Below are 132,866 nucleotides of genomic sequence, written 5' to 3' on the forward strand. Positions count from 1 at the left end.
AAACTTGAAAATGAGGGTTGGCTTTTCGAGTACACAGTTCAGTGAGTTTCTTCTCTCCCTGCCTGCAGGTGTTATCGCTGATGGGCAAAAAGTGTTCCCGGGTCTCCTTAACCTGGTCTAAGGGGAGGAAGAGCATTTCATCTCTGGAAACGGTTTTGTTCATCTCCCCCTCTTTGCCTGGAGCGACAATAAAGCAGCAAACAATGCTGAGGTGCATAAAGATGCCATTTTCTTATCAGACCTGTCAGCACAAAGCCTGGGGAGGCTTGACAAAGTAAACCCTCAGGCCAGACTTATATATATATATATATATATCTCTTTCTCTCTCTCTCAATCTCTCTCTCTCTTGGCCCTGATCTAAGCTATCCCAAGTGCCCCTCCTTTTCCACCTGAGGTAAATGTTTATTGGCATTGAACTAAGTGAGATGTTTTTCCACTCGGTGCACAGCCAGGGGCAACAGTAGCATGGAGAAGAAACCCTGACTTACCTGAACCTTGGTATTGGTCTTGATTTACTACAAGTAAATGCATGATTTTTGTCTCTCTGTCTGTTCTTCCGTCTTTTAGAAGGCATCTGGATGACTCTTACTGCACTCTTAAGTGTCAAGAGTTGGATGAGTGCACACATGAAAAACAGGATTATGTTTTCTGTATTACCTTCTTGGATACTCATGTCTCCAACATAGTGCTATGCCTTCTCCACTGCTATCCTCTCTCCCAGTGGAGTCTATGAGAGGTGTGAGTTACAGACGTCTGTCAGTTTGACATTCTGAGCTTCTTGTTTTAATGGAACTGATTCTCCATTGACTCCGTACAGGTTTTTGGGGGAACATAAAGGTGATTTCAATAGGTTTCCTATAACCATAAAGGACCATGAAACCCTCAGCGAAATAGGAGTGATATAATCACATGTTCAGAGTGAAAAGGTATCTTCTCTATTTTTACACTAACCACATTTCCATCCACAGTTTCTCTGCGAGTAAAGTCATACCGTACAAAAAATAATCACGACTGCTGTGATGTAAACAGGATGTTTCGGTACAATTTTAGAAATGCTGACAGATATTTTGTTCCTTCGACATAGTGGGATCTTTTTATGTCTGTAAAATTAATTATGCAAGAAATGGCAGTGGAAACACCTTTTTTGCGCAAATATGGATATAATAACCATTATTTTGAAGTAAACTTGGAGTCAAGCGATGACATGGTGTGTAGTCCTCCCACTACGACTCAGGAAACCATGCAGTTTATTAGGCTACAGATTAAATAAGTTACACTACATGAGCAAAAGTATGTGAACATCTCATTCCAAAATCATGGGCATGAATATGGAGTTGGTCCCCGCTTTGCTGCTATAACAACCTCCACTCTTCTTTGAAGGCTTTCCACTAGATGTTGGAACATTGCTGCGGGGACTTGCTTCCATTCAGCCACGAGCATTAGTGAGGTCGGGCACTGATGTTGGTCGATTGGACCCGCACAGGAAAGGGCTGTTTGCACAAAGTTGGAAGCACAGAATCGTCTAGAATGTCATTGTATGATGTAGCGTTAAGATTTCCCTTCACTGGAACTAAGGGGCCTAGCCCAAACCATGAAAAACAGCCCCAGACCATTATTCCTCCTCCACCAAATTTTACAGTTGGCACTATGCATTGGGGCAGGTAGCGTTCTCCTGGCATCCGCCAAACCCAGATTCGTCTGTCGGACTGCCAGATGGTGAAGCGTGATTCATCACTCCAGAGAATGCGTTTCCACTGCTCCAGAGTCCAATGGCGGCGAGCTTTACAGCAATCCATCCGACGCTTGGCATTGCGCATGGTGATCTTAGGCTTGTGTGCGGCTGCTCAGACGTGGAAACTCATTTCATGAAGCTCCATATGAACAGTTCTTCTGCTGACGTTGCTTCCAGAGGCAGTTTGGAACTCGGTAGTGAGTGTTGCAACCGAGGACAAACAATTTTTACGCGCTTCAGCACTCGGCATTCCCGTTCTGTGAGCTTGTGTGGCCTACCACTCCGTGGCTGAGCCGTTGTTGCTAGACATTTCCACTTCACAATAACAGCACTTACAGTTGACCTGGGCAGCTCTAACAGGGCAGAAATATGACGAACTGACTTGATTTTATAAACCTGTCAGCAACATGTGTGGCTGAAATAGCCAAATCCACGAATTTGAAGGGGTGTCCACATACTTTTGTATATATAGTGTATGATGAACTTCACAGGGTGGTGAAAGTGCATGGTATGAGCTTGATGCTCCTTTTCAATAAATGTTGAGGGTCTTATTCTGGTGGCATGATAATCGATGCTTGACTGCCGTTTTGACAAATAAAAACATTCTAGCTCATCCATAATCTCATCATGTATACATAGCTGCAGGAAGTAGGGGGGCTTAGGTTTCTGCAGCACCCCCTGAAAAAAAAGCTGAAAAATAAAACAATATGAAAAAAAAATATATATATAAAAAAAGTAGTGCACTGGGCCTTTACTATTCCTGTATTAGCGGACCGATATAGCAGTCTGTAGCGTGGGCAAAATAAATAAATTCTGCACCCCAAACATCTTCCCGCGGCTATGCATGTAGACTAGCCTACCTTCACTCTATCTGCTAGCTGTTGGCTAGAGCACACTTGCCAAGACCAGAGTAAGTACATTTGCTATTTAACACAACAGTTTTTGTGACAAAACTATCGGGAGAGTTGAAAATGCGATGGAAACACATTGAACATTCGATTTTTATTCGGTACATGGAAAACTTAAGTGAAAAAGTACATTTTGTGTCCACTACGTCATCACACACTGATTTTTATCAGTTTGGTGGAAACACACCACTGGTGGGAAAATATGCATATTTTCTTTATGCAGATTTTGTCATATCCGCATGAAAATTTGTCACCAATTGGATGGAAACCTAGCTATTGTTAATGTAAAGTGAATGATTTATATTTAGACTAGTCAGATATCCAATGACTGGAGGAGGGAAATTCAGAATTACTCCCTGTTAGAAACTGGGATTGGAGTCAGAGTCAATGTCAAAAGTCTATAAGGCATGCCGTGGGATTGGCAGTTAATTACAACGATGAAAGCAGAGTACAAGCAGGTTTTCTCCTTGACAACATGTTGTATTAATAATAGATGACTGATACAAAAGGGGAATCAAGGTTACTGTGCTGCTGTCTACACAGGCCATGATGTTCATTGAGCTGTTAGGGAGATGGAGAAAATGAGATTGTCTAAACTATGTTTACTTTTTGATTAACCTCTCTTTGTATAGCAGGGGTATTACCCTGATATTGATATCCAATTCAGAGCATAAAATGACCTATCTGGTATGGTAATTAGATTAAATACTAAATTGAATCCCATTATTTAAGTGTAGGCTTACCCTATAAAAACTAACTAGCAAGTGGCCTGTTAGGTTAAAGATAATTAGGTTAAATAAAGAAGCAGCTAAAAGCTCCATCAAACACATTTGGTATTATGTATTGCTTTAGACCAGGGGTGTCAAACTCATTTTAGCTCAGGGGCCACATGGAGGAAAATCTATTCCCAAGTGGGCCGGACCGGAAAAATCATGGTATATATAACTTAAAAACAACAACTTCAGATTGTTTTCTTTGTTTTAATACGATCAACATACAACATAAAGCTGGAGCCTGAGGACAGTGTGTCCAAAATAGTACAAGCACAACATCACTATTAATCATAAAACACGTCAAGTTTATTTGAAAATTCTAAAGAAAAAGAACACACAAACACACAATGCCTCAGTGATTAACAGAACTGTTTCACAGATCACAGAACTATATCAGGGTGTCATTTCTCAGGCAGAAATGTAGATAAAAATAATGAAATCCTGTTCCCCAAACAAGTGCAAGAACCACAGAGTCAAGAATAGGTTAAATATACAAATAAAATAAAATCAATTAAAAACAATAGCACATCAACATAAAAACATATAAACATAAATCTGAAATCGTTGCTCAAACTCCCGTAACAGTCCCGTTATTTTATCTTTGAACCGCTTCATGTCTGCCACATGTTGGGTCGCGCACACATTTTTCAGACAGGGGAAGTGAGCTGCATCACCACCGGCAAGTTGCGTCTCCCACAATGACAGCTTCAACTTGAAAGAACGTATGCTGTCATAATACTGCGTGACAACTTTGTTGCGCCCTTGCAGCTGTTTGTTCAAGTTATTCAGGTGCTCTGTAACATCCACCATAAATGCAAGGTCCGGCATCCATTCTGCGGAATGAAATTCTAACACTGGTTTGCCCTTTTCTTCCATGAACTGTTCAATTTCTTCTCGTAAATCAAAGAAACGCCTCAGCACAGCACCTCGGCTTAACCATCTTACCTCAGTGTGGTATGGCAGGATAGATGGGGTCTTTCTCTCTGAGAAGGCTGTCAAACTGACGGTGATTCAGGCTTCTGGATCGGATGAAATTAACAGTTTGGATGACCACCTTCATGACGTTATCCATCTTTAATGACTTGCAACACAAAGCCTCCTGGTGCAAAATACAGTGAAAAGTCAAAAAATCACGTCCTCCATTTGCAGATTGCACTTTCTCTCTGAACTTTGTCACAACGCCTGCTTTTTCCCGATCATTGAGGGCGCACCATCTGTAGCCAGGCTGACAGCGCGGGACCAGTCCACCCCGACCCTGTCCAGCGCGCCGACGAGTGCGGTAAAAATATCAGCTGCTGTCGTTGTATCTGTCATCGGCACCAACTCCACGAACTCCTCGGTGACGGTCAATGTGTCATCAACTCCGCGGATGAAAAAATGGCCAGTTGTGCAACATCTGTAATGTCCGTGCTTTCATCAATTGCAACCGGAAAAAAAAAATCCTGTCTGCAACTGTGTTTCTTGTCAGGCTGATATTTGCAAAAGCCTGCCGCTTTTCAGGGCACACAATCTCCGCTGCCTTCATCATGCATGTTTTTACAAATTCACCCTCACTAAATGGTTTTGAAGCCACTGCGATTTCATTAGCAATGAGGTAGCTAGCTTTCACTGCAGCGTCACTGATGTCTCGGCTGTGAGTAAACACAGACTGCTGTTTCTTCAGACCCGCCAACAGTTCATTCACCTTCTCTCATCTCCGCTGTCCTTGAAAGTTGTCATATTTGTCGGGCATGAAGACTCACATAGTGGCGACGAAGGTTATATTCTTTCAGCACTGCAACATGCTCTGAACACACCAAACATACAGCTTTCCCATTCAATTCCGTGATTAAATAGGATGACCATTTTTCTTGGAACACTCTGCGTCCACTTTTCTCTTTTTTGACAGAGACATATTGGGGCAATGAGGGTGCCAAAGCACATAATGTTAAAAGTAGAAGCCGTAATAAATATTGCGGGCAAAACAAAGTAGCTCATTGCCCCAATATGTGCTTGACCTACTTGCTCTGCCCCGGTATAAACAGTTTGCTTGCTTAACACAATTGCTATTGCGCCATCCAGTGGACGCAATTGGAACAGCAGTTTATTTTATTGAAAAATTGCAGAGCATTTTTATACTTAAAAAAAATAAAAATAATAATAATATATATATTTTTTTTTCAAAATCATCTCGCGGGCCGGATTAAACCCGTTTGCTGGCCTGATCCGGCCCGCGGGCCGTACGTTTGACACCCCTGGTGTAAAGGAACAGTCCAGCAGGCATCAGCTGTGCAGCTGAGTGATCATAAGGTCCAGTGAACAGCAATATGTGAGTCCGAGAGCAGTTCGAATTGGTGCTACAGCACAGCGAGCAGGAAGCATGGCTGTTGTTTGCGTGTGCTAGCAGGCCGGGGCTAGCAGATGGATCTTCGTGGTCGTCGCAACGGGAAGCCTGTTGAAACCATAGACGATTACGTCGGCAGACCAGTCGTGATGGATCGGCGGGGCTCCGTGTCGACTCTAGGAGGTCCCGTCCGGTTGACAGAGAGGTAGATAGCCGGGAGATGTGCCTGACTCGAGGCTAGCTCAAGGCTGATTAGCCAACAACAACATCCATTTGGTTGCATCTAGCTAGTTGCGATGATCCGGTGTTAAAGATCCAGTGATTTAGTGATTCCGGCAGAAAATCAGATGTTCTGGGTGAAAACCGCTAACGGTGGCTAATAGCAAGTAGCTAGTTAGCTGGCTAGCTAGTTTCAACTGGAGATTGTAGATAAAGGTGAGTAAATAATAGAATCCGTTCCACATTGGCTGAGGCGGGTTGCAGGAAAGTATATTTAGTAGAAGGATGAAAAGTGTGATAGGGAAATATATACATAAAATACAAAAAAATACAAAAAACAGGCTATTTACATGGACACACAACAGAGAACACGGTCGCACTGCTACGCCATTTGGATCAGGATAATAGTAGAGATAATTATTTATTTCAGCTTTTATTTCTTTCATCACATTCCCAGTGGGTCAAAAGTTTACATACACTCAATTAGTATTTGGTAGCAAATTGTTTAACTTGGGTCAAACGTTTCAGGTAGCCTTCCACAAGCTTCCCACAATAAGTTGGGTGAATTTTGGCCCATTCCTCCTGACAGAGCTGGTGTAAACGAAACAGGTTTGTAGGTCTCCTTGCTCGCACACGCCTTTTCAGTTCTGCCCACACATTTTCTATAGGATTGAGGTCAGGGCTTTGTGATGGCCACTCCAATACCTTGACTTTGTTGTCCTTAAGTCATTTTGCCACAAATCTGGAAGTATGCTTGAGGTCACTGTCCATTTGGAAGACCCATTTGCGACCAAGCTTTAACTTCCTGACTGATGTCTTGAGATGTTGCTTCAATATATCCACATAATTTTCCTTCCTCATGATGCCATCTATTTTGTGAAGTGCACCAGTCCCTCCTGCAGCAAAGCACCCCCACAGCATGATGCTGCCACCCCTGTGCTTCACGGTTGGGATGGTGTTCTTCGGCTTGCAAGCCACCCCATTTTTCCTCCAAACATAACGATGGTCATTATGGCCAAACAGTTCTGTTTTTGTTTCATCAGACCAGAGGACATTTCTCCAAAAAGTACGATCTTTGTCCCCATGTGCAGTTGCAAACCGTAGTCTGGCTTTTTTATGGTGGTTTTGGAGCAGTGGCTTCTTCCTTGCTGAGCGGCCTTTCAGGTTATGTCGATATAGGAGACGTTTTACTGTGGATATAGATACTTTTGTACCTGTTTCCTCCAGCATCTTCAAAAAGTATTTTGCTGTTGTTCTGGGATTGATTTGCACTTTTCGCACCAAAGTACGTTCATCTCTAGGAGAGAGAATGCGTCTCCTTCCTGAGCGGTATGACGGCTGCGTGATCCCATGGTGTTTATACTTGCGTACTATTGTTTGTACAGATGAATGTCGTACCTTCAGGCGTTTGGAAATTGGCTGGTCTTGGCTGTTTTCTTTTGATTTTACCATGATGTCAAGCAAAGAGGCACTGGAAATACATCCACAGGTACACCTCCAATTGACCCATATTATGTCAATTAGCCTATCAGAAGCTTCTAAAGCAATGACATCATTTTCTGGAATTTTCTAAGCTGTTTAAAGGCACAGTCAACTTAGTGTATGTAAACTTCTGACCCACTGGAATTGTGATACAGTGAATTATAAGTGAAATAATCTGTCTGTAAACAATTGTTGGAAAAATTACTTGTGTCATGTACAAATTAGATGTCCTAACCGACTTGCCAAAACTATAGTTTGTTAACAAGAAATTAGTGGAGTGGTTGAAAAACGAGTTTTAATGACTCCAACCTAAGTGTACGTAAACTTCCGACTTCAACTGTCTGTAAGTGTTTAGAAAATGAATATTGCATGATGTCTCATACCATATCAGACTTTTATCCGAGAATTATTCACAGTGGAGGGGTGAAATTAACTACACTACAGTGAAACAACAAACCTTGGCAAAAAGACCCAGCCTTTCTCAATATAAAATTCTACTGATAATAAGGCTGAGTCTGTTGAGGTTTGGTGCCCTCTTGTGTCACAGTGGTTAGTCACTGCTTTTGTTTCCCTATAGGACGGGATGCCCTGCAGCTCTCCAATCTCGCTCCCCTCTTCTCCCAGATGTCTGGCAGAAGAGCAGTGGGGGAAAATGCTGGACGGAGGCCAGATAATCTGTATGAATGCAGCTTTTTCCCATCAACCCTGATTTGAAGAGGGAGTGGTTACAGAATTCATGGGACAACACCTAGTAAGCAATACTATACACATTAAAAAGGGAAATACTGTAGATATGTTATTAAAATGCAAATCAAGGCTAGAAGCATTAGAACCTCTAGAAAAGGAGTTCTAACCTTGAATATGACTGGGCAAAGAGGTAAGAATAGGAGAGGCATCTATTTTATAGGACACTAGATCACAGCAGTCTAAACATAGCCGAGGACAATAGAGCAATATGTCCACTAGATGACAGCAAAGGGACCTCTCAGGACCCTACAGGAAAGGTGAGAAATCCATATCTTCATTTAAACCAGGGTAATTAGTGGCCTGTAGTTTATAAATCCAAAGACTTTCCCTTTGGTTTAGCTGTTGATGACGGTCCCCTTTTCTAATTGAGACCGGAACATGATCAATACCGATAGCTTGTAGGGAGGCAGGTTCGCCATGGTGTAAGGACTTGTAGTGCCATGCCATGGGGTAGTCTTCATTGCCTACCCGTATGGCGTACTTGTGGACTAATTTGTCATTTAGGGTAGGACATCTCTTAAAGCTTATTACTGGTGGCTCAGGGAAGACTTCACATAATAGCGTATCACTTTAGATGATTCCCCAATTCTTTTTAATGTTTATTTTAATGTTCTCTGCTTCAGTGCTATATTTTGTAACGAAATACACTCTCTCTGGTGCATCACGAGGCGCTCCCCTTCGCAACAAGTTCTCTCTGTCAAGTTGTCCGGCCGTTATACCTGCATCTTTCGGGACCTGAGCGCTGTAACCCCGGTTCAAGAAGCAATTCCCCAATTCAGCAGATTTGACACTGTTATCACAACTCAGGATATGACCCAGATGCAGACACAGGAGGTGGATGGTTCGGTTCTCAGAATATCTATTAAAACAAAGGGGCAGGCAAAAGGGCAGGTCGAGGGCAGGCAGAGGTTCGTAATCCAAGGCAGAGTCAAAAAGGGACAGAACAGCAGGCAGAAAGGTTGGAACCGGGAAGACTAGAAAACAAGCACGTGAGAAACTGGAAACATGCTGGTAAGACCTAACAAAACAAGACGAACTGGCAACAGACAAACAGAAAACTCAGGTATAAATACACAGGGGATAATGGGGAAAAATAGGAGACACTTGGTGGGGGGTGGAGACAAGCACAAGACAGGTGAAACAGATCAGGGTGTGACAACTGTAGTCTGTTTCCTGATCACAAATTTCTTTGGACTCTTTGGAATTGGCCATATGGAATGTTCTCTTTTAGCCTTTTGGGGTGGAAGCTATCTGCCCTCAGAATGGTATTCCCATCTGTAGGCTTCCTAAAGATTGATGTGTGCAAACAACCTCTGTCATTTTTACAGATGTCAAGGTCCAAAAAATTAATGTTATCCTTCTGTCTACCAAAACCTACTATTGTGTACCTTAGCAGGGCTTCCCTTCCTTCTTTTTTCTACAAAATAATGTTAAGGTCTGAACTTGTCATCTTAAATGAACGTGAGCTGACTGTCGATGCCTTTGAAGCCAGAGCTTGGGTGTAAAGCCATTCTCCACACCATGACCATACCGTGCCTGCCAGAAAGCCCTGTCGTGTCAGTCTGAGTCAGGGCTCATAGGGCTGCATGAAAATGGTTGCCATAGCAGCAGGGATGTAGATTGCTCTCTGTCATAGTAGGGGTGGCCCTGGGTGACCTCAAGAATGGCCACCTCCTCTCTGTCTTTCTGTCTCTTCTCTGTGATTTATTGCCTTAACCCAATGACATTCTCCTCTCTCTCCTCTCTGACTAGTCCTGCAGGTGCAGGAGCATAAGTGGTCAGGCTGGTCACAGCCATGCTGGTTTTCATGGGTGTCTGAATGAAATCTAGGGATTGTGACAATCGGTTTCATCTGTCTCTCCTCCACTTTGCAGGTCTCATATCATTAGTTATCTTATTTTATATGCTTCATTTTCACTAGGTAACAAAAAGCCAGAGGGAGGATAGATATTTTTTTCATACATTGTGGAAAGGTGAGATCGTTCAATTTTGTTAGTAACTTCTGCCTACCTAGCTATATATTAGAATAGTAGAGTAGGTTATTATCAATCAGATTCCTAGAATGGGCCAAAGCAGGCTAGTCTAACAGGTGCAAACTCTTAACTGATGCAAGCGCGTCAGGTCCTAGTCCTACCAGTCACACTGCAGCAGTTGATAAGATACTTGGTTTGAGTGTCCTCCATTCAGACTATTGAGTGCCGCTGTTGATCTGTCTGCTCTGCTGCTTACGGCAGAGGGAACTGGCCATGGTGCTGAAAGTGGAAAAGTAGCCCAAAGCGTCAACGGGTGTGAAAAAGCTCGTATGTAAGGTTCAAGTAAATGTATACTGTCCAAAGACTAAACATGTATTTTTTTATTGAATAGCTCGTGTGCCTTTAAGTAGAACACTGTAGGAACTAGGCTATCTATGATGTTGGCTTTCTATTCTAGAGACTAATTCACTGCGATTTTGATTTAGGCTTCAGTGCAGGGCTGAATGGGTAATTTTTATGAAAACAGGAGTCATTTTTCCTGATATACTGAAACTTTTGATTGTATTTATCACTCGTTAGATGGCGCTGCACTGAAGACAATTGTAGGCTACTTGCACAATCTGGAAATACACCGCCAGAAAGCGAATGGAGCCTAGCACACACTCTGTGTTCTCACTGGTGAGCATTGAATGAAGCAGTCGTCTTCATAAGAAGTAACACATTGACCGTTTGCTATGGACTTTTACTCTCGATAATTCTACCACCCTTTTCCCTACTTGAAACACATATACGTTTACCATGTTAACGAGGAGAGGAGTGAACAATATTACTTGTGTTTTTCTAACAGAACGGCTAGGACTCCGGAGTCAGGGTTGACGGACTAATTTCAACTCAGCTGAGGCAAACTATTGTTGAATGCAGCTGGGCAAGCGGAGTGTATTCCCGCCGAACTTTACTACACCAAGCACGTGAGGTATTGGTTATCCGATTCCGAAGTCGATGTATCAATATTTTCAGAGCTCTATTCATTCATAATTACTATGTTGATGTTTGCGCATTGTGAAATATACACAATGTTGGGGACTCTTTGCGTTTTCTCTTTCTCCGGAAAATGAGTGCTGTGAACACAGACTATTCAACTATGGTGAGAAGATGTCTTCTGACGTTCAAACCATTCAGGTAAGCATTTACATGTAGGCTACTACTCTCGTTGTCTCGATGTACGGTCAGTGTTCTCTCTGTGTGTTGCCTAAGTCTCAAATTGAGTTTTAAAAAATAGTTAACCTTATGAAAATGGGAATATCATGAGTAGGCTAAAACTAAGCTCACAATGGTCAGGGTGCCTTGACAGGACTATACACCTTTGGATGGAATAGAGGTGTGAAAATGGAGCTGTTATGTCAGAAACATGTTATGGCAACCTCATAAAAGCAAGGAGTAGGCTAATGGCATAAGGGATCAGGGTGCATTGCAGATAGTGCACAACAAGACTGCTGAATATGAACTACATATTACTACAGTAGTTTGCCTTTATTAGCCCCTGTACATAGAATTACATACATGTATCTATACAGTAGGCCTATGCACTTGACACTTGAGTCAATAGGGATCACTGCATTGTTTCAGAGCTCTTGGGCATACTCTGATCACTATGGTAAACCTGAACTCTGCCAGCACTCTAAAAGCGGTTAGGCTTCTGCCTAGTGTCTACTGTGAATTCATTCATTGGTGTGTAGAATGTGTTCAGTGGCATGCAAACACACAAAGGAACAGATCAGCATACAGTAGGTGATATAAACTATTTGTGTGTATTTCTGCTCACACAGGTTTTAGCTTTCATGAGCACAAAAATCAGCTCTTCACCATTAGCCCAAATATTGGACAGTAATGGGGTGTGACAGTGCTCTTAGGCAGTAACTCTCCTAATTTCTTAGAGTATAATTGTTACTCTGAATGAAGTAAAACTCAGCTCTCTTTTAAAGGGCTACCCTTACAGCATAGGATGAGAGGAAGGAAAGCAATATCATAACCTCTGTTAAATGAGCAGCAAGTGATGTGAGCTGTGGCCGTCCAGCAGCTCTCCTCTGGAGGAATGGATGAGAATTGTTTCAAACATTTCAACATTTGAATGAGCATTTGTCAGTGGAACACTTTTCTCACGCAATGACGTCATCTACATGTTGAAAGGCATCTTATGAGCATTCATTTCCACCCACCATTCTGAAAATGTGAAAATGTCTACAAGGATTGTGGTCGCAGTCACAAATATGCAACTGTCTATGAATGTAATCCTTAATGTTATAATTTTTCAGTTTACTTTTATTGCATTGTGTAATACACAAGACCCATTTACTGTATGTAATGTGCCATTTACCTTTGTCCACATCCAGATCCCCAGCATTGCCATAGGTAGATGAGTTAAGAATGATGATTGATTGATACATCATCCATTTCTAGTCTTGACAAGTGGATACTCCGCACTCTGTTATATGGAAAGAAATGCAGTGATAGGATCAAAACACTAAGTGAAGGCTAGCTAGTGGCACAGCGGTCTAAGGCACTGCATCACAGTGCTTGACGCATCACTACAGGCCCAGGTTTGATCCCAGGCTGTGTCACAGCCGGCCATGACCGGGAGACCCAAGAGGCGGCGCACAATTGGCCCAGCGTTGTCCGGGGTTAGGGGAGGGTTTGGCTGGCTGGGATTTCCTTGTCCCATTGCGCTCTAGCGACTCCTTGTGGCGGGCCGGGTGCCTGCCAGCTGGACGGTGTTTCCAACCGACACATTGGTGCGGCTGGCTTCTGGGTTAAGCGAGCAGTGTGTCAAGAAGCACTGCAGCTTAGCAGGGCTCTCGACCTTTGCCTCTCCTGAGTCTGTAGGGGAGTTGCAGCGATGGGACAAGACTGTAACTACCAATTGGGGGGTAAAAGTAAAAAAAATAAACCTAAGTGGACTCAAAAAACCAAAGTAAAGACATGTGTTTTCATGATGCCCTCAGCATACCCCCATGAAAAGAATAGCAACGCGTTAGACCAACGGCCATCAAGTTCAAACTTGTCATCTCAGCTCTTTAAGTTTCTTTGTTATTTTGCATCATCTTCTTGCGCCCCATTCCTTTTGTACTGTACAGCTCTTTTGCTTTCATTCTGACAGTTAACTCCCCGCCCGCCCCCTCCCCTTCTCTTCGCCTCCCCTGCCTTAACTCCCTTGTTTCTCTCTTATTGTTCCCCCTGAGTTCTAACCCTGAGTCTTGCTCTCTGTCTACTGGCTGCCCTGGTCCCTGTCCCTGCAGGATCTTTGTGGCGGGGATCGGCTTCTTCAGCCTGTGCTTCCTAATGACCTCCCTGGGGGGTCAGTTCTCGGCCAAGCGACCCGGAGACACTTCCTTCACCATGCGAGCCGAAGGTAAGCTCCAGAATACAGACAGTACAGCGTCTCTCTCGGTGCTGCCTGGCAGCCTCTGATAACATACGTTCTCTGCACACAATAAACAGGGATGAACATGCTCAGTGCAGCAGAAGCCGTTGATTGCAGGCAGCTGGCTGACAGACCCCCTCAGTCTGCTGCTCATCAGGTGGGGGTTAGGGGGCCTGGGGAGATGGTGATGTGGATCTTGTTATCCTCCCCTCACCTTCCTATAGTCTTGCTAAGATGTCACCCTCTCCAGGTCTTTAGTATTCACCCTGGTCAGTGTTCCGTGCTCTGGGAAAGCATGCTCTTAAATTTCGGAGCACGTTATCTGTGTTTGTGCTATGTGCCCCTGCATATACAGTGGGGAAAAAAAGTATTTAGTCAGCCACCAATTGTGCAAGTTCTCCCACTTAAAAAGATGAGAGAGGCCTGTAATTTTCATCATAGGTACACGTCAAATATGACAGACAAAATGAGAAAAAAAAATCCAGAAAATCACATTGTAGGATTTTTAATGATTTTATTTGCAAATTATGGTGGAAAATAAGTATTTGGTCACCTACAAACAAGCAAGATTTCTGGCTCTCACAGACCTGTAACTTCTTCTTTAAGAGGCTCCTCTGTCCTCCACTCGTTACCTGTATTAATGGCACCTGTTTGAACTTGTTATCAGTATAAAAGACACCTGTCCACAACCTCAAACAGTCACACTCCAAACTCCACTATGGCCATGACCAAAGAGCTGTCAAAGGACACCAGAAACAAAATTGTAGACCTGCACCAGGCTGGGAAGACTGAATCTGCAATAGGTAAGCAGCTTGGTTTGAAGAAATCAATTGTGGGAGCAATTATTAGGAAATGGAAGACATACAAGACCACTGATAATCTCCCTCGATCTGGGGCTCCACGCAAGATCTCACCCCGTGGGGTCAAAATTATCACAAGTCCCAAAATCCCAGAACCACACGGGGGGACCTAGTGAATGACCTGCAGAGAGCTGGGACCAAAGTAACAAAGCCTACCATCAGTAACACACTACGCCGCCAGGGACTCAAATCCTGCAGTGCCAGACGTGTCCCCCTGCTTAAGCCAGTACATGTCCAGGCCCGTCTGAAGTTTGCTAGAGTGCATTTGGATGATCCAGAAGAGGATTGGGAGAATGTCATATGGTCAGATGAAACCAAAATATAACTTTTGGGTAAAAACTCAACTCGTCGTGTTTGGAGGACAAAGAATGCTGAGTTGCATCCAAAGAACACCATACCTACTGTGAAGCATGGGGGTGGAAACATCATGCTTTGGGGCTGTTTTTCTGCAAAGGGACCAGGACGACTGATCCGTGTAAAGGAAAGAATGAATGGGGCCATGTATCGTGAGATTTTGAGTGAAAACCTCCTTCCATCAGCAAGGGCATTGAAGATGAAACGTGGCTGGGTCTTTCAGCATGACAATGATCCCAAACACACCACCCGGGCAACGAAGGAGTGGCTTCGTAAGAAGCATTTCAAGGTCCTGGAGTGGCCTAGCCAGTCTCCAGATCTCAACCCCATAGAACATCTTTGGAGGGAGTTGAAAGTCTGTGTTGCCCAGCGACAGCCCCAAAACATCACTGCTCTAGAGGAGATCTGCATGGAGGAATGGGCCAAAATACCAGCAACAGTGTGTGAAAACCTTGTGAAGACTTACAGAAAACGTTTGACCTGTGTCATTGCCAACAAAGGGTATATAACAAAGTATTGAGAAACTTTTGTTATTGACCAAATACTTATTTTCCACCATAATTAGCAAATAAATTCATTAAAAATCCTACAATGTGATTTTCTGGATTTTTTTTCCTAATTTTGTCTGTCATAGTTGACGTGTACCTATGATGAAAATTACAGGCCTCTCTCATCTTTTTAAGTGGGAGAACTTGCACAATTGGTGGCTGACTTAATACTTTTTTCCCCCACTGTATATCACAGTGCACAGGCCATTTAGAAGAGTCAATGTTAGCTTGGGCGCTGTTGCCTCTGTTGACACTGTCTCATCCTCATAGGGCAATGTGGGCATAATCAGGTGACATAACCACCATCAAACTTGTATACCACCCAACAGAACAATAGAAAGTCAATAGAACTCAAAATTATTCTTATGCTTTATTGTTCTACTTGTACTGTTTGTGACAGACTATTTGCTTTATGGTTTGTGCAGCAGTGATGCATGCTTGTAGACTAAAATGCTGCTGCAGTGCAGTGAGAATACACAGTACATACAGTACAGTAGGAATCTCTAGTGACAGCTTGTTTGTCTGTGTGAAAGCCTGATCTAAAGCAGAATCCCTCTCTGTCCTCCAAACTGTGGATACAATCCATAAGTGATGGATAATCTTCATGTAATGTAATCTGCCATGCTGCACGCCAGCCCCAGGAGAGAGAGAGAAAGACAGAGAGAGAAAGAAAGGCAGAGGGACGTGGGCAGGCAGGCAGGCAGAGGAAGGCTAGAACGCTGCCTGATAAATTAACCACTCACAGGCTGCAGTCTAGGGAAGGCATTTGGCCCTCAGCTCATTAAACACTGCCTGCTACCCAACTAGGGAAAACCTTGCTAAGTAAACTCTGAGCTTCTCTGTGTGTGTGTGTGTGTGTGTAATGAATGGGCAGGGATGGAGGTCAGTGTTCATTGGGGCAGCACCAGGAAAGTAGACACCAAGTCAGCTACTTCTGGCCCCAGGAGTGATACAGAGAGCCTGTTGATTGTAATCTGCTTTAGTGATGAGGATCTTTTAGTGCACGCACGCACACACACACAATTAGTATTTTGCAAGAGGGAGGAAAAAGGCTAGGGGCCAAGTAAATTATGGGGGATCTCTTTACGCATTAGACCAACTGAGGATAGAAATACTGTATGTCCCAGATTGACTGTGATGTTAATAAGCCTTTTAGTGGGAGTGCATGAATGGACCTGTAGTTGATAGAGTATGAGTTTAGATGTATATGGAAGGGAGAGCAAGTATAACAATTAGGAAAACCAACAGACTGGTTTCTAATGTAGGGAAGAGAAAGTTGCTTGATCAAAGGCGTTCCCCACTGAACAGTTCCCTCTCCCTCAGCAGTTTGTTTTTATAATGGAACTCACTTACAATTCAACCACAGGATAAAGCCTCAACAAAACTGTGTTAGGACAGTATACCGTTTTCTGTTTGTTATAGACAATACAGTCATTAGAGGCAGCCTGAACCTATCATAACCTGTTGCCCATAATGTTCTTTCAGAGAAGTCTAAATTACATTTGAGCAGATACAGTATACTGTACAATAAATGATTATGCTGTAGGCTACTGGGAGGACTACAATACATTGAATCATTTGTAGATTCTGCCCAGATCCTGTCTGTGTAGTATCCAGCTATGCAAGCTTTGATGCTATTTACATTGGATGATCTGTTTGTCTAGGGCTTTATTGGCTTGTTGTGTGGACAGGGAGAGAATTAGCAGGCATACAGGCTCTGTTGTAGGATCATCCCTGGTCGGATTAGTGACCACACTGGGGATATAAACAATGTTATACAGAATTGATACCAAACAATGAAATAGAATAGATTCCTAAGGTTTCATACAATCAGTGTTTGAATCTTGCATTTCAATTACCACCACATATTGATATGTATCAATTCAGACGTGTTAACCTCTGAATCAACATCAATACCAATCAATATATTGTAGCCTATTCCCAGTGACTGCTGTTGCTCAATGCTTATTGATAGAGCAATATTGTACAATTTGCCTTTCCTGTCCCGTTGCTTTACCTGGCTACACCCAGTAAGCCACTGAAATATCCAAAGGGCTTGTTTGAAGCATGTGGCTGTACAAACGTTTACCCCATTATTGGTGCAGGTTAACATTTGTCGGGATGAGTCTTGTCCGTGATGCAGAACTGAGCAATATCCGCTAGATGTGCCAGCTGCAAAGCCAAAATTGGCTATATTGTAAAAATGAATGAAAACAGAAATGTGCATTTTGGTCTTAATTTAAGGTTAGGGTTAGGCATTAGGGCTAGCAGTGTGGTTAAGGTTGGGGTTAGGTTTCAAATCAGATTGTATGACTTTGTGGCTGTGCCAGCTAATGACCACTCTGCAGAGCTGCCTCCAGTACATGAGTCATCCCAATAAATGCAGGTGGTCTTTCATGGAAGGTGAAACTAATGATGTGGTGTGGGCCTATTTCCTGGAAAGGAAGGAATGCATGAAAGATTGAAACTTTTGATCCTCTCTATCTTAAAGGCTGCAGAGGTGTTCCAGGGGCTTCTAATTGGGTCTTTGAAGCCCTCCCCCACGGAGACCCCTTTTCAATGGGGGCTATTAACGTGGCCCTGCCTGGCTGTTGGGGAGATGGAGAAATGGTAAAGGTCATGTTCGCCAAGATTTGCCCTTGGCAGGATGTGGCTGTTTTAAATGGTTGATATACAATAGTTTGGATGTAAACATATTTTGTCTATCCCCCCTGTACTGTTGAGAGATGAGAGGTAGAAGTTCCATTGTGCTGTTCTACACTCAATCGGAGTAGCTATTCTATCAGACTAGCTATACACACTCAATCAGAGCTAAGTACAGTACTGTAGCATCCTTTAAAGGAACCTCCCATTATGAAGCTCCTGTGTGTCTATTCACTCAGTCACTCAGTTAATGCACTGTAGCTGTGCACACACAGTGTGTTTGTGTACTGGGCCTAAGGTGCTTTCTCAGCAAATGCCACTGATGGATGTTGGTACACATCTAATTTACAGGAGGAGTCTGGCGGTAATATGGGGCCAGGGAAGTAGACTGGCTCACACACGTACAGTGGGGAAAAACAGTATTTAGTCAGCCACCAATTGTTCTCCCACTTAAAAAATTTTAATGAATTTATTTGCAAATTATGGTGGAAAATAAGTATTTGGTCACCTACAAACAAGCAAGATTTCTGGCTCTCACAGACCTGTAACTTCTTCTTTAAGAGGCTCCTCTGTCCTCCACTCGTTACCTGTATTAATGGCACCTGTTTGAACTTGTTATCAGTATAAAAGACACCTGTCCACAACCTCAAACAGTCACACTCCAAACTCCACTATGGCCAAGACCAAAGAGCTGTCAAAGGACACCAGAAACAAAATTGTAGACCTGCACCAGGCTTGGAAGACTGAATCTGCAATAGGTAAGCAGCTTGGTTTGAAGAAATCAACTGTGGGAGCAATTATTAGGAAATGGAAGACATACAAGACCACTGATAATCTCCCTCGATCTGGGGCTCCACGCAAGATCTCACCCCGTGGGGTCAAAATGATCACAAGAACGGTGAGCAAAAATCCCAGAACCACACGGGGGGACCTAGTGAATGACCTGCAGAGAGCTGGGACCAAAGTAACAAAGCCTACCATCAGTAACACACTACGCCGCCAGGGACTCAAATCCTGCAGTGCCAGACGTGTCCCCCTGCTTAAGCCAGTACATGTCCAGGCCCGTCTGAAGTTTGCTAGAGTGCATTTGGATGATCCAGAAGAGGATTGGGAGAATGTCATATGGTCAGATGAAATCAAAATATAACTTTTTTGGTAAAAACTCAACTCGTCGTGTTTGGAGGACAAAGAATGCTGAGTTGCATCCAAAGAACACCATACCTACTGTGAAGCATGGGGGTGGAAACATCATGCTTTGGGGCTGTTTTTCTGCAAAGGGACCAGGACGACTGATCCGTGTAAAGGAAAGAATGAATGGGGCCATGTATCGTGAGATTTTGAGTGAAAACCTCCTTCCATCAGCAAGGGCATTGAAGATGAAACGTGGCTGGGTCTTTCAGCATGACAATGATCCCAAACACACCGCCCGGGCAACGAAGGAGTGGCTTCGTAAGAAGCATTTCAAGGTCCTGGAGTGGCCTAGCCAGTCTCCAGATCTCAACCCCATAGAAAATGTTTGGAGGGAGTTGAAAGTCTGTGTTGCCCAGCAACAGCCCCAAAACACCACTGCTCTAGAGGAGATCTGCATGGAGGAATGGGCCAAAATACCAGCAACAGTGTGTGAAAACCTTGTGAAGACTTACAGAAAACGGTTGACCTGTGTCATTGCCAACAAAGGGTATATAACAAAGTATTGAGAAACTTTTGTTATTGACCAAATACTTATTTTCCACCATAATTTGCAAATAAATTCATAAAAAATCCTACAATGTGATTTTCTGGAATTTTTTCTCATTTTGTCTGTCATAGTTGACGTGTACCTATGATGAAAATTACAGGCCTCTCTCATCTTTTTAAGTGGGAGAACTTGCACAATTGGTGGCTGACTAAATACTTTTTTCCCCCACTGTATTAGGCCCGGAGGCCAAGTGAGGGGTGATAACTCATGAACTCTCACAGCATATGTTGTTTTCCCCTACATCTTGTAACCCCATAGTAGGTCACGTATTGCGTCAGAAAATATAGTAGTTGGGCAGCAGCCACTAAAGTGAGGATAAAACAGAGCGCTGAATAACTAATGTGCAGGATGTACAAGAGTGAAAATTCCGTCTAATTTGACCTCCATTCGATGTCTTGGCTATCTTGTCACAATGTGTTCACATGTTCATTGAAATGCTAATAATGCAGTTAAATCCATCATAGTGTAAAGACGTACACTGCAGCTATGTTCAGTGATGTGTTCATGTCAAGATAGAACATGATAGAACTAGTATTTTGTAGCTCAGCAGTCATCACTACCTGAAATAGAGCTGTTCACTGAATTCTGAAAGTGAAGAAATTGCTTTTTACTGTACAGGTCTATAAAACACATAAATTGCCTCAGTGAAAGAAAAATGGCAACCTTGAAACAGAGGGTGGTCCTCTCAGATGTGGTTATGAAAAAATAGAAGAATTGGTAGACGAGAGACGGGTCAGACCAAGGTGCCCACGTGGAAAGCGTACATGTTTATTAACTCAACATACAACAAAACAAGAAACAACGTAACGTGAAGTCCTCAGGCTCTACACATACAAGCCTAAACGGAACAAGATCCCACAAGTGATCAGCCAGGGATAAGGTAGGAAACCAGGCTAGTTAAGTATGATCCCCAATCAGAGACAACGAGTGACAGCTGCCTCTGATTGGGAATCACACCCGGCCAAACATAGAAAGATCAACCTAGATCTGCAACATAGAAATAGACTAACATAGATCTCAAATAGACATTCACACCCTGACTCAACAAACAAGAGTTCCATAGGTCAGGGCGTGACACAGGGTAAGGAAGGCATGGGGTTCTGCAGAGAAGAGGGGAGAGAGGAGAGGGGAGAAACCTCAGAGATTCCTCATCCTGAGCAGCTGAAAATATTTACAGTCATCTTGATTCTGTGTTGATTGATCAAATCTTCATCCAGTGAAAACACTGTCACAGTCATTAAGTAATTTTCCTTGCGTTCTCACAAACATTATTTCTAGAAGAAGACAAACAAATATGTAATATTACAGTGGAAACCTTTTCAAGTTTTATAACTAACTGGAAGTCACTCTGGATAAGAGCGCCTGCTAAATGACTAAAATGTCAAATGTAAATGTAATGAATTAGTTCTCAGGAGTGTTCAGGTATACACTGAGTGTACAAATCATTATGAACACATTTACTAATATTGAGTTGCACCCCGTTTTGCCCTCAGAACAGCCTCAATTCATCGGGGCATGGACTCTACAAGGTGTCAATCATTCCACAGGGATGCTGGCCCATGTTGACTCCAATGCTTCCCACAGTTGTGTGAAGTTGGCTGGATGTCCTTTGGGTGGTGGACCATTCTTGATACACATCGGAAACTGTTGAGTGAAAAACCCAGCAGCGTTGCAGTTCTTGACACACTCAAACCGGTGCGCCTGGCACCTACAACTATACCCCGTTCAAAGGCACTTAAATATTTTGTTTTGTCCATTCACCCTCTGAATGGCACACATACACTGAGGGTATAAAAACATTAGGAACACCTGCTCTTTCCATGACATAGACTGACCAGTTGAATCCAGGTGAAAGCTATGATCCCTTATTAATGTAACTTGTTAAATCCACTTCAATCAGTCTAGATGAAGGGTAGGAGACAGGTTAAAGAAGGATTTTTAAGTCTTGAGACAATTGAAACATGGATTGTTTATGTGTGCCATTCAGAGCTTAAATGGACAAGACAAAATATTTAAGTGCCTTTGAACGGGGTATGGTAGTAGGTGCCAGGCGCACCGGTTTGAGTGTGTCAAGAACTGCAACTCTGCTGGCTTTTCCACGCAGTTTCCAAAATCATTGAATGCCTAATGCTGAACTCAGTAGTCAGTATGTATTGTACTGTTTGAATGAGTGTGTGTGTGAACCTGATGTGTGTGTACATTACATTGAATCAGAAGCCTATCAGCGGTCTTTGTGCAGAGGCCCTGACTCAGCAGTTCCTCTCTTTGTCTTGTTGGTGGGGTCTGATTTCCTATTTACCCTGAAAATACAGGGCCACACGTTCTATCAGAACATAAGAATGCTGGTGGTGGGAGGTCAAATGTGAACTGAATGCTGAATGTAAACATTGTTAGTATCTACAGAAAAAGCTCCCCATCTAGTTATACCTTATGACTGCCATTCATACCAACGAAGAAGACTGGCTTCCAACTTGCTTGTCCTTCTCCTACAATGTGTTTTGGGTTTGTTTGTGTCTGTGTATATTAGCTGTAGGGGGAGGTAGGGTTAATAGGAGGAGAGGCAGATGCAGGTTTTAATTGAAGCCGTGGAGAAGCATAGACAGATAAATTAGTGCAGATAGTTTCCTCTTTCTGGGCTGTCAGGTGCAATGAGGAGAGAGAGGATAAGTGACAGAGGTTGTCGGCTCTAATAGGTTTGGGTTCTGTCAGCTCCACCATGGGTGCCGGGCACACTAGAGCAACTCAATCTCAATCAGTCTTCATATTAATGAATATCCATATGAGGAGTGAGAGCAGCAGGGCTAGGGGGAGTGTGAATCTACCAATCTAGCAGGTGAGAGAGGAGATGGGGGAGGGACTGACACCCCAAGGGTCCTCAACCAGGAAACCAACACACACACGCACACACACAGTACTCTCGAGTTATATGTACCAGCCTAATTAAACCTTTTATGAAACACTGCACATCTTCACTTTTCACAATCAATAGTTTTATGACTTGGTGGATAAATTAAATAGGCCCCTGTGACTTTATAGATGAGCTGTAACTAATTGTCTCTCCCACCAAAATCATGGCTCAACATTTCTCATTTGTACAGAATCTTCTACAAAGCCCCATGAAAAACTGAAGGCTATTGTCTATAGGGATATGAAAGCATACATGTAATGTTATATGCGGAAACCACCAATAATTCACTACAGTATGGTATGTGCAGGGTCAGGTGTGTGGGTCTTCTGTGCATGTTATAGCCAAGACATTGAATATATTTTTTCATAGTGAGTGACTACATTTGTTTGAGTGGCAAAGAGACGCTACAGCACACTTATAGTAGTGATGTGGGGGGTCGATACAGTTACATATTGCAATATTATTTTTGGATGATATTATATTAGTATTTGACTCTTTTTTTTGCTAATGTACGTAGCAATAGGTAGTGGGAGTCGGCTGTACCAGTGCCAAAACCTGTATTTTTCATCCTATAGCTTGTTCTCCATCTTATTTTTAAATAGTGAGCCAACATGTCTTCAGCACTTTTATTTCCATGACTGATCAAAACTAATTTTCTGAAGATGGTGGGAGGAGCTATAGGAGGACGGGCTCATTGTAAAGACTGGAATGGCATTATTGGAACGGTATCAAACACATGAAACATATGGAAACTACATGTTGGACTCCGTTCCATTACATCATCTAGATGTTGGAGCCCGTGTGTCTGCAGGATTAGCGCAGTGTGATGGGACACAATGCAAAGCCATCCCTCTGTGATGCTGCCGGAGAGTGTCAGCCCAAATCCACACACAGCACAGGAGGCTGAGGAAATGATGCGAACAGACAGCCACAGTATCAAAGGCAACACAGAGGTTGACATTAGGCTACGTGCATGGCTTGGCAAACACAAGCATTAAGCTATATCATGTTTGTGTGCCTGAACTGAAGCCTTCCTGGATTACAGCGTACTGGATGCACAAACAGGCATGGATGATGCTTTACTGTTTTCGACTCCAAAATGGTGTCCATGTTTTTCTGTCTTTTGCCAATTTTCCATGATAGATTGTTTAAATTTACTAGATTTCATGATCCATGCCACAAACATTTTGATGAGCATTACTACCCAAAACTTGGAGGATGACTGCTCACGATTGTTATGTTAGCTCTCAATGACGCAAGGCATGTTTCATACACTTGTAGTTTCCTGCAGTCAAATGACCAAATCGCCCTCTAGTGGCCTCATGAGAGGAATATTATTAATATTTTTCATAATTTCATAATTAACATTTTGTTTCGTTTTTTACGGTTTTGTTAAATTTCAGTCTTTTGTGATGTACTGTACCAGTCAAAAGTTTGGACACACCTACTAATTCAAGGGTTTTTCTTTATTTCTTTACTATTTTCTACATTGTAGAATAATAGTGAAGACATCAAAACTATGAAATAACACAAGTGGAATCATGTAGTAACCAAAAAGGTGTTCAACAAATCAAACTATATTTTATATTTGAGATTCTTCAAAGTAGCCACCCTTTGCCTTGATGACAACTTTGCACACTCTTGGCATTCTCTCAACCAACTTCACCTGGAATGCTTTTCCAACAGTCTTGAAGGAGTTCCCACATATGCTGAACACTTGTTGGCTGCTTTTCCTTCACTCTGTGGTCCAACTCATCCCAAACCATCTCAATTGGGTTGAGGTCGGGTGATTGTGGAGGCCAGGTCATCTGATGCAGCATTCCATCACTCTCTTTCTTGGTAATATAACCCTTACACAGCCTGGAGGTGTGTTTGGTCATTGTCCTGTTGAAAAACAAATGATAGTCCCACTAAGCCCAAACCAGATGAGATGGCGTATCACTGCAGAATGCTGTGGTAGCCATGCCGGTTAAGTGTGCCTTGAATTCTAAATAAATCACAGACAGTACCACCAGCAAAGCACCCCCACACCATAACACCTCCTCCTCCATGCTTTACGGTGGGAAATACACACGCAGAGATCATCCGTTCACCCACACCACGTCTCACAAAGACACTGGGGTTGGAACCTAAAATCTCAAATTTGGACTCCAGACCAAAGGACAAATGTACACCGGTCTAATGTCCATTGCTCGTGTTTCTTGACCCAAGACCCTCTTCATATTGGTGTCCTTTAGTAGTGGTTTCTTTGCAGCAATTTGACCATGAAGACCTGATTCACACAGTCTCCTCTGAACAGTTGATGTTGAGATGTGTCTGTCACTTAAACTCTGTGAAGCATTTATTTGGGCTGCAATTTCTGAAGCTGGTAACTCTAATGAACACATCCTTTGCAGCAGAGGTAACTCTGGGTCTTCCATTCCTGTGGCGGTCCTCATGAGAGCCAGTTTCATCACAGCGCTTGATGGTTTTTGCGACTGCACTTGAAGAAACGTTCAAAATTCTTGAAATGTTCCGGATTGACAGACCTTCATGTCTTAAAGTAATGATGGACTGTCGTTTCTCTTTGCGTATTTGAGCTGTTCTTGCCATAATATGGACTTGGTCTTTTACCAAATAGGGCTATCTTCTGTATACCCCTCCTACCCCCCTCCTCCCTCTCTGTGGATGACTTCGTCAACCATTTTGAAAAGAAGGTTGACGACATCCGATCCTCGTTTGTTAAGTCAAATGACACTGCTGGTCCTGCTCACACTGCCCTACCCTATGCTTTGACTTCTTTCTCCCCTCTCTCTCCAGATAAAATCTTGCGACTTGTGATGGCCGGCCGCCCAACAACCTGCCCGCTTGACCCTATCCCCTCCTCTCTTCCCAAAAAACCAACACTCGAATCCCTCTGATGTCAACAACTACAGACCAGTATACCTTCTTTCTTTTCTCTCCAAAACTATTGAGCGTGCCGTCTTTAGCCAACTCTCTTGCTATCTCTCTCAGAATGACCTTCTTGATCCAAACCAGTCAGGTTTCAAGACTGGTCATTCAACTGAGACTGCTCTTCTCTGTGTCACGGAGGCTCTCCGCACTGCTAAAGCTAACTCTCTCTCCTCTGCTCTTGTCCTTCTAGACCTGTCTGCTGCCTTTGATACTGTGAACCATCAGATCCTCCTCTCCACCCTCTCTGAGCTGGGCATCTCCGGCGCGGCTCACTCTTGGATTGCGTCCTACCTGACCGGTCGCTCCTACCAAGTGGCGTGGCGAGAATCTGTCTCCGCACCACGTGCTCTCACCACTGGTGTCCCCCAGGCCCATCTCCCGGCTATCTACCTCTCTGTCAACCGGATGGGACCTCCTAGTGTTGACACGGAGCCCCGCCGATCCAACACGACTGGTCTGCCGATGAAATTGTCTGATGTGGTTTCAACAGGCTTCCCGTTACGACGTCGACCACAATGATCCATCTACTAGCCCCGGACCGCTAGCACACGCAAGCCGTGCCTCTTGCTCGCCAGTGCTGTAGCAGCCCCCGAACTACCTCCGAACTCTCCTATTGCTCTTCACTGGACCTTATGATAACTCAGCTATACAGCTGATGCCTGCTGGACTGTTCCTTTATACGGTACCGCATCCTGTTTATGTTTAGCCTCAGCCCAAACTTTGTCACCATTACCAGCTGTTGTCTTAGCCGACTCAATCGGTGCCTCCAGTGATGCTATCTCTTTCATCGTTATCCAACGCTTAGGTTTACCTCCACTGTACTCATATCCTTCCATATCCTTGTCTGTACAAAATGCCCTGAATCTATTCTACAATGCCCGGAAATCTGTCCCTTTTATTCTCTGTACCCAACGCACTAGAAGACCAGTTCTTAAAGCCTTTAGCCGTATCCTTATTCTACTCCTCCTCTGTTCCTCTGGTGATGTAGGTTAACCCAGGCCCTGTAGCCCCCAATATCACTCCTAATCCCCAGGCGTTATCATTTGTTGACTTCTGTAACCGTAAAAGCCTTGGTTTCTTGCACATTAACATCAGAAGCCTCCTCCCTAAGTTTGAGTTATTCACTGTGTTAGCACACTCTGCCAACCCTGATGTTCTAGCAGTGTCTGAATCCTGGCTTAGGAAGGCCACCAAAAATTCAGAAATGTCCATCCCCAACTACAACATTTTCCGTCTCGATAGAACTGCCAAAGGGGGTGGGGTTGCAATCTACTGTAGAGAGAGCCTGCAGACCTCTATCATACTATCCAGGTCTGTGCCCAAACAGTTTGAGCTTCTACGTCTAAAAATCCACCTTTCCAGAAATAAGTCTCTCACTGTTGCCGCTTGCTACAGACCCCCTCACCCCGAGCTGTGCCCTGGACACCATATGTGAACTGATTCCCCCCCATCTACCCTCAGAGTTCGTACTGCTTGGTGACCTAAACTGGGATATGCTTAACACCCTGGCCAACCTACAATCTAAACTAGATGCCCTCAATCTCACACAAATTATCAACGAACCTACCAGGTACAACCCTAAATCTGTAAACATGGGCACCCTCATAGATATCATCCTGACAAATTTACCCTCTAAATACACCTCCGCTGTCTTCAACCAGGATCTCAGCGATCACTGCCTTATTGCCTGCGTCCGTAATGGGTCCGCGGTCAAACGACCACCCCTCATCACTGTCAAACGCTCCCTAAAACACTTTAGCGAGCAGGCCTTTCTAATTGACCTGGCCCGGGTATCCTGGAAGGATATTGACCTCATTCCGTCAGTAGAGGATGCCTGGTTGTTCTTTAAAAGTGCTTTCCTCTAGATCTTAAATAAGCATGCCCCATTCAAAAAATTCAGAACTAAGAACAGATATAGCCCCTGGTTCTCCTCAGACTTGACTGCCCTTGACCAGCACAAAAACATCCTGTGGCGTACTGCATAAGCATCGAACAGCCCCCGCGATATGCAACTTTTCAGGGAAGTCAGGAACCAATATACACAATCAGTTAGGAAAGCAAAGGCTAGCTTTTTCAAACAGAAATTTGCATCCTGTTGCACTAACTCCAAAACGTTTTGGGACACTGTAAAGTCCATGGAGAATAAGAGCACCTCCTCCCAACTGCCCACTGCACTGAGGCTCAAAACACTGTCACCAACGATTAATCTACAATAATCGAGAATTTCAACAAGCATTTTGCTACGGCTGGCCATGCTTTCCACCTGGCTACCACTACCCCGGCCACCAGCTCTGCACCCAAGTCTGGACCCCGACTCTATTCTCTGTGTGTATCAATGATGTCGCTCTTGCTGCTGGTGACGCTCGGATCCACCTCTATGCGGACGACACCATTTTGTATACATCTTGCCCTTCATTGGACACTGTGTTAACGAACCTCCAAACGAGCTTCAACGCCATACAACACTCCTTCCGTAGCCTCCAACAGCTCTTAAACACTAGTAAAACTAAATGCATGCTCTTCAACCGAACGCTGCTTGCTCCCGCCCACCCGACTAGAATCACTACCTTCGGCGGGTCTGACCTAGAATATGTGGACAACTACAAATACATAGGTGTCTGGTTAGACTGTAAACTCTCCTTCCAGACTCACATTAAGCATCTCCAATCAAAAGTTAGATCTAGAATCGGCTTCCTATTTCGCAACAAAGCCTCCTTCACTCATGCTGCCAAACATGCCCTCGTAAAACTGACTATCCTACCGATCCTTGACTTCGGCGATGTCATTTACAAAATAGCCTCCAACACTCTACTCAGCAAATTGGATGTAGTCTATCACAGTGCCATCCGTTTTGTCACCAAAGCCCCATATACTACCCACCATTGTGACCTGTACGCTCTTGTTGGCTGGCCCTCACTACATATTCGTCGCCAAACCCACTGGCTCCAGGTCATCTATAAATCACTGCTAGGCAAATCCCTGTCTTATCTTAGCTCACTGGTCACCATAGCAACACCCATCCGTAGTCTGCACTCCAGCAGGTATATCTCACTGGTCATCCCCAAAGCCAACACCTCCTTTGGCCGCCATTCCTTCCAGTTCTCTGCTGCCAATGACTGGAACGAACTGCAAAAATCTCTGAAGCTGGAGACTCTTATCTCCCTCACTAACTTTAAGCATCAGTTGTCAGAGCAGCTTACCGATCACTGCACCTGTACACAGCCATTCTGAAATTAGCCCACCCAACTACCTCATCCCCATATTGTTATTTATTTTGCTAATTTGCACCCCAGTATCTCTATTTGCACATCATCTTTTGCACATCTATCATTCCAGTGTTAATACGAAATTGTAACTATTTTGCACTATGGCCTATTTATTGCCTTACCTCCATAACTTACTACATTCGCACACACTGTATATATATTTTCTGTTGTATTTTTGACTTTATGTTTTGTTTACTCCATATGTAACTCTGTGTTGTTGTTTTTATCGCACTGCTTTGCTTTATCTTGGCCAGGTCGCAGTTGTAAATGAGAACTTGTTCTCAACTGGCTTACCTGGTTAAATAAAGGTGAAATAAAAAAATAAAAAAACACCTGTTAATTGAAATGCATTCCAGGTGACTACCTCATGAAGCTGTTTGAGAGAATGCCAAGAGTGTGCATATATTTTGATTTATTTAACACTTTCTTGGTTACTACATGATTCCATATGTGTTATTTCATAGTTTTGATGTCTTCACTATTATTCTACAATGTAAAAAATAGTAAAACTAAAGAAAAACCCATGAATGAGTAGGTGTGTCCAAACTTTTGACTGGTAGTGTATATAAAGTTTAATATTGGGACGCAAACTCAAAATGGAATACATTTCAACTCTTAAGGTTAATATTTTTTTCAGAAAGAGAACAAGTACACATGCTCTTACGGTGCTTCGCAGAGAGGGACTTGTTCTTTTCGGAAAAGGTCTGGATGAAACGCAAAATAATAACTTATGTGGGAGTGCCCTTTGGCAAGGCTTTCATATATCTGAACACTTGTACTTCAATCTAAATTACATGCGGCTCAGATTCAGAACAAACCGTCTCCAGGCAGTAAGAGCTCTCAGCTAAATGAATCTTTACCGGAGTGATCAATAAACCAAGTTGGAATTTGATTAGTACTATGACATTATATTGCCAACCAGGGCAATACTCACGTCACACCATTGATTCATACATGCCTTATTAGCCCACTGGGAGCCCCTCTGGTTCCTGAACTTATTATCTGTCCTCACCTCAGAGGCTCTGATGACGGGCTGCAGGAATCTGTTGTAGTTCAGACGCCAGACTCTCAGGACCTATAATGTTAATCATTTATGTGTCCCTACTAAAAGTCAATGAGAGAGCAGACAATTAGTAACTGTTCATGCAAAGCTGTTCGGAAAAGTGCTACACTGATCTAATTTGTTTTCCTATGAACAGCTGGAAAGAAACATAACACAGTGTTATGAAAAAAGTGGTGAATGTAAGCTAATTCTTTTTTTTTATGTTACAAGTATTCTGTTTCTAACAACCCATAGTACAGCCGAGCTATACAAACAAACAAAGTGAAAGTCTGTTTGCTGTCCATCTACAGTGGGGAGAATAAGTATTTGATACACTGCTGATTTTGCAGGTTTTCCTACTTACAAAGCATGTAGAGGTCTGTAATTTTTATCATAGGTACACTTCAACTGTGAGAGACGGAATCTAAAACAAAAATCCAGAAAATCACATTGTATGATTTTTAAGTAATTAATTTGCATTTTATTGCATGACATAAGTATTTGATCACCTACCAACCAGTAAGAATTCCGGCTCTCACAGACCTGTTAGTTTTTCTTTAAGAAGCCCTCCTGTTCTCCACTCATTACCTGTATTAATTGCACCTGTTTGAACTCGTTACCTGTATAAAAGACAACTGTCCACACACTCAATCAAACAGACTCCAACCTCTCCACAATGGCCAAGACCAGAGAGCTGTGTAAGGACATCAGGGATAAAATTGTAGACCTGCACAAGGCTGGGATGGGCTACAGGACAATAGGCAAGCAGCTTGGTGAGAAGGCAACAACTGTTGGCGCAATTATTAGAAAATGGAAGAAGTTCAAGATGACGGTCAATCAGCCTCGGTCTGGGGCTCCATGCAAGATCTCACCTCGTGGGGCATCAATGATCATGAGGAAGGTGAGGGATCAGCCCAGAACTACACGGCAGGACCTGGTCAATGACCTGAAGAGAGCTGGAACCACAGTCTCAAAGAAAACCATTAGTAACACACTACGCCGTCATGGATTAAAATCCTGCAGCGCACGCAAGGTCCCCCTGCTCAAGCCAGCGCATGTCCAGGCCCGTCTGAAGTTTGCCAATGACCATCTGGATGATCCAGAGGAGGAATGGGAGAAGGTCATGTGGTCTGATGAGACAAAAATAGAGCTTGCCAGGGCAACTAAGGAGTGTCTCCGTAAGAAGCATCTCAAGGTCCTGGAGTGGCCTAGCCAGTCTCCAGACCTGAACCCAATAGAAAATCTTTGGAGGGAGCTGAAAGTCCGTATTGCCCAGCGACAGCCCCGAAACCTGAAGGATCTGGAGAAGGTCTGTATGGAGGAGTGGGCCAAAATCCCTGCTGCAGTGTGTGCAAACCTGGTCAAGACCTACAGGAAACGTATGATCTCTGTAATTGTAAACAAAGGTTTCTGTACCAAATATTAAGTTCTGCTTTTCTGATGTATCAAATACTTATGTCATGCAATAAAATGCAAATTAATTACTTAAAAATCATACAATGTGATTTTCTGGATTTTTGTTTTAGATTCCGTCGCTCACAGTTGAAGTGTACCTATGATAAAAATTACAGACCTCTACATGCTTTGTAAGTAGGAAAACCTGCAAAATCGGCAGTGTATCAAATATTTGTTCTCCCCACTGTATGTGACCAGCTATTTCAAACCAGTGGTGGAGGCACAGTGTCACACCCTGGCTCTGGGACTCATTATGTTGAGCCAGGGTGTGTTCATTTCTATGTGTGTATTTCTGTGTTGGTGTTCATTCTAGTTTGTTGTATTCTATGTTTGCCTGAGTGACTCCCAATCAGAGGCAACGAGTGTCAGCTGTTGGCTGGTTGTCTCTGATTGGGAGCCATATTTAACTGTATGTTTTCCCTTTGTGGTTGTGGGTTTTTGTTCCGTGTTCGGTCATTGATACCGTGGACGTCACGAGTCATGTTTTGTTTTGTATTTTGACGCTTTAACTAATTAAAGTCATGTTTGTTCATCACGCTGCGCCTTGGTCTACTCCTTACCTCGACCTTGACAGAAAAACCCACCATGCAACGACCAAGCAGCGTGTCCAGGGGCAGCCCTTGGGGTGGACATGGGAGGAAGCGCCGGGAAAGGCCCTGGCGAAAGAGGAGCAGCGTGTCCAGGAGCAGGCAGCCTGGACATGGGAGGAGATATTGGACGGTAAAGGGTCCTGGACTTGGGGGGAAATCCTGGCCGGGATGGATCGCCGGCCATGGAGTGAGACAGTGGAGAGGCGACGGAGAGAGGAGCAACGGCGTGATCAGGGTCGTCGTCGGACGGTCGTGAGGCAACCCCAGAACATTTTTAGGGGGGGGCACACGGCATGGACGACGGGGCTGACGGAGGAGAAAAAGGGGGCGGATCCAGAAGGCCACCAGGCCAGGGGTTCACCGCCCTGTACGTCCTGTGCGGATGCCTCACACAGAGTGTGTGAGGGTAGGCATTCAGCCAGGACGGGTGGTGGCCGCTCTTCACTCCAGGCCTCCTATCCGTCTCCACAGCCCGGTTCGGCCTGTCCCTGCTCCACGCACCAAGCCTACGGTGTGCGTCGCCAGCCCAGCCCGGCCTGTCTCTGCTCCACGCACCAAGCCTACGGTGTGCGTCGCCAGCCCAGTCCGGCCTGTCCCTGCTCCACGCACCAAGCCTACGGTGTGCGTCGACAGCCCAGCCCGGCCTGTTCCTGCTCCACGCACCAAGCCTACGGTGTGCGTCGCCAGCCCGACCCGGCCTGTTCCTGCCACTGCACCAAACCTACGGTGCGCGTCGCCAGCCCGGTCCGGCCTGTTCCTGCCACCCGCACCAAGTCTACGGTGCGCGTCGCCAGCCCGACCCGGCCTGTTCCTGCCACTGCGCACCAAACCTACGGTGCGCGTCGCCAGCCCGGTCCGGCCTGTTCCTGCCACCCGCACCAAGTTTACGGTGCGGCCGCCAGCCCGACCCGGCCTGTTCCTGCCACTCGCACCAAACCTACGGTGCGCGTCGCCAGCCCGGTCCGGCCTGTTCCTGCCACCCGCACCAAGTCTACGGTGCGCGTCGCCAGCCCGACCCGGCCTGTTCCTGCCACTCGCACCAAACCTACGGTGCGCGTCGCCAGCCCGGTCCGGCCTGTTCCTGCCACTCGTACTAAGCCAGGGGTGCGAGAAGTCAGCCTGGTAAGGCCCGTTCCTTCTCCACGCACCAAGCCAGGGGTGCGAGTCGTCAGCCTGGTAAGGCCCGTTCCTCCTCCACGCACCAAGCCAGGGGTGCGCGTCGTCAGCCTGGTAAGGCGCGTTCCTCCTCCACGCACCAAGCCAGGGGTGCGAGTCGACAGCCTGGTAAGGATCGCTCCTGTTAAGTCCAGTCCTGCTCCAGCCGGCGGGGCCAGACTGGACCAGGGGCACTATGGGGGGTGTATTGGAGGGTGGTGGTCAAGGCCGGAGCCAGAACCGCCGCCGAGGAGGTATGCCCGCCCAGCCCTCCCCTGGTTTGTTTAGTTGAGGCGCGGTCGCAGTCCGCGCCTTTAGGGGGGGGTACTGTCACACCCTGGCTCTGGGACTCATTATGTTGAGCCAGGGTGTGTTCATTTCTATGTGTGTATTTCTGTGTTGGTGTTCATTCTAGTTTGTTGTATTCTATGTTTGCCTGAGTGACTCCCAATCAGAGGCAACGAGTGTCAGCTGTTGGCTGGTTGTCTCTGATTGGGAGCCATATTTAACTGTATGTTTTCCCTTTGTGGTTGTGGGTTTTTGTTCCGTGTTCGGTCATTGATACCGTGGACGTCACGAGTCGTGTTTTGTTTTGTATTTTGACGCTTTAACTAATTAAAGTCATGTTTGTTCATCACGCTGCGCCTTGGTCTACTCCTTACCTCGACCTTGACACACAGTGGCTGTGAAATGAGACTAGCCGGCCAGTGCTTTGCTCTCAGCTTGCTACAGTATGGCTATCTAATTAGAATTTGTTTATAAAATCGATTGTGTTGTGGCACTTCCAAAATGGAGTCATTAAAGGAGATTAGTTCTTGTTAAATGGGCCCTTATTTAACCAGTAGATGAGGAATGACATGGAAATGGCCCACATTAGCACCCAGATACGATTGGCAAACCGGCTGCTGAAACACCACTAACAGCGCAGGACTCTGTGAAAACACATTAGCCCGTTCACCTCCAGGGGATAGGCTAGTCGCTGTAGCAATAAATAGAGATGGCTGATGAACAATAGATTGCCAACATATATAAAATAATTCAAAAATGTACTGTGTGGGAGGGGTGTTTAGTTTCGATAATGATGATTTATGGGCGAAACGTGTGAGAAACGTCATTATTGTGAAGCTACGTTCCAGTTCCACCTACACTCAAAGCCCAGGGGCAGTGTTTAGACTCAATGCGGCAGGCAAAGCCTCCCTGGAACTTGGCACCTGCTTTATAGCCTCTACTCTGGTTGAGACACCGTCTCTGTAAGCCTCATGCTTCCCTGTGGAACAAATGCCTCAATAGAATTACTCTTGATATTGAAAATTATTAATGACTTCTACGTAGAGACATTTTTGCTATTGTTGAATTATTTCAATCACTAGCATTACTGTAGGGCGGGCGTATGCTATCTTTCAGCATTCTATAACAGTTATTACCAGGAAAATAAGAGATGTGTTTCTGTACAATACAGATCTCCCTTCCTCTCCTTTGAGTCATGTTGTTGCCAAACTGGTCCAGTTTGGGGATTTCATTTAAATGGATGTGCATTCTATGTATGTATGAACAGCTCCTGCTGTCAGCCTTAGTGAATGTAGAGAAGCCTATCTAGCCTCTTTATTTATTCACTATAGACAGGCATGGAAGATGTAACCATGATAGGATGAAAGGAAAACATTTTAGACAAAAGCGTGTATGTATATGTACACACACACACACACACACACACACACACACACACACACACACACACACACACACACACACACACACACACACACAGTGGACCTCCAGTGCAGGAAGATCAATTCCATTCTAATCAGGGTTTTTTCCCCCTGATTAAGCACTTGCTCTTGAGTTTGTTTTGTTGTGTGGTTTAATCTATGGTCAGTTTCGTTTTTACTGACAAAGGTGACTTTCTCATAGACGGTGACAAATGAAGTCTGACAGTGAAAGCAAGTGAGTCTGCACACAATGCATTTTTAAGAGCCTAATACGCTTGATGAATGAGCACATAAAAGGTTAAGCTGTATTTCATTCACACCACAATCACAACATTTTGGGGCTGTTGTCGGTCAGTGTCAGTGTTCTCCAGGACTCAGTCTGTCAGACAGCTAAGGATAAGGCTATTATTTAGTTTTGTATCTAGACTTTTTGTACAATGACCTAAGAGGAACACTCTTCTCTTTTTTTAACAGCTTGTTAACCAGAAGCTGTACTATTCTCATTTATTTCACTGCAGAGATGGTTTATATTGATTCAACATTCTGTTTGACTTGGATGTGCTCTTTTGTTAATAATACCTACATTACGGAGTTAAAGCAGAGTAATTAGGTAAACATAAGAGAGAGCATGGCCGTGACGTGAGTGTGGTGCGTTGGAGAACTGAGTTGACCCTGGTCTAATATCTACGGGCTCTTTCATTGACCAGGTGAGGGCTAACAGCATCATTCTGGTTCCCCTGCTCTCCCTGGGTCATGGGTAATTGGAGCTGAGAGAGAAGGAAAAACAAAACTGTCAGCCTAATTTGTTCCCTTCCTGTTTGGCCCTGTGTTCTCTGTCTCAGTAATGAAGGTCAAATGAAGATGCATTTTTATTTTTAATCCCAGCCCCCGTCCCCGCAGGAGGCCTTTTACCTTTAGGTAGGCCATCATCATTAATAAGAATTTATTCTTAACTGACTTGCCTAGTTAAAGAAAGGTTAAATAAATAAAAGAGAAACTCCTGGATGTTGTGGTGTTTTGTCCAGGTGCACCAAAAATACCACAGGGCCTGGCTGAGATATTAATGGGACATCTGTCTGCAATGCATTGCATTTCAAATGCAACCGTGGGAGGGGGGAGCAGGAGGATTGTCCCTCAGGTTCTGTGTTGTACTTAGCCCAGGGATTTATTGTTTAGTTAGAGTAACTCATTCTGGATGGTGCTGATATGCTGACAGTGTGGATCAAAGAGGCAATGGTGCTTGTACTTCCAACATGTCTGATTTAACTGGCAGTTCTCTTTGTCAAAATAGCAGTTAACCACAAAACAGATCTCAATCACTATCTATCACTTATCTCTCTCTCTCTCTCGCTCTGTCTCTGTCTCTTTCTCTGTCTCTCTCTGGGTCTCTGTCTCTCTCTGTGTGTGTGTGTGTGTGTGTGTGTGTGTGTGTGTGTGTGTGTGTGTAAAGTAATGTAGTTTACCAACATTCAATCAGTAAGGCTGGTCTGAATGGATCGTCACTTTTCATTCATCTAGTACACTCATATAATTCACATCACTATCTCACTCATCATTATAGCAGGTATTTATATGGTAGTGGTTATAATGATTCCTCCTCAGCATAGCCGGTATTTATAGGGTAGTGCCTACAACATTACCTCATCAGTATAGCCGGTATTTATAGGTTGTGCCATAATGTTATTGCATCAGCATAGCAGGTATCTATGGTAGTCTCTACAATGTTACCTCGTCAGCATAGCAGGTATTTATAGGGTAATGTCATACTGTTACCTCATCAGCATAGCGTCACGTCTCTCCTCCGCCTTTACTATTAGCAAGCGTGCGGAATGTCATTCACCTATTAACTTCAGCCCATGAGCATGGCACACTAAGGCATTTCCACCACAGTTGCTAATTAACCTATGGGCTCACTCGTGCAATAATTACTTTACTTTCTTTCAACCAATAGACCCCTTGTCACGATCGTCGTAATGAGTGGACCAAGGCGCAGCGTGAAATGCGTACATCTTTTATTGAGTACTATTAACAACAACAAAACGAAACGTGAAGTCCTCGGTCATAAACACAAACCTACACGGAACAAGATCCCACAAATAACAAGTGCAAAACAGGCTGCCTAAGTATGGTTCCCAATCAGAGACAACAAGCCACAGCTGCCTCTGATTGGGAACCACCCCGGCCAACATAGAAATAAACGATCTAGAAAGAAACACATAGAAAACAAAACATAGACACTACACACCCTGGCTCAACATTTAAGAGTCCCCAGAGCCAGGGCGTGACACCCCTTTCTGTGTTTGCGAACATTGCCGCACGAGGGCGATGAGTGCAAGTTGGTTGCAGAACACGGGGGTTCTTATAGAACTCCAGCAAAAATAGCCTCTATTTACATGTTGCTTATTAGTGCATTTCACACTACTTTTGGATTATAATTGGATTTTAAGGCTTGTATGAATGTCCTGATTTAATATAATGTTTGTGTCATCACAAGTCAACTGCATTATACTTAGAAAACACTTCAACTTTAACCAGTAAAATGGCTCTTAGGCTGTAGCAAAAGCTAGCCAATGTCAACGAGCGTTAGCATTCTTGCTAACAACTGCTGCATCCAAAATAGTTAAATATATTCTTAGCGACTGTTCAATAAAAACAAATCTAGGCTATATTGAATAGGCGCAGATGGTGATGGCTCTCTTACTGCAGCCAAGAGTCGCGTGCATCTGTGCGTGAAGTCAGTGTGTCGTGTACCAGAAAAGGGTCTATGGGCATGAATCTAGGGAAATATTTATATGTCAACTCAAACCTTGCGTCTCCCACTTGCTGTTTTGCAGCAACAGTCTTCCAATGACTTCCCCACCACCACCAACTGAAGGCCCTTCATCTGATCCCTGTTCTCCCAGTGGGTGGGGGGGTTTGGTGCCAGCTGCCCAGCATAGGGCAACCTGTCATCAGCATCTGGCTCTGAGGAGCATTCCTCGGAGACGAGGCCTACCCCAAACTATTCAATCAAATTCCATATTGTATTCTGTCTCTGTTGTCATTCAGTTAAGCCTGTCCTCGATTGAACTGTATTTTGCTCTTCAGGGCTGGGGTCAATTCGAATTGAAGGCAGTCAATTCAGGAAGTTAAAAAATAAAATAAAATTGAAACACTTTTGAAATAAGTAGTGTATACTCCTCAGTTTGAGAAATCATTGAAAATAGATGCGGTTTTTCCACATTTTGAACTGTTATTTAAGTTTACTTCCTGAATTGACAGCCTTCAATTTGAATTGACCCTAGCCCTGGTGCTCTTATAATCTGACCTACTGTATGTGTCTGTGTGTTGGCAGTGCTGGGAGGTCCAGAGTCTCGCGGGGTGCTGAGGAAGATCAGTGATATGCTGGAGGTCATCATGAAGAGGATGGACACTTTGTCCAAACTGAGCAACACCACCACAGACTCCCACAGGCTGGATGAGCTCAGCTCAGCACTGGACAAGTATGGTTCTGGGGTTTGGTAGCAGGCCTGCCAATACATAATGTATGGTGTATGCATGTACAGCATGTGCATGTATTTGTGTGCATATAAACAAATAATTGGAGGATATTTAAACTAGAAGTTGTCTCATTAGTCTCAACATTTTCATATCTATTTGCCCTGTTATTGGGTGGACATGGACAGTCAGACAGGGATGCTGCTCTGCCAGACATGCAGAGGCTAACAACCCGGAGTTTTCTCTTCCATCTCCATGGCAACACAGGGGGTTGGGAGGCTCCCTCCTGCCGAGGTTTGCCTGTGTCTGACACTCTGGCCCTTCTGAACATCCCTGCTCCTACACTCACTGTCTCACACCAGGAAAGTAATCCCGGCCCAACCTATGCCTGAGAGTTGAGCTAACTGCCAGGATGCAGAGTTTTGGATGTTTGATATGGATTCTAAACACAAGAGTAGACAGTATTGTTAGAACATAAATAACTCTCACTATTCACATTCTGTAATGTACAGGCATCTAATTGGCCTCTTTGGGAGGTACTGTAGAAATGTTCAAGATTTTCTTCCTAAATGTTGCCGGAGAGAGGCCATTCATTGCTGTTTAAGTCAGCCTAACTGTAAGCGATGATAAAAAGGGGGAGCATCTCCAGGCTTCAGCAGTTTACCTCTGGTAATAAAATGGTCTGCTTGGTGACCTGCTCAGAATTCAGCCAAGGTGCAGTTTAACAGATAGAAATAAAGAACCCAGAGCCATTCAGAGTCCTCTGTTAGGTCTTTAAAAAGTAATCAGCCATCTCTCTCTCTTTAATGCTGTATATGGTTCTCCAGGGCCAGACACCCATTGTAAATGTAGTAGTGGTGTTCTATAGAGGGAGGACAGGATTATCTGTCTGGCCAGAGGAATGTTTCCTATTCTGATCTGTCTGTGCTGCAGTCTGGGGCTGTCTAGAAGACAGCTCTGTCTCTGTCTGGCTCTCATCTGTTCTGACATGCTGCTTCATAGGAAGGAATAGGAAGTGATGGCTAACACTTGCCCGCAGGGCAATACATGATCAAGTGAGATTGGAGGGGGATTTTATGCAAAGTTATGCAGCATTTTAGACACACATACCACACACATGCTCATACACTTATACCAAAAGCACTGGTCTAGACCATTTCTTCTTTAAAAAACCCTCTCAACCATTCATTTAAATGCATATGTTAGATAAAGCTGTACAGTTTGAACAAAAGCAAAAGCTCAGTGTTGAACACTGTGTACAGTAGGTGTCTCATTGATATGACAGGGCTGTTAGACCACAGGTATTGATCTGGCTCTGGTTAATACTCCCTGATAAACAGTGTCTTCAGCTCTGCAGAGTCCATCTATAGTGCAGTAGTACTCCTTAAGACCAGCATCAATCCCATTGGAGGGTCCTCAGCTTCTCCTGACCAGGTCACAGCAGCCTTGGGAAGAGACTACAGGGCTGTAGACCCAGTAGAGAAGTAACCGATAGAGGCTGAAAGGACTGATGATAACTCTGTCTCTGAGGCCTTGCTTACCCATGGCTATGACTGTGAGAACATTTGGTCCTCAGTTCTCTACAGCACACACAGGAGCACTGTTCTTTTATACACAATCATCATGGCTCCATAAAGACAGCTGGGAATCTCTCAGTGCCTCTTTGGACCTTGTTGTACCATCAGCTAGGGCTGAGATTTCTGTCTTTATTCGAAGGGAGCCAAGGCAAGTTCAAAATGTTCACACTGCCATAATGCTTCAGCTTGGAGTTCCCTGGGTACCTTCCAGTTTTCACTGCTAGGGCTTGAGATAGCCCTGAACTCACAGCTATCTTCCTCTTTCTTTCTCACTTTCTCTTTCTTTCTGATTGTTTTGCCACCACTAACATGGCAACAACAAGCCATGGCAGTCAGCTGCCATAAAAGGCATTTACTAACAACCTAATTGCGCTCTGTTCTCAGTCTCCCAGGGACCTACTTTAATGTGCTGAGTCACATTTTCATCTCAACAAATAAATTGTGTCAGTGTTTAAAAGCTTTTCTATTTCACGCTCCAACCAAGTTCCATACAATTGGCATTTCCTCTGCTTGTTGAAGCTCTTCTCTGTCGGGAGGGAAAAGTAAGCAAATACTGTAGGAGGGTGGAATTAGATGAAAGAAGTAGCGTTCTATGTTTCTTTGTGTATATATTTCTGGGGAGTTAAAGGATTGAGATAAAGGATAAAGATTGCATGTGCATTCCTACTGGGCACAGACATCAATTCAACGTCTATTCCACGTTGGTCCCACGTCTTTTAATTGAAATGACGTGGAAACAACGTTCATTCAACCAGTGTGTGCCCGGTGGGTTGTCACAGGGGAAAGAAATAGCAGAAATGATCAGGAAGAAATAGAAGACATGCCTAACACTTCATTCACATGTGCCCTATTGATGGTCATTCCCGTGTGTGTGTGTGTGTGTGTGTGTGTGTGTGTGTGTGTGTGTGTGCGCGTGTGTGTGCGCGCGTGCGTGTGTGCGTGTTGGCAGGATCCAGCCGGTGGGTCTGGTGGAGAGGATCCAGGCCATCGCCCAGAACATGTCTGACATGGCCGTGAGGGTGGAGCAGATCCTACAGCGCAGCTTGGCCACCAACAGAGGTACAAGAGACACACACACATGCATAAACACCCCTTTCACACACACACATCTGACCACTCTTCACATTTGAAAGGTAATTGTATATGTCTGCCATGAACTTGTTACACTTTAAGACGCTATTGAACATGACAGGCAGCATTTATGACAGTAGTTCAAATTATGAGTCTACATTAATGTCTTTGTGAGAGCTAAGCTGCACGAGGGCTCTATCTCCCTGTCTCAGCATAATTATAAATAATGCTACATGATGTTCAATGCATGCTGATGAATTCCCCTCTAGTTAAGAAGATCTGAGCCTGTCAGCTTTGTTGTATTAGCTGCCCTCTCCATTACTTTATTTGCTGCGGATATGAAACAGAATACATTCTGCTCAGTTCATTGTGTTCCTGTTCTGTTTGAGCAAGAGATACAGTAGGCTACTTACATGCATAGCGAGACTCACTTTACTAGCCGACACATTAGAATGCCACTTATAGACTATTGTCATTATTTGCCTTGTCATTGAGTAAAGCAGACATGTCCTATTCTGTAGAGACTGTATTTTCTACCAGAACCTAATCCCCTGGCTAATTATGTGACACCGCTAGCGTTAGCGCTCCACACTGTGACTGCTGTAGTTATAATGGTAATCAAACAGAATGGCTGCTAATCCTTTGTCTGTGATTGTGCTCACTCAGGCTTAGCGGCACGCTGGTAGACGAACAGCATCCGCTCTCTTTAATAAGGCTAATTGGAGCTGGCTGCTGACGAGAAGGAAGGAGGGAGGGAGGCCGGGGAGAGAGGGAACGAAGGAGTGAGACTGAGGAGAGAGGGAACATGGGGGAGAGAGGGGATTTTATTAATCAAGCCCACGCAGTTTTGTCTATCCACTGTTCTCAGTATGCATCAGAGATCAGCAAGGGAAACCAAGCTTTCAGAAGTGGCTGTTAACTAACCCGGCAGGGTGTCCAATGTTCTGTTCTATCCCCATGGCCAGGAGAGTTAACTAACCCGGCAGGCTGTCTAATGCTCTGTTCTATCCCCATGGCCAGGAGAGTTAACTAACCCGGCAGGCTGTCTAATGCTCTGTTCTATCCCAATGGCCAGGAGAGTTAACTAACCCGGCAGGCTGTCTAATGCTCTGTTCTATCCCCATGGCCAGGAGAGTTAACTAACCCGGCAGGCTGTCTAATGCTCTGTTCTATCCCCATGGCCAGGAGAGTTAACTAACCCGGCAGGCTGTCTAATGCTCTGTTCTATCCCAATGGCCAGGAGAGTTAACTAACCCGGCAGGCTGTCTAATGCTCTGTTCTATCCCAATGGCCAGGAGAGTTAACTAACCCGGCAGGCTGTCTAATGCTCTGTTCTATCCCCATGGCCAGGAGAGTTAACTAACCCGGCAGGCTGTCTAATGCTCTGTTCTATCCCCATGGCCAGGAGAGTTAACTAACCCGGCAGGCTGTCTAATGCTCTGTTCTATCCCCATGGCCAGGAGAGTTAACTAACCCGGCAGGCTGTCTAATGCTCTGTTCTATCCCCATGGCCAGGAGAGTTCTGCTCTAATACAAAGGGACTGGAAACCTCAGAGACTAGTGCTAAAGCCAAGATATCTGCCCAGTTTTAACCTTGACAGTGCTCCCTTTTAGGTTGAAAAGCTTGGCTGGTTTCTGCCTCAACTGCTCCATACTATACTCATAGGACTGAATAGCAAATCTCCCATTGAGTTATGAGCATGTATCTTAAGTAAGGATTCTGCCCATAGGGAGGTGTTTGTTGTTAATACATTTGTTTTTGTCCTGCAGTTAAGGATGGAGCGACAGTACAGTGTGAGGTGCCCAAAGACCCTCGCTACCCAGACTGCCCCAGCAAGATGGATGTAAGTCTGCATGTCATGCAATTTCACAGTTGTTTTCCTGATCCCACAGTCCCTATGTCCTTTTGCTCTTGGACTGTTTATTACCCTGCAACTCAAGCTTTATGATCAGCTTCAATCAACCCTGCCTTGTTTCACAAGGATCCATGTCTAGTGCTGTGTTCGGATCAATGAAAGGACCTTGACCAAATCCAAGTCAGATTTCATGGGTTCCTTAGCTATAATACATTCATTTCTACACTGACATTTGACCTCATTTGACCCCCTTTGATCCATAGAGATACTGTATATATTTATTATTACTTGAGTCTGCCTTGACCTTTCCCCTCAGTGGATGCGTGCCCGCTGGACCTCAGACCCCTGCTATGCCTTCTATGGGGTGGACGGCTCCGACTGCTCCTTCCTCATCTATCTGAGTGAGGTGGAGTGGTTCTGCCCCCCTCTGATCTGGAGGAACCAGACCACCACACCCACGCACAAACCTTTCCCCAAGAGACAGGTGGGATAGCTGGGTTGGGCTGTTTACAGGGCTGTTACAGTGTGTGTGTGTGTACAGAGTTTGTGTCTATGATACTAGTCTTTGTATTTCATCTAAATTCCCAACAGAATCTCTAGCTCTATCCGACTTCCACACAGTCTCCTGGGAGTGGAGTGTGGATATACAGTCACTCACAGACAGTCTATTCTCCCTCTGCCTTGAATCATGGCTGTTGCTGTTTTTCTTGTGAGAGCAGCATTCCAGTTATTTATGGGTCCACCAGGGCCAGGTGTTCTAGTTACAGCCCCCTCGCTGCTCCCCGGAGCGCTGTACACTACACACCAATGGGTCGGCTGCTCATTTGAATGATCTGTGCAGCTTAATCATGGATTCTAATTACCTGCCTGGATCCAGCTTGACTAATCCTGTGACTTCCCTTAGGTGTTCCTCTGCATTCACAGAGGCACCTACAAGTTGCTTTCCAAACAATAATTAACTTGTAGTGCGAAAGTAATGCATCTCATATTGATTTTGTATGTGTGTATAAGCGATATACAGAGTGGGTATAGAAGGAAAGAGGGATTGTGTGTCCCCACTTTGTGAATGAGAGAGAGAGAGAGAGAGAGAGAGAGAGATTTGTATCAGTGTCTATGTGTGCCATTTATAAGTCCTCTGTGCTCCCTTATTCACTTACAACATTGATTAGCACTTGGCTGCTCGGATTGCACTGTGATCCAGCGATTAAAAAGGTCTGGGAAACATGCGAAGTGAAATGAAGGCAGCCTGTTTATGAGCATGAGGCAGGAGTCCCTCAGGCAACACTATCTGAGAGCCCTGCCTCCAGGGGGAATGGGTATGACAGGGAGAGCTGTACTCATATAACACCCATCTCCCCTCAACTCCCAAGTGGGGCTGCTGGATATTGGTGGTTTCAACATGGCTGTTTTGTACAGGCTTGGGGAGGTTCTGAAGTGTTTAGTGGATTGGATTTATATATATTGCTTTTCTAGGTGCTCAAAGTGATTAACATAGTAAGGGGAGATTTTTTTTTTCTAAGTTCCTTTTCCTTTCCTCCAGTTGGCGTTCCGGTCAGACATCGGGGCCCTCCTGGAGCAGGTGGGTACGGGGAAGGAGTCTCTGAGCTTCATGAAGAGAAGGATGCGCAGGCTGGCTGCACAGTGGGCCTCGGCTGCACGCAGGCTGGATGACAGTCTGCGGAGTCAATGGAAGGAGCAGAAGAGGGTGAGTGTGAGGTGACTGTGGAGAGAGAGTTTCTGTGTCTCTGCCATGTATCAAAAGGCTGACAGTTCACTCATATTGCTTCCCATGACAGTGCAGGCCAGTCATATGCTGTACAGGTAGGTGCCCATTTTGGTTTGTTAATTTTGATTGCGAAAAATAGGCAGAGACCCAACTGACAAAAAGATGGAAGGCTGACAAAAGAGAGAGCCTTCATGAACATTACAGTGGTGACGTTTTTCTCGACTAGCGATTACGGACCCATTTGCTGTGAGTGGTGTTACTGTGAATGACAGAGATAAGTAGATTTGTAAAGAGGAGACAGACCAGCCATTATCAGGAGAGCAGATTTTCCTTTCACAGTGAAGTGAATAACATTACATTGACGAGCTAACCACCTCCGTCACCGGCTTCATAAGGAAATGCATCGGCGACGTTGTCCCCACAGTGAAGGGTCGCTGCTTCCCCAATCAAAAGCCCTGGATTAACACTGAGGTTAGCGCTAAGATAAAGGACAGGGCTACCGCACACAGAGCAATCGCAGACAACCCTGAGGCTAAGGCTGAGGACAGGAAGTACAAGATGTCCTGCCATGACCTCCGCAGAGACATCAAAAGGACAATATAGGAATAAGGTGGAATAATACAACACAGGCTCCGACACCCAGGGCTACAGTCCATTACGGATTACAAAGGAAGACGTGATCTGCCCAACGATGCCTCTCTTCCAGATGAAATCAATGCATTTTATGCACGCTTCGACCATAACAACGCTGTTTCGTGCGTGAGGGCCCCCACCAACCCAGAGGACTGCGTGATCTTGCTCTCTGAAGCCAATGTGAGTAAGGTCTTTAATCAGGTCAATACTCTCAAGGCCGCGGGGCCAGACGGTATTCCAGGGCACGTTCTCAGAGCATGCGCAGATCAGCTGGCAGGCATATTCACTACCATCACTCCTGTTCCCAATAACTCTAAGGCTTCAAGCCATAATTACTACCGCCCTGTAGCACTCACATCTGTAATCATGAAGTGCTTTGAAAGGCTGTAGACCCACCCCAATTTGCATACCGCCCCAACAGATCCAAAGACGACTCAATCTCAATTGCACTCCACACTGCCCTCACCCACCTAGATAAGAGGAATACCTATGTGAGAATGCTGTTCATTGACTACAGCTCAGCGCTCAACACCATTGTCCACTCCAAGCTCGTCACCAAGCTTAGGATCCTGTGACTGAACACCTCCCTCTGCAACTGGATCCTGGACTTGGCAGTGTGGTGCCGGGGCAACAATCTCTCCCTCAACGACAGTAAGACCAAGGAGCTGATCAACACATCGACGGGTCTGCAGTGGAGCGGGTCGAGAGCTTCAAGTTCCTCGGTGTCCAAATCACTAAGGACTTAAAATGGTCCATTCACACACACAGTCGTGAAGAAGGCACGACATTGCCTCTTCCCCCTTTTATTTATATATTTTTATTTAATCTTTATTTAACCAGGCAAGTCAATTAAGAACAAAGTCTTATTTACAATGATGAACTACCAAGAGCCAAAAGGCCTCCTGCAGGGACAAAACATACATCACGACAAGAGACACACCACAACATTACATAAAGAGAGACCTAAGACAACAACACAACATGGCAGCAACACATGACAACACAACATGGTAGCAACACAACATGGTAACAACACAACATGACAACACAACATGACAACACAACATGGTAGCAACACAACATGGTAGCAACACAACATGACAACACAACATGGTAACAACACAACATGGTAACAACACAACATGACAACACAACATGACAACACAACATCGTAGCAACACAACATTGCAGCAGCACAACATAGTAGCAGCACAAACATGGTACAAACATTGTTAGGCAAAGACAACAGCACAAAGGGCAAGAAGGTAGAGACAACAATACATCACGTGAAGCAGCCACAAGTGTCAGTAAGAGTGTCCATGATTGAGTCTTTGAATGTAGAGATGGAGATAAAACTGTCCCGTTTGATTGTTTTTTGCAGCTCGTTCCAGTCGCTAGCTGCAGCAAACTGAAGAGAGGAGCGACCCAGGGATGTGTGTGCTTTGGGGACCTTTAACAGAATGTGACTGGCAGAACGGGTTTTGTATGTGGAGGATGAGGGTTGCAGTAGGTATCTCAGATAGGGGGGAGTGAGGCCTAAGAGGGTTTTATAAATAAGCATCAACCAGTGGGGTCTTGTGCCGGGTATACAGAGATGGCCAGTTTACAGAGGAGTATAGAGTGCAGTGATGTGTCCTATAAGGAGCATTGGTGGCAAATCTGATGGCCGAATGGTAAAGAACATCTTGCCGCTCAAGACTACTCTTATCTGCCGATCTATAAATTACATCTCCGTAATCTATCATGGGTAGCATGGTCATCTGAATCAGGGTTAGTTTGACAGCTGGAGTGAAACAGGAGCGATTACGATAGAGGAAACAAAGTCTAGATTTAACCTTAGCCTGCAGCTTGGATATGTGCTGAGAGAAGGGAGGAGGTTGAAAAGGTTTGGCATGGGCCCTCTAGTCCTCAAAAAGTTATACAGCTGCACCATTGCGGTACATCAAGACTGACACATATGCACACTCACAGGACTCTACACACTCACGCACACTCCAACACACACACACAACATGCACACACACTCACATACATTCATAATTTACGCTGCTGCTACTCTGTCTATCATATATCCTGATGCCTAGTCACCTTATCCCTATACATATCTACCTGTATCACCCCAGTATCCCTGCACATTGTAAATATGGAACTGACCTTGTATATAGCTTCATACTTTCTCATGTTCTTCTTATTTTTATTTCTCATGGGTTTCTGTTCTAACTTATGTTATTTTAGTGCTACATTGATATTGATTACTGCACTGTTGGATTTGGAGCTTGCAAGAAAGGCATTTCACTGTACTTGTGCTCGCAATGTTAAAAACTTGAATTATTCACAAAACCAAGGCTGGAAAAGGTATAGATTGACTGCAGTATTCTTTGAGTTTACCACTCCGAGCATTCTCTTTGTGCGAACCCCACTCCTTTAATCCTTCTCTAGTTAAAAAGAGGCTCATAACTTCAAACGCCTGAGTGAACATGAGACGCAGTGGTTGATAGGTGTTTGTTTTGTATTGCCTTGCTTTCGGAAAGCAGGCCAACAGAGTTTGGTCATTGGCCAAGAGATGCTTTCAGAATGTATATAAATAGGATTCTTCTTTTCATCAGTCTCTCTTTAGAGAACAATTGGCTTGGATAAGCCAGCACCAGCGTTGTCAACACACAGCATCCTTCCCAAGCCTGTTCGCTGATCAGCCTCCAAAAAGCAGAGTATCTTTGTTCTTTTTAATGGTGTGTTTGACAGTAATGGTTACTGTCCATTAACTGGCCCCTCTGGGCTTGGCTGCAGCGGCTGTCAGACAGAACAGAACAGTGTTTAGAAAACAGACGGGGAGGAATGGCTGTGCTGCTGTGAAAACGCAGATGAGGGAGCGATAATCAGCTGATGGAAATAGACTGATTGAAGGGAGACTTCATGGAGGAGTGGAACTAGACAGCAGCCGTCTACCCCACCTGTCTCTCTCCTCCCCTCTCTGTCTGCAACCTTGATTTTTCTCTCTACACTGCACTGAACTGTACTTTCATAAAGGAAAAATTGCTGTAGACACAAAACTTTTAAAACATCCAATTCCTTTTGTAGTCATTTGAAAAGGAAGTACTGCAGTGTCTGTTATTTCATGTAGTTATGGTGATATGACAAGTATTGTGTGGTTGGCATGAGTACCCTGCCACTGCAGTGACATGAGGATTCACTGGCGTCATAGATGTAGGGGGCCTATTGAGGTACTTTGCCTGGTCATGGCAAGGCATTTGTGATGACATACAGTGAGGGAAAAAAGTATTTGATCCCCTGCTGATTTTGTACGTTTGCCCACAGACAAAGAAATTATCAGTCTATAATTTTAATGGTAGGTTTATTTGAACAGTGAGAGACAGAATAACAACAAAAAGATCCAGAAAAACACATGTACATTTTTGTATAAATTGATTTGCATTTTAATGAGGGAAATAAGTATTTGACCCCCTCTCAATCAGAAAGATTTCTGGCTCCCAGGTGTCTTTTATACAGGTAACGAGCTGAGATTAGGAGCACACTTTTAAAGGGAGTGCTCCTAATCTCAGTATGTTACCTGTATAAAAGACACCTGTCCACAGAAGCAATCAATCAATCAGATTCCAAACTCTCCACCATGGCCAAGACCAAAGAGTTCTCCAAGGATGTCAGGGACAAGATTGTAGACCTACACAAGGCTGGAATGGGCTACAAGACCATCGCCAAGCAGCTTGGTGAGAAGGTGACAACAGTTGGTGCGATTATTCGCAAATGGAAGAAACACAAAATAACTGTCAAATCCCTCGGCCTGGGGCTCCATGCAAGATCTCACCTCGTGGAGTTGCAATGATCATGAGAACGGTGAGGAATCAGCCCAGAACTACACGGAGGATCTTGTCAATGATCTCAAGGCAGCTGGGACCATAGTCACCAAGAAAACAATTGGTAACACACTACGCCCTGAAGGACTGAAATTCTGCAGCGCCCGCAAGGTCCCCCTGCTCAAGAAAGCACATATACATGCCCGTCTGAAGTTTGCCAATGAACATCTGAATGATTCAGAGGAGAACTGGGTGAAAGTGTTGTGGTCAGATGAGACCAAAATTGAGCTCTTTGGCATCAACTCAACTCGCCGTGTTTGGAGGAGGAGAAATGCTGCCTATGACCCCAAGAACACCATCCCCACTGTCAAACATGGAGGTGGAAACATTATGCTTTGGGGGTGTTTTTCTGCTAAGGGGACAGGACAACTTCACCGCATCAAAGGGACGATGGATGGCGCCATGTACCGTCAAATCTTGGGTGAGAACCTCCTTCCCTTAGCCAGGGCATTGAAAATGGGTCATGGATGGGTATTCCAGCATGACAATGATCCAAAACACACAGCCAAGGCAACAAAGGAGTGGCTCAAGAAGAAGCACATTAAGGTCGTGGAGTGGCCTAGCCAGTCTCCAGACGTTAATCCCATAGAAAATCTGTGGAGGGAGCTGAAGTTTCGAGTTGCCAAACGTCAGCCTCGAAACCTTAATGACTTGGAGAAGATCTGCAAAGAGGAGTGGGACAAAATCCCTCCTGAGATGTGTGCAAACCTGGTGGCCAACTACAAGAAAAGTCTGATCTCTGTGAAGGGTTTTGCCTCCAAGTACTAAGTCATGTTTTTTAGAGGGGGTCAAATACTTATTTCCCTCATTAAAATGTAAATCAATTTATAACATTTTGTTGTTGTTATTCTGTCTCTCACTGTTCAAATAAACCTACCATTAAAATTATAGACTGATCATATCTTTGTCAGTGGGAAAACGTACAAAATCAGCAGGGGATCAAATACTTTTTTCCCTCACTGTATGTTGCATCCACTCTTCACAAAAGCAGAACAATAAATCACAATTGATTGTCATCGATTTCCCTCTTTGTATTGAGTGTGCACTGTGCAGTCATCTTGTCCTCTAGCAATTTCCCTGCATTCGGCAATATTCAATGGGTCTGTGTTGGCTGCATTCACTGTGTCCTTATTTTTCTTCCGCCTTTAGTGAGAATGGTAAAATTAGTTTGGAGCACGAACCCCAGAGTGGTTAGCTACTTTACTCTTTAGAAGTGAGACAAGAAAGTTCTGTGAGGCAAAAGTAATTGGGGAGGAATTAATGGCTGCCATCTGTTGAGAAATCACACAGTCTGATTTCATTACACAGTTAACAGGCTGGAAGTCCCATCCTCTTCCATCAGCAATTAAAACAGTCTTGTACCATTAGGCATATTAATTATCTTCTGTAGGTCAATCACTATTCAGATTCCAGATTCAGAGATTTGCTTGAGGACGAATGTGTCATGGCATTACTATTCTTCCTGCCTTTTAGCATAAATATTCAGTTTGTTGCAATTCCTCTCTATTATCTCCATTCATCTCGATTCCAATGGTTTGGGATACCAATGGTTTGGGATACCAATGGTTTGGGATACCAATGGTTTGGGATACCAATGGTTTGGGATACCAATGGTTTGGGATGATATGAGATGTACAGACATGAATGAAGCTAATAGAGATAGCTATGGAGAAGAACCATGGATCAGTCATATTAGTTGGGAGCTCATCAGGATGAGACTGGAAACTATTCAATCCTATGGTTCTAACCCCTCAACCCTCTGGTTTTCTCTCAGATCCTGGTGCACGTGGGCTTCCTGACAGAGGAGGCAGGGGACGTGTTCAGCCCCAAGGTCCTGAAGGGAGGTCCCCTGGGGGAGATGGTCCAGTGGGCCGACATCCTCACAGCCCTGCACGTCCTGGGACACAACCTCAAGATCTCTGTCTCGCTCAAGGAGCTGCAGGGGTGAGTCACGATGTCATATTCTATCTATGTCTATATCTTTATGTAAGGATGGGACCTATCACAGTGGTCAGACTGAGCCTAGTGATTCGGAACTTCTTCCTCTGGCTCAGAGTGTATAAAGTCATGCATGAGAGAGGGCTTTTTCAGCACCATGGACAGCTCCAGGGAGAACCGTGCTGTGGCCATTCTAACTGTTATGTCAATTCTTAATCCCCTCATCACCATGCATGCTCTAGACCTGTGACATATATTCATTGAGAGTCAAAGCTGTTTTTGCACACACATTTGACAACTGAACAAATAAGCTTATTTCTCTGGCACTCTTATCATACATACCTTATAAACACTCAAACCTCTCTATTTAAACGGTCTTACCTTTCTTAGGTGATGTGTAGCTATGTATAAAGCAGCCCATCTCAGGGTTCATTCCCACACAGTGTGTTTGGTCACATTTGGAGCCTCCTGTTGTTAGGCCTACTGCTGCTAGGTAGCTCTCTCTCTGCTCTCTCCCTCCCCTCTGTCTGTCCTTGATTGCAGGAGTGAAGTCTGGTGTGCGGGAGTCAGGGTTCCAGCTGCAGCTCATTCACCATAATCACCTCAGCCTTTAAGACCCGGTCTAACTTACCACTCATCGTCAGATCATAGTCAAGACGACCATATATTTGGAACCTGACTCCTGCCTCCGCTTCACTCCTGCCACCACCATCCTGCTCTCCATTACCGGACCTCTCTTTTGGACTCACCACGGACACTAGGACATTACGGTACCACACCTGCCCTGATCTGGATCTGTTACCCTCCCGGTAACCTGGACTTGCTCTTCCCCTATATTGGGAAACCTGGACTTTGAACATTGTAAATAAACCTGTTAAAACTTCTCTGGCTTGGTGTACTGGTCTGCATTTGGGTTCTTATCCAGTTAAATCATAACAGTATGATCTGACCATCATGAACCCAGCAGACAGTAGCTCGGATACCACCCCAGAGTGCACTCAAATTTGGACTGCCATAGCCAATCAGGGCATTTTACTTGGCCAACATGATACCCTGTTTAAGACGATTGCTGAGGACAGTCAGGTGCTGATTAATCAGGTTCAATTACTCACCAATCAAGTGTCTGCCCTTACTACCCCTTCAGCCCAGATCAGAGAGCCTTTTGTTCCTGCTCCAGAGCGCTATGACGGGAACATGGGAACCTGTGGCGATTTTTTGACTCAATGCTCGTTAGTGTTTGAACAACAGCCCCTCACCTACGCCTCAGAAAGAGCCCGTATTGCCTACCTTATCAACTCTACTAGCGGTTCCGCTCGTGCCTGGGGATCCGCGGTCTGGGAGAGTCAGTCGGACATTTGCAACGCTTACGTTGCCTTCACCACTGAGATGAGGAAGGTTTTTGACCACCCCGTACGAGGCAAGGAGGCTGCGAAACGGTTGTTTTCTCTTCGGCAGGGGGCTCGCAGTGTGGCGGAGATGGCAGTGGAGTTTCGGACTTTAGCAGCAGTGAGTGGTTGGAATGACGAGGCATTACAAGGAGTGTTCATCAATGCTTTGTCTGAGACTTTAAAAGATGAATTGGTGTCATATGATGAATCGCCTACGCTGGATAATCTTATTTCACTCACCATCAGGTTGGATAATCGGATTCGGGAGCGCCGCCGGGAGAGGAGTGTTAGTTCCAAGCAACCTGTCTGTCATCAACAAACTCCTCCCCGCATCTTCCCTACGGAGAAAGCCGTGTCTTCCCGAGTCGATACGAGGAGCACTGAACCCGAAGCCATGGAGGTGGGTCGTGCACGGTTGTCCTCAGAGGAGCGTGCACGTCGCATTCAGGCTCGGGTCTGCCTGTATTGTGGAGAAGCTGGTCATTTCGTTCCTTCCTGCCCAGTTCGTCCGGGAAAAGGGCCGGCTCATCATTAATGGGAGAAGTTTTGGTGAGCCGAGCAGCGGATTCTTCCTCTTCTCCCCGCATTCTGCTCCAGGCATCCCTCCAGTGGCAGTTCCAGAATCTCTCTGTTAGTGCGCTGATTGACTCTGGTGCAGACGAAAGCTTTTTGGATAGAGAGTGGGCTCAACAAATGGATTTGGAGACTGTTCCTATGGACTGTCCGCTGCAGGCTAAGGGTCTGAATGGACAATTGTTGACCCATATTACCCATCAGACTGTTCCTGTTTGTCTTAGAGTGTCGGGAAATCATCAGGAGAACATTCAATTCCATATTATCGACTGCCCACAGACCCCTCTGGTCCTTGGTATCCCCTGGCTCATAAGACACAATCCACACATTGATTGGGTGACAGGTAGAATTGTTTCATGGAGCACATTTTGTCATGTGAATTGTTTGTGTTCTGCTCTGACTCCTGCCAGTACTGTGCCTCGACCTCCACTGGAGTCCATGGATCTTTCTAATGTTCCTGACGTGTATCATGACCTGGCATCCGTTTTCTGCAAACACAGAGCTACTTCTCTTCCTCCTCACCGGCCTTACGACTGCGCCATTGACCTCCAGCCAGGAGCCCCGCTCCCCAGCAGTCGCCTGTACAATCTCTCCCGGCCGGAGACGGAGGCTATGGAGAACTACATTCGGGACTCCTTGGCGGCAGGTATTATGCGTCCTTCCTCGTCACCTGTAGGAGCGGGATTCTTTTTTTGTTGCTAAGAAGGATAAGACCCTCAGACCCTGTATTGATTACCGTGGACTTAACAACATCACCATTAAGAACAAGTATTCTCTGCCTTTGATTAATTCTGCTTTTCCCCTCCTTCATGGTGCTACCATCTTTACGAAACTGGATCTACGAAATGCGTATCACCTGGTGCGCATTCGTAAAGGTGATGAATGGAAGACTGCCTTCAACACACCCTTGGGACATTTTGAGTATCTGGTTATGCCTTTTGGGTTGTCTAATGCCCCTGCTGTTTTTCAGGCACTAGTCAATGATGTCCTTCGGGACATGTTGAATCGGTTTGTTTTTGTCTATCTGGATGATATCTTGATTTTCTCAGAGTCCTCCCAGGAACATGAACTGCATGTGCGCCAGGTGTTGCAAAGGTTGTTGGAGAACAAACTGTTTGTGAAGATGGAGAAATGTGAATTTCATGTGTCTGAGACCTCTTTTTTGGGTTACATCATCGCTCAGGGGGAGTTGCGGATGGACCCAGCTAAGATCTCTGCTGTCACGGACTGGCCAGCCCCCTCTACCCGCAAACAACTTCAACGATTTCTGGGGTTTGCGAACTTCTATAGGAGGTTCATCAAGGACTACAGCCGCATTGCGGCGCCACTCACCGCTCTCACCTCCATCTCACGACCGTTCGCTTGGAATGAAGGGGCCGAATCAGCGTTCGAAGAACTGGAAACATCGCTTCGCCTCGGCTCCCATTCTGATGCAGCCGGACCCCGACCGCCAGTTTGTCGTGGAGGTGGATGCATCCGACACTGGGGTAGGTGCGGTGTTGTCACAGCGTTCTTCTGAAGATAACAAACTGCATCCCTGTGCTTTTCTCTCAAGGAAACTTTCTCAGGCAGAGAGGAATTATGATGTTGGCAATCGCGAACTGCTCGCCGTTAAGCTGGCTCTCGAGGAGTGGCGACATTGGTTGGAGGGGGCGGAACAACCCTTCATCGTTTGGACGGATCATAAGAATCTGGCTTACCTCCAGTCAGCGAAGCAGCTCAACCCCCGTCAAGCCAGGTGGGCACTATTTTTTGGGAGATTCAATTTTTCTCTGTCTTACCGTCCTGGGTCACGCAACGTCAAGCCTGACGCCCTGTCTCGTGTTCATTCGGCTGTTGATACTGGTAGTAACCCTGAACCCATTTTGCCTCCTACCTGCAGTATTGCGGTCGTCACATGTGACATCGAGGGGATTGTTAGACAGGCTCAACATCATCAAGCTGACCCTGGGAGGGGTCCTCCTAACCGGATGTTTGTCCCTGAGTCTGCTCGCTCCCAGGTACTTCAGTGGGCTCACTCGTCTCCCCTTACCTGTCACCCTGGAGTTTCGCGGACCCTTGACTTTGTGCGACGGAAGTTCTGGTGGGCCACGATGGAGGCGGACACTCGAGCCTTCATTGCTGCTTGTACGGTATGTGCACGAAGTAAGAACTCCACCCAGGCCAGCGCTGGTCATCTACGACCTCTACCTATACCCAGCCGGCCCTGGTCGCATATCGCTATGGATTTTGTCACTGGACTTCCCCCTCGTCTGGAAAGACTGTAATTCTTACGGTGATTGATCGTTTTCTAAGTTCGCTCATTTTTTTGGCCCTACCTAAACTGCCCACTGCCAGAGAGACGGCTGATATTTTGGTTGAACATGTGTTCCGCTCTCATGGTCTACCCACGGATATTGTCTCTGACAGGGGTCCCCAGTTTGTCTCCCAGGTGTGGAAAGCTTTCTGTAAAGCTTTGGGCATTACATCCAGCCTGTCCTCTGGATATCACCCCCAGACCAACGGGCAAGCCGAGAGAGCGAACCAGGAGATGGAGACCGCTCTTCGCTGTGTCACAGGGTCTAACCCTGGGTCATGGAGCTCCATGCTCCCCTGGGTGGAATATGCTCATAACACCTTGACTAACGCTTCCTCTGGTTTGTCTCCTTTTCTGTGTGCTCTGGGTTATCAACCTCCCCTGTTCCCTTCTCAAGAGAGGGAACTGGCGGTACCTCGGTGCAGTCCCACATGCGCCGCTGCTTCAAGGTCTGGAGGAAGGCCAGGGTAGCTCTGTCCCGAGCTTCGGCGTACATGCAGAGGCAAGCCAACCGTCACCGGTCCCAGGCTCCCGGTTACTCTCCTGGTCAAGAGGTATGGCTGAAGTCACGGGACCTTCCATTGAAGGTGGAGTCTAAGAAGATGGCGCCTCGTTTTATAGGACCGTTCAAGATACTGTCTATTGTTAACCCCTGCGCGGTTAAGCTACAGCTTCCTGCCTCCCTACGGGTTCATTCCACCTTTCATGTTTCCCAGATTAAGCCTGTGTCGGTTAGCCCTCTGTGCCCGCCCTCTCGTCCCCCTCCTCCGCCCAGGATCGTGGGTGGGGGTCCGGTCTACACTGTCCGGCGACTTCTGGATGTTCGCCGCCGGGGTCGTGGTTTCCAGTACCTGGTGGATTGGGAGGGTTATGGTCCTGAGGAACGTTCCTGGGTGCCCAGGAGCTTCATTGTGGATCCTGCTCTGGTCCGAGAGTTTCATAGGTTACATCCCGATAAACCCCGTCGGCCGCCAGGTGGCGTCCGTAGAGGGGGGGGTACTGTTAGGCCTACTGCTGCTAGGTAGCTCTCTCTCTGCTCTCTCCCTCCCCTCTGTCTGTCCTTGATTGCAGGAGTGAAGTCTGGTGTGCGGGAGTCAGGGTTCCAGCTGCAGCTCATTCACCATAATCACCTCAGCCTTTAAGACCCGGTCTAACTTACCACTCATCGTCAGATCATAGTCAAGACGACCATATATTTGGAACCTGACTCCTGCCTCCGCTTCACTCCTGCCACCACCATCCTGCTCTCCATTACCGGACCTCTCTTTTGGACTCACCACGGACACTAGGACATTACGGTACCACACCTGCCCTGATCTGGATCTGTTACCCTCCCGGTAACCTGGACTTGCTCTTCCCCTATATTGGGAAACCTGGACTTTGAACATTGTAAATAAACCTGTTAAAACTTCTCTGGCTTGGTGTACTGGTCTGCATTTGGGTTCTTATCCAGTTAAATCATAACACCTGTCTCCCTATGGACTGGAGTTCCAGCCAGACAGACAGACAGACAGACAGACAGACAGTGTTTATGTGTTCCTCTACCAGCTCACGGACCCCAGACAGACAAACAACAGTTATGTGTTCCTCTTCCAGCTCACTGACCCCATACTGATAGCAGTGTCTGGCTGGGCCACAGAGCAGCATCCGGTCTAACCAAGGCTTTATTTATCCATCTGAAAAGATAACGCTATTGATTTTCAAACCGGCCAGGTGTGACTGCTGGAGTTAAGAGAGCAGATGGATCAATCTGGGAGTAAATGCCATAAAGGTCTTGGAGGACTCAGTCCCTGCCTCTACCATTCTCTCTCCTACCTTTCCCAGCTTCACGTGGCCTGGTCAAAATTGCAGTGTTTAAGTCGACTGGTGATATCGGATATTGTCGATTCCTGCCAGTGCAGACATGAGGCTGAAAGAAATTGGACAGGCAGCAGCATATGATGTTGCTTCTGTTATTGAACACATATTCCTCACTGTGGGGGAGCGTCAGAGTTAGAGCTGCACTGATGACTTAGAGCTACCCTGTGATCTCAAATTGCAGCTTGTGAAGAAAAGCGTATTTGATAAGAGTAGACTAGAGATCAGTGAGAGCGGATGGGCTTCTGCCTCTACTGCCCACGCTATTATTTACCTCACTAACTGGTGTCATGGAATATTGAATTACTGCATTCAGTCACCACAGGGAATGTGTCTTGTGAATGTTGATGAAACCGCATGAGACTCTGACAGTAATTGTCAATCAGGAATGAATTGGTGCTGTGCTAAAGCCAAGGTTGGCTCTGTTTCCAAAGGTTCAAATGCTCTTTGTTCTAGTGTGTGTGCATGTTTGAGTGTGCATGTGTTCTAGTGTGTTTGTTTGTTTATTGGTATATTTGGGATATGTGAATGTGATGGCCTACTATAAGGCCCATGCAGCTCTCTATTTGTCAGGAAATGGAATGTGCAGCCTTAGAGCAAATATAATGGAAGGTTGAAATTGGAGCCTATTGGATTTATCAGACAGACCATTTCCCCCTTTTTCTCACAGAGAGAAAAGAGACGCAGTACATTAAAGAGACGCAGTACATTTCCCACTATTTTCTTATGATCCTATCTTCTCAAATTGGCCAGTAAAAGAGATGCTGAATGTCCAATAAATCCCTTTCCAGTACCATTAATGAATAGGAAAATAGGACATTTCTCTCCATCTCTACCTCCCTCTCTCACACTCCCACTCCGACTCACTATTAAGTTGACAAATCGTTATGTGGGTTGCGCTCCCACAGATTCCCCCAGGGTTGTATCTATTTAGATTTCATCCTCCTATCTCCCCCACTCAGCCTGGGAAACGTGTCATCCTAATATCCCATGGTCTGTTATGAGAGGACGATGGTTGATATTGTTGTTTTGCAGACCATGGGTTGCTTGGTTTCATCCAAACCACCAGGTACTGTAGCTACTACTAATCTAAGATAGATGTAGATTAGTAGTAGTGACAGTACCTGGTGGTTTGGATGAAACCAAGCAGTTGGCTTGTCGTTGTAATTGTTTCTAATTTGTCACTTCTGTTCCCCCTGCCAGCTCTATGGACTAGTCCTCTGGCTCTCTTTTTTTTATTCAGACATCTCCGTTCCACTCGCTACTTTAGCCGGAGTCTTTTTTCTCGGTATAAGCTTCTGGCTCCCATCGCCTGCAGATGCTTAACTAAGCTGCTTTCTTATATTTTCAGTGATGTTTCTGGACAGAGAGGAGGAAGCTCCTCTGCATGCAGCCAGATTCATTAAGTCCTCCTTCGCACAGAAAAAAAGCTTTAAAAGACTAATATTCACCCAGTCTCCAAGGACTGTTTCATCTGTAAACTTTCATGATTAATGGTAGCCCGCTTTTCTGTTCGGTTGGTCAAGTTGTGGTAGCAGTGGGGGATGGTGCAGTGTGTTTTTCTATTTTGCAGTACGAAAAAAAAGTATGAAAATGTATGAACTCTGGATAAGAGCGTCTGCTAAATGACTAAAATGTAAAAAATGTAAACATCCCATTATTGGTTACCCTCTTCCTCTGCTGTGTTGCCGTGACAGGCAGATGAGTCACTAGGCTGAGAGTGGGGATGGGAGGAAGTGATAAGGCTACATTCTCTGTCAAGGGGGGTGAGGTTAATTGAAGGGGGAGCCTCAGTGGTTGTGACATCATATTTGTCTGGAACAGCATCACATGTTATGTGCTAAAAGGTGCCTGGCGGCGGTTAGCCGAGCAGTGCAGACAGCTGTCACTTCCTCTAGGGGATCTCCCCCCTGTTCCTCCCAGTGCGACGTGAGTAATTAGCCAGCACCAGAGCATGGCTTATCAACACCTGAGGAGGAGAGAGGGAGAGTGGAGAGGAGAGAGGGAGGTGATAACAGCCTGACAGAGCTGGCTGGCTGGCTCTGTAGTGACGATAGGGCCAGGAGAATACCGAGAACCCCCCTGCTACAGCAGCCCTGTCTGTCAGTCTCCACCCACACAGACTGTCCTCCACCCTCCGAGACCAGAGAGAGGGGGAGGGAGGGGGTGATTCCACAATATGAGGAACATACATAATTTGAACCCTTAGCACTAGTCCAATCAGAAGCATGATAGAGCCGTGCAATAAATGACGAGTGGGTTCAAACTGATCTGGAATCAGAGATTGTGGCCACAACATCCCCTCTCCTAGCATCAATAAGAGCATAGCTACTATGTGTCTGGGAAGGAGGCACTAAGAAACATAACTCTCCCTTTCGTTTTACCCCTATCAAATCACCCTTTGAGGCTTATTAGGCTTCCAGAATGGGGGCTGCTGTGTGTGTGCCTGCAAGTGCTACAGCACTCTCTCACCCTCCAGCCTTTCCAATGATGTGCTTTTGTTTCTCTGCTTTGAGAAGCCAAACTAAAGCAGCGCTGTTAAAAATAGACTGCTGTGTGTTTACAATATGTTGCAGTGCGCAGCAGAATCAGAGTTGAGAGCAGATTTTTATCGCTTGCAGTGATCAAAGCATTTGGGTCACGGCAAGATAATATGATAGAATCATGTGACATGATTTAGCTGCAGTGAGAGGGATTCAACTTCATCCAAGAGTTGTAGCGTGATGCCTAAATGAGATTGAGACCAAAGAACTATATGGCGCGTTTCTGACAGTGTTGCATGTCAGTTTTCAGTCAGTTTGTATCGCTACAGTAAACAACATATGGATGCAAGATATTGCAATCGCTGCCAGATTCCTCTACCATATGCTGTATTGTACATTGTAAAATTGCTCTGTGATTTGTTTCACTTAAACATTGTGACATTTAATTGGACACACCCTATATTTTGAAAAATAGGACCAAATATGAACACCCGTTATATTATATACTGTATATATACTGCAGTAGACATGGAGCAGGAGAGCCCAAACACAGTTAATTGATCCAGTAGCCTACACATCCACAGAGCTGCAGTGGAATCTGCTAGCTCCACTCAATCTTCTCCAGATTGAGGTTTTGACTCACAGGACTGACTGCACAGAGCCAAAAAGTGGGCGGTCGATATTCAACACTAACAATAAGCAATCAGTGAATAAAAGTGCGGAAATAGCATAACAAGTGGGTTTTCCACCTTAAGAGGAAGCTGTGCTTTTGTTATTGACAAAGGCACCATCTGAGTCTCTTATACCCCACTCTCTCAACTGGCTCATTAGTATGCCAGGCTCCGCTCTGGCAAGCAGGTCTCCACGCTGGCACTACCCTCTCTCTGCCCGTTTATTTTCTTCCACACTGAGCCCTTTGCACCCCATGTCCCCACCCCGGCCTCCTTCCTGTGAATTTGGCACGGCATCTGCCACGGCCAATTCTCCTTAACGTCTGACTCCCGCCTCTCTGTTAGATATACTGTTGCTGAGCAGAAGTCTAAGGTTCTCTGGCAGCACGGTGCAGGTGGCCAGTCCACTCAGTGGGATACACCAAGATGGCCTGGTGCATGTGGCTGGTGCTTTTCTCATGGGGTGCCAGTTCATCCTCCCCTCCTCTCTTCTTCCGCTCCTTCTCGCTCCCTCCCTCTCCACCTTCTTCACCTACTCTCTCCCTCTCCTGCCGAACTCCCAGCAGGACTGTCAGCCCCAGATATCTTTCCTCTAGTGTGTGCGTCAGACTCGTGTGCACGTGCCTGCATGTGTTGCTTTTTATTCAACTGCTGCTCATTTTCAGCTCCGTAACTGCAAATGTAATCCCCCTGTTCTCCTCTCCAAGTTTGCAGGGATTTGCATATATCCAATTAAAGCCCTGAACAGCAGATTTAGTGCATTTGTGTGCAATACTGCCTCATGGAGTCACATACTGCACTTTGTCATTATTATACATTTGTTCTCACATTATCACACCGCACCTTTTATCTGATCTATCCCTTAAATAATTGTTTTATACGTTCTAAAACATACAGTACCTCCATTCTATTGGCGATCCTACAATCACTGAAGAACAAACTGGACGAGCTCCGTTCGAGACTATACTATCAACGGAACCTGAAGAACTGTAATATACTGTCTTTCTCTGAGTTGTGGCTGAACTAGGACATGGATAATATACATCTAGCTGGTTTTTCTATGCATCGGCAGGACAGAACGGCAGTGTCGGGTAAGCTCAAGGGGGAGGTGCATGTCTCTTTGTTAACAACAGCTGGTGCGCGATCTGTAATATTAAGGAAGTCTCAAGGTTCTGCTCGCCTGAGTAAGAAGACCTCATGATAAGCTGTAGACCATACTATTTACCAAGATAGTTTATCTATATTTTTAGCTGTCTATTTACCACAACAAACCAATGCTGGCATTAATATCGCACTTAACGAGCTGTATAGAGCTATAAGCAAACAAGAAAATGCTCATCCAGAAGCGGCGCTCCTAGTGGCCAGTGATTTTAACGCAGGAAAACTGATATCCTTCTTACCTAATTTCTACCAGCACGTCACCTGTGCAAATAGAGGCATAAAAACTCTAGATCACCTTTACTCCACACACAGAAACGCATACAAAGCTCTCCCTCGCCCTCCATTTGGCTAATCTGACCATAACTCAATCCTCCTGATTCCTGCTTAAAATCATTTAATTTTTAATTTTTTACTTATCTATTTTTTACTTAACACTTATTTTTCTTAAAACTGCATTGTTGGTTAAGGGCTTGTAAGTAAGCATTTCACTGTAAGGTTGAATTCGGCGCATGTGGCAAATACAATTTGATTTGATCACACTCTGCGTAGCCGATGTGAGTAAGACCTTTAAACAGGTTAACATTCACAAGGCCGTTAACATTCACAGACGGATTACCAGGACGCGTACTCGGAGCATGCACTGACCAGCTAGCAAGTGTCTTCACTGACATTTTCAACCACTCCCTGAACCAGTCTGTAATACCTACATGTTTCAAGCAGACCACAATACCTGTGCCTAAGAACGCCAAGGTAACCTAAATGACCATGACCCTGTAGCACTCACATCTGTAGCCATGAAATGCTTTGAAAGGCTGGTCATGGCTCATATCAACACCATAATCCCAGACACCCTGGACCTACTCCAATTTGCATTCCGCCGCAAAGGTTCCACAGATGACGCAATCTGTATTGCACTCCACACTGCCCTTTCCCACCTGGACAAGAGGAACACCAATGTGAGAAGGCTGTTAATTGACTACAGCTCAGCGTTCAACACCATAGTGCCCTCCAAGCTCATCACTAAGGACCCTGGGATTGAACACCTCCCTCTGCAACTGGATCCTGGACTTCCTGACAGGCCTCCCCAGGTGGTGAGGGTAGGCAATAACACATCCGCCACGCTGACCCTCAACACGGGGGCCACTCAGGGATGCGTGCTTAGTCCCCTCCTGTACTCCCTGTTCACCCACGACTGCGTGGCCGCGCACAACTCCAACACCATCATTACGTTTTTTGACGACACAGCGGTGTTAGACCTGATCACCGATGACGATGAGACAGCCTATAGGGAGGAGGTCAGAGACTTGGCAGTGTGGTGCCATGACAACAACCTCTCCCTCAATGTCAACAAGACAAAGGAGCTGGTCGTGGACTATAGGAAACGGAGGGCCGAGTACGCCCCCATTCACATCAACGGGGCTTGTAGTGGAGCAGGTTGAGAGCTTCAAGTTCCTCGGTGTCCACGTAGCTAAAGATCTATCATGGTCCACACACACCAACACAGTCTTGACGAGGGCACGGCAATGCCTCGTCCCCCTCAGGAGGCTGAAAAGATTTGGCATGGGCCCTCAGATCCTCAAAAAGTTATACAGCTGCACCATTGAGAGCATCTTGACTGGCTGCACCACCGCTTGGTATGGCAACTTCTTGGCACCCAAACTACAAGGCGCTACAGAGGGTAGTGCTTACAGGCCAGTACATCACTGGGGCCAAGGTAGCTGCCATCCAGGACCTCTATACCAGGCGGTGTCAGTGGAAAGCCCTAAAAATTGTCTAAGACTCGAGCCACCCAAGTCATAGACTGTTCTCTCTGCTACCGCACTGCAAGCGGTACCGATGCAGTCTGGAACCAACAGGACCCTGATCAGCTTCTACCCCCAAGCCATAAGACCGCTAAATAGTTAGTTAAATAGTTAACCAAATTGCTACCCGGACTATCTGCATTGAACTTTTTTGACTCATCACATATGCTGATGCTACTGTTTATTAGCTATCTCTTATTCCTAGTTATATGTACATATCTACCTCAATTACCTCGTACCCCTGCACATCGACTCAGTTACTCATTGTTTTTTTATTTTCAATTTATTATTACTTTTATTATACGTGACCTACTATGGGTTACAAGATGTAGGGGAAAACAACATATGCTGTGAGAGTTCATGAGTTATCACCCCTCACTTGGCCTCCGGGCCTAATACAGTGGGGGGAAAAAGTATTTAGTCAGCCACCAATTGTGCAAGTTCTCCGACTTAAAAAGATGAGAGAGGCCTGTAATTTTCATCATAGGTACACGTCAACTATGACAGACAAAATGAGAAAAAAAATTCCAGAAAATCACAGTGTAGGATTTTTAATGAATTTATTTGCAAATTATGGTGGAAAATAAGTATTTGGTCAATAACAAAAGTTTCTCCATACTTTGTTATATACCCTTTGTTGGCAATGACACAGGTCAAACGTTTTCTGTAAGTCTTCACGAGGTTTTCACACACTGTTGCTGGTATTTTGGCCCATTCCTCCATGCAGATCTCCTCTAGAGCAGTGATGTTTTGGGGCTGTCGCTGGGCAACACAGACTTTCAACTCCCTCCAAAGATTTTCTATGGGGTTGAGATCTGGAGACTGGCTAGGCCACTCCAGGACCTTGAAATGCTTCTTTCGAAGCCACTCCTTCGTTGCCCGGGCGGTGTGTTTGGGATCATTGTCATGCTGAAAGACCCAGCCACATTTCATCTTCAATGCCCTTGCTGATGGAAGGAGGTTTTCACTCAAAATCTCACGATACATGGCCCCATTCATTCTTTCCTTTACACGGATCAGTCCGTCCTGGTCCCTTTGCAGAAAAACAGCCCCAAAGCATGATGTTTCCACCCCCATGCTTCACAGTAGGTATGGTGTTCTTTGGATGCAACTCAGCATTCTTTGTCCTCCAAACACGACGAGTTGAGTTTTTACCAAAAAGTTATATTTTGGTTTCATCTGACCATATGACATTCTCCCAATCCTCTTCTGGATCATCCAAATGCACTCTAGCAAACTTCAGACGGGCCTGGACATGTACTGGCTTAAGCAGGGGGACACGTCTGGCACTGCAGGATTTGAGTCCCTGCGGCGTAGTGTGTTACTGATGGTAGGCTTTGTTACTTTGGTCCCAGCTCTCTGCAGGTCATTCACTAGGTCCCCCCGTGTGGTTCTGGGATTTTTGCTCACCGTTCTTGTGATCATTTTGACCCCACGGGGTGAGATCTTGCGTGGAGCCCCAGATCGAAGGAGATTATCAGTGGTCTTGTATGTCTTCCATTTCCTAATAATTGCACCCACAGTTGATTTCTTCAAACCAAGCTTCTTACCTATTGCAGATTCAGTCTTCCCAGCCTGGTGCAGGTCTACAATTTTGTTTCTGGTGTCCTTTGACAGCTCTTTGGTCTTGGCCATAGTGGAGTTTGGAGTGTGACTGTTTGAGGTTGTGGACAGGTGTCTTTTATACTGATAACAAGTTCAAACAGGTGCCATTAATACAGGTAACGAGTGGAGGACAGAGGAGCCTCTTAAAGAAGAAGTTACAGGTCTGTGAGAGCCAGAAATCTTGCTTGTTTGTAGGTGACCAAATACTCATTTTCCACCATAATTTGCAAATAAATTCATTTAAAAATCCTACAATGTGATTTTCTGGAAAACATTTTCTCAATTTGTCTGTCATAGTTGACGTCTACCTATGATGAAAATTACAGGCCTCTCTCATCTTTTTAAGTGGGAGAACTTGCACAATTGGTGGCTGACTAAATACTGTTTTCCCCCACTGTATCTGAACCACCTATCTGAACTGCTGTAAGGTGTCATGGGTGTGTGAGAGAGACATCCGAACAAGCTCAGCCATCCACATAAAGAGACGCGCATGTAATTCTTAAACTGTGAACATTTTCACGCTGTACGAAATTTTACAACATGACGTCACAATCAGAACACAATCAGAACGATTGGGAACTTTTTCACGCTGGGAAGATTTTTACATGACACAAGGCACTGTACACAGGTGAAGCCACAGTATGAAGTACGGTGGGTTGCTGTCAGAAACACTACATGTCATAATAGAAAGCTGTATATTGTTCAATCTACTGCTGCCCCCAGGGAAGGTAGGTATGCCACTGCTCGAGCCATGGTGAGGTTCAATTACTTCTCTAACTTTTCAAGGTCAGAGAATGTCTCGCAGCTCCTTCACTTCCCTTGTGGAAGTGTATTAGATTGACCATGCTGACGTTCCTACAGTATATCTGTCCTTAATAAAATACAGAGCAAATTCCTCTACACGCACACACTCACAGAAGGTTGAGGCATGCCAATGACATTTTGGGAGTGAACGTTTGCCACAGTAGAACACAGTGGGGGCAAATCACCCCATTTAGGAGCAGTCATGCTTGAAATTAAGCCTGACGTGTTCATTTCCAATAGTAAAACATGACACTACCAGACAAAAATGTAAACTGGCAAAGTTGAGTTATTTGAATGGCAGACACAGGGTATGATTATACTGTAGGTCTGTGGGTTACTATGCAGGCCCACACTGAAATCAGATTGATTTCAGTCAGGTGAAGTATACAGGGCTTGTGTTTCGGTGCTGTTTGGATGCACACACAGGCATACATCCATACAATGGTCATTCCCAAAGCCAACACCTCCTTTGGCCGCCATTCCTTCCAGTTCTCTGCTGCCAATGACTGGAATGAACTGCAAAAATCTCTGAAGCTGGAGACTCTTATCTCCCTCACTAACTTTAAGCATCAGTTGTCAGAGCAGCTTACTGATCACTGCACCTGTACACAGCCCATCTGTAATTAGCCCACCCAACTACCTCATCCCCATATTGTTATTTATTTTGCTCATTTGCACCGCAGTATCTCTATTTGCACAACATCTTCTGCACATCTATCACTCCAGTGTTAATACTAAATTGTAATTATTTTGCACTATGGCCTATTTATTGCCTTACCTCCATAACTTACTACATTTGCACACACTGTATATAGATGTTCTATTGTGTTATTGACTGTATGTTTTGTTTATTCCATATGTAACTCTGTGTTGTTGTTGTTTTTATCGCACTGCTTTGCTTTATCTTGGCCAGGTCGCAGTTGTAAATGAGAACTTGTTCTCAACTGGCTTACCTGGTTAAATAAAGGTGAAATAAAAAAAATAAAAAAGTGTCTTGACCAGTGCTATCTATTATTGAGAGTGAGGTGCAGGCAAAGAGAATTGAAACCACTCTTGAGAGAAGAGCCCTTTTTGTTTTTGTAAGCCTTTATACAATTGACTGATGAAGCTCTAGTCTAAAGCAGTGATGGCTGACAGACTCTCTGCTCATTATCAAATCTACTGCAGGGGAACATTCTACCGCGCCTGTTTCCACCAGTTTGTAATTCTGACTAAATAAGTTGAGCGAACAAAAGCAAGATCGATAGCTTTTATTTGCAGGTGTGTGTCCCCTGTAGCTCAGTTGGTAGAGCATGGCGCTTGCAACGCCAGGGTTGTGGGTTCGTTTCCCACGGGGGGCCAGTATGAAAATGTATGCACTCACTAACTGTAAGTCGCTCTGAATAAGAGCGTCTGCTAAATGACTAAAATGTAAAAAATGTAAATGTATGTCTGTGTGTGTCGACTGTTTGTGTCTGTTTATTCACACTGTTTATACAGTAGCTGTCTAAGCCTTTCTGCTGTTAATAGCAAAGCCCCGCTAGAACAGCTCTGAGCACGAACACATCCAGAAGACCACACACAAAAGTATCTAAATCAACCACAGTTGAGTCACACAAACATTGTCATCCTTCATCTACATAGATATATACAACTTAGCCTGGAAATTGTGCAATCAGGTTACTATGTTATCAACAAGATTTTGTGTACAGACTGAACATTATTGACAAAAATGTTGTGATGCATGGACCAGATCTAGGTCAAATTCAACTATTCAACAAACTCAACTAGTTTGATAGTATAAAAATAAGTTACATTGAATTTTGAAGTGGATAACATCTCATCTTTTAGCTACCCTTGTTTTTACCTCTGCTCTCCCTGTCTCCCCCTGCAATTACATTTCCTCTCTCACAGAGGCTGTCCATCTCCCTTTAAAAAGGCAAAGTGTTGACAATATTCCTGTCTGCTGCGCAATCACAGAAAATCCTATAATTTAGAGGCAGACATAATTCAGCTGAAAACTGTTTGATTGCAGGGGCCATTTTGTGTCTCTGACAGCCTCCTGAAACTTCGGCTCTAGCAAAGGGAAGCAATTACTTTGGCTGCTGACTAGCGCAATCTCACTGCATATGAAGAACACTCCAACATTAGAAACCTAGCCACTCTGTAAAGTGGAATCCGGAGGAATTAATCAAGACCTCACTTTACATGTTTAACTTGTATCCTGCACTAATGTCAGTAAATGTGGGGCTTGATTTGAAGCTCCTTAGCTGAATAGCAAAACTTAGACTGTTTCACAGTCAGTCAGAGAAGACGAAGACTCTGTCATTATTGTTTTTCCCCAGCTATTTCTGGAAAGGATTGTAACGAGTGGCCAATTTCCTGGACTACAATTCTTGTTGTTACGGTCATTAGCGTAAGTGTTCGCTGCAGAACTGGGTGCATTTCTGACAGCCAGCGAGATAAAAGCCTGGATAGGAGGCAGATAGCTGTCATTCTCATTCCAATGCCTCACTACCTCTTCCACAGGGTGTCATTTTGAAGCCTCTCCCTACTCAGCCATGCATTACGGACAGCAATGATATGGTAAATCAAGTGTTTAGATATCCCTGTACATACCGCCTGCCTATCTGTTATCTCTCTGAGGTGATAGTGGGTCACTGATATGGCTTAATAATCAACAACATCAATGGTTATTGAGAGTGAGTCACTCATATGAGAGAGTCAGGTAATATTGTGATGACAGACATCAGAATATGTGAATAACAGGCAGGGTCCACCCTCTGTTTATAATTTTTTTTAGCCATTTTACAAAGACTGCAGGTGGTTTTCAGAGCAAGGTGGCAGGTGTAGAGAAGGTTTTACAAAGGGAAATAGACTCAAATGTGTTTATGTTTGCATTTTGGCAAGCAAATGATTGCTTCCAGGACAATACAGTTTTTAACATGGAAAGTCTAAAAAGCTTAGGCCTCTTGAGGTGAGCTGAGATGCATTGCTTGTTTTATTGCTCATGGCAACACACACACCTTTTATTTCATTTCCCTAATTGCACATAGAGCGAGTGGCAAAGCAATGGCTGAATTAGGAACATTCTCTGACCCATTTCTGCACCTCCACCTATCAGACTTCTGGTATCACTCCCCTTACACCAGACAAATCTAGTTGATGAGAATAGACTAGAGCTGGGAGCTCTGATGGCTGGGGCTCCTCATCTCTCTCACACACGCACACCACTTGGGAGATGGCACACAACATTTATGGAAACTTCCAGGCCATTTCAGAGCATTAGAATTACCCCCCTTAAGAGGCCATTGATTTACTTTAGGCATGACAGATTTCTACAGCAACATAGTATTTCAGCTGCTTTTTACAGCAACATAGTATTTCAGCTGCTTTTTACAGCAAGAGTATTTCAGCTGCTTTTTACTGTAATTTCTAGAATGTGTCTTGTTCCCTTAATTGTGTGGATATACAGTCTTACTTACATTATAGGGAACTGGACAATGTGTAGTATTTATTTTCGAAGTCTGTTGGTATTCTCAGTGTCGATTATTAATATACATTCCTCTCATATTGACAGTGGATATACAGTATGTACAGTGATGAAGTTGTGTTGTGATGTGTTTGCTGTATCTAAGCCGTGCTTCTGTGTGTGCCGTGTGTGTGCAGGTTTCTTGGGGTACCCCCTGGAAGAGGAAGCTGCCCCCTGACAGGACCTCTGCCCTTTGACCTCATCTACACAGACTACCACGGCCTGCAGCAGATGAGGCAGCACATGGGTCTCTCTCTGAGGAAGCACAAGTCAGTGGGGTTTTATATGTGTGTTTATATACAGTTGCGGTTAAATATATTGGCACCATTGCACTTTAGAATGGAGTGCAATGGAGCATAATGTTCTGATTTCTCTTTTCAAAACTGGCTGAATGCTGTAGGCACCTGCAACTTACCACAGGTGAGATAGATTACACAAAAACGAGAATCACTCGCCTCCAACAAAATTAATTTACATTTTTAATAATTTAGTCCAGGCCATTTTTTGGGGGGGAAGAGAAAAATCGCAATTTCAGTTTTTTTTATTTTAAAATTTCAACTTATTTTAGAAGAAATTGTGAATTGTGCAAGGGTGCCAAAATATTTGACCGCAACTGTACGTGTGTTTGTGGGTATGTGCTTACTGTGTGTATGTAGGCATGGAATGTACTATGCACCATATCAGGGCCAAATATGACTTTTATCTCTTACCTTCTGGAGGAGGAACAAACTTGTCCATGATGTGTAAGTTAAACTGTCTGTGTGTTTCTTTGTTACTGGCATTGCTGGTTAATCATTGGCTTATTGGCCTGCTGCCCTTATTGGCTGGTATTTGGTCAGCTGGTTGGTCCCCTGTGAGTCACCAAAGCGCTTCCAGGGGGAATCTGCATGAGAGCAGCTCACACAGCGATCAAATGGGTAAATAATGAGTCCCAGATTGACTGATAGAAATGCTAAGTAGCACAGTGGAGAAATGGCACCGCTTATAGCCCCTGAATTCTCTGTATATATTTGGAACTTTGCAATGTACAGGAAGTTGCCCGAGGCCCCGCAAAGTGTCGACTAAGCAAGTAAAAAGTATAATTATTGGTCTTAGTTATTGCAGGCCAATTTTAAGTGATAGGATTGTAAAAGTGAAAATGATAATGTTTCCATTTCTCAGTTGGAGAGAAAATAATATGTCTGGGGTGTGATAAATCTGTTATTTTATATTACATTATATTGTGGAGTCGTGTTCCAGTCTGTTTTGTCCCTAGCTGCATATTCAATTTCCTGTTCCACAACCTCCATTTAGCTCATTATACACATGCATGCACTCAAATATCTGCACACGTGCATGTGCTTGCAATAGACTTGGGTGGTATACCGTATATATTTTTGTGTGGGTTTTGGGGCACCCTAAAGTTTGGGGGGGGGGGGTGCTACCCCACTGCTTATTACTAAGTTAAAGATAGATAGCGATATGTCGTAGATGCAGAAAGTAAACAGCATACTGGTCAATTTCCGCAACAACTAAGAGCTTTGAAGCTTGAGTCTCAACTTCTCTGCTGTTTTTGTCCCGTGGCTACCATGTTACAAAAGTGTGAAGTGAACCTGTGCACATGCACAGACGCTGTGTGTGACTGTGTGAAAGCGAAGTTGTGCATCTCGCTCATCGCAATATCCGCGATTCTGCTCATGGCAACATCATTTCATTCAGTCTACCTTTAACTATCTAAGATGAGCCAAATACATTTTCTCCAGCTCAGGGCTTCAGCTATGCATTTGGTTTGCTAACTTGCTAGCTAAGTGGCTAGCCTGCAAGATCAAACTTCTTGGTTACAGCAGAGACAATCAATTCCCTCCTGGATCAAATGTATGTTTGGAAAGAAATAGCGGCGTTTGTGTGCACTGTCTGTAATACCGTATACCCCGGTATGGTACAGGAACGGTATGAAGGTATGCAAATCTGGATACCGCCCAACCCTAACGCGCGCGTGCGCACACACTAATATTATTATAGAGACCACAGGAGGTTGGTGGCACCTTAATTGGGGAGAACGGGCTCGTGGTAATGACTGGAGCGGAATTAGTGGAATGGTATCAAATACATCACACATGGTTTGCAGGTGTGTGATGCCATTCCATTTGCGCCGTTCCGGCCATTATTATGAGCCTCCTGTGATAGACATGCAAACACAGCACAATATTTGTAGTGCACACACTATTGTTTGCGATCACACAATGAAGCTCCTAATAAAGATGACTGACCAGATGCCAATATGATTGTGTTTGCCTCATGGATCATTTGCATTACAGGCAGATATCCGTGCAGCAATGGAATTATGTTTGAATAGATGACACAGGAAAGATCTGACTGTGGGATTACTTTGAGGTCCTATAAGACTATTTTATGAGACCCTCTGTCCCAGTCCTGGCCCAGACAGTACATCCTTTGAAATAATTCACCAATGATTCCCATCAGTGTCAATACAAGGTCACTTGATTAGCCGATGCATATCAACTGTCCCAGTCTGGCAGGCTAATACTTAAATTTCCTCTGCAGGCCCCCAGACTGCTTAGAGATACAGAACATTGATAAATCAACCAGATCTGATAAGAGCCCTTGATTCCTTCAGTCTGGATATGCAGAGCTGATGAAGCGGGGAGATAAAACAATGCTCCGTGCTCGACTCACCCTCTCACTATTCTCATATGGCTTCCTTTCCCCATCCTTCCTCTTTTCTTCCCTTTCTTCTAATCTAAAAGTAGCCCCACCCACCTGAGGATCTGTATTTTTCAGCCATCTATTTCCTGTGTTTGAGCAAAATCCACTTGTCACTTAAATCTCGCTGGATTGATTGCTTTCTGTGACTCTTTCATACTCTTGCTTGTGCCTGTTTTTTTCTCTTCCCGTTAACGTTACGACAACGGAAATGTTTGTAAAGACCTGTCAAACACACCCCGGTAATGGCTGAAATGGGCTCAATGGGATACATTGGCTTTTAGTTGAATCGATAAGAACACTAAAGCTTCGTCTGGGATTGAACGCACCGTCTCGACACTTACATCCCAAGAAAGAGAAGAAAGATTACTTTATTTTGATGGGTGTACATTTTTTTGGTGGAATTGAAACAAGTAATCATTTAATACAGTTGAAATGTTTACAAATTAGATGCGTTGAAATGAAAGCAATTTCCGAAAATGAACACTCGGATTATAGTGATATTATGTCTGATCTCGCAAACAATGTAAAGTATGTTTAGATAGGTGTAATCATGTTGATACCCTTTTATCCGAGGGTATCCTGCTATTGACACAATTATGCAAGAGAACGTGACAACAACAGTAATTAATGAGGCAGTCTAGATAGCCCAGGTGAGTGCAGGTAGGGTAGACAGAGCAAGTGTTTGGTGGTTGCAACCTTTTTTTTTTTCTTCTTTTTTTTTGGGGGGGGGGGATGGATCAGCTTAATATTGCAGATAGATTGTATCTTCTATCAATGTAATTGTCTGCATCACTTCCAATCCCCCATGTTTTTTATATATATACTCCCCTTTATTACTTTTCAACCCCGCCATCCTTTCCCTACTTGGAGTAAATTAGTGAACAACAATGCCCAGGCCTCTACTTCCGGTCTATACTTACTATCTACACCTTATGGACACAGTTAATTTTACAATAATTCTATTATATATATATTTTTTATTTTATTTTGCTCCTGAGCTTCTTCTACTCTCAACCTCTCCGATCATTTTCATGATGTCCATCCGGTTTGCTTCTATATGCCATATCTTTCTAACTGTGCTCTTTCCCAAAAGCTCCCAACATACAACCTATATACTTATTATGGACACAGTATGCTTACATTATTAGCTATCTTTGTTATTATTTGTTATTAGTCCCATCCTTCAACTCTATTCAATACCTCCCATCTATCTCTTAACACCATCCATATATGATTTCTATTTGCCATATATATTTCAACCGTACTGTGATGTTTTACAAAAATTCTGAACCTTTCTATTCTCATTGCTTCTACAGATTGTGAATTAAAAATAAACATTTTTGCTAAAAGTATTATTATATTATTGATTGATTGACTATGACTTTTCAGATCACCCAGTAATGCTATCTGCAAGGTTAGCTCCAGGTAAATATTGCAATCCTTTAGCCATTCCTGGACCTGTGTCCAAAAACAAGCTACAAATGGACAGAACCAAAACAAATGATCTAATGATTCTGTCTCTTCACAGCAAAATCAGCAGAGCTGGGAAGATTGTATCCCCCATATAAATAACATTCTATTGGTAGCAAGAATTTTATATAATAATTTAAATTGAAAGATTCCAATTTTTGAATCCGGTGTCGTTTTGCGTGTCAGTTCATAAACACTATGCCATGGGATCGGTACGTCAAAAATCTCTTCCCAACTATTTTGCAATCTATATGGGACGGCTGTCAATCCTTTGGTCCTTAAGTGAAACTGATATACTTTTTTATTTATCACAGTTTTCCTTAACCAATTATGTTCTTTAATGCAAGGCCGACAGACAAGTTCCTTACTTTCTCCCCCTTCCACTTTCCTCTTCCACTTTTGCGGTAAGGCTGCAATTATTTGGTTGTAATTTTGGGTAGAGCAGACATTTCCATATGTTTTTGTTAGCTGCATGTGCGACATAACTCCACCAGTCCTACCGATGATATCATTTACGAAGATTATACCTTTTTTAAACATTCTGTCAAAAAATAAAGGTTTTTATATATAAACCCCAGGCGAACTTTATCAAATGCCTTTTCGAAGTCTGCTATGAATAGCAGGCCTGGTTTCCCATATTTTCCATAGTGTTCTATTGTTTCCAATACTTGCCTTATATTATCTCCAATGTATCTTCCATGTAAAAAACCTGTCTGATTAGAATGAATAATATCCGACAATACCTTTTTAATTCTATGCGCTATACATTTTGCTAGGATTTTTGCATCACAACACTGAAGTGTAAGGGGCCTCCAATTTTGTAAATGGACTGGATCTTTATATTTTCCACTTGTATCCTGTTTCAGTAATAACGAGATCAGACCTTCTTCTTGAGTGTCAGATAATGGTTAAAACATGCTAATAACGGTCCTCTTAGTATATCAAAAAAGGTTTGGTATACCTCGACTGGTATGCCATCCAACCCTGGAGTTTTCCCAGACTTAAAGTCTTTAATTGCATCCAGAAGTTCCTCTGTAATTTCACCTTCACATGAGTCTTTCTGTGTGGCTGTTAATTTGACATTATCAATAGAAAAAAAATCTCTACAATTAGCTTCAGTTAGAGGAGATGTAGGTGGTGGTTGCAACCTTGTTTCTCACCTTTATGTTAATGTATTCATACACTGAACAAAAATATAAACACGACATGTAAAGAGTTGGTCCCATGTTTCATGAGCTGAAATAAAAGGTCCCATACATTTTCCATGCGCACAAAAAGCTTATTTCTCTGAAATGTTTTGCACAAATTTGTTTAAATCCCAGTTAGAGGGCAATTATCCTTTGCAAAGATAATCCATCCACCTGACAGGTATGGCATATCAAGAAGCTGATGAAATATCAAGTTTTGAGGGACCGTGCAATAGGCATGCTGACTGCAGGAATGTCCACCAGAGCTGTTGCCAGATATTTAGCATGTTAATTTCTCTACTGTAAGCCGCCTCCAACGTCATTTTAGAGAATTTAGCAGTACGTCCAACCGGCCTCACAACCGTAGACTACGTGTATGGCGTCGTGTGGTCGAGCGGTTTGCGGATGTGAACGTTGTGAACAGAGTGCCCCATGATGGCGGTGGGGTTATGTTATGGGCAGGCATAAGCTATGGACAATGAACACAATTGCATTTTATCGATGGCAATTTGAATGCACAGAGATACCGTGACGAGATCCTGAGGCCCATTGTCGTGCCATTCATCCGCCGCCATCAGCATGATCATTCACAGCCTCATGTCGCAAGGATCTGTACACATTTCCTGGAAGCTGAAAATGTCCCAGTTCTTCCATGGCCTGCATACTCACCAAACATGTCACCCATTGAGCATGTTTGGGATGCTCTGGATCGACGTGTACGACAGCGTGTTCCAGGTCCCGCCAATATCCAGCAACTTCCCCCAGCCGTTGAAGAGGAGTGGGACAACATTCCACAGGCCACAATCAACTGCCTGATCAGCTCTATGCGAAGGAGATGTGTCACGCTGCATAAGGCAAATGGTGGTTTTCTGATCCATGCCCCTACCTTTTTTTAACCTCTACGGGACTGGTATCCCGTATATGGGACGGTTGAGCTAACGTGCGCTAATGTGATTAGCATGACTGTTGTAAGTAACAACAAACTTTCCAGGAAATAGACATGTCTTATATGGGCAGAAAGCTTAAATTCTTCTTTATCTTCTGCACTGTCCAATTTACAGTAGCTATTACAGTGACAAAATACCATGCTATTGTTTGAGGAGAGTGCACAACAACAAAAAATGTATCACGGCAACTGGTTTGATACATTCACTTCTGAAGGTAAATAATGTACTGACATTCAGTAATCTTGCTCTGATTTGTCATCCTAAGGGTCCCAGAGATAAAATGTAGCATAGTTTTGTTTGATAAAATACATTTTTATATTCAAATGTAGGAACTGGGTTCTACAGTTTGAACCCCTGCTGTCTCTTGCTCCACACCCACCCCGCCCGGCCATCTAGATGTGTGAAAGTTAGTATATAAGCTAATGATCCATCATGTATGACATTCCTGGGAGTGTGTAAACTTACATTGTGTATTACCATATCAGTTTTGTATGTTCTCTATAGTTATGTACTTGAAAATGTATCAATTGACCAATTCGGCACATTCGGCACAGTCTTGAAAGAGTTCCCACATATGCTGAGCACTTGTTGGCTGCTTTTCCTTCATTCTGCGGTCCAACTCATCCCAAACCATCTCAATTGGGTTGAGGTTGGGTCACTTTTATGGTTACTACATGATTCCATATGTGTTATTTAATAGTTTTGATGTCTTCACTATTATTCTACAATGTAGAAAATAGTAAAAATAAAGAAAACCCTTGAATGAGTAGGTGTGTCCAAACTTTTGACTGGTACTGTAGATGTTTCTTTATTTAACACAACATTTTAGTGCATTCTAAGAAAATATAGAAGTGACATTTTACAATAAATTGAATACCTGAATTCCCACCAAAATCCCTGAACTCGATTAATTATTTGTCCATAAAATGTTTTATGTGCTATAATCCAGTCAATATCTGATGGATTATAAAAATGTTAAAAGTTTGGAGTATCTTCATCCATTGTCCAACACAGGAGGTTGGTGGCACCTTAATTGGGGAGGACGGGCACGTGGTAATGTCTGGAGCGGAATTAGTGGAAAGGTATCAACAACACCAAACACATGTGTTTGATGCCATTCCATTTGCTCCGTTCCAGCCATTATTATGAGCCGTCCTCCCCTCAGCAGCCCCCACTGTAAATGTCCAGCTGTTGCATTTATTAGAATTGTTTTGAAACCTTTTAACAATTTCGATGACCGTTGCTACTAAAAGGATACAATCAAAGTAATATATGTTAGTGGTGCTCCTGTCAAAATTGCTCTCTCCTATTCAATCCTGTCAGGTACAGTAAGTGGTCATACACAATGAAAGGAAACCTCTTCAGACTATTAGGATGCAGCCTCTCACACATTATGCCCCAGCCATATCAGAGACCCACCAAAGAAGGGAGGTATCCTTGCGGTGTCTTGATGTGGTTACATTGCTGTGACTAAGAGCTTAGCCCAGCCAGTCTCTGTGCTCTCCATTTATCTCCCCTGTTGTGTGAAGTGGCCTAGCAGTGGTCTAAAGCAGCGTGTGATTTAAAGTCCATTTCCCCTCACCTGGAGGGCAGGCTGAGCCCAGCACACTGAGGGAGAGGAGAGACACGGTGACATCCATCACCCCTGACTGCTTTACGGGCCAAGTCTCGTGGGCTTCGTTCCCATAGTACTGCTTGTTAGACATGGGCTTTTACCAGATAAATATTCTATCATTGCAACAACAGGAGGCAATGTCTATCTATGTTCCGGTATTTTGACATACAGAACCCATTCATTCTCCCATCTCTTTCCTCTGTCTCTCAGGTGCCACATCCGTGTGATTGATACATTTGGCACAGAGCCGGCCTACAACCATGAGGACTACGCCACCCTGCATGGCTACAGGACCAACTGGGGTTACTGGAACCTCAACTGCAGGCAGTACATGACCATGTTCCGTGAGTGAACTCTGAGCATATTCTCTCTTCTGACACTGGATGTGAGGGGAATGGGGTTGCACTTGTTTATCAGGTAACAACCTCAGAAAGAAAGAAAGTGGGACATGGTAATAGGGCTTTTGGTGGAGGTTTGGCTTTTGGAGTGTGTGTGTGGGCACAGATGTTGTGGGGCGCTCGTGTAGGCCTCTGGCCTCTCACAGTGGAAGCTCAGGCCAGAGAGACGAGGAGGACCCTGGGAGGGTAGCAGCAGCTGTGGCCAAACAGATGCGTAGAGCTACACACTAGAACTTAGCACCATTCGCTCTCGCTCGCTCACAAGCACGCACGCAGAGCTCAGACATCCAGCTGGGATCAGTGGAAGGAGAGGAGACTTCAGCTGTGTGTGTGCTCTTCCAATTAACTCAGTGAGCATAGCTTCTGTGGAAGTCCTGCTGTTTTGGAAATACACATTGTAATCGCAAGCCATGGCTTTTTTATTTTTCATGTGTACTGGAAATACTCAGGCCTTGTTTTGATTCCTGGTTTATGGAGTGACCACTGTCCTTCTCTTAGGTGATGTGGTCCCAGCTAGTCAAAACTATTCCTTTAACCACTATGTCTCTTTATTCCTACATCTTACAAAACATGCTTCTGAGTTGCATTTGAAACTGAATGTCAAGATTTAGTTTAGTGTTTGACTTTGACTTATTGAGCCTGACACTTTGCTATGTTTGTCCCTCACAGCACACACTCCAGACAACTCTTTCATGGGTTTTGTGGCTGAGGAGCTGAATGACACAGAGAGGCTGAGCATCCAGAGGAACAAGGTGGACAGCATGGCAGTGGTGTACGGCAAAGAGGCCAGCATGTGGAAGGTGATCATATGGATATCAATGTTCAATTTCTACAGCACTAATGTCACAACTCAATCAAAGAAAACTATATTGCTGAGAGTGCCTTTGACTGACACCCCAATGGGCATATCACCTGCTCCTGTCTACATGATATCAACAAACAAACGACTTTTCCCCTACTAAGCTGTGTAGTCCAGTTGAGATGGCGTCTCAACATATTTACACAACAGTCAGCAGTGTGTTATATGCTGCAGTGTATTCTGTCATGATGTGATAAATGAAGTGCACCCGACTCCCAGAGACAAGCTGAAACTAAGTTATTCTCGCCCATCTGCCAAGCATGACACTTCAATCCACTAGGTATATGTATGTACACCCAGAGACGTGTGAGGGTTGTTGAAGTGGCAGTTGTTTTTGTTTAGCGTAAATTCTCCCTCCAAGCTACAGGAAAAAGGCATCACATATTGATGTGTCTGGCTGCCTCCCCGTGGTTAGGTGCACATGAATCGGCTGCATTTGTTCTCTCACTCTCTACGCTTATTGAATTCCCCCTCACTCTGAACAGTTTGAGGTACGGCATGCGAGGTATAACATTTATGAGTGTGAGAGATTGCCATGTGAATGCCATCTGTGTCTGCGCCTCCCTCGACACTGGGACTACCCCTCACTGCTTCTGGCATCATCCTCAGCTCTCAGGTTCATGTGCCTGTCAGCTATGTGTTGTACTGCAGCTGTATGTGTACAAGGAGACAAAATGACTATCATTTTATCTCTCCCACTCACTGTCTCTCTCTTGTCTTTTCTCCTTCCCACATGGTTTCCTCTTGTTCTGATCTCATGAAATGTTGATGGATCCCCTCCAGCTCCAAGTAAGTATACCTGCACTTCCGGTCAATGATTGACATTTTGAACACCATCTGAAACTTTGTTTTACTTTGAGCCATGGTATGGACTGTCCCTGGTTTTTGATTTCTCTGTAGATTCCTTTTATAGAGATTGATACTGTTCATACGCAATGTATGCATTAATGTTCCATTAAATGTGCCAGACAGTTAACTAAAATCATTTTGGAATGAGTCAACAGCTTTAGCTTTTCAGAGGAAAGAAAGATGTATCAGGTGAATTATCTTTATCTACCACAAAGATAAAGAGTTTTCATAAAAAGGCCTGAGGGTTGTTATGCGTTCAGCCTGGTCTGTCTGCACATCTTCTGTCATCTCCCTGTCAGATCAATAAACTGCTGCCCTATGACATGTTTAGGAAAAGGTGGAGCTTTAATCAGTACTCAGAATGTCAGCTCTCTACTAATTATAGTTTTACTTTGTTTGCTCTTTTACATTGAGTATCTGCAATGACATCAGTGGCTCTATTTACAACTGTTGGTGGAAGGGTTCTTAGTCTACAGAGGGAAAGCTCATACATGTTTATTTATATTGTGTTCAGTACAAATGTTCTATGTTAGGCTTAGTATGCCACTGAAGATTTGAAACAACACAACATTCTCACCACTCTATATGTAAATCACAACTTTGAGAGGAACGCATACAGTTTTAATGACATTATTACAATTCATTTCTCAACAGGAAAGGTTTTTGTGAGCTGTTTAAATAGTCGGAAGTTTACATACACCTTAGCCAAATACATTTAAACTCAGTTTTTCACAATTCATGACATTTAATCCTCTTAAAAATTCCCTGTCTTAGGTCAGTTAGGATCACCACTTTATTTTAAGAATGTGAAATGTCAGAATAATAGTAGAGCGAATTATTTATTTCAGCTTTTATTTATTTAATCACATTCCCAGTGGGTCAGAAGTTTACATACACCCAATTAGTATTTGGTAGCATTGCCTTTAAATTGTTTAACTTGGGTCAACCGTTTCAGGTAGCCTTCCACAAACTTCCCACAATAAGTTGGGTGAATTTTGGCCCATTCCTCCTGACAGAGCTGGTGTAACTGAGTCAGGTTTGTAGGCTTCCTTGCTCGCACACGCTTTTTCAGTTCTGCCCACAAATCTTCTATAGGATTGAGGTCAGGGCTTTGTGATGGCCACTCCAATACCTTGACTTTGTTGTCCTTAAGCCATTTTGCCACAACTTTGGAAGTATGCTTGGGGTCGTTGCCCATTTGGAAGACCCATTTGCGACCAAGCTTTAACTTCCTCACTGATATCTTGAGATGTTGCTTCAATATATCCACATAATTTTCCTTCCTCATGATGCAATCTATTTTGTGAAATGCACCAGTCCCTCCTGCAGCAAAGCACCCCCACAGCATGATGCTGCCACCCCCGTGCTTCACGGTTGGGATGGTGTTCTTCAGCTTGCAAGTGTTCCCCTTTTTCCTCCAAACATAACAATGGTCATTATGGCCAAACAGTTCTATTTTTGTTTCATCGGACCAGAGGACATTTCTCCAAAAAGTATGATCTTTGTCCCCATGTGCAGTTGCAAACCGTAGTCTGGCTTTTTATGGCGGTTTTGGAGCAGTGGCTTCTTCCTTGCTGAGCGGCCTTTCAGGTTATGTCGATATAGGACTCGTTTCACTGTGAATATTGATACTTTCGTACCAGTTCCTCCAGCATCTTCACAAGGTCCTTTGCTGTTGTTCTGGGATTGATTTGCACTTTTCGCACCAAAGTACGTTCATCTCTAGGAGACAGAACGCGTCTCCTTCCTGAGTGGTATGACGGCTGCGTGGTCCCATGGTGTTTATACTTGGGTACCGTTGTTTGTACAGATGAACGTGGTACCTTCAGGCGTTTGGAAATTGCTCCCAAGGATGAACCAGACTTGTGGAGGTCTACAATTTGTTTTCTGAGGTCTTGGCTGATTTATTTTGATTTTCCCATGATGTCAAGCAAAGAGGCACTGAGTTTGAAGGCAGGCCTTGAAATACATCCACAGGTACACCTCCAATTGACTCAAATGATGTCAATTAGCCTATCAGAAGCTTCTAAAGCCATGACATAATTTTCTGGAATTTTCCAAGCTGTTTAAAGGCACAGTCAACTTAGTGTATGTAAACTTCTGACCCACTGGAATTGTGATACAGTGAATTATAAGTGAAATAATCTGTCTGTAAACAATTGTTGGAAAAATTACTTGTGTCATGCACAAAGTAGATGTCCTAACCGACTTGCCAAAGCTATAGTTTCTTAACAAGAAATTTGTGTAGTGGTTGAAAAACGAGTTTTAATGACTCCAACCTAAGTGTATGTAAACTTCCGACTTCAACTGTAACTAGAGAACAAGAAAAGGTATATTACTTTCGTCTTATGTTTGTTCTTCTGAAAAATCAAACTGGTCCAATATGAAAAAATGAGGTGCAACAATGTGAATGATTAATCCTATGGTTTTCATGGGATAATTACCAAAGTTGACTAATCATCTCCTCTAGGGCAATACAAAAAGACATGTTTTTATTTATTTATCCCTTATTTGTGTATAAATTCCAGAGGTACATTCTCAGTGTGGCCTGATTGCTGTGGCCTGATTGTATTGGTTAGTAATAATGAGTGCAGGTCAGCTCATCTGCTTACCCATTACATCTCTATGATCAGTGACCAGTGTGCTGCTGTAGCCAAGGTGAAACCCATGCTTACTCTTCACACTCTCAGTCCTTTCTGCCCATATAAGACAGTCTCATGTCATTTAGTGCTGCTGTTGCTTGGTGAAGGAAATCAGATCACCCCTCTAATTGGCTATGCCAGTCTGTATGCACCAGTGGCGGTCAGGGCCGTAGGTTCACACAGGTCGAGAGACAAATTTTAGGTGACAGACAGTGACACATGGACTGACAGTTCACTTTCATAGCAGCCACGTTGTATTCCTTCTCGCATATGCGCTCTCCTCCTTTCACCTCTTCCACTCACTTGTGGACTTCAATGCACAACACATCAGCTGTATGTGACCAGACGAAAAAACATTTCCAAGCCAAACCGCTACACACAGCCTACATCGTTGTCACCATATTTGCTAAAGTAACGTCATAGTCAGCATAGCTAATAGAACTAACATGTTAGTAAATCCGCTACAATCATGCAGTAATGTTACAGTGTACAGTCAGTAAGCAGTTACACCGGCGGCCCCGGTGGCAATAAATGAGTCAAACCAAAAGCTTACCTTGACTAGGAAGAGTTCCATTGTTGTGTTGGATAGATATAGTTGGCTATATCAACATAGCATCCCTCTATTTGAGGTGGGTGTTTCAGTAGGCTGAACTAGCTAGAAACTGAAAGTGGAAAAAAATGACACTCTTTCTCTCTTGCTTCTCCTTCATTTTGTAATAAATTAGTTTGTTAAAAACTGTTCAACTATTGTCTTTCTCTCTCTTTGAGCCAACTACTCACCACATTTTATGCACTGCAGTGCTAGCTAGCTGTAGCTTATGCTTTCAGTACTAGATTTGTTCTCTGATCCTTTGATTGGGTGGACAACATGTCAGTTCATGCTGCAAGAGCTCTGATAGGTTGGAGGACGTCCTCCGGAAGTTGTCCTAAATACTGTGTAAGTCTATGGCAGGGGGTGAGAACCATGAGCCTCCTAGGTTTTGTATTGAAGTCAATGTACCCAGAGGAGGACGGAAGCTAGCTGTCCTCCGGCTATACCATGGTGCTACCCTACAGAGTGCTCTGGAGGCTCTGTAGACCTTCTTTACAGAATAGTGTGTTTTAATCAATTATTTGGTGACATGTGATTATATTTAATATAGTTTTATCTAAAAATGATAACTTTTTAAGTGTTTAAAAATATATATTTTTAGGAAATTCACTGAGGAGGATGGTCCTCCCCTTCCTCCTCTGAGGAACCTCCACTTGTATACACCAGAGGCTACAGTAGCCACCCCACTACTCCTAGTAACAGTCAGTCACACAGGATTCTGTTCACACTGCCCTGGGCCAATCAGAAGCTCTCCAGGGTGAGAGGCCTGTCAGTCAAGGGGTTTTAACTCTTCTGAGAGATGACCTCCATGCTACTGTAGTCTTCACAGGTTGAGCACATTCTTCCTTGCTCTTCAGTCCCAGGAGGGTGACGCAGATCATATGGAGGAATCTCTTAAGTGGAAGAGGCTGACAGCCAATGTCATGAATAACATGTTTGCCCCTGTCTTGGTTATGCCTGTAACCTTGGTTATGCCTGTAACCAACACACTGAACATAGCTTTATTTTTTAGAAGGACTTTCAACTCATACAGAATTGGTTAAAAAACTAGTTACATTCTGCATATTTGGGGTGGATAGATTGATTATACTGTGTTCCCAGTCTGTCCTAACCATTTGTTCCATTGCCCCGTAGGGTAAGGAAAAGTTCCTGGCCATTTTGCACCGCTACATGGAGATCCATGGGACTGTCTATTATGAGACACAGCGCCCTCCAGAGGTGCCTGCTTTTGTCAAAAACCACGGCCTGCTGCCCCAACAAGAGCTGCAACAGCTGCTCAGAAAGGCCAAGGTATGGAGGGTTTCAATACCTTTGTTATACTATACTTCAAATACAAGTTGCCAGTAAACAGCAGCAGTTTGGTTCATCTTTCTCTTTCTTTTCCTCTCTCAAACAAGCTCTTCATTGGGTTTGGCTTCCCATACGAAGGGCCAGCCCCTTTAGAGGCCATAGCCAACGGCTGCATCTTCCTGCAGCCCAAGTTTAAGCCGTCCCACAGTTCCCTCAACCATGAGTTCTTCAGAGGGAAGCCCACTTCCAGACAGGTGAGTGGGCTGTCTCTGTGGTGTCAGTGGACTGTCTCCATACTGTGGAGGAAATGAATGTTAGTCAGTGAATTAGTGCAAGGCACGCCTCAACCTGACTCGTGTGTTTCTCTGCTTGTGACTGTGGCTGTGTCCATGTATTGTCTGGATGGAGACTGTATTGACTGATACAGTATTGTGTTAATTCCTCCATCAGGTCTCCTCACAGCATCCCTATGCTGAGCAGTATATAGGCAGGCCACACGTCATCACGGTGGATTTCAACAACTCCCAAGAGTTTGAGTCTGCCATACGTGACATCATGAGGACCAAGGTTAGTATGCTAATTTCACTTGAGATGATAATATAATATATGCCATTAAGCAGACACTTTTATCCAAAGCGACTTACAGCCATGCGTGAATACATTTGAAGTATGGGTGGTCCCGGGAATCAAACCCACTATCCTGGCGTAACAAGCGCCATGCTCTACCAACTGAGCTACAGAGGACCACATGATTTCACAGAGATGATAAGCATGGCTGTTCAGAGAGACAAATGACCTTTCAGATGTATTATCGTCACTGCATCTCATTTTAAAGAAAGTCTTGAGTATTAACATTACCTACGCATGAGATTAATGGTGCCGTGGAGGTATATAATCTCCTCTCCCACAGACTGTATTTCCAGTTGTGACCCACTTCTCTGTACTGTAGCTCACATTGCTAATTGAGCTGTTAATCACAGGATCCAGTGTAACTGCAAACTGCTTAGCTGGCTCCTTCCAAGGCCTTTAGTCCTAATTGCCTCGGAGATGGAGTGGCTCAGTAGGTACACTCTGCAGCAGACACCTGGGTTAGTATAGCAGTCTACCAGAGGGCCCATACTGCCTTCTCCAGGCACTACCCATTGTCTACTGAAGATGATATTAATCAATCATGCTGTGCTCAATCTGTCGCTAGGCCAACATGAAAGGTACAGCCAATCGATCACCCACCACGCTCTGAATAATGTGAGAGCATACCCGGCAGGTTAAATATAGCCCAGACTGGCTGCTGAGGGAACCAAAATGGAGTATCCATTGGTTGTAATGCTGCGGTAGAACATGTGCATGCAGTGGGTTAGGAGTGGAGGAGAGGGGCCAAAGGGAAACAAAACAACTAATTAATACAGGACACAAGCACTTTTCATTATGTTGATACACTAAACAGTATACACTGAAGGTGAAGAAAAACATGTCCCCTCTTTGAGCCAATGTGGTTGAACAACACTAATAATCCCTGTGATATTGTGATCAGGTAGTCAGGTATACTGGTCAGATATGATGAGTAAGTATGCAGGAAATGCGGTTGGTTTAGAGATGTAAATGTATTCTACAGCTGAATTCAATTCAGACTCCATGGAGAGCAGTTCTTTTCCTCTCCCTTTTCATTCCATTATATAAAGATGCCCAAAAGGCAAATTGCATTCTGGAATAGCTGATGAGGTGCCAGATACATTTCATTAAACAGATGAAATAAACGAATAAGTGAGCGCTAAAAGGAAGTGAACGCTAAAAGGAACCATTTATCAGTTTAAAAGCCCAAGTGCCTCGGAGAGGCCTGATGGTAAACAATGAGATCTCTTTCAAATGGCACAGACATCTTAGGTTAGGCGATGTGGAATGGGACTACCATCACGCTGATTGAACATTTCCCACTCCAACATATATCATAATTATTTATGTAATCTAACCCAAAAAGGCTTTGGATAACAGCAAAATAGAAAGCATTGACCTGCAGACTTCATCCTATCACACTGATGACTAACGTGTGTTTACTGCTGCAGTGAAAATAAGTGCCTTCTCAGTGCTGTTTTCACTGCAGTGTCACAGCATCTGTTGTGTATGTAACATACATTCTAACCTGTAACACAATGAAATATGCCAGCTCTGGAGAAAGTTTTCACATGATCTGGTGAAGGTCAAAAGTGGGATGCTCATCACATCCTCCAGTGAGTTGTTAAATAGATTCAGACATTCGGTTTAACAGCTCGTACATAACCTGTGGTCGATTGTCAGCTTAATTCACTGTTTGTCATATTGATGTAGTCGATGTTAACAGAATAATGAAATCAAGTCAAAGGCTGTAACCTGTGATGTATGAGGTCATTGAATGTAATGTGAAGCAGGGCCTGGTGAAGCCATTCACAATTACCTTAATGAATATGTCAGCTTTGATTAACGTTAAAACGATGCAGTTCTATTATAGCTGCGGTGTTGATGGAGGTCTAAAGCCGATGGTGTGTGACAGTGTATGATATTCTTTCTGCAGGTGGAGCCATATCTGCCCTATGAGTACACCTGTGAGGGGATGCTGGAGAGATTGCATGCTTACATCCAGAACCAGGTGGGTTTGTGTTGCATACACCGGCCTCCATTACCCTGGAGATGGTGCAGCCAACCTCATCCACATTTATTTATGCACAGGCAAGATGAAGTCACACTGTACTGTGTACATACAGTGGGGGGAAAAAGTATTTAGTCAGCCACCAATTGTGCAAGTTCTCCCACTTAAAAAGATGAGAGAGGCCTGTAATTTTCATCATAGGTACACGTCAACTATGACAGACAAAATGAGAAAAATCACATTGTAGGATTTTTAATGAATTTATTTGCAAATTATGGTGGAAAATAAGTATTTGGTCAATAACAAAAGTTTCTCAATACTTTGTTATATACCCTTTGTTGGCAATGACACAGGTCAAACGTTTTCTGTAAGTCTTCACAAGGTTTTCACACACTGTTGCTGGTATTTTGGCCCATTCCTCCATGCAGATCTCCTCTAGAGCAGTGATGTTTTGGGGCTGTCGCTGGGCAACACAGACTTTCAACTCCCTCCAAAGATTTTCTATGGGGTTGAGATCTGGAGACTGGCTAGGCCACTCCAGGACCTTGAAATGCTTCTTACGAAGCCACTCCTTCGTTGCCCGGGCGGTGTGTTTGGGATCATTGTCATGCTGAAAGACCCAGCCACGTTTCATCTTCAATGCCCTTGCTGATGGAAGGAGGTTTTCACTCAAAATCTCACGATACATGGCCCCATTCATTCTTTCCTTTACACGGATCAGTCGTCCTGGTCCCTTTGCAGAAAAACAGCCCCAAAGCATGATGTTTCCACCCCCATGCTTCACAGTAGGTATGGTGTTCTTTGGATGCAACTCAGCATTCTTTGTCCTCCAAACACGACGAGTTGAGTTTTTACCAAAAAGTTATATTTTGGTTTCATCTGACCATATGCCATTCTCCCAATCCTCTTCTGGATCATCCAAATGCACTCTAGCAAACTTCAGACGGGCCTGGACATGTACTGGCTTAAGCAGGGGGACACGTCTGGCACTGCAGGATTTGTGTCCCTGGCGGCGTAGTGTGTTACTGATGGTAGGCTTTGTTACTTTGGTCCCAGCTCTCTGCAGGTCATTCACTAGGTCCCCCCGTGTGGTTCTGGGATTTTTGCTCACCGTTCTTGTGATCATTTTGACCCCACGGGGTGAGATCTTGCATGGAGCCCCAGATCGAGGGAGATTATCAGTGGTCTTGTATGTCTTCCATTTCCTAATAATTGCTCCCACAGTTGATTTCTTCAAACCAAGCTGCTTACCTATTGCAGATTCAGTCTTCCCAGCCTGGTGCAGGTCTACAATTTTGTTTCTGGTGTCCTTTGACAGCTCTTTGGTCTTGGCCATAGTGGAGTTTGGAGTGTGACTGTTTGAGGTTGTGGACAGGTGTCTTTTATACTGATATCAAGTTCAAACAGGTGCCATTAATACAGGTAACGAGTGGAGGACAGAGGAGCCTCTTAAAGAAGAAGTTACAAGTCTGTGATGAAAATTACAGGCCTCTCTCATCTTTTTAAGTGGGAGAACTTGCACAATTGGTGGCTGACTAAATACTTTTTTTCCCCACTGTATAAAAGAGCTAACTTACACAAACACACACACACACAAACAAGCATAAATACACATACAGGTATGCACACACACACACACACATTCTTGTATAACTAACCTTGTGGGGACACACAATTCAGTCCATTCAAAATCCTATTTTCCCTAACCCCTAACCCTTACCCTAACCTTAACCCTAAAACTAACCATAGCTCCTAACCCTAAACCTAATTCTAACCCTAACACTAATTCTAACCTTAACCCTAAACCCCCTAGAAATAGCATTTGACCTCGTGGGGACTAACAAAATGTCCCCAGTTGGTCAAATTTTTGTTTGTTTACTACTATTGTGGGGACTTCTGGTCCCCACATGTATAGTTAAACACGTCCATGCACACGCACACAACCACACACACACTAAATGTATTTTAATATTTCTTTGCACAATTACACACATTGTCATGCTCCAGTACATTCATCATGCTGAGATGATTTGTGCGGTGCACAGAGGGGCCTGTCTGCCAGTCTGGTTAAGGCCATGGCAGTGGGAGAAGAGGGGAAATAGGGTGGCCTATGCCAAGCCCTGATTCCCCCCCATCTGTCCACACAGAGTAGTGTGCTCAGTGGGCTGTGACTGACAGACACTGAGGCTGCCCGCCTGGCATGTACGAGCCCAGACTTACAATTAGAGACAACCCTTCTATCCTCCTCCACAGGCAGCGCTAACCCACTCTGACCCCCATGATCCCTGCCTCACTGTTTTTTATTTATTTATTATTATTTATTTACGGCTGGGGGGCCGTGGTGTGGTGTGGTGGAGGGGAGTGGAGGAGGCCTGGTTATTGCAGCCGGCGCTGGGAGCCTGTTTAATAAACAGGGCTGGGGGCCAGAGTGAGATGTCACAGAAATATTATTACCTGTTCCTTATGAATAGGCCCGGCTGGGGGAGGTGCTCTCCCAGGCTTGATTCCTGCCTAAACCTCATTTGAATATTGGTGGCATAACTACATTTACATTTACATTTTTGTCATTTAGCAGACGCTCTTATCCAGAGCGACTTACAAATTGGTGCATTCACCTTATAGCCAGTGGGACAACCACTTTACAATATATATTTTTTTGGGTGGGGGAGGGTAGAATGATTACTTTTATCCTATCCCAGGTATTCCTTAAAGAGGTGGGGTTTCAAGTGTCTCCGGAAGGTGGTCAGTGACTCCGCTGTCCTGGCGTCGTGAGGGAGCTTGTTCCACCATTGGGGTGCCAGAGCAGCGAACAGTTTTGACTGGGCTGAGCGGGAACTGTGCTTCCGCAGAGGTAGGGGGGCCAGCAGGCCAGAGGTGGATGAACGCAATGCCCTCGTTTGGGTGTAGGGACTGATCAGAGCCTGAAGGTACGGAGGTGCCGTTCCCCTCACAGCTCCGTAGGCTAGCATCATGGTCTTGTAGCAGATGCGGGCTTCAACTGGAAGCCAGTGGAGTGTGCGGAGGAGCGGGGTGACGTGAGAGAACTTGGGAAGGTTGAACACCAGACGGGCTGCAGCATTCTGGATGAGTTGTAGGGGTTTAATGGCACAGGCAGAGAGCCCAGCCTACAGCGAGTTGCAGTAATCCAGACGGGAGATGACAAGTGCCTGGATTAGGAACTGTGCCGCTTCTTGTGTAAGGTAGGGTCGTACTCTGCGAATGTTATAGAGCATGAACCTACAGGATCGGGTCACCGCTTTGATGTTAGCGGAGAACGACAGGGTGTTGTCCAGGGTCACGCCAAGGTTCTTTGCACTCTGGGAGGAGGACACAACGGAGCTGTCAACCGTGATGGCGAGATCATGGAGCGGGCAGTCCTTCCCCGGGAGGAAGAGCAGCTCCGTCTTGCCGAGGTTCAGCTTGAGGTGGTGATCCGTCATCCACACTGATATGTCTGCCAGACATGAGCAGAGGAGAGAGAGTTAGCTTTAGCAGTGCGGAGAGCCTCCGTGACACAGAGAAGAGCAGTCTCAGTTGAATGACCAGTCTTGAAACCTGACTGGTTTGGATCAAGAACATTCTGAGAGAGATAACAAGAGAGTTGGCTAAAGACGGCACGCTCAAGAGTTTTGGATAGAAAAGAAAGAAGGGATACTGGTCTGTAGTTGTTGACATCGGAGGGATCGAGTGTAGGTTTTTTGAGAAGGGGTGCAACTCTCGCTCTCTTGAAGACGGAAGGGACATAGCCAGTGGTCAAGGATGAGTTGATGAGCGAGGTGAGGTAAGGGAGAAGGTCTCCGGAAATGGTCTGGAGAAGAGAGGAGGGGATAGGGTCAAGCGGGCAGGTTGTTGGGCGGCCGGCCGGCCGTCACAAGTCGCAAGATTTCATCTGGAGAGAGAGGGGAGAAATAAGTCAAGGCATAGGGTAGGGCAGTGTGAGCAGGACCAGCGGTGTCATTTGACTTAATAAATGAGGATCGGATGTCGTCAACCTTCTTTTCAAAATGGTTGACGAAGTCATCCACAGAGAGGGAGGAGGGAGGGGGAGGAGGAGGAGGAGGATTCAGCAGGGAGGAGAAGGTGGCAAAGAGCTTCCTAGGGTTAGAGGCAGAGGCTTGAAATTTAGAGTGGTAGAAAGTGGCTTTAGCAGCAGAAACAGAGGAAGAAAATGTAGAGAGGAGGGAGTGAAAAGATGACAGGTCGGCAGGGAGTCTAGTTTTCCTCCATTTCCGCTTGGCTGCCCGGAGCCCTGTTCTGTGAGCTCGCAATGAGTCGTCAAGCCACGGAGCAGGAGTGGAGGACCGAGCCGGCCGGGAGGATAGGGGACATAGAGAGTCAAAAGATGCAGAAAGGGAGGAGAGGAGGGTTGAGGAGGCAGAATCAGGAGATTGGAGGGAGAAGGATTGAGCAGAGGGAAGAGATGATAGGATGGAAGAGGAGAGAGTAGCGGGAGAGAGAGAGCGAAGGTCGCGACGGCACATTACCATCTGAGTAGGGGCAGAGTGAGTAGTGTTGGAGGAGAGCGAGAGAGAAAATGATACAAAGTAGTGGTCGGAGACTTGGAGGGGAGTTGCAGTGAGATTAGTAGAAGAACAGCATCTAGCAAAGATGAGGTCAAGCGTATTGCCTGCCTTGTGTGTAGGGGGAGACGGTGAGAGGGTGAGGTCAAAAGAGGAGAGGAGTGGAAAGGAGGAGGCAGAGAGAAATGAGTCAAAGGTAGACGTAGGGAGGTTAAAGTCACCCAGAACTGTGAGGGGTGAGCCATCCTCAGGAAAGGAACTTATCAAGGCGTCAAGCTCATTGATGAACTCTCCAAGGGAACCTGGAGGGCGATAAATGATAAGGATGTTAAGCTTGAATGGGCTAGTGACTGTGAGCATGGAATTAAAATGAGGAGATAGACAGATGGGTCAGGGGAGAAAGAGAGAATGTCCACTTGGGAGAGATGAGGATTCCTGTGCCAACGCCCCGCTGACCAGATGCTCTCGGGGTATGCGAGAACACATGGTCAGACGAGGAGAGAGCAGTAGGAGTAGCAGTGTTTTCTGTGGTAATCCATGTTTCCGTCAGCGCCAAGAAGTCGAGGGACTGGAGGGTAGTATAGGCTGAGATTAACTCTGCCTTGTTGGCCGCAGAACGGCAGTTCCAGAGGCTGCCGGAGACCTGGAACTCCACGTGGGTCGTGCGTGCAGGGACCACCAGGTTAGAGAGGCAGCAGCCACGCGGTGTGAGGCGTTTGTATGGCCTGTACGGAGAGGAGAGAACAGGGATAGACAGACACATAGTTGACAGGCTACAGAAAAGGCTACACTAATGCAAAGGAGATCAGAATGAAATTAACTAAACATCTGGGGAAACGAGGCCTCCCTCACTAACCTTTCACTGAAACACTCAAATACAACTCTTCCAACTTCCACTTTAGAAATTATAATTGCTGTAATCTACAGTGTTTAAATGTTTCCAGGAATAGACTAACTTAGTTTATTCAGCTAGCTAACTTGGTACAGTATTCTTCTGTGAAAACCGCCCAGGGCACCGTATCCTATGACGCCATAGCTAACTAGCATGCTAGCATCCAATAACACACAGTTTAGCACCAATACTTGGTTACAACAAACTACCAATGGATCATTCATGTCCGTGTCTAGTTCCTTTCATAACGCAGAAGTAATTAAACGTTGGCTAGCTAGCACAAAGTCAGTCATGCTAGCTACACAAGTGGACTACACATCTCGAATGTTCAGAAAGTGAAGCTTACGTTACAAAATTCTCATTGACTAAAATGATACAGTACTGCTAGCTGGTAATGTTGGCTAGCTAGCAGTGGCTGCGGTGTTGACTGTTTGAAAATGTAGCTGGCTAGCTAACCTCGATAGTTTCTCTATACTACACCTTTTTCATTGATACCAAGACAACTATGTAGCTAGCTAACTTTACACTAATCAAATCGTTCCGTTGAAATGTATTTAGTTGTTACAGTACTGCTAGCTAGTATAGTTGGCCAGCTAGCAGTGGCTGCAGTGTTGCTACCCGCTAGCTAGCTAGCTTTAATGGTCCAGGTAGTGGGTTAGCTAGCTAGCCTCGTGCTTCACCGGGCTCAGCCGAATACACTACAATACTTACCTTCAATAACTACCTACAATAACTACCTGGATAAACTACCAACAATACCTAACTACAATACCTACCTACAATCTAAATGCATGGTTTAAGCTTTACTCAACACATATAAAGAAGAAGCCAAGCTTACCTCCCAGCTTAGAGGAACACAACCTCACCCCATCGCTCCTCAGTAGGAATAGTTCAGTGTTAAATTCAAATCTCCCTACCATCATATCTAAGCCAATATGACACCAATCTCAATGTAAATTCGCAAATCAACTTGATTGGAGGTACACAACACATTCTCCGCCTCTCGTCATGAGCCGTCCGGCCGTTACCGAAAACCGCATAGCAGATTTTCTAACAGGTTGTTAGCAATTGATTTTTAAGAGTATTTCTTGCGCCTACCTTGCTAAAATTCTAGACGTCGGATTAAAACGAGACTATAGCGTCGATAAAGCGACCATGGGATTTTTAAAATGCCGGATTGACTAGATTTGTAGGTGTAACAGTTTTTATTAAATGTATAATTTATCGCTCTCACATGCTCATTTCTGTTCGTTAAGAACCAATGATGTGCTACCTTTTTGTAGCATTTCTGACAGAGTATGTAAGCGGTGCAAATGCATGCTTGCTAGCATCAGAAAAACTCATCAGTTTAATATCCATAATACATTCCAGTACACTCCTTCACAGTGCCAAACTAACAACTCTGCCATGTGTTGGATATTCTTTAACTCTGCCCTGCACACCTGTGTGAAGCTAGCCACAATACAGATTAGCCACAAGAGTGGAATTTGCGGTTCACCTTCAGAATAAAAGTCCCCCATTGAAAGTGATTCAAACTGATACAAATAGTGGTCGGGATGTTGAACAGCCCTTAGCCGTGGTATATTGGCCATATACCACACCCCCTCTGGCATTATTGCTTAATTATAATGTTGTATAATAATGTTGCATAAATCACCTTCCGTGTAAAAACCTAGGAATTTTAAAACAAAAAACAAGGTTTTAATTGAGAATAGGCATTAGTCTGAAGCTGAAAAAATATGAGCACCACAATGCCTATTTCACACATGCTCTACCAAGGTTTTCCAGCACACAGCTTTGACCTACTACAGTAGCTATGTTGTACTTCAAACTATGTGTAGGCAGGTTGCTTAAGATTCAAACCTTTTCAAGCCTAATTCATACTCTTCAGAAGGATAATGGACTTTACAGTGTCCTGCTATTAAAATTAAAATGATGTATACCGGTATGTATGTATGTGTATATACAGTACCAGTCAAACGTTTGGACACACCTACGCATTCAAGGGTTGTTCTTTATTTTTACTATTTTCTACATTGTAGAATAATAGTGAAGACATCAAAACTATGAAATAACACATTTGGAAACATGTAGTAACCAAAAAAGTGTTAAACAAATCAAAATATATTTTATATTCGAGATTCTTCAAAGTAGCCACCCTTTGCCTTGATGACAGCTTTGCACACTATTGGCATTCTCTCAACCAGCTTCATGAGGTAGTCACCTGGAATCCATTTCAATTAACAGGTGTGCCTTGTTAAAAGTTAATTTGCGGAATTTCATTCCTTCTTAATGCATTTGAGCCAATCAGTTGTGTTGTGACAAGGTAGGGGTGACCCTATTTGGTAAAAGACCAAGTCCATATTATGGCAAGAACAGCTCAAATAAGCAAAGAGAAACGACAGTCATCATTACTTTAAGACATGGTCGACATGAAGGTCAGTCAATCCGGAGCATTTCAAGAACTTTGAACGTTTCTTCAAGTGCAGTTGCAAAAACCATCAAGCGCTATGATGAAACTGGCTCCCATGAGGACGCCACAGGAAAGGAAGACCCAGAGTTACCTCTGCTGCAGAGGATAAGTTCATTAGAGTTAACTGCACCTCAGATTGATGCTTCACAGAGTTCAAGTAACAGACACATCTCAACATCAACTGTTCAGAGGAGAGTGCGTGAATCAGGCCTTCATGGATGAATTGCAGCAAAGAAACCACTACTAAAGCACACCAATAAGAAGAAGAGACTTGCTTGGGCCAAGAAACACGAGCAATGGACATTAGACCGGTGGAAATCTGTCCTTTGGTCTGATGAGTCCAAATTTGAGATTTTTGGTTCCAACTGCCGTGTCTTTGTGAGACGCAGAGTAGGTGAACGGATGATCTCCGCATGGGTGGTTCCCACCGTGAAGCATGGAGGAGGAGTGGGGGTGCTTTGCTGGTGACACTGGCAGTGATTTATTTAGAATTCAAGGCACACTTAAACAGCATGGCTACCACATCATTCTGTAGCTATACGCCATCCCATCTGGTTTGCGCTTAGTGGGACTATCATTTGTTTTCAACAGGACAATGACCCAACACACCTCCAGGCTGTGTAAGGGCTATTTGACCAAGAAGGAGAGTGATGGAGTGCTGCATCAGATGACCTGGCCTCCACAATCACCCAACCTCAACCCAATTGAGATGGTTTGGGATGAGTTGGACCACAGAGTGAAGGAAAAGCAGCCAACAAGTGTTCAGCATATGTGGGAACTCCTTCAAGACTGTTGGAAAAGCATTCCAGGTGAAGTTGGTTGAGAGAATGTCAAGAGTGTGCAAAGTTGTCATCAAGGCAAAGGGTGGCTACTTTGAAGAATCTCAAATATAAAATATATTTTGATTTGTTTAACACTTTTTTGGTTACTACATGATTCCATATGTGTTATATCATAGTTTTGATGTCTTCACTATTATTCTACAATGTAGAAAATAGGAAAAATAACGTAAAACCCTTGAATGCGTAGGTGTGTCCAAACTTTTGACTGGTAGTGTATATATATTAATATTATTCCAGGAGACTGGAAGGCAATGTGTCTGTCATAAGCTCTAATGTGATGCCGCTTTTGTTATTCTGTCTAAATCAGAACCCATCTGAATGTATAGCTAATAAAGGAATGTATAGCTCACAGCTGAATTAATTTAAAAAAATATATATTGTCACACACCGGATAGGTGCAGTGAAAAGTGTTGTTTTACAGGGTCAGCCATATTAGTACAACGCCCCTGGAGCAAATTAGCGTTAAGCCTTGCTCAAGGGCACATCTACAGATTTTTCACCTTGTTGGCTCGGGTATTCGAACCAGCAACCTTTTGGTTACTGGTTCAATGCTCTAACCTCTAGGCTACCTTCCGCTTCAGTGCTGAATGTAGGCTACAGTAGAATTGATTGATGAATGTAATGCTGAATAGCCAGATTGTGTAGTTATGCTATTGTATTATACACCTGCAGGAATTCTGTGCACCCAAAGCTCAATTTCCCTCAGCGAATGCCTCCAACAGTTGGCCAGGCAGCCCCCCCAGCCCCTTCGTCCTGCTGCCCAACTCCAGTGTCCTGGCCTGGGCCTCCAACATCAGCACTCCCCCCTCCTGGCCCCCGCTCAGCGCCCTGCGGCTGCTGGCCTCCCTGGAGGGCCAGTCATGTGTGGAGGCATGCCAGAGCGCAGGCCTGATCTGTGAGCCCGCCTTCTACCGCTTCATCAACATCAAAGAGGCCTTCAGCGGGTGAGCTGCTGCTGCCTCCCTCCACCACCATGTGATCACATCACCATCTGTGTTACACAACATTACATCTTTTAATGTATTTTAATTTAACATTTAGCCATTTAGCAGATTCTGTTATACAGCACGATCACTAAGGAAACAAACAGTGAATATGAGCATCTTCAATTCTTCTGAAGATCCTCTCTCATTCTAATGCACTACCCCATGTGTTTTGGTGGTAATGACATTGATAACCATTTATAAAGCCTTTTTTAAACATTGATTATAATGTAAATCGCATAACTTAATATGAAAAATGATATATAAAGGAACTTCTCTCTGGTGTCTCCTCCCAGGCTGGAGGTGCAGTGTGAGGGGGTGGAGGCTGAGATGAACCACATCTTCCCAGCCTTCTCAGTGGAGCGCAGTGAGTGTGGCCTCCAGAAAGACGCTCTGCTGTTCAGTTGTGCCGGGGCCAACGCCAAATACCACCGCCTCTGTCCCTGCAGGGACTACCGTAAGGGCCAGGTGGCGCTGTGCAGAGACTGCTTATGACTATGACCAGGACCTGGGGGAAGATGACCTGCCATCCGCCACTCCTCCCTTAGCCTTGGCCATCCCAGGGGCCCTTTCTATTGGTGGGAGGGACACTGAGGAGGATGGTCCTGCTGGAGGTCACTGTGGGCTGGGAAGCAGCGACACAGAGGAACCAGCAGGGTCGGTCGCATTGGGGTAGAGGAGCAGCTGTACAATAGATCACTGCTGGTATCATTAAAGCACAGGTGGGAATTCTTAATGGAACTGGACAGCTGGATAATGTTAAAGTGAGAAAAATTAGACTCCCTACCTGCTGCTCTGACCAAACAAGACGTGTGGCTGACATGATAATGCATCTCAGGGAAATGCATGATTGTACTGTACCCTGCTAAAGTGATGTAGCTGCTATAGGGTGAAAGGTTTACAATAGTGTTTATGGACTACATTGGGTCCAACAACAGGAATGTTAGGGGGATGGAGTTATGAGGAACAAAGAAATTAGGGGATTCAAAATGATATCCCTGATAATTTTATTGCAGTGCTATAGTTGCTAGTATTTGCATTGCTTCAAGTGACATGCAGATACTGTATGGAATGTAATGTTCTGTAAAATACTTTGATCATAGTGCAGTTGGGATATTTGTACTGTAGATGCACTACTAGATGTAATATTTTCCATGTCTCATACATTAGTATATTTGTACATACAAGTGTTGATTAATAAAAAGACAATTAAAACATTCTGGTACAACTCTTCAACTCTAAAACAAGTTTACGAGTCAGGTTACTTCTTGAGACATGAATGATTCTGCAGATTTAGAAAGTCAATTGAGTTTAAAGCTGTCATCCATCTTTTATGGTCAATTTCACAAAGCCAAATGGAAGAGAATATTCTAATTACTTCTTTCAGAGTTGGTGATTTCTCTGCAGGCACTGTTGGCTTGAACTCATTTAGTTCATGGAGTGGTGCCTAAATACCCACAGACAATTCGTGAGTAGGTTGCCAGAGTGGGTGGAAGGCTGCATTTAGATTATGCAGATCTCGGAGTGAGTTCTGTTGGGACAGAGGGTAGTGTTGGCTCATCCATGGCTCTAGGTGCAATATATCCCACATCTCACTTGTCTCACCACAACCAGCAGCTCTGCAGTTCTTTGCTATCTTGGTCTGTCCGACTTCAGGATTTTCAGTCTTGTAGACATGATTTACTGAAGTAACCGTCAAACACAAACTTATACTCCACAGCTGCCATACCCCAATACCATGATGAGACCCAGTAAAGTGAGATTGGAGGGGAGCCAGTCCATGCCCCAGTCTGTCTCTGAGGGAGATTGTGCTGGAGGTAGATGTTGAGAAAGCCCATATACTGTAGTTAAATTATCCCTTTTCAATCAACAGGGCTGATAGCCCTCATCAGCATTTCTCATTCACTGACCTGGATGTAAAATGAACGTCATCATTCACTTGTTGAGGCTGCCAATAATGTACTCGTATGCATTTACATTGATTTTGATATAGAGGCACCAATATGGATTTAGTGAAGGAAACTGCGGTGCCGGAGACATTTCTACATCTGATGTGAATTGTACGTTTTTTCCACTGGGATAGACAAGTAGATATCTCTTTTTTCATAAAACACATGGAAGACACTCTGAAACACATGACTGATTCTATCATTTCAGAGAATGACATTAACCGCCACATCATCAGACAATCTGTGCTGATGACTAAATATGCTTTAGCTCCAAACTCCTGTTTCTCCTCCCACGGTCTTCTCCCTCCTGTGGTTGTCCTGATTAAGATGCCATTGCCAGGTTGTGTACCACTCCTCTCAGCAGGTAACAAAGAGCCTCGCAAACTCTGCAGGGGGAAAATAGAGTTGGTAGAAATGAGAAAGATGAACCTACCTCCAGGCCTGAATAGAGAGAGAGAGAGAGAGAGAGAGAGAAAGAGAGAGAGGATGTCTACAGACAAACCTGCAAGCTCTAACTTCAAACAGACGTCTGCCATGCAGGGTTCCTATGGGAGACAGGCCATTCATAGTCCTGAGAGGAATGTCAAACTTTTTACGGACTGTTCCAACGTCATGTCTACCAAAGTTGTTGGTGGCTGTCCTTCCAGATAGCAAAAAATGAAAATGAATAATTCTGTCCAACAGTGTAAATTGTCTTAATGGAATGGAGAGATATGTGCATTCTGGGTGCATTTCCATCTGCAATGAGAAACTTTTTTGAATTAGGTCTTTCTTTCTTCATTTGATGTTTTGTTGAGAAGATATATCTACTACTACCTTGAATCACAACTACAGTACAGTGCTAAATTTAGAGATAGGATTTGAACTTGTGTCGAGTATTGGTGCGGCATACTGTACATTATATTTCTGTTATATGATTTAGGTGAGGTGATATGGGATTTAATGACGACCAGAATTTTATAGCGTCAGAATTAGCCCGCTAACTTTTTCAGCCTTACTAGCCTATGACATGGCTGAGGTGACGTGAAAGACATTCTCATCAAAGCTGCTCCAGAAACACTGAACATTCTTAGCCAAGATAAGATAAGTTTTAATGAGATATGTTGAAAGAAGAGGATTGGAATTTGCCAGCTTAATGAAGGTGCTTATACTCCATTGTCACCTGAGTTTTATGGAGAGACACATTTAAGCCCATTCTAATCATCATTTTCCTGTCTGTGAACTCAACTTGAACATTAGCTTGAGCTTCAAAAAGCACAGGCACAGGAGTGAGAACTGACGGATGGTGAGGAGGAGAGGAGAGAGATGGAAACGGGGTGAGGGAGCGAGGGAGGCAATGAGCTTTTCCTGTTCCACCCAACTTTTTACATAAATTCAACGACATGGTGATATTTCTTGTTGATTTCACGTTGAATTCACGTTAGTTGACAACTCAACCAAATGTAAATCAAAAATAGACATTGAACGGACTGACGTCTGTGCCCAGTGGGAAGGCTCTCCCTTCACCCAACTGTCCTTTTGATTGAGATGTTAATCTGAGGTCCTGACTCATGGCATTTACTGAAAGAAAAAACCCATCCCCTCACACTACCTTTGCCAATGACATAACTCTATTGCAGACCATAGATGTTTCTCTAATCCTGCAGGTAATAGCCAGTACACATTCCCCAGCTGGAGTGACTCCACCATGCGTTGCGCAGCGGTCTAACTGTGACTTTGTGAGGTGAAAAAGTGGACTGAAGCAGCAGAGAGGTCTATATTGTATTATTACTTCATAAGCTACAGTGCATCTCTGCTGGTCAGGAGATTGGAGGATTACACTGTAGAAAGCCAACAAGACAGGTTGGAGCATATTTTGACTCTCAAGAGGTGGTCTTTGGTTTTATAAGTGTGTTGTTTTCTGGAGAGTGTCCAACTGTCATGGTCAAGAACCGAACGTAGAAAGGGTCATTTAAATGCCATACAATAGTTCTGACTGACCTAACTCCCTCCTTCAGCTTACTGTAAAGGTCTTATCAAATCACATTTTATTTGTCACATGCGCTGAATACAACAGGTGTAGACTTTACAGTGAAATGCTTACAAGCTCTTCATCAACGATGCAGAAAATAAAAACACATGAGAAATAAAACACAGAATGACGCTATATACAAGGAGTACCAATAACATGTCATTGTGCAGGGATATGTGGTAGTTAAGGTAGGTGTGCATTTGACATACCAAGTGGTTATGCAGCCAGTCAAGATGCTCTCGAAGGTGTAGCTGTAAATCCTCTTGGGCATCTGAGGGCCCATGCCAAATCTTTTCAGCCTCCTGAGGGAGAAGAGGCGCTGTTGTGCCCTCTTCACGACTGTGCGGGTGTGTGTGGACCATGTTAAGTCCTAAGATATGTGAACACCAAGGAACTTCCACTACAGCTCCATAAATGTGGATGGGGTCGTGGATGCTCTGAGCACATGCCCTGGTATTGCGTCTGGTCCCGTGGCCTTGCGAGTGTTAACCCTTTAAAAAGTCTTACTCAACTGAGCCATTGTCACGATCATTCATGAACGAGAAGGACCAAGGCGCAGTGTGATATGCATCCATATTTATTTACGTACTGAACACACGACAAAACAACAAACGAAACGTGAAGTCCAAGGTAGACAAATAACATACCTCACACGGAACAAGATCCCACAACTAACTCGTGCCAAAAGGCTGCCTAAGTATGGTCCCCAATCAGAGACAACGAACTACAGCTGCCTCTGATTGGGAACCACCCCGGCCAACATAGATCTACACATCATAGAATCTATACATAGACAAACCCAACACAGAAAATACACACCCTGACTCAACAAATACAAGTCCCTAGAGTCAGGGCGTGACAGTACCCCCCCCAAAGGTGCGGACTCCGACCGCGCCACATAAACCTAACAGGGTAGGGGCCGGGTGGGCATTCCGCCTCGGAGGCGGATCCGGCTCCGGGTGTGACCATCACTTACTCTCCACCTCCCCGTTGCGCCCCTGGTCTGGTCTGGACCTTGGCACGCTGCTTCCTCTCTCCTTCCTCCCACGAAGTACCACGCCCTGTCTGGACCCTGGTGTGGGAGACCCCGAACCTGGAGAGGGGCTGACGTCTGGGTCTGGACTGGAACCGCTGACTGGAGCTGGACACGACGACGGTGGATCGAACTGCTCTGGCTCCGGGGTGGAGCCGCTGACCGGAACTGGATCAGGCACCGGTGGAGCGGACTGCTCTGGCTCCGGAGTGGAGCCGCTGACCGGAGCTGGACTGGACCCCGGTGGAGCGGATTGCTCTGACTCCGGAGTGGATTGCTGACCGGTGCCTGACCAGGCACCGGTGGAACAGGCACGGGCCGTGCCGAACTGGACACACGCACCACTGGCTTGGTGCGGGGAGCAGGAACGGGCCGGACTGGGCTGACGACGCGCACCCCTGGCTTGGTGCGGGGAGCAGGAACGGGCCGGACTGGGCTGACGACGCGCACCACTGGCTTGGTGCGGGGAGCAGGAACGGGCCGTACCGGACTGGCGACGCGCACCACTGGCCTCGTGCGGGGAGCAGGAACGGGCCAGACTGGGCTGACGACGCGCACCACTGGCTTGGTGCGGGGAGCAGGAACGGGCCGTACCGGACTGGCGACGCGCACCACTGGCCTGGTGCGGGGAGCAGGAACAGGCCGGGCCGGGCTGGCGACGCGCACCACTGGCTTGGTGCGAGGGACAGGAACAGGTCGGACCGGGCTGGCGATGCGCACCACTGGCTTGATGCGAGGAGCAGGAACGGGCCGAACCATACTGCGAACACCCGCCACTGGCTTAGTGCGGGAGTCAGGAACGGGCCGGACCGGACTGGCGACACGCACCACTCCATTGGTGCGAGGAGCGGGACTGGGTTCCTTCATTAACCCCCGCTCCTTCTGCTGCCTAACCAGCTCCTCTCGCCGTGCCTCCTCACTTTCCTTCTGCTCCCTCTGAACCAATGACCCCCTTAATCTGGCGGCCTCCTCTGCTAAACGGCTGAACCGCTCTATCGCGGCCTCCTGCTGCCTCGTCGTCCACGGCGTGAGCCCCCCCCCCTAAATTCTTTTGGGGATTGTCTCGCCCCCGTGATCATGGCCTCCATCCCTCTTGCCAGACTCTCGCTCATCTCCTCCCAAGTCTCCTCGTCACGCTGCTTGATCCAGGATTGGTGGGATCTTCTGTCATGATCGTTCATGAACGAGAAGGACCAAGGCGCAGCGTGATATGCATCCATATTTATTAAACGTACTGAACACACGACAAAACAACAAACGAAACGTGAAGTCCAAGGTAGACAAATAACATACCTCACACGGAACAAGATCCCACAACTAACTCGTGCCAAAAGGCTGCCTAAGTATGGTCCCCAATCAGAGACAACGAACTACAGCTGCCTCTGATTGGGAACCACCCCGGCCAACATAGATCTACACATCATAGAATCTATACATAGACAAACCCAACACAGAAAATACACACCCTGACTCAACAAATACAAGTCCCTAGAGTCAGGGCGTGACAGCCATAGAGCGCTAGATCACATAGTTGCCCGGAACAGTGGGAGCCCTCATGCATGGCTCGTGTTGTTTACCTCAAAGCGAGCATAGAAGGCATTTAGCTCATCTGGGAGGGAGGCATCATTGGGCAACTCACGGCTGGGTCTTCCTTTGTAATCTGTAATAGTCTGTAAACCTTGCCACATCTGACGAGTAGTAGGATTCCATTTTGTTCCCGTATTGTCCTTTTGCTGTGTGTTTCAAGTTTTAATGTCACATGCACAAATATAGTGAAATGCCTTTCTTGCAAGCTCTAACTCCAACAATGCAGTAATCAATAACAATGTAATACAAAAAATAACAAGGTAGGACAAAAACACACAAGATACACAAATAAATAAGAAAAACACAATAAGTAAGTAAGCATACTACATACGGTGTCAGTTCCAGTACCATATTTACAATGTGCAGGGATACTGGAGTGATAGAGGTAGATACACTACATGACCAAAATGTGGGCACCTGCTCGTTGAATATTTAATTCCAAAATAATGGGCATTAATATGGAGTTGGTCCAACCTTTGCTGTTATAACAGCCTCCACTCCGCTGGGAAGGCTTACCACTAGATGTTGGAACATTGCTGCGGGGACTTGCTTCCATTCAGCCAAAAGAGCATTAGTGAGGTTGGGCACTGATGTTGGGCGATTAGGCCTGGCTCGCAGTCGGCGTTCCAATTCATCCCAAAGGTGTTTGATGGGGTTGAGGTCAGGGCTCTGTGCAGGCCTGTCAAGTTCTTCCACACACCAATCTCAACAAAGTATTTCTGTATGGACCTTGCTTTGTGCACGGGGACATTTTCATGCTGAAACAGGAAAGGGCTTTCCCCAAACTGTTGCCACAAAGTTGGAAGCACTGAATCGTCTAGAATGTCATTGTATGCTGTATTGTTAAGATTTCCGTTCACTGGAACTAAGGGACCTTGCCCGAATCATGAAAAACAGCCCCAGAACATTATTCCTCCTCTACCAAACGTTACAGTTGGCACTATGCATTGGGGCAGGTAGCATTCTCCTGGCATCCACAAACCCAGATTAGTCCGTCGGACTGCCAGATGGTGAAGCGTGATTCATCACTCCAGAGAACACGTTTCCACTGCTCCAGAGTCCAATGGCGGCAAGCTTTACACCACTCTATCCATCACTTGGCATTGCGCATGGTGATATTAGGCTTGTGTGCGGCTGCTCGGCCATGGAAACCCATTGGATGAAGTTCCCGACTAACAGTTATTTTGCTGTCGTTGAATCCAGAGGCAGTTTGGAACTCGGTAGTGATTGTTGCAACCAAGGACAAGCGATTTTTACGCGCTACTCGCTTCAGCACTTGACGGTCCCGTTCTGTGATCTTACAGTTGACCAGGGCAGCTCCACTAGGTGACTAGGCATCAGAATATAGGATAAAACAGAGTAGCAGCAGCATATATAATGACTGTATGTGAGTGGGCGTGTGTAAAGTCAGTATAAATGTATGTGCATATTATGTGTGTGTGAGCAAATGATGTGTGACACCCAGAGTGAGTGTTTGTATGTTTGTTGGAATGTGAGTGTGCATAGAATAAAATACAGTGCCTTGCAATAGTATTCATCCCCCTTGGCATTTTTCCTATTTTGTTGCATTACAACCTGTAATTTAAATATATTTTTATTTGGATTTCATGTAATGAACATAAACAAAATAGTCCAAATTGGTGAAGTGAAATGAAAAAAATAACTTTTTTTTTTAAATGCTAAAAAATAAATAACGGAAAAGTGGAACATTGTGGTGCGTGCATATGTATTCACCCCCTTTGCTATGAAGCCCCTAAATAAGATCTGGTGCAACCAATTACCTTCAGAAGTCACATAATTAGTTAAATAAAGCCCACCTGTGTGCAATCTAAGTGTCACATGATCTCAGTATATATACAACTGTTCTGAAAGACCCCAGAGTCTGCAACACCACTAAGTAAGGGGCACCACCAAGCAAGCGGCACCATGAAGACCAAGAATAGTTATGCACACTCAAGTTCTCAGTTTTTTTGTCTTATTTCTTGTTTGTTTCACAATAAAACATATTTTGCATCTTCAAACTGGTATGCATGTTGTGTAAATCAAATAATACAAACCCCCCAAAAATCCATTTTAATTCCAGGTTGTAAGGCAACAAAATAGGAAAAATGCCAAGGGGGCTGAATACTTTCGCAAGCCACTCTAAAAAGGTCAACTCAGAAGCTCAGAAGTTTGATGGCTTGACGGAGGTTGTAGCGGGACTTCTTGTATGCGTCCGTGTCCCGTCCTTGAAAAACAATAGTTCTAGCCTTTAGCAAATCACATAATAAAAGGTTTATTCTGAACACAGTAGTATGCAGCAATGCGTCAAACACTTCAGTGCGGAAAAACAGGCGCACTGGAAACAACAAAGCACACGGTTGAAAATAACCTGGCGATACAAAATAACAAAGAGCTCCACTGAGCTAATCGAACCTCCACAATAAACAATCACACACAAAGACAAGGGGACAGAGGGAACAGTTATACAGGTACTGATGAGGGGATAGAAACCAGGTGTGTTTAATAAACAAGACAAAACAAATGGAATGATGAGATGAGGAGCGGCAGTGGCTAGAAGGCCGGTGACGACGAATGCCGAAGCCTGCCCGAACAAGGAGAGGAGGCAGCCTCGGAGGAAGTCGTGACAAAGAGTACAGACTCAGACATGAAAAGAGATACAGAACATAGTGTACTGGCTGCACTGTAGGTAGGGAACAGCATGTAAGCTCATTATAAAGTAGAGTGGACAGCCACCGGTCAACCAGGTGAATGTGTTTTCTCCATCAATGAATTAGCCCATACAGTGGCCATGAAACAGCATGATTCATAGCGAGGGAGGCCACCTTCCCCACAGAGAGGTCACAAAGGCTAGGATTAATCACATTTCTCTATCTAAACTGCTGGCCAGGCCTCCCAGTCTCTTAATTTCTCGTCTTCCTCCTCTCCTCTCTCTGGTTTCTATAGTGCTTTTCTTTCTGTGACAGAGTGGGATTAAAGCTGCTTGCTCATGTCCCCTACCAGCAGCCTTCCCTTTTGATTAACGCAACACACACCCTTAATGGCTTCCTCAATTGCTCTCTCAAATGAATCTGACTCACGTGCATGTGTGTCTGTGTGTGTTCTCTCATAGGGGTCTTAAACCCGGTGTCCTGGCTAAATTCCCAATCTGGCCCTCATACCATCATGGCCACCTAATCATCCCCAGCTTCCAATTGGTTCATTCACCCCCCCTCCTCTCCCCTGTAACTATTCCACAGGTCGTGGCTGTAAATGAGAATGTCTTCTCAGTTAACTTAACTGGTAAAATATATATATATATAAACTCAGCAAAAAAAGAAACGTCCTCTCACTGTCAACTGTGTTTATTTTCAGCAAACTTAACATGTGTAAATATTTGTATGAACATAACAAGATTCAACAACTGAGACATAAACTGAACAAGTTCCACAGACATGTGACTAACAGAAATGGAATAATGTGTCCCTGAAAAAAGGGTGGTGGGGGGGTCAAAATCAAAAGTAACAGTCAGTATCTGGTGTGGCCACCAGCTGCATTAAGTACTGCAGTGCATCTCCTCCTCATGGACTGCACCAGATTTGCCAGTTCTTGCTGTGAAATGTTACCCCACTCTTCCACCAAGGCACCTGCAAGTTCCCAGACATTTCTGGGGGGAATGGCCCTAGCCCTCACCCTCCGATCCAACAGGTCCTAGACGTGCTCAATGGGATTGAGATCCAGGCTCTTCGCTGGCCATGGCAGAACACTGACATTCCTGTCTTGCAGGAAATCACGCACAGAATGAGCAGTATGGCTGGTGGCATTGTCATGCTGGAGGGTCATGTCAAGATGAGCCTGCAAGAAGGGTACCACATGAGGGAGGAGGATGTCTTTCCTGTAATGCACAGCGTTGAGATTGCCTGCAATGACAGCAAGCTCAGTCCGATGATGCTGTGACACACCGCCCCAGACCATGACGGACCCTCCACCTCCAAATCGATCCCGCTCCAGAGTACAGGCCTCGGTGCAACGCTCATTCCTTCGACGATAAACAAGAATCCGACCATCACACCTGGTGAGACAAAACCGCGACTCGTCAGTGAAGAGCACTTTTTGCCAGTCCTGTCTGGTCCAGTGACGGTGGGTGTGTGCCCATAGGCTACGTTGTTGCCGGTGATGTCTGGTGAGGACCTGCCTTACAACAGGCCTACAAGCCCTCAGTCCAGCCTCTCTCAGCCTATTGCGGACAGTCTGAGCACTGATGGAGACACTAACAGCATGTAAGCTGTTAGTGTCTCAACGACCGTTCCACAGGTGCATGTTCATTAATTGTTTATGGTTCATTGAACAAGCATGGGAAACAGTGTTTAAACCCTTTACAATGAAGATCTGTGAAGTTATTTTGATTTTTACAAATTATCTTTGAAAGACAAGGTCCTGAAAAAGGGACGTTATATATATATACAGTGGGGGAAAAAAGTATTTAGTCAGCCACCAATTGTGCAAGTTCTCCCACTTAAAAAGATGAGAGAGGCCTGTAATTTTCATCATAGGTACACGTCAACTATGACAGACAAAATGAGAAAAAAAAATCCAGAAAATCACATTGTAGGATTTTTAATGAATTTATTTGCAAATTATGGTGGAAAATAAGTATTTGGTCAATAACAAAAGTTTCTCAATACTTTGTTATATACCCTTTGTTGGCAATGACACAGGTCAAACGTTTTCTGTAAGTCTTCACAAGGTTTTCACACACTGTTGCTGGTATTTTGGCCCATTCCTCCATGCAGATCTCCTCTAGAGCAGTGATGTTTTGGGGCTGTCGCTGGGCAACACAGACTTTCAACTCCCTCCAAAGATTTTCTATGGGATTGAGATCAGGAGACTGGCTAGGCCACTCCAGGACCTTGAAATGCTTCTTACGAAGCCACTCCTTCATTGCCCGGGCGGTGTGTTTGGGATCATTGTCATGCTGAAAGACCCAGCCACGTTTCAATGCCCTTGCTGATGGAAGGAGGTTTTCACTCAAAATCTCACGATACATGGCCCAATTCATTCGTTCCTTTACACGGATCAGTCGTCCTGGTCCCTTTGCAGAAAAACAGCCCCAAAGCATGATGTTTCCACCCCCATACTTCACAGTAGGTATGGTGTTCTTTGGATGCAACTCAGCATTCTTTGTCCTCCAAACACGACGAGTTGAGTTTTTACCAAAAAGTTCTATTTTGGTTTCATCTGACCATATGACATTCTCCCAATCCTCTTCTGGATCATCCAAATGCACTCTAGCAAACTTCAGACAGCCCTGGACATGTACTGGCTTAAGCAGGCGGACACGTCTTGCACTGCAGGATTTGAGTCCCTGGCGGCGTAGTGTGTTACTGATGGTAGGCTTTGTTACTTTGGTCCCAGCTCTCTGCAGGTCATTCACTAGGTCCCCCCGTGTGATTCTGGGATTTTTGCTCACCGTTCTTGTGATCATTTTGACCCTACGGGGTGAGATCTTGCGTGGAGCCCCAGATCGAGGGAGATTATCAGTGGTCTTGTATGTCTTCCATTTCCTAATAATTGCTCCCACAGTTGATTTCTTCAAACCAAGCTGCTTACCTATTGCAGATTCAGTCTTCCCAGCCTGGTGCAGGTCTACAATTTTGTTTCTGGTGTCCTTTGTCAGCTCTTTGGTCTTGGCCATAGTGGAGTTTGGAGTGTGACTGTTTGAGGTTGTGGACAGGTGTCTTTTATACTGATAACAAGTTCAAACAGATGCCATTAATACAGGTAACGAGTGGAGGACAGAGGAGCCTCTTAAAGAAGAAGTTACAAGTCTGTGAGAGCCAGAAATCTTGCTTGTTTGTAGGTGACCAAATACTTATTTTCCACCATAATTTGCAAATAAATTCATAAAAAATCCTACAATGTGATTTTCTGGATTTTTTTTTCTCAATTTGTCTTTCATAGTTGACGTGTACCTATGATGAAAATTACAGGCCTCTCTCATCTTTTTAAGTGGGAGAACTTGCACAAATAGTGGCTGACTAAATACTTTTTTTCCCCACTGTATATATATGTGGTCCTCTGTAGCTCAGCTGGTAGAGCACGGCGCTTGTAACGCCAAGGTAGTGGGTTCGATCCCCGGGACCACCCATACACAAAAAATGTATGCACGCATGACTGTAAGTCGCTTTGGATAAAAGCGTCTGCTAAATGGCATATATATATATATATATATATATATTTATAGTACCAATCAAAAGTTTGGACACACCTACTCATTCAAGGGTTTTTCTTTATTTGTACTATTTTCTACATTGTAGAATAATAGTGAAGACATCAAAACTATGAAATAACACATTGATAGATTAATTATTAATGACTAATTATTACACCCTGAAACTGTGTATAATGTGTTAGAAATGTGTGAGTGTAGGACCAGTAAAGGCTATGGCATTGAGCCACTATTTAGCAATGTGAGTAAGAGTTAGGCCAGACAACAAAGACAACTGAGAAACTAAGATAAAGAGGCCTCCCAATTTAGGGAGGGGAGAAACTGTTATGAAAACATGGTGCAGAATATTGTGAGAACGGCAATAACTGAGTAAAGCAGGGAGTAGGATATGTGTGTGTGTGTGTATGTATGTGTGTATGCATGTGTGTATATGTGTGTGTGTGTGAACTGAAGGTCAGTAGAGCAGTTTTAGAGTGGAAAACTACAGCCCGCCTACAGAGGGAAGGGATTTATTTTTGTATGACGTATGAGTATAAAAGATGGACTCTGAAATTGTGATGGCAGAATTCTCAATGAATAAATATCTCTGACTATGCAGACCGGGACTCTGGCCGTTACTTAAATCCCAAAAGACTTACAACCTTTTGGGAGACGCACAGAGACACTAAAATAGTTTGTTAAATAATTCACATAACACACATATAGAATCATGTAGTAACCAAAAAAACTGTTAAACAAATAAAACTATATTTCATATTTGAGATTCTTCAAAGTAGCCACCCTTTGCCTTGATGACAGCTTTTGCACACTCTTGGCATTCTCTCAACCAGCTTCACCTGGAATGCTTTTCCAACAGTCTTGAAGGAGTTCCCACATATGCTGAGCACTTGTTAGCTGCTTTTCCTTCACTCTGCGGTCCAACTCATCCCAACCATCTCAATTGGGTTGTGGTCGGGTGATAGTGGAGGCCAGGTCATCTGATGCAGCACGCCATCACTCTCCTTCTTGGTCAAATAGCCCTTACACAGCCTGAAGGTGTGTTGGGTCATTGTCCTGTTGAAAAACAAATGATAGTCCCACTAAGCGCAAACCAGATGGGATGGCGTATCGCTGCAGAATGCTGTGGTAGCCATGCTGGTTAAGTGTGCCTTGAATTCTAAATAAACCACAGACAGTGTCACCGGCAAAGCACCCCCACACCATCACACCTCCTCCTCCATGCTTCACGGTGGGAACCACACATGCGGAGATCATCCGTTCACCTACTCTGTATGTCTACAAAGACACGGCGGTTGGAACCAAAAATCTCTAATTTGGACTCTTCAGACCAAAGGACAGATTTCCACAAGTCTAATGTCCATTGCTCGTGTTTCTTGGCCCAAGCAAGTCTCTTCTTCTTATTGGTGTCCTTTAGTAGTGGTTTCTTTGCAGCAATTCGACCATGAAGGCCTGATTCACGTGGTTTTCCATCCTAAGCAAAGGCTTTGATTTTTGGTCAAACAGATGGAAAAAGAGTCTACCAGAAAAAGTCTTAAACGGTATTAGAAATACATCAAAACACAATAATGTTTGCGTAAATACCCCTGGCAACTAATATCAACACGTATATTTAGTATTGGAGAAATGTTTCTGCCTTCTGTATGTTTAAGTAACATTGCCTTGTGCCTTGAAATTCCTTTACCAAAAACCCACATCTTTAAGATTTTTTCTAATTTCTCTCCCTCGTGAGGGGGGATAATGAAAGTTCACAGAAGTAACAAGTAAAGGTAGACCGATCAATTAGTTATAGTGTTTGTACTGATATCAATTTTGTTCATCAACTATTAACCACTTCAAACTCGAAATTCCGTTACCAAATCGGTAACGAAATTTCTGCAATTAAATTGGCTACAATGGGAAATCATAGTAGTCACAAACCACAGTTGGGTTCACAAACTTGGACAGTACAGTAAAGTATAGTATAGTTCAGTACAGTAGAGTTCAGCACAGTAAAGAAAAGTAGAGTAGAATTCAGTAGAGTAGAATAGAGTAGAGTTCAGTACAGCACACAGTAGAGAACACTAGAGTTGAGTACACTATAATGTACTTTACTGTACTGAACTGTACTGTACTAAACTCTACCCTGTTTTGCTGTTTTGTGCTGTGCTGTACTCTACTAAGCTCTACTGTGCTGTACTTTGATGTCCAAACTTGTGAAATATATGATTAATTCAGATTTGGTCCAGTCTTGACAAACAAAATTTGGTATTTTTGGGGGGCAGAGCTCCTTAAAAAAAGAGCCAGTATGTAGAAAAATACCCAAATATGCAAATGAGGATATTGCATATTCATGCATACCCACCCTCTAGTATACACAATGTACATAATGTATACAGTAATGTGATTCTCACCAAAAAAAATTTATAGCATGTATAAAAGTGCAGGACCCAGAGCATGCAGACACAATTCCCTGTCTAAGTCTGTACTTCCTGACTCAAACCTTCCTGCACCTCCCTTAGACACACAGACAGTGCTGTGCATGCATGATAAGCCTGCCCTTTCTCTCTGAGGGAAGCTAGTCCAATTTGAATTGGGCCAGAGGCAAGACACATGGCAGGCAGGTAGGTAGAGAGAGAGCAGTCTAAACAGGAGGGAACCAGCTCTAGACTATACCCAGCTAGCATATAACGTTCTGAGAACCATGTGTTTCTTAGAGCTTGGAGAGAGCGTGCTTGTCCTATGGTTATTTTGCAAACAACCTTCCCACAACTTTCTGGGAATGATGAAGGATAGTTGCTTGGCTTTGGAACATTCTCAGCAAATTTAAGGAACTTGACAAAAAGATGTTATTTTCTTGGTATTTCATTACTTTAACAGAACGTTTCCTAAAGGTTCATTTACATTTACATTTTTAGTCATTTAGCAGACGCTCTTATCCAGAGCGACTTACAGTTATTGAGTGCATACATTATAATGTATTTTTTTATTATTATTTTTTATTTTTTTTATACTGGCCCCCCGTGGGAATCGAACCCACAACCCTGGCGTTGCAAACGCCATGCTCTACCAACTGAGCTACCTCCCTGCCAGCCATTCCCTCCCCTACCCTGGACGACGCTGGGCCAATTGTGCGCCGCCCCATGGGTCTCCCGGTCGCGGCCGGCTACGACAGAGCCTGGATCAAACATGGTTACATTTAATTTCAATTTTGGTAATGTTCTAGAAACATTCTCCAACTGGTTTGACATTGGGAATGTTTTCAAATAGTTCAGAGAATGTTAAGAAACAACGGAATTTCAGTACTACATTATAACGTTTCCTACCGGTTTCCTCATGGTTCTACTTAAAGTCATGTTCTCAAATTGTTCCGAGAATGTTAAGAAAACCTTCCATAAAAACCACAAGAAAACTTTAGTAACGTTCAGAGAACGTTCTAAGAATGTTATTTAAAAACATATACATTCCATTCTCAGCATCAACAAAACTCTCTTTATCCTCTATCTTGTTAAGTGTGTTCAGGTTGGTTGGCCTCATCCTCTAAATGGACACACCTGATCTTAATGAGTGCTTGTTTCCCTTTGAAACAGGGTCTGTTTTAATAGACTAAAAGGAACAGCTTTGTATGAAAAAAAAAATTATGGCATTCTAGCTCCATCCTGGTGGTGCAGTGGACTAATTCCATGGATAGAGGACAGAAGATTATAGGTTTGAATTTCACTGATGCCGTGTCACAAAAAATAAATGTTTGCATTATTAATGCCTAAGGAAATAAATGTCCATGTGTCGTAACGAAATAAGCTAGAAGTGTTATTGAAAGTTAAGAAAGTTATTCAAAAACCTCAAAATAACCTATCATTTCCGTTCTCAGAGCGTTAATAAAACCTCCCAGGAAAACTTCAAGAAACCAGAGTAAACCGTTATCAGGACCTCCCAGCAACCTGAAAATAAACTTTCCCAGAACAGCCGAAATGATCACTTCCGTTCTCAGTTTTACTGGTCAGAAACGTATGGCTTTGTTCCCAGAACCAATATGAAACCAAAAACGTACTTTCCCACAACTTCCAAGGAACCAAATGTGCTAGCTGGGTAGTATCATCCAGGTCTGGGCCACTGGTGCTGAGTCTGCCCAGAGGCGTCCGAAGGGAGGAAGGTTGGGTTTGGACCCGACCGTGTCTCTGGCTCTCTGAGTCATCACCTCATTAGCAATCTGTCAGTCACCCCGCCGGCCGCTCGGGCAGTCCACCTCTATGGCTGGGGGTTATTTTCATATGTAAGGTGGTAATCACATTGGCTAATGCAGTCTCCATCCTGGCTGACTTAATTGCTTCCCTGCTCAGGGTCATATCCTGTCTCTGGGATCTATGTATTATATTGACACATTCATATTTTCCAAAGTCAGAGAGGCAGCTAAGTCTTCCACAGAGCTGAGGGAATGGGCTCTCCAGGAAAATGCCCTCAAATACCAGCCCACTCACTCAAAATGCACTTTCACTCCTCTTCTGTTGTTATCTATGGTTGATGTCACTTAGCCTGGTCACTGACACATACTATGGTACATGCTATCCACTCGTGCAAGCTCAGTGGTGCATGCCATCCTGCACACATGCTACCCATCCAAAGTAGTGTGGAATAATAGCTAGGGCTCAAGCCGTAAAGGTGTGTCCTAACCGACAGTGGAGAGGAGCTGAGGGCAGAGGACATTCCCATCAGCAGGTGAGTCTGTGCAGCTCAGGCCAACTGGCAGATCCAGGACCAGCCTATTCATGCTGCACCTGTCACTGTTCTGGCAGACACTCTGTCGCTGCAAAGGTCACTCAATTACAGAGTTTAAAGACTGGGATCTAGCAGCATGACACACAGACGGTATAGCCACTCTCAGTGGTAAATCAGGTGCTGCTGAAGGACTGAAGAGCATCTGTGGTCTGGCTTTTAGGAAAGGTGAGAGGCAGGGTGACTGCTAGCTGTCTGGAGAGGTGGAGCAGGGGATGAGGAGAGAGTGAGAGAAAGGGAGAGTGAGAAGACATGTAGATAGAGAAGAGGTTTCTAATCCCCCAGACATTCCCTTCACATGACCCTGGTGTCTGAGTGGCCTGCCAAGCTGTCTGAGCCCACTTGTAGTGACGGAGAAAGGAGATGAAAAGGAGAGAGCTAAGGGAAAATGAGCAGAGAAAGAATGAGGGAACGCAGGAGAGAGACAGTAAGAGGGACATGTGAGGCTGAATGAAAAGAATAGCATATAACTGGGGACAGAAATCAAGAGTGAGGGATTCAAAGACAGGGAGAGAAAAATAACCACTTAGATGGGGAAAATAGAATAGTGGAAGAAGAGAGGTAGAGTGAATAAGTGAGGGAGAGAACAGGAGAGAGGTAAACTGAAGACACTCCTACCCACTGGGCACACACTGGTTGAATCAATGTTGTTTCCACGTAATTTCAATCACATTACGTTGAACCAACGTGGAATAGACGTTGAATTGACATCTGTGCCCAGTGGGTATTTGCTATTGCTCTGGACTTATTCACAGTCTCAACACCACTGATCCATTGGCAGTACACCTGGTTTTTTCTTGAACTGACCGGTCAGAAATACCCAACAATGATCACATGAAACCATTTCAAGCAATATAAAACGTTCATATTCAAAGGAAAACAGCACAGGGTGAGTGATCTTTTATGATCCAAATCCAGAAGATATGAAGGATAGAAGCCTCAAATGGGATTCACAGAATGCAATTAGATCCTTGATGTAAATGTTTTGGTGGAGATCAAAGCCTGTGTGAGTTCCAGAGCCAGATTGTTTCCAGCCCACTTGTTCTCATAAGTTATTTAGCATGCTGTGGATTGATGGAGTGAGAGAGAGAGAAGGGATATGCTGCACTACACGCTGGTAGGCATATCCCCAGAGCCATCCTCAGACACAGCAACGCAGCAGAACAGAACTCTAGTCTCTCCCACTTTACATGCTGCAGCCACAGGGAACAGGGCACTGCTGTGGGTCCAATTCAGAGAAAGGGTAGAGAGAGAGAGAGGAGAGCGAGTGAAACATGCTGTTTCAGCACATAAAAGGCCTCTTCGGTCTCCCTGCTGCCCCTGAACTATGACAGTTAAAGGAAGCTAGCTAGGAGTGGGGGAAGGTTTCTCACTTCTCTTACCTTAATAAATTATTAATTAAATGCGCGGGATATATTTATCCTTGAGTTTCAGCATGTAGTGGATTGATCCAGAACTCGATAGAACTTCAGTAGAATGAGTGTTCCTGTAGACTGTGAAGCCGCAGCAAAGATGATCAGTAGTCACCATTCGTCTGCTCTGATTATGGAGACACTTCCACCAGCCTCTGATAGTGTCTGATCCCCTTTGATCTCTCCAAATGAGATGACCAAGCTTTAGAAGTGACTGCAGCAATCTCACTAAGGAACCGTGTGATTATGGATTGTCTCTCTCCTCATTGTAACCCCCCTCTTTCTCTCTCTCTCTCTGTCTTCCTCTCTATTCAATTCACCTTTTTGCCAAAATAAACTTAATTTTGCCGCTTGTTATCACACAATTATTCCCAGTGCATGGTTTTTGATCTGCTTTTGTCAGTTAAGCAAGCCGAGCAAAGTCCCAGAAATAACCAACCATTACAATCTATAAAACCACACCAGCAAGTCTGTAAATAAGGATACTTTATTCTCTAATAAGAGTCTAGCCTTGGCCTGCACCACTTTGAAAACGGCTTAAAAAAAACTATTCCCAAAGGGCCTCTGTACAATAAGTGTGAGATAACTTGAAAAACAAACAAAACAGTTCATGTTATTGTCACACCCTGATCTGTTTCACCTGTCTTGTGCTTATCTCCACCCCGCTCTAGGTGTCGCCCATTTTCCCCCATTATCCCCTGTGCATTTATACCTGTGTTTTCTGTTTGTCTGTTGCCAGTTCATCTTGTCAAGCATACCATCGTGTTTTTCCCAGTACTCCTGTTTCTCCCTAGCCCCTGTTTTTCCGGTTTTGACCAATCTGCCTGCCCTGAGCCTGCCTGCCGTTCTGTACCTGTCTGACACTGACCTGGATTACCGACCTCTGCCTGCCCTTGACCTGTCGTCTGCCTGCCCCCTGTTCTGTTAATAAACATTTGTGATTCGAACTGTCTGCATCTGGGTCTTCTCCTGAGTTCTGATAGTTATGCTTCAACCATTCCCTGTCTGTGCTGACGTAGGGGGCCTGACTGATGGCTGTCTGTGCTAGTGCCTGGGTGGCAGAGCAGAGGCAGGCTGAATAATTAATCAGGATGGCATGACTCAGGCCCGTCTCACAAACAGCTGTAATCTCCTGCTTTGATCGGGCCTAATTGATCTCATTTGCGCTGGTTAAGGCTGCCTTAGCTGCCTCAGCTGCAGCGGAAACAGCTGTCACCCAGCTTGTCAGGGCCTGTTAATTAGAGCCAGCACAGAGGCATGACGCATCGTTAACCCTGCCAACATGGAGCATTCTCATACGTTGATAAACACTTATATCTGAAAGCCTGTCTACTTATGGTCAATGCCTGTTTCTTTGTGACTACCTGTGGTCCGGCGTGTTACAACGACACTGGGTTACTATGCAGACTAAAATATTGAATGGAATAATATGGTGAGTTTGGCTAAATCCTCTAGGCTCTCCATTACTGTAGATACGTAGGTGAGCAGATTAGAGTGGTCCATTCTTCTCTGACTCCTCTCAGGTGCCCAGTGTATTAATGTCTTGGTGATATGAGAAAGCCCAGCTGACAGACATGGAGTGAGCTCATCTCTCTCTCTTGTCTTTTGGCAGACTTCCTGTACTATGGTATGGCAGCCCTGTGAAGGTTCCATCTTTCTCATTTGAATGTGGAAGGACTTGTCGCATTCATCATCATCATGATTGATCCAGAAGAGATAGAGGGAAGTGCCATTTTCCATTTTTTTATTTTTGAGTTTAACGAATTCCAATCCATCTCTGTATTAGAAAATTATGGATTTGCTATTAATATATTCTGAGGCCATCAATGAAATTCAAACAGGCCAGGGGCCTCATGTATCAATATTGCTAGAAACTATTCTAAAATACTACTTAGGAATGGAATTTAGAATGATCGTACGCATATAAAGTTATTTATGAAACAATCCTACATGCGTCATACGCACACTGGTAGGCGATAACTATTGATAAATACCAATTGTTCTCAGCCTCAGTGGTCGTACATGACCTTGGCTGTTTGCATTTCGAAAGGCCCCTAATTAAACTTATGGTCAAACCCATCCCTTTAAAGCCTGTGCGGAATATACAACGCCGTACCATGAAATACAATGGAGCAACCAAAAAAAGCTAATAATTGTTTTGTACTTTTCCAAGACTGAAATGGAGGTGCTAGTGTCAGAGATTGAGTACAACCAAAATGTTTTAATTGGCTCCCTGCAGTTATGGCTTGACCAGTAAAAATAAAAACATGGCTACGAAGAGGGCCATTTGGACAATTCGAGTTGCTTTAGCTATGGCAAATATACTTTAAATGAGAAGGCAACACTCACCAATAAACCATCCATCCTCAACAGCTCTCTCCTGTAGGCGTATAGGCCAACATTGCTGTTCTGCAGAACGAGTCAGGCCACCTTGCAACCACATTCAGCAGCGTATTTTACGCATCACATAACCTATCACCTGCACATAAAGAGTGGAATCCTTTTCTGTTCACATAGTTGAAATCGTTTTGGGATGGTATACATTTTTTTGGTGTGGGTGCCGTCTATTGCTCTGTTCGAATTTGGGAACCCGTTGATGGCATCATGGCAAAGAAACCCCTCTTGACTTCAACCTGTTGTGTGACGGTGTATGGAAGTTGTATGTGTTACTGTTCCTTTTACTGATGATTCAACCAAAACATTGGCTCATCAAGGGCTGTGAGATGCCTATTGGCAAGTTCCCACTGAAAAGTGCCATTGCCAAAAACCCGAGGGTGGATAGCACTTGGATGTGCACCGGAATGGCATGATTGATTGCCTTTTTAAAGTAGGTCTTAAATCTTCGCAAAAATCCTATAGCTGTTTTTTGGAAACAATATTTGCTGAGCCAATCTGTACTTTCTGCAGAAAAAGTCCCACCTGTCTCTAAAAACGCGCTCTCTGCTAAATGTAGCGTGTGTCAAATCTTCAAACAGAGCAAGATCAGCCGTCTCTCATTCAATTCCTTCTTTAGGATTTGGTTGGCAGATCGCATCCAACTTTTAGGTGCATACACCGCCACCTACTGTACTGCTGTGTGAGGCCATTCACGGCCTACCTACATTGAATTCTTGATATGGTAATACAAAATTGGGGAAATGGAAAATTTGCCCTCCATAGAAAAACACCACCCCATTCCACTATTTAACCCTATCTAATCCTACTCCAGACCAACAGTCTGAGAGGACAGAACACTACCACTCAACACCCCCTGCAGCTGTGCTGCATTAAATCCTCGCAATCCCAAGTACTTCTCTGCCACTGCCACTACAACCTCTATTTTCTGTGACTTCCGATACATTTCTGCAGTACAATTGACAACCATGGCTATGAATGCTAAAAAGCCCACCTTACTGAAGCACATATTCTTCCCATCACTCTGGCTTGGTCTCTGCCTACTCAAAGGGAATCCTCTAAGTATCCCTCACCCTGTACCCGTCTTCCTCTACCACTCTCTTCACTGCTTCGGCATATGACACTTTCTGTACTACTCTAACCCTGGCAACCTCAACCTGCCTTTCTCTCACCAAGCACCTCCAATCTCCAGCTCCGTGGGCACCTCCACAGCTAACACACATAACTTTCTCCACCGATACTGTCTCATGCCCTCCTGCACACTTCTCATATCTAGGAATCTCCCTCCTACATACTGCTGCAACATGCCCATACACTTGACACCTAAAACACTGTAGTATTTTTGGAACAAAGCTCTCATGGGATAACTTACACTTGCCAACTTGACCTTGTCAGGCAAAGACTCTACAACAAAACTAAGCAGGACAGACAATGTCTTCTCCGTTTCCCCACGCTCTCCACCGGATCTACATCGCACCAAGAGGCGGGTGTCACAGACACTGGGGATCTTCAATGTCAACTGATCCTCCTCAACACTTAATGCCACCCCAATATTACTCCTTTCAATGGCGCCCGGCTCCTGAGAGCAAAGTAAGACACATTTCTTGTCCCTAATTGCGTGATCCGGACCGCCCGCTCCCTCTGGACTGAAGAAACACAATAAATCATCACTAGTCCACTCCCGAGTTACACTCACCACTCAACAGTCCCCAAACTCTTCTCCACCCAATATGGATCTGCCAAAATGCAAGGACACATTCTTTCCACAAATTTCACTCCCACTGGGCCAGAATCCTCCTTTTCATCCTCGGGCCTCACCACATACAGTGGGGAAAAAAAGTATTTAGTCAGCCACCAATTGTGCAAGTTCTCCCACTTAAAAAGATGAGAGAGGCCTGTAATTTTCATCATAGGTACACGTCAACTATGTCAGACAAAATGAGAAAAAAAATTCCAGAAAATCACGTTGTAGGATTTTTTATGAATTTATTTGCAAATTATGGTGGAAAATATGTATTTGGTCAATAACAAAAGTTTCTCAATACTTTGTTATACCCTTTGTTGGCAATGGCACAGGTCAAACGTTTTCTGTAAGTCTTCACAAGGTTTTCACACACTGTTGCTGGTATTTTGGCCCATTCCTCCATGCAGATCTCCTCTAGAGCAGTGATGTTTTGGGGCTGTCGCTGGGCAACACGGACTTTCAACTCCCTCCAAAGATTTTCTATGGGGTTGAGATCTGGAGACTGGCTAGGCCACTCCAGGACCTTGAAATGCTTCTTACGAAGCCACTCCTTCGTTGCCCGGGCGGTGTGTTTGGGATCATTGTCATGCTGAAAGACCCAGCCACGTTTCATCTTCAATGCCCTTGCTGATGGAAGGAGGATTTCACTCAAAATCTCACGATACATGGTCCCATTCATTCTTTCCTTTACACGGATCAGTCGTCCTGGTCCCTTTGCAGAAAAACAGCCCCAAAGCATGAGGTTTCCACCCCCATGCTTCACAGTAGGTATGGTGTTCTATTTTGGTTTCATCTGACCATATGACATTCTCCCAATCCTCTTCTGGATCATCCAAATGCACTCTAGCAAACTTCAGACGGGCCTGGACATGTACTGGCTTAAGCAGGGGGACACGTCTCTGCACTGCAGGATTTGAGTCCCTGGCGGCGTAGTGTGTTACTGATGGTAGGCTTTGTTACTTTGGTCCCAGCTCTCTGCAGGTCATGCACTAGGTCCCCCCGTGTGGTTCTTGTGATCATTTTGACCCCACGGGGTGAGATCTTGCGTGGAGCCCCAGATCGAGGGAGATTATCAATGGTCTTGTATGTCTTCCATTTCCTAATAATTGCTCCCACAGTTGATTTCTTCAAACCAAGCTGCTTACCTATTGTAGATTCAGTCTTCCCAGCCTGGTGCAGGTCTACAATTGTGTTTCTGGTGTCCTTTGACAGCTCTTTGGTCTTGGCCATAGTGGAGTTTGGAGTGTGACTGTTTGAGGTTGTGGACAGGTGTCTTTTATACTGATAACAAGTTCAAACAGGTGCCATTAATACAGGTAATGAGTGGAGGACAGAGGAGCCTCTTACAGAAGAAGTTACAGGTCTGTGAGAGCCAGAAATCTTGCTTGTTTGTAGGTGACCAAATACTTATTTTCCACCATAATTTGCAAATAAATTCATTAAAAATCCTACAATGTGATTTTCTGGATATTTTTTTCTCAATTTGTCTGTCATAGTTGACGTGTACCTATGATGAAAATTACAGGCCTCTCTCATCTTTTTAAGTGGGAGAACTTGCACAATTGGTGGCTGACTAAATACTTTTTTCCCCCACTGTATACTACCTCCATACTCTCGTCAGGTTCCATCTCTGAGCTACTAGAGCACGTTTCCCTCTTTATGCACTTGACGCCAACCTTCCTCACCACCTCAGCTCCTTCTCGGCGGTCATCACTGCACCTGCCACTACAATTAATTCACCCTCACTCACTTTCCTTTACCAGATATTTCAGAAGGCTTGTGCAATCCCCCACTCCATATTTATTCATAATATGTTCCACTTTCTTCCTTTTTTCCTTGTCTGCCATCTTCTCCATCAAGCAGGCCTCCCTTGAGCCCTCAACTCATTCCATTTTCCATTATCTCGGTCTTTTATAGTATTTCAACAATGGTTTCACTTTCACACATACTTGTCATTTAACAAATTACTGTACTTTATATGGATTTATCGTTACAAATGCACTGATGTGGTCAAATGATATACTGTAGCATGTCAAGATATGTTGCATGAATTCACAATGGGAATACAATGATATTGAAAAATCATTTAATTATTTATTTATTCTCACAATTTCACACATTTTCAGCATATATTTTACCCATTCTACGCTTGACAAGTAGTTCCTTATTCCACCAATTGGCACTGTGTGTACGCATGGTCATGGCTGTATGCACACTCTCCAGCAAACATTCATATTGATCAATCTTACACTTTGCGTTGAAATGATCCCACGCATGGTCCCGTGTAGCTCAGTTGGTATAGCATGGCATTTGCAACGGCAGAGTTGTGGGTTCGATTCCCACGGGGGGCCAGTATGAAAATGTATGCACTCACTAAAACTGTAAGTCGCTCTGGATAAGAGCGTCTGCTAAATGACTAAAATGTACATGTTTATGCACAGATTTGTGCCTATGCATGATAAATGTGTCACGGTCGTCGATAGATGCGGACCAAGGCGCAGCGTGGTAAGCGTACATCTTTATTAATTAACGTACTTAACACACACGAACAAAACAACAAACCAAACGATACGTGAAGTCCTAGGTTATACACCAAAACAAACCTTACGGAACAAGATCCCACCATTAACTAGTGCCAACCGGCTGCCTAAGTATGGTTCCCAATCAGAGACAACGAGAATCAGCTGCCTCTGATTGGGAACCACCCTGGCCAACATAGAAAACACGAACTAGAACGAAACATAGAAAATACAACATAGACACTACACACCCTGGCTCAACATTAAAGAGTCCCCAGAGCCAGGGCGTGACAGTACCCCCCCAAAGGCGCGGACTGCGACCGCATTCCTCCTCGGAGGCGGATCCGGCGCCGGGCGTGACCACCACTCTCTCGCTACCCCCCCGTAGCGCCCCTGGTCTGGTCCCGCTGGACTGGACACCGGTGGAGCGGATTGCTCAGGCTCCGGTGTGGAGCAGCTGACCGGTACCTGACCAGGCACCGGTGGAACAGGCACAGGCTGTGCCGGACTGATGACGCGCACCACTGGCTTGGTGCGGGGAGCAGGAACGGGCCGGACCGGGTTGACGACGCACACCCCTGGCTTGGTGCGGGGAGCAGGGACGGGCCGGACCGGGCTGACGACGCGCACCACTGGCTTGGTGCGGGGAGCAGGAACAGGCCGGACCGGGCTGGCGACGCGCACCACTGTCTTGGTGCGGGGAGCAGGAACAGGCCGGACCGGGCTGACGACGCGCACCACTGGCTTGGTGTGGGGAGCAGGAACAGGCCGGACCGGGCTGACGACGCGCACCACTGGCTTGGTGCGGGGAGCAGGAACAGGCCGGACCGGGCTGACGACGCGCACCACTGGCTTGGTGCGGGGAGCAGGAACGGGCCGGACCGGGCTGGCAACGCGCACCACTGGCTTGGTGCGGGGAGCAGGAACGGGCCGGGCCGGACTGGGAACACGCACCACTGGCTTGGTGCGGGTAGCAGGAACAGGCCGGACCGGGCTGACGACGCGCACCACTTGCTTGGTGCGAGGAGCGGGACTGGGTTTCCTCATAAACCTCCGCTCCCTCTGCTGCCTACTCAGTTCCTCTCGCCGTGCCTCTACACTCTCCTTCTCCCTTAACGCCTCCTGTAGCTCCTCCCTCTGACCAATTAACTCCTGCTCCCTCTGGACCAATAGCCCCCGTAACCTGGTGGCCTCCTCTCCTAGTCTGCAGATACGCCCTGTCGCTGCCTCCTGCTGCCTAGCCTGAGTACGGGGAGTTGGCTCTGCTCTACCTCTAGGCTCCGTCAACCTCCCTTCCAGCCCCCCAAACCTGGTGGCCTCCTCTCCTAATCCGCCGATACGTCCTGTAGCTGCCTCCAGCATCCCCGTCGTCCATGCCGTGTGCCCCCCCCCAAAAAAAAATCTTGGGGTTGCCTCTCGCCTGTCCGAAGACGGCACGGTTGGCGCCGTACCTCCTCTCTCGCCAGGGCCTTAACTTTTGCCGATGGCCCTCTGCCCGCGAACATGTCCTCCCAAGACCACCATTCGCCCACCTGGGACATCGCCAACTTCTCCAGTTCCTTACCCGGCATTTTCTCCTGAACACGCTGCTTGGTCCTGTTTTGGTGGGATCTTCTGTCACGATCGTCGTAAGAACCGGACCAAGGCGCAGCGTGGTAAGCGTACATCTTTATTAATTAACGTACTTAACACACACAAACAAAACAACAAACCAAACGATACGTGAAGTCCTAGGTTATACACCAAAACAAACCTTACGGAACAAGATCCCACCATTAACTAGTGCCAACCGGCTGCCTAAGTATGGTTCCCAATCAGAGACAACGAGAATCAGCTGCCTCTGATTGGGAACCACCCTGGCCAACATAGAAAACACGAACTAGAACGAAACATAGAAAATACAACATAGACACTACACACCCTGGCTAAACATTAAAGAGTCCCCAGAGCCAGGGCGTGACAAAATGAGGTCCCAGGAATATTCACCCAAGGTACCATTACTGTAAATATGTAGCGAAATTTCACATCCATTACCTCCTAAACAGTGTAAATGTATTGATACTTTGGACTACATGTTGTTTGGCTAATGTCACCCATGTCTTCTAAGTCTCCTCCTGTACCCACACACATACAGATAGCCTTTCCTCAATTATGAATTCATCAGTGGCCACCCCCCAGACCTTTTTTAAAGTGGGTATCAGTCTTAATGTAGGCTTATACACATCAATAACTTCATTACATCAGTCAAGCCATTAGGATTTATATAAGTGTTCATTCTTGGCCTCTTTCTCCTTGTGCAGAAATTACTTTCCCATCAGACATCACTTCAGATTAGACTCCTGACTCCTGTTGGAACATCATGTTGCATGTACAGTAAGAGGTTAGTGTGGGGGTAAACTGACTGAGGGAAGAAATAATCACGCTTAAAAACAGAGTATCCGTACTGCAGCCATAAATTAATAATATGAATGAATCATCCATGGAGGAATTATAATATATTATTCTTACTGTAAGTGCTTTCTGGCCTCTTCAATATACAAGCAATGATAATAGATCATTAAAACAATTCCTTGAGCGATTGAACCTCCTGCACCCAGACAAGATCATTCTTAGGCTACCATCTGCCTCTGTCTTTGGTATTGTGCATTACTTTGAAAACTGCTGCTGCAAGTCTGAAAGAATCATAGTTTTGTTTACCAGCTTGCTGGGAGTGTGTGAGTGTGAGTTTGTGTGTGTGGCTGAGCAAATCTCCCAGAAGGTAACTATGCCATTTTTCTTTTGTCATTGACAAAGTACCTGCCTGGGAGTCCTAAATTGACTATGGTGTGAGGACCTCTAGTGGACTGTAGATTAACTACAGTCACTGCACAATAACCTAACCTTGAGTTAACCACCATGATCACCAATGGAGTGCTGTCTGTCACCCAGGGGACATGGAGGACGGACGGACAGCCATGCTAATGTTGTTTGGTCAGGCTGCTTACACTGTCACCCCCCCATTAAACCAGCTGCTGAATGGAGAGATTAGCCCCATCTCTCACTCCTCTCACTCATAGAAAAAGGCCCTCTCTGGAGCTGACCGGGTTTAAGGGACTGATAAATTGCTTCTGCTCGTTCCTTAATATATCCTGACCTTTACTACACACACACAGATGTGTATTTTCCCTGACGCGCTAGCCCCTACATACTGTATATTATTTGTTATTACGGCTGAAATTGCTTTCATTAGAATCTCTCTCTTCATCATGGGTATTTGCATTGGGTGTAACCTTTATCTACTATGATCAGATAGTCTTTCCTCAATTATGAATTCATCAGTGCGCACTAATGTTAAAATATTATTCTAAATGCACTTGGACACAGCTTTAACCTACAGTACTTACTTCAATGAATCATTGGCTATTGGTACTAAATAGTCATTCCCTCATATTCCGACTCAAAAAGACCTTGGATAGGAAATCACATCTATGTAGAAAAAGCTGTTTCTGGAGAACAAAGAAGGGCTGGGCTGCACTAGTTAATTACCAGATTGAAGACTGAGCATCATTTAAAAGCAAGGCAAGCAATCAAACCAGAACCCCCAATCTCTCCGAAGTAATTACTAGATCCATGCCTTCTACACCGAGCTGTCAATCACTCCACACAATCAGGCTCCAGCTTCATACTGAGATAAAGCGCTCTCTACAGTTAAAGGGATTGCAATGAGACAAAAACATTTTAGACTTTGTGTTTGTGTGTCTGTGTCTATCGGGAATTGTTTTAATGAGCAATTGATACAGATCAACAGGCTATCATCCTGAGTCAGTTCAGCCTCGGGCACACTTCTCTCACTCTGATGTCAGTAATACTTTTCAGCATGGACACACACACATTCTCTTTCTATAAGAGGATTTCCTGGGCTGTTTAGTTGAGAGTGAGTGAGGGGGTATTTTAATTGGATTTTGAATGATCCCTTCCACAGTGTTGAACTCCAAGGCTTTTGGAACGAGTTTACTGTTGGTTCTGAAGTGAGTTAAATTCCTTCAAAGCCTTTTGTATTTTTTTGTTTTCTGAGAGGGCTTTGGTTATAATTTAAACTGACTCCTTCCCTTATGGTATCTTCCCCAAAACTACTATAGGAGAAACAGAGAACTTTCCGGAGAAGAAAGAAAGCACAATGGTCACATTGTATCACTGGGGGAAAGCCTTATCTACTACACTGACTCACTGCTGCTAACTAAACATGGGGAACTTAAAGAATAAGGGAGATGAAACAGGATGGTGTCACCCTGGACCTGAACATCACTTGTTAAGGTTGCTATTGCCTAGATGTTAATGATCCCTCTGTTGACAATGGTAAAGATGAGAGAGAATTATAGATACAGACAAAGATGGTGACAACAGCAACTGCACAATCTCTCTTGTGTGTGTGTGTGCAAGCGTGTGTGTGAGATGTGAAGCTCTGAGTGTGTCTGAGATCTGGAGGCGGCGTACAGGGGAGGACAACATTCAATTAGAGCCAATCTCAGAATTACAGCTAATCAGACAGGAGAGATAATGTGTCTGCAATGAGGATGATAAGGTCAGGTTGGAGGGGATAGGGGAGCTGAGTGTAATACTGCAGGTCTGGAACCTCCCTTTGGACAGGACTGTCTGCAGAGATGCTCACTGAGATGCTTTCAAAATGGGGATAGGAAACAGTAACCCCGATATAAAAGAGAACAAGGGATAGGAGCTATACCCATATGTGTTCAATGAAAGGGTTTATACAGGTAGGCTGGAGAAAGTGAATACATCTGTTGGTGCTGTGGCTACCTTGATGACATTTCTAGAGATATAGAGATGTATTGTTTGCTCAGACTGTCGTCTTTTAGAGATCATTATCCTTGTTGACAAGCAACAGCAGCTGTGGGAGTAATAGCGGGAAAAAAGCAGAAGGATAATTCAAATCTTGGCATGGCCAGCACATTACAGGCTCCAGCTGTGCATTTCAGTGGTGTTTAAAAATAACATTTATGCGTTGGTGTTTTATTATACAGTCTGCCATCTACCTGGTATTTTCTTTTGAAATGACTCGGTCAAAATGGTGATTATAATAATTACCTTTCGGCAGTGGTGGAAAAAGTACCTAATTGTCATACTTGAGTAAAAGTAAAGATACCATAATAAATGACTCAAGTAAAAGTGAAAGTCACCCAGTATAATAATAAATAATAATAATATGCCATTTAGCAGACGCTTTTATCCAAAGCGACTTACAGTCATGCGTGCATACATTTTTTTTTGTGTATGGGTGGTCCCGGGAAGATCGAACCCACTACCTTGGCGTTACAAGCGCCGTGCTCTACCAGCTGAGCTACAGTAAAAGTCTAAAACTATTTGGTTTTAAATATACATTAGTATCAAAAGTAAATGTAATCGCTAAAATGTAATTAAGTATCAAAAGTAAAAGCATAAATCATTTCAAATTCCTTTTATTAAGCAAACCAGATGGCACCATTTTCTTTTATTTCTTTTATTTACGGTAGCCAGGGGCACACTTCAACATTTAGACATAATTTACTAACGAAGCATGTGTGTTTAATGAGTCCGCCAGATCAGAGGCGGTAGGGATCCCTAGGGATGTTCTGTTAAGTGTGTGAATTGGGCCATTTTCCTGTGCTGCTAAGCATTCAAAATGTAACAAGTACTTTTGGGTATCAGGGAAAATGTATGGAGTAAAAAGTACAATATTTTCTTTAGGAATGTAGTGAAGTAAAAGTAGTCAAAAATATGAACAGTAAAGTACAGATACCCCAAAAAAACTACTTAAGTAATACTTTAAAGTATTTTTACTTAAGTACATTGCACCACTGCCTTTCGGTTTCTTTGGGATTCATGTAGAAAATAGCCCTCTATATCATTTGGTAAATAACTGAATGTACAAACTGTTACTGTACCACGTGATTTCTAACTTAATACCAGGTCAATAGAGGCTGAAACAGGACTGTGAAATACATTTTTGCATTTTCCTCTGCTGTCTCAGCTGTTAAGTAACCTTCACTCATTTGTTTTGTGCAATATGTTGAAGGGAGGCTTGTCAACACACAAACCCAACCAGGATCCTCCTGAAAACCATGGCGTGCTGCCCAGCTAGCACATTTGGTTTCTTGGAAGTTGTGGGAACGTACGTTTTTCAACCCTCTGAGAACAGAAGTGAAAATGTTCCTGATAAGTTTTAATTAACGTTCTGAGAACTAAAATTATAGTTTACTTGAAAGGAAATTCAATAACTTTCAGAGAACATGTTTCAATAAGACTTTTAATAAAACTGCTAGCTTAGTTTGGGTTAACCTCCAAAAACAGATAGGACACATGGAAATGAATTTGCTTTGGCATTAATCATGCAAACACATTTCTTTTTTTTGTTTTGTGGCACAGCATCAGTATGATTCAAACCTAGGATGGAGCTTGCATTCTATGTTTTTTTTAAACTCATACAACACTGTTAATTTTAGACAATTCAAACAGAGTCCATTTCAAAGGAAACAAGCACTCATTTAGATCAGGTGTGGCCAATTAGTGGGCGTGGCCAACAAACCTGAACACACTTAACAAGATAAAGGATAGAGAGAGTTTTGTTGAAACTGAAAGAATAGAATGTATATGTTTTTAAATAACATTTGTAGAACCATTCTTAGAATACTCTCAGAACGTTCTCGGAACAATTTGAAAACATGACTTGAAATAGTATCATGAGGGAACCTGTAGGAAACGTTATGCTGAAGTACTGTAATTCCCACAGAAGAACATTATTCCGAGAACGTTAAGAAACAATGTGGGAACATGACTTTAAATATAACCACGAGGAAACCTGTAGGAAACGTTATGCTGAAGTACTGTAATTCCCACAGAAGAACGTTGTTTCTTAACGTTCTCTGAACTATTTCAGAACATTCCCGATGTCAAACCAGTTGGACAACATTCCTAGAACATTACCAACATTTTAATTAAATGTAACCATCTTTGAACTTTTAGGAAACGTTCTGTTAAAGTAATGAAATACCAAGCAATTATCCTTCACCATTCCCAGAAAGTTGTGGGAAGGTTGGATGCAAAAGAACCATAGGACAACCACACTCTCACCAAGCTCTAAGAAACATATCGTTCTCAGAACATGATGTGCTAGCTGGGTGAGAAGTAACAGTCTGCCTTTGCATTTTAAAGCATTCTTAATTGATGCCAAATATGGCACAATTTCACTCAAATTATCTAAAACCAGGGGCTGCATTTTCAGATAAAAGCCCCTCAATGCCAAAACAGTGTTATGTTATGATGCAGTCTCTCTTTTTTCTAGAAGATCTTTGGGAGGGCAAAGTGGCACAAGATGGCATTATGGACTTAGTCTTGAGCTGACTGGAAGAGAGTTTCTAACTTTGTTAACTCCATTCCCCCTTCCTGCCCCTGCTCTATGCAACAACAAAAAAATGTTTTACTTCTGCCAGATCATCTTTGATCCAGCAGCTTTGAATCCCTCTCCAGATGCTGCCTCCGGAGCTATACTACTGTCCAGAACCAGGGCCAGATCCAGAACCAAGGCCACAGCCAGGCTGAGGCCAGGGATGTCCAGACACACACAGTTAAGACAGCTGCCACCATAGCCAGTCCAGGAACTGGACCTAAAAATCGGTCATTCTTTGGCGAGCTCTCATATTACAACTGAGTGCAATGTGATGATGACGACTATTTTAAACAATGCATTATATAATTCAAGACATTATTGTGACAAACAACACAAACAACATTTGTTCAATTTAAAGGTGTTTATTATTGAAATCAAGGGAGATTTCGGACACAGTCTGATTGAGTCTCCTCCACTACCATGGCCGTCTAGTTGAGTCGCTTGACACAGACAAAGGCAAACAGGTTGGAACAGGTCAGATCATTTCATTGCATTCCACCTGGCCAGTTTGTGAGAACACAGTCTTCAGCGCCTTCGTCATTATCTGGCTGCTCTCCGTTCCAGCGGGTGAAGTCCACCTGGGAGCCGTCAGACCACATCCACCTGCCCTCCTTGTGGGTGTCACTCAGTCAGATCCAGGTGGGACTCTCAGCAGGATCATAGCTCTTGATCAGGTTGTTTATAAAGTAGTGTTCATCCAGGTTGTGGACAGAGGCCCGGTTAGCTTTCTGAGACACGCAGTATGACTCTACATTAGCCCAATCAACACACGTGGCAATGTACTTGAAGCAACGGCCATTAGAGCTGTACCAGCCCATGGGGCAGGAGCCCTAGAATAGCTCTCCATCCCGGCCAGACAGAACATAGCAAGGCTGAGGAGAGAGAAGAAACAGTGGAGCACTGACATGGTGAAAAGGTGATGAGATCTGCAGCTCTGCTCCTGTGTACGTGGCTGGTAGGCTGAGAGGTTCACTGGGCCAGGCTTTTATTTCATTTAGAAAGGATGGGACAAGGTTTGTTGCTAGGCGGGATATCATTGGTAGATCATTTCTGGACGTGGAACCCTCATCATCTCAAAATGAACGGTATGCAAATGTCATCTTTGAGGCTGTTTAGTCAGTGCATTTGGCAACAACAAAAAACCACAGAAATCTGAGGTTTTAAGTGTATTTCTCTCTACCTTCACTAAGAGCTGTATGAATAAGCTGTAAAGGGCAGCACTACAAGATAAGTGCTATTGCCACATAACCCAGTCCTTATCTCTGCAGCTGTGTTCTTCCCATAATCTATCCCAAGTTTAGATAGAAGGGAAAAAAAGACACCAAAATAAACCTTACAAAAGCCAAAATATAACTTTTGGGTCAATCCTAAGTGAGATCAACGACAGTCCAGAAGTCTTCATCTAGGTAACTAAGCATACAGATACAGTAGTAGGGTTTAGTATTGTATTTTGTGTACTGTAGGCAGTCCAACAGTAAGCAGGTTTCCATTGACCCAGGTTTATTCGACAAAAGCAATGTTTTAACAAAAAAACATTGCGATATAGGACACTTTTTCTAAAGATCGGCAACACTTTTATACGTTCGACAGGGGTGGATTTGTCTTTTGTCGAAATTGCTTTATTGGCAAGCGGTGATCACGTAACTATAAGCTCCACTCCACATGTAATTCTAAATGCCTACTGCAAATAAATGTTCACCTATAAGAATTGTGTTTCTTTGCAGGACAAGGATTGTCCTGACCTTCAATAATGCTTGAATTACTTCGTCTTGCTTTACTGGTTGGCTGGCAAGTTTCACCGTCCAATTATTTCAGATCTTCAGGAGTGCACCTTGGCGATACGTTGGAACATGAGAAGTATTAGAATTTGGTAAATATTAGTCAATTATTGCATTCTATCCATGCTGGTTTTCGCGGGCTACCTGAGACATGAAACTGATAGGTGGGAGGGCATTTATTAATGCGCAATTTGCCTAAATTGGTAATGGAAACACTTCAACCACTATATTTGTTTTCGACTGTAGGTTTTTGCGAAAGGTGTGACGTCATTACGTCCAGCTGTTTTCATCGACACAAGATACATTTACATTTTTAGTCATTTAGCAGACGCTCTTATAGTTAGTGAATACATTTTTTTATTATTTTTTTTATACTGGCCCCCCGTAGGAAACGAACCCACAACCCTGACGTTGCAAACGCCATGCTCTATCAACTGAGCTACATCCCTGCCGGCCATTCCCTCCCCTACCCTACCCTGGACGACGCTGGGCCGGCTGGCTGCTCCTGGATTCGAACCAGGATCTCTAGTGTCACAGTTAGAACTGAGATGCAGTGCCTTAGACCACTGCGCCACTCAGGAGGTCAGATAGTTAAATGGAAATGCTCCCTAGCAGGCAATTGTCGCATCTATACTTAACAAAAATATAAATGCAACATGCAACAATTTCAAAGATTTTACTGACTTACAGTTTATATAAGGAAATCAGTCAATTAAAATAAATTCCTTAGGCCCTAATCTATGGATTTTACATGACTGGGAATAAAGATATGCATCTGTTGGTCACAGATACCTTAAAAAAGAGGTAGGGACTTGGAATCAGAAAACCAGTCAGTATCTGGTGTGACCACCATTTGCCTCATGCAGTGCGATACGTCTCCTTCAGATATAGTTGATCAGGCTGTTGATTGTGGCTTGTGGAATGTTGTCTCACTCCTCTTCAAAGGCTGTGCAGTTGCTGGATATTGGCGGGAACTGGAACACACCGTCATACACGTAAATCCAGAGCATCTCAAACATGCTCAATGGGTGACATGTCTGGTGAGTATGCAGGCCATGGACGAACCAGGATATTTTCAGCTTCCAGGAATTGTGTACAGATCCTCCAGGAATTGTGTACAGATCCTCCAGGAATTGTGTACAGATTATCATTCTGAAACACGAGGTGATCGCGGTGGATGAATGGCATGACAATGGGTCTCAGGATCTTGTCACAGTATCTCTTTGCATTGAAATTGATGTCGATAAATGCAATTGTGTTCGTTGTCCTTAGCTTATGCCTGCCAATACCATAACCCCACCGCCACCATGGGGCACTGTGTTCACAACGTTGACATCAAGAAACTGCTCGCCCACACCACCCATACACGTGGTCTGCAGTTGTGAGGCCGGTTGGATGTACTGCCAAATTCTCTAAAACAACGTTGGAGGTGGATTATGGTAGAGAAATGAACATTCAATTCTCTGGCATGGCAACAGCTCTGGTGGACATTCCTGGAGTCAGCATGCCAATTGCACGGCCCCTCAAAACTTGAGACATCTATGGCATTGTGTTGTGTGACAAAACTGCACATTTTAGAGTGGCCTTTTATTGTCCCCAGCACAAGGTGCACCTGTATAATGAGCATGCTGTTTAATCAGCTTCTTGATATGCCACACCTGTAAAGTGGATGGATTATTTTGGCAAAGGAGAAATGCTCACTAACAGGGACATAAACAAATTTGTGCACAAAATTTGAGAGAAATAAGCTTTTTGTGCGTATGGAACATTTCTGGGATCTTTTATATCAGCTCATGAAACATGGGACCAACACTTTACATATTGCGTTTCTTTTTTTTTGTTCAGTGTATTTTCTAAGCGAACTTTCTAAATGTCAAAAAAAAAATCACTGGACAACTTATTGGAAACGTAGCTATACTGTCTTGATGCAGTGTTAATCGTGAATCCCTAGCGCCATCTACTGACCATATTCTTAAAAGGTCACCGGTTCACACAGTATATTCCCTTGATCACGTTGTACAATAATTGCCCATATTACATTTCATCATATTTGAGGTACTATTATTTTACTATTACTGTAACTAATAACTAAAATACAG

General features: G+C 44.5%; 1 protein-coding gene across 3 annotated transcripts; it reads left to right on the forward strand.

Annotated features, from left to right (window-relative positions):
- The first annotated feature begins 10,788 nt into the window (after positions 1 to 10,788).
- LOC121551149 (alpha-1,6-mannosylglycoprotein 6-beta-N-acetylglucosaminyltransferase B-like) lies at positions 10,789 to 97,177 on the forward strand. Of its 3 annotated transcripts, XM_041863700.2 has the most exons (19): positions 10,789 to 10,835; positions 11,005 to 11,336; positions 13,451 to 13,563; positions 38,112 to 38,259; positions 40,781 to 40,890; positions 42,673 to 42,746; positions 43,075 to 43,242; positions 44,299 to 44,463; positions 50,764 to 50,933; positions 69,216 to 69,347; positions 77,214 to 77,347; positions 78,071 to 78,201; positions 79,044 to 79,049; positions 83,478 to 83,633; positions 83,741 to 83,887; positions 84,084 to 84,200; positions 86,179 to 86,253; positions 95,653 to 95,924; positions 96,260 to 97,177. In XM_041863700.2, exons 2-19 carry the CDS (start codon positions 11,269 to 11,271, stop codon positions 96,456 to 96,458), a joined length of 2,385 nt encoding a protein of 794 aa, XP_041719634.1. In that variant the 5' UTR covers positions 10,789 to 10,835; positions 11,005 to 11,268; the 3' UTR covers positions 96,459 to 97,177. The 3 variants fall into 3 exon arrangements, with proteins under 3 accessions (XP_041719634.1, XP_045069269.1, XP_045069270.1); XM_045213334.1 differs by having other exon boundaries at positions 10,814 to 11,336; XM_045213335.1 differs by lacking the exons at positions 10,789 to 10,835; positions 13,451 to 13,563 and having other exon boundaries at positions 11,260 to 11,336.
- Positions 97,178 to 132,866: the final 35,689 nt, after the last annotated feature.

Source organism: Coregonus clupeaformis, unplaced genomic scaffold (genome assembly GCF_020615455.1).
Source record: "Coregonus clupeaformis isolate EN_2021a unplaced genomic scaffold, ASM2061545v1 scaf0100, whole genome shotgun sequence".
NCBI classification, from domain to species: Eukaryota; Metazoa; Chordata; class Actinopteri; order Salmoniformes; family Salmonidae; genus Coregonus; species Coregonus clupeaformis.

Coding starts and splice junctions, on each gene's coding strand:
- LOC121551149 (XM_041863700.2), top strand. CDS start 11,269: ATGAGTGCTGTGAACACAGACTATTCAACTATGGTGAGAAGATGTCTT. Junction 43,243..44,298: donor AACCTTTCCCCAAGAGACAG/GTGGGATAGCTG, acceptor CCTTTCCTCCAG/TTGGCGTTCCGGTCAGACAT. Junction 86,254..95,652: donor ATGCTTACATCCAGAACCAG/GTGGGTTTGTGT, acceptor ATACACCTGCAG/GAATTCTGTGCACCCAAAGC.